A 142,355-nucleotide genomic window follows, 5' to 3' on the forward strand; every position below is an offset into this window, starting at 1 on the left:
ATCCTCCAGGAGGTCTTGCCACAAGCTGGATAAACAGTTGTTACCCAAACTGATATAATAACAGAATCTCCCCTCCCCAAGAAATCCCTCGCCTGAGATTTCTAAACTTATGAGCAAGACAGTATAAGTGAAAAACAAAAGAATAATTCCCCAAGGGAACTGGGTAAATTGTTTATCTGTGAATATGGGAACATGATCTAGTAATTCATGACAGTAATCTCCAGGGGAGAAAAACAAAAAGGGATAAATATGGATATGATTCATGCTCACATAGGAAAGGCTTTATGTAAGATTAGTTTTGGAAATAGCAAAGTATCTAGTATGTTTTGACATTCAGAAATTTGGCCAGAGTAGCTCACCTACGAACTCAATAAAATACTGTTATCTCAGAAAGACCAAACACTCTGAAGACAAATTCCTATGTAAGACAAAGGTTAACACAAACAGGTTCTAATAGCTGACAGGGTTCATGACCGTAACACTGAAGTCATGCAAATTCGCTGTAATAACATAATTAGCAGGACTCCTAGATGGTGGGCGGGGCTTGTGTAGGATGCACAAGGGTCTGTGCTTCATCCCAGCATTGCCAAACATCCCGCAAAAGTTTCTGTCCATTGAATTTTATTTTAGCTTTGAAGATTATCCAGTTACCTAAAAAAAGCTATAGAAATACTTTCCCTGCCCAACTACGGAACTATGTGAGACCAGATTTTCCTCATATTCTTTAACCACAGCACATGTCACAACAGATTAAATGCAAAGTATAAGACTTCAGCTGCTGGATGTGGTGGTGCAGACCTATAATCCCAGCATTTGGGAGGCTGAGGCAGGAGAATTATTACCAATTCAAGGCCAGCCCAGGCTACATTACATAGTGAGTTCAAGGCCAGCCTGAGCTACGTAGCAAGAACCTGTTTCAAAAAGCCAGAAAAAAAAATTCCAGCTGCCAAATAAAGGTAGACATAAGAGAAATTTGCAAAACAGAAAAATAATACAACTCTTCTCATTTTTTATTTTGAAAAATAAAGCTATTTTATATTTGCCAATATTTATACTAACATACAACAGATTTGTTGATATTTTTAATCCAATCAATATTTTAATATTTCTTAGTTTTGACTTCTAAATTGGTACTGATTAGTGTAACAATAAACAAAAAGCTCTTTGGCATTCTTAATAGCTTCTAAGAATGCAACAGGATTTTGAGACTAAAACATTTGAGAACCAATAGACTGGGATCAGTGCTAACACAGAGATAATATTCAAAAACTAACAAATTATTCCAATATTTATAAAAGGAAATAGATAATAACAATACGCTAAAACATTAGTGATAGGTTGATCTGGACACACAGCAAAAATCGACCACTATATCCACCCGAGTTGAAGAGAATGTTTTCAAGATTACTAATAGTAAGCAGCTGTGAAGAATACAGTCTCCATTTGGAGGCTGATGGGCTGGAAAGGAAAGACCCTTTCCCGGCGTCTCAGGCGTTTGTAGAAAGCAGGAGCCTGTGGGCTCAAAGTGGCTTCTCACAGGCCTGGCCCGGCCGCTCGCGTGCTCCACTGTAGCCAAGGTGTATGCACAGGAGGGAACAGTCCCAGCGCAGGCTGAGAGCTCGTGCATTCCTCCGGGCGCTGTCCCTGTCAGGCCCCCCACAGACACTGCAAGAGACTCTGTTTGAGCTGAAAATGTGCCTGGAAACCCAGCCCTGAGCTCTCTTCGGTGGAGATGTAGAAAGTCAAGTTCATAGTCAAGACCACGAAGCTGACCTTTTCCCCTGATTTCAATCAGACGGTTTTTATCTGGGATACGCTGGATATCCGTGGGCTTTTACCAAATTAGATGGCACGTTGCTATGGCATGTTTGCTACCAGTTAATAAATAGGCCGTTCACCAGTGATAGGAGCTAACACATTGAAGGTGAATTCAAGGTCGTCTCTATAGAGGTGACAACAACGCTTTGTAAAATTTTTACACGCCTGCTTACTCCCTTCACTTCTGAACACATTCATGACCTTCCCTCCACTTGCTCGGCTCTGCTGTTTATGGGGGGCTTAGGTTGTTAGGGTGCAGTCCATGGTTCAAGAGGAGGCCGATATGCAAAATAAGACTTCAGGTGACAAAATGGCTGCGAAACTGGGTTTTTGTTCAGGTGAAAGTTTTCTAACCTCGTTGGGTCCCTTCTTGGAGGACTCGTCGGTGACGAATCCCCTGTGTGTAACAGGAGCCCGGCGACTCGCGGCAGTAGAATGTGAGGTGAAGGATGAGCGTTTGCCACCCTTCCTCCCGCTCTGTCTGGGCTCCTAACTGCTCACTGTTCCTTTGCTGGGCAGAAGTTTCTTAGCTTAACCTTCTATTTTGCCTTATGGTTTGGGGACCCTACAAAAAAACAAACTACACTACATCAATGTGTTGGAGAGTTTTCCTACAGAAATTTCACAGCTTCAAGCTTCTTAAATATGTCTTCGATCTATTTTGAGGTCACTATTATGTACATTAAGAAGCAGGCATCTAGTTTCCTTTTTCAGCTTATGTGTATACAAATGCTCAGCACCGTTTATTGAATATACTGTCATTTCTCTTAGTGCATGTTCTTGGCTCTTTTCAAAAAATCCTTTTCCGTATGTATGTAAGTTGATCTTTGGATTCTCCATTCTGTTTATTGGTTTGTGTATCAGTTTTTAAGACAGTGCCATGCTGTTTTGGTTACTAGAGTGTAGTGGCATGTTTTGAAGTCAGGTAGTGTGATGCCTCTCTGTTTTATTATTTTGTTTTGTTTGCCTATTCAGCATTCTTTTGGCTATTCCTAACCTTTTCTTGTTCCATATGAATTTTAAGGTTATTTTTAAAACTTCTCTGAGGAATGTTTTTGGTGTTCTAATGAGAACTGCATTGAATCTACAGATGGCTTTTGAGTTGTGTGGTCATTTAAAGGATATTAATTCTTCTAATCTGCCCAGGACTTGAGGGTGTGGGTCTACTAATTTCTTTATCTATGTTTCATTGTTTTTCTTGTAGACATTTTCCACTTCCTTGGTGAATTTATTCTTGGGTTTCATTTTATTTTTTTTTTAGTAGTTACGGTGAATGAGACTACTTTCTTGATTTCTTTCTTTAGCAAGTGTATCAGTGTTTCTGGTGTGTAAAAGAGCTACTGGTTTTTGCATGTTGATTTAGAATCAGTTTATCAGTTTTACCAGAGCTTTGATATTTAGGAATTTCAACACAAAAATCATCATATATAAACATCAATAATTTGACTTCCTTCTCCCTAACGTGGGTGCCTGTTATTTCTTCCTTTTGCCTAATTGCACTTGTCAAGAGCTTGGAGGCTACGTTGAATAACAGCAGTGCAAAACAACATATGTGTTCCAGCTCTTAGAGGAAAAAAGTTTCATGATAATACTGGGTGTGAGTATTTCACACATGCTCTTTAATATTTTGAAGTGTATTGCTTCTATAGTTAATTTTTGAGATTTCATCATGAAAGAATATTGAATCCTATTAAATGTTTTTTCTGCATCTATTTTTTTTTGTTTTTTTGTGCAATGTTTTACCTGTATTGACTTGTGAGTATTAAATCATCCTTGCCTCCCTGGAATAAATCCTACTTGACCATAGATATGAACTTTATCAAGTGCTATTAGATTTGATGTACTAGGAGTTTATTGAGAATTTTTGTGTTCACCCAAGATACTTGTGGTATTATTTATTGTGTGTCTTCTGGCTTCAGTATGAGGACAATGCTGACTCCATTAAAAGGTTTGGCAAAGTTACTTTCTTTTCAATCATGTAGTTTGAGAAGAATTTGAATTAGTTCTTTTTAAAATGTTATATAGAATTCAGTCATAAGGTCAGATCTTATACTTTTCTTTGATGGAAACTTATCACTTACTGATCTACTTAGGGTAGGTGTCATGTATTCAGAAATTAGCCATTTCTTCGAGGCTTTGCAATCCGTAGCCCATAATTGTTCTTTGTGGTTTCCAGTGTCAGACTCCTTACGCATTTCAGCTACGGCCAGATTTACTTGCAAACGATTTAATGTGCTTCTCTTTTGATGATTTGACTATAATACCTTGGGGATGTCGTTTTTGGTTGACCTCCATTGAGATGCTTCTTGGATCTCTGAAGTAGAACCTCCACGGGATTTCCTCAGCTCCAGTCTAGGTCAGCAGCTTCGGTGAAGCTTCAGTAGTTGAGTCCAGCGGTGGTGAATCTTTTGGAGAGTTCAGTGATGCTGCCTTCCCAGGGTGGCAAGTGGGCCACAGGTTTGCTGTCACTGGTTTAGAGGGTAGCAGTGCCTGAAGGAGGAGCATTTGCAGTGGATGCGGGCTCCAAAAAGATGCCTGCCTTCAGACCATGGAGGCGAGCACTGATCTTACTGGACCTCACGATGGGGGCAGGCCTCTCCCAGTGCTCTGTGTTGTGGAAGGGGTGGCCTCTAGTGCCACAAAGTAAGTGTGAGTGACCCTGGGAGTTGTGCTGCCCAAAGCTGTGCCCCTGCAGCCACAGGATAGGGAGAAGACCTTTTCCCTCCAGATGAACATAGGCAACTCCTGTGCCCTTCACCAGGCCTCCATCATCCTCCTGCCCCTCCTGGTGAACATGGTTCATGCTTTATACAAACCCCAGGGAGATGCCGCCTCTGCCGTGCAGGCTCTGAGGTCCCTACATCCAGGCAGATTCATCTGAGCAGCATGATGTGACGATGCTGCCACTGCTACCTTGAGCTGTGTCCCGAGCCCCAGCCCAGATCATCACCTGGCTGGCTGCTTCCGACACATCTTCACTCCAAATGTCACCTCCCCACAGGGGCCTCTCTGAAGAGTCGAACGTCAAGTCCTCCAATCCCTTTCCCGTTTCTCCCTAGCACCCAGGTCTCCACGGTGACTCACCTGTCTATTTTATACATACCGTCTTCTCTAGCTGTGGTCTCCCCGACACCTAGAGCAAGCCTGCGATGGCGTGAGGGCTCCCCGTTGTTGAATGAACGAGTCTCGTGCTTGTCATGCGGTTTCACAGTGACACGTTCCTCTCTGTCTCTGCCTGGACTCGTGTTCATCTGAGGCTTCGGCACTAATCCCACACCTGGTGCAGACGGTGACACCAGCCATCGGATTAAGCAGTAAATGAATAAAGAGCCAGACTCCTCCCACTCATGTCTCATTATTAATACTCCTGAGTAGCTGGAGAAGGCTTTACCTGATGTCTCTGAGGACATTTGTCCAGAGAGTGCCACCTGTCCCTTCACTGTTGCTTGGGGCCAGGGGTGGGCGGTATTTAAAATGTGGACTATCTTCCACAGGAGACTGGAGAGGGTCTCCAGGACAGACACCCACCCGCTAACCAGCTGGATTCTAGGGACCCACGGAATGTGCAGGGTCACGCAATGACTTAGAGCAGCTCCTTTGCCAGGATCACACACATATTTAAACATTTCAGCAACTGCTAGGTGTTTACCTGGCTCTTGTTTGACTGGAACCCTGCCTGTGTCCTCGCAGGGGCGTGGCCCTTGCTGGGAGAGGGTTCTCAGTCACAGCCTGGGAGGGCGCGGGGAGGGGCAGGATGACCAGTCTCTACATTTATGTTTCAGGGACTGCTTGTTTGGTGTACGCGGTGTGTGCATGAAATTAAGCCTGCAATGAAGTCCCGAGCTGGTGACCGTCCTTCAGCAGGTGGCAGCTGCATGTCTGTCCTGTTGGCAGTTAGAGAAGGACATGGGGCAGTCTCTGGCAGGGTCCCGGGTGCCATAACACTCTTAGATTGAATGGCACAGCCCCAGCTTTGGGGTGGATTTGAAATAGAAATGTTAACGGACAGATAATGTTTGTTCGAATGGGTAAGAGATTCGGTATGTAAAGACAGTGGGAAGTTACTGGTCCTGCCAGGAGGGGAATCCTGCCACTTGCAGCAACCTGGATGGAGCTGGAAGACATCGTGTGGGGCGAAACGAGCGGAAAGTCAGGCGGCACCACACGCTCCCACTCATGGGGGAAGCTAAGGGAGGGCGTGCCATGGTTTACGTCTGGGTCCCCCAGGCCTCACGGGTTTGCATTGTGCATTTGTGCTGGTTCATTGTCTAGAGCTTGGATTGATGGTGTTATTGCTCCACCCACAAAGGGGTGGAGCCAGGATGTGATGTAATGGCAGGAAGAAGGTGTGTCTGCTCTTTGCTGGTTGCTGTTTGCTGTTTGCAGCTGCCATGAAAGGCGGCCCAGTGATGCCCGCCTGCCTGGGAGCCAACTGAGTGTGGACTGAAACCTCCAAGAACTGTAAGAAATAAACCTTTCCTTTCCCAACTTGGGCTTCAGGTATTTTGTCTCAGCAACAAGTGAAAAGTAACTAAGACAGAATTTGGTACTGAGGAGTGGGGTCGTTTGCTGTGACTATATCTGACCATGTTTTTCGAGAGGCTTCGGAAATGGTTTGTGGGCAGAGTTTGGAACGGTTCAGACATGTCGCCTGGATGCATAGAGCCGGAGCAGCTTGGGCTGTTCTGTAGAGGAGATTCTGGTCAGAGCTCAGGAGACCAGATGGCTGATAGAAAGCCTCATGGTAAAGACCAGGCTTGGGAGGTTTCTGCTGGGAAGAAGGACTGCATTGGTTATTGGACTCCACATGATGTATGTTATGGATTGGCAGAAAGTTTGTCTGCATTTTGCTCCTGCCCAGAGTCTTTGCCTGAGACTGAGACAAAGGGCAATGGACTGATTAATCTTGAAAAAGAAATTAAAACTCAATCAAACATTGAGGCTGTGGCATGGCTATTGTTGGGGGCTTTCAGCCAACTTTATGTTTCAAATCGAGAGCAAAGAGCCCAGCAGGATAATTTCCAATGCTGTGAGTTTGGCCAGAAGGAAAACTCCAGAAAGGCTGTGGATTGTAAATACAGAGTTGAGATTTTTGATTCCTGAAGAGAAACAGAGAGATAAGAAAGATGACCCCGGGGCATCCCAGGAAGCGGGTCCTCACCCTGTGCAGCCTCATAGCAAAGGTGAAAGAATTTGCTCAGAGGAAAAAGCTGCAGAGCACCATGCTCCAGAATGGCGACAGAGGCCATGTGAGGTTCCAGAATGGTGGCAACATAGAGAAGCTTTTTCTCACAATCAGGTAAACAGAGCCCTGCAATCCAGGCAACTGACCCCTACAGCCAAGAGAGAGAAAAGCCAGGCTACTGCTTCAGCTAGCAGCAAACCTTGGCGGCATCCACAAGGTGCTGATTTTAGGTGCAAGGAAAATGCACAAATTCTGAGGGTAAGACGGCTTCCACCTCAATTGCAAAGGGCCCAGCTGGCTAAGCAGTGTGCCCCTGAGAGGGCAATTTGTGAAGATGTATGTGTGAAGCCAAAGGTGCAGTGGAGACCCCAGAAGTTTGGAAAAGCCAGGAACGTGGGTGATCCAAAGAAAGCTGCAAAAAGCGAGCAGAGAAGATTTAAGAGAAAAGCTGTGGGAGTTGAAATTGCCAGAAGTGCCCTGGGAGTGGAATCACCCAAGCTTGCAACCAGATTGCTTCAGATGCTGATCGTGGAACTCTAGGACTTAATGTTTGTCCTGCTGGATGTTGGACTCGCTTTGCTTCCAATACTTTATATTCTCCTGTTTGTAACTTTTGGAATGGTAATGTTTATCTTGTGCCTTTGCATTTCAGAAATGTTTAACCTTCTTTCATTTGTACAAGGGGTTACAGTTAAGAGTTTGCCATAGATCTTGGAGGAGACTTGGGACTTGGACTGTTCAGCAATGCTGAAACTTAGGACTTTGGCAACTTTTGGAGGTGGACTAAATATCTTTTGTATAAAGGATGTACATGAGTCCTGGGGGCCAGGGGTGGAATGTCATGGTTTATGTCTGTGTCCCCCAGGCCTCATGAGTTTGCATTGTGTATTTGTGATGCTTCATTGTCTAGTGCTTAGATTGATGGTGTCAGTGCTCCACCCACATATGGGTGGAGCCAGGATGTGATGTAATGGCAGGAAGAAGGTGTGTCTGCTCTTTGCTGGTTGCTGTTTGCTGTTTGCAATCGCCATGAAAGGCGGCCCAGCCATGCCCGCCTGTCTTGGAGCCAACTGAGTGTGGACTGAAACCTCCAAAAACTGTAAGAAATAAACCTTTCCTTTCCCAACTTTGGCTTCGGGTATTTTGTCTCAGCAACAAGTGAAAAGTAACTAAGACAGGGGGGTTTTGAAGCTCAAGGTGGAGCTGGATTTTACCTAGCTCCTGGGTGGCAGTGACTACCTGTGGGTCAGACTCCTGGTCTCCAGCTCTGTGCAAGCTCCACCCCTCTTGTCCATCCAGAGCAACAGGATGGAGGACAAAGCTCCCATCCTCTGACTCTGCTTTACAGTGTCATTCTTACTGAGCATGGCTCTGAGCCTCAGTCTCCTACTCTGTGAAATGGGAGCATCTGTATCTGCCTTACGTAGTGCTTGGAAGCACCGAGCATAGCACCTAACACATTGTAAGTCCTCAGCGGCAATCAGGATCACATTCTTTCTAATTTAGGAATATCTGACTTGGTTTAATCCAGATTCTCACACTGAATGCTACACACATTCACTGAGAACTCACACCCAAATTTTGCCTCTCAATCTTCTGGACTATTTCTAAGCTAATCACATGTCATCTTGGTACTAGATTTCTGAAAGAACTGAGTTGACCACAGTGACCCACTGCAGCCTACTGTGAGATCTCTAACCTGTGCCTGGGGCAAGGCTTCCACCTCTCAGCAGCTCTCTGATGACTCAGAGCATCCCTGGAGATGTCCTGTCTGATTGGAGATGATAATAATCCCATCAGCAGACCTGAGGATGCCCCTTGCTTCAGTGAAGGGCAGGTTGGGGAAAGCCATCAAGGTGGTGATTCCGAATCTGAACCCTAATTACTACCAGTCTACCGAATTCTTGCTTGAGTAGGGGCTGTGGAGAGGATCACAGAGACAACACCAGGAGGCTCACTTTAAGTAAACTGCATTGATCAAGCTCTGACACCAATTAGGGTCCCTACTACTCCTCACATACAGACCTTGGACTGCAAGTAAAAACAAAGAAAGAAAAATAAAGACAGAGAGACAGAGAGAGAGAGAACAAAAGAAAAGAGAGAAGAAAGTCAGAGAAAGAAAGCCAAGTTAGCTAAGGGCTACTAGCTCACTGGGTTTCAGTTCACTAAGAAGTTTAATTCATAACCGACAGATGAGCCCTTCCTTCCTTTGTCTGAGTTGACCTAGAGGACAGAGCTGCTGCTGGTCCAGCTCAGTGTGGGCTGTTCAGCCTTCAGGGGTCTGTACCAGGCTCCAGATGAGAGATCCTGGCATACACCTAAAACATGAATCCCAACTACCAAAGATGATGAAACTTCCACTGCCCAGTTGTGGAGTTTTCCATATTGAAGCAACAGACCCATCCTACTTGCCAAAGAAGATGTATGTGGACTGATATTTTATGGAGAAAGCCAGGAGAAGGAAAGAAGGGACGAGATGAGCTGGGAGGAGGGCCAGGGAGGGTGGGGTGCAGCCACGAGGACACCAGCCCGAGTGGGGAGCGGTGGGAGCTCCTGGTTGAAGACGACTCACGGTGTGAGCACCGGGTTCTGCTCTCGGCCTAAGAAAACCTTCGCCTGGGCCTAGATAAAACTTCTGAGCTTGAAACCCTTGGGCGGTTAGGAGCCCCAGCTGTGTGGCAGAGCAAAGTCCCAATTCCAGAGAGCTTCCCTAGAAAGTGGCCAGCCTGTCTGCCCTGCCTTCTTAACCCTCTCAGCCCCACGAGAAAGCACATTTCACTTAAATGTGTCTTTGGGGTCTTGCAAGTGGATGGCTGAGGGGCCTTTGTCAGGTGGGTCTGGGCCGGTTTGCCAGCCTTCAGTATCCCCATCGATCCTGGAGGTGGGCTGATGTTCAGCCCTCACTGTGGGCTCTGTCTTATGCCCCTTATCTGAACCAGATCCTGCCTCGCGCCCTCTGCATGTTTTGTGAATAAACTGTTGTTGGCACACAGCTGGAGCTGCTCATTCACCTGTCGCTTCTGGCAGCTTTCATCCCAGAAGGGCAAAGTTGACTAAGAAAATGCCAGCAAAGCCTAAGAGATTTACTCCCTGGCCTTTTACAGAAAAAAATTACAGAGCTCTGGCCACCATTACCCAGGTTTTGGTCTGTAGACATGGAAAAATCGTAACATCGGATCCTTTGCTGATAAGAAACTGAGGCTCACAGAACAAAGCGACTGGCCTAAGATTAGAAAATGGTGGAGCCGGGGTTGGCATTGTGTCTCCGTAATCCTGGCCAGTACCATTTCCAACAAGGAGCCTCTTTTGAAACAAAGGAGGAAATCTACACTGCAAATGAACTAAATTGGATTGTCAACAGATGGAGTCTGAGGAGGTTTTCCTAAGGAAATGGGCAAAGCCAGGCAAGTGCTCGACAGTGCATTGCAGAAAAGCACGGAGCATGTCAGGAGGGGCGTAGGCTGATTGGTGAGGCAGAGTTAGAAAGTATGAGAATATAGAGCAGGACTCCAACATGAGGAGCTTCTCAGGAACCTGGTGAAAGCAAACGAATGGGGCAGGGACCACTCAGCAGGGTTTTGTGGAAGCAACGTGGTGTATGGCTAATTCCCAGGTGCAGGCAGGCAGAAGACGATAAAGCCATCTGTAAGGAGCAAAGAGAAGTGGGCCATGTCCTGCAGGGATTGAAAGGAACAGGTTGGGGGTTGGGAGTCAGCTGGGTTGAGCCTTGCAGAGCTGAAAGGCTCAGGCCTCTGATGAAGAAGATCAGACTGGCCTGTTAAGAGAGGAGCAAAGCTGGTGTTTGGAGTGGCTAAGGTTGGTTAGGCTCTGGTTAATCTTTATCTCAGTGCTGGTTCTGTAAGCTGGCTCTGGAGGTGTCCTTACTGTGTGAAGGGGTGATCTGGTCTCCATGAGGGGACCATTTCTGTCTGGGACAGTCTCTGTCTTGTAGGGGCTTTGCTGGAATCTAAGGGGACTGCAGGGTTAGGGAAATGACCAGAGGCTGCTAGGCACCAGTTGGTAGCTGAATGTCCCTATAACTCTCTTATCCTGAGATGGGTTAAATAAATTTAGGACCAGCCAACCTTGTATCACCAGCTTTGAGACAGACACTTCCTGTATTACTCACTTTTCCCATTACTGGGACAAAATATCTGAAACTCGTAATTTAAAGGCGAAGTCTTGGGCTCATGGTTTCAGAGGGTTCAGTGCATGGCCAGTAGGCTCCAGGGCAGAAGAATCATGGCAGAAGAGCACAGTGGAGGAAACCTGCTCAACTTACAGCCTCCATAAGCAGGGAGCAGGGGAGGATGCAGAGAGGAATAAGCCAGGGCCCAGGGAAGGCCCCTGAAGTCACAGCCGCCATGACCCACTTCCTCCACCTGGACCGCACATCACTGGGCCATTCAGCTGTGGACTCATCAACGGGTTAACCCACTGAGGAGAGCAGTGCCTTCATAGTTCCAGAGTTCACCTGCTCTTTTGCTGACATGATGGTTTCGGACCATCTCAGTGGGTCTTTGCTTTCCATGATCAATAGCAAAAAGCACACGCTGAACTGATTTTCAGATCAAACATTTTATTAGCATCTCTTTGCTCTGTATTGAACACAGCTGCTCTAGTGTCTGGTAGACTACGTAGTGAAATTGTGTGTGCAGTGGTTTGGCTTTCCGCTGGTTGATTATTTGCATCTGACAGTTAAACTAAGCTAGGGCTCCCCCACCCCCAAAGTGTTAGTGTTCTCTGCTCCCTCGCTTAAACTCTAAGAACAGTGGCAGGGATTTGGGTCATGATTTTAACAAGCTGTTATGCACAGGAGAAGTTATTTTTCAAGTAAACTTTAATTGAATTTTTTTAATAATCTCGCAAGGATAAATTTTGACTCCAATCAAATTGACGGACTTCCAAGAAGGCAAGTGACATTTCTTTTGAAATGCGTGGACTTCTTCCAGCTTTTTGGAACTTGAATAATACAATAGAGTAAACTCACAATGAACTGGAATCGATGTAAACCAGAGTCCTCAAATAACTGGAACTCAGTTTTTGGGTCAACCTTCCCATCACTCAACATTTAGGAAAAAGAGGCTCATGAAACAAACAAGTGGATGAAACTTTAGTTTAAAAAATCAGCAAAGCAGTTTCTGGAAACTGTCTCTGGAGTCTTCACAGACGTGGGATGGGGAAGATGAATAATTTCCTGGGATCCCTAGAGCTGGCCAGGCCTATGCCCCTTGGGGCCTGGGCAGGGGCGTCCACCCAGAAAGCAGCAGGAGGGGAGGGCGGGGTCTCTAGCTTGAGACAGAAGAAACTAGGCAGGATTATCCCTGACCCAGCCACCCCCGGGCTCTGCGTCTTGCTTCATACTCTCCTGCTCCCTCAGCTCCTGCCTCAGTACCCAGCCCTCCGGGTTGAGAGAAAGACTCAGTTTCCCCCAAATGCTTCTGTGTCCTCTCGGGAGGTTGGGAGTAATGTAAACCCTGAAAGTGTGCAGTCAGGATTCAAACGCCAACCTTCTGTGCACGGTGGCCCTGAGAAAGGCACCTGCTCCCCATCTCCTTGTTTTCTCGTCTCCTGTCTGAGAGGGTTGTTCCCAAGGTCAGAGGAGCTAACACACATCCAGTGCTGAGGTCGCAAACTTCCCGACTCCTGACTTTTGGGTGCACTGTGCCTTCAGGTTAGAGCATCCCCAACTCACCACTCTGGGGGCAAAGGACTTTCCCTGACTCTCCCTACCCCATCTGTCCACTCCCACACAAGACGAGGTTACATTTCCTGCTCCAGGGTTCCCACGAAGCTCGATGTCATGTGAAGATGCTCCATTGCTTGTTTGATTCTCTCTTTAGTCTAAACTCTCCGAGGGCAGGAATGTTGTCCTAACCATCCCAGTGTATGGAACTAGGTTTATCACAGACTGTCACTTAAAGTTTAGTTTTTAAATGAATGAATTATACAATAATAAATGGATCAGTTTATGCGCTTATCATCATGTGAGTGGATTAATTATTAACAAAGGAAAACCAAATTGCTCTTCTGTAATATCCTGCTGCCTAGATCCTAGACTGTGCTAGATGATACTTATCTGTCTTTGAATCTATTAGGAAAAAAACAGCCCCCTTCTATAGGATCCTAAATATCCATCTGTCAGGAAATTGTTGTAATATATTTATTTTGTTAGAACAAGAACAATTCCCCATCATCCTCCCCCAAATTTTAATAACTATATAAATTCAAAGTGCCTGTCTAGTGAATGGTCCTGAAAGGGTTTTGCAATGATCAGTTAACAAAAAGATGGCAGCCATGGCTGTTTTTCAGGAAGAAAACTAGATAAATAAAGTTAAATACAAATGTTTACCACTAAAAATCAGGGATCAGCCACTTGGTCCTCTTTTCGGATGTGTATTGTGCTGTGGTGGCCCAGAGGTCTAACGGCACACTGGGACACACGATGGGACTGGCCTTCCCCGCGGGCTATCACCCCCTCAGCCCTCGCCCTGGGACCTTGGAGGGCAGTGAGGGGCACAGTGAGAAGTGGAGCCAAAGCACGTGGCTTTTACCTCCAGCTCTGTCACCAGTCAGAGGTAAAGCCCTGGGCAATTCTCTTAGTGTAGCCGACACTTGGTTCCCCTTTTAGAAAATCAAAAGTAAAGCACTTTAAAGATCATAAACTCTTTGCAAAAAGCAAGAAGGTGCCGTTACCATCCATCATTCATCACCATTACTGTCCCTGCTTACGGAGTAACTGGACACACACTGTGAACACCACATTGTAAATGGGCTCACAGCTCTGTGACTACCAGGTGACATAGCACCTTGACTCATGAGGAAGACCACAGGGATTTGGCCATCGGGTCAGTGACATGCTAGTCTCAGCACAGAGAGCCACATCTTCACAAAGAGGGGCGCTTGCTAAGTGTGATGGGTGCAAAAGAGATTAGGAACAGAAGACCCCACGTGCTTAGAAGAGTCTGAGGTGGACAACACGGGAAGACCCCGAATGTTTAAAATAACAGAGGCCTTGTCACCCCCAAAGTTTGGCACAGTGATTGCTCTGAACAAAGTATCCAGGAAAGCTGGGGTGATTGCTCATGGGAGACTCACAATCACACTAACTAGAGTGCTACCTTTGTTTGGGAACCAACCCCTGCAGTGCCCTTACTGGCGTGAAAGGGTCAGCCCCAACCCTAGTGAAGGGAGAAAGAACCAGGCAGCAACTTCCTGAACAAACTTCCCCGTGAAGACAGAAAATCCCAGACCCCAGTGAAAACTTGCTGTACTTTGGGATTCAGGGAAATGTCGCAATCTTATAATTGAGATAAGATGTTCAAGGTCAAGATGCTAAATGTCAGAGCTGGGAACGCAGATCCCGGGGCCCGGCGACCTTTCCCCTAGAGATGAAGAAATTGAAGTAACTTGTTCAAAGCTATGCATCAAATTACCCATAATTCCAACCTAAGTTACCGCAAATCCGTGGGCGTTCGCGTCTATCCAAACCTCTGCATACCCACGAGGCACCACGATGAACGACTGCGGTTTAGCCAGGGAGTTTCCCATATCATTGCTCCTCTCTGGGGTCCCGTTTTTCTGAGGTTTGTCACTACACCATCAGGGTGGGCTGATGGGTGTGGGATGGGAAATGTCTAGGGCAATGCACGAGATGTAGGGGATTTTGCTCAAATCTCTAGAGTTGTCGCTTGCGGTGGGACCTGGTGCTGGCCCCCTCTTCCCTCTCCTCCCGTAGATTCTTTGGGGGTTCGGTGGTAACTGAGCAGACAGGCTGCTTCTCTGCAGCACCTCGCTTCACTGTAACACTAGATGTGCCTTTCTTCCCATTCAGGGCTCCCCGCTGGGTCTCAGTGGCTGGGAGCGAGCCAGGGAGCCAGGGAGCGAGGTGTCTCCGGCTCCCTTCCCTCTGAGGTTCTCTAGGTGTGACTTAGGGTAAATGCGACTCAGCCAGCAAGACACAGAGGGTAGAAGAGACCCCAAAGCCATTCTCTTCTTCCCCAAGGAGCAGCATGCGTTTCTGTGCTGACAGGAGGGTCTGTAAGGGTCTGCTGGCCTTTCCCCCCAGGGGCTCATCATAGAACCTGGTTTCTGGGTGCTGGAGGGGGCAGACATTTTACAAAGCTTAGCAAACTGCACCCTAAAAGCTAGTGTCAAACTTCCTGACTTGGTCTTTCAGCCTCCTCAATGATTTTATGGTCATTATTTCTCGTGTTAAATCCCTTTTTGCTTGACAGACTTCGGGTAACTGTAGACTGAACTGCCTGAGGAAATAGGTCTAACCTACCGTGGTGAGACACCGGTTAGGACACCTTTCCATCCCGGGCTTTGGCTCCATTCTATTAATGATGGGCTTGGATATGACCTCTAAGTTGACTTGTAGTTTCAATATCAATAAAACATCATAAAATATTAGTTCCCCTGAGCTGTGGGTATAGCTCAGTGGTACAGCGCTGGCTTGGCAAGCATGAGGTTGTGAGTTCAAGTCCCCATAACCCCAAAATTATGAGTTCTTTCTCACAGATTTGTGGACAAAAAAAGGGAGAGGGGATGTTTGCCTTTTCAGAATGAGCGAATGCCCTGCAGGTGAAGGGCGCAGCCCTCTGAGTCAGCACAGAATTTCTCTAGCAGCTGGAAAGTGTCTAGAGACTACTGGCAGGCAAACCTGTGAGAGGGTGCAGAGTCTGGCAGCCTTCTCTCCTAGCAAGACCCCTCCTCCCTCTACTGTCACTCCTCTGTGAAAGTGGACCTCGCCAAGTCTCAAGGACAGCTCCTGCAACACCCTGTACCCTCCTCCACTACAAAATGGGCATTAACCCTCGCCTTCCAACCCGGATGAGAGACCTAGTCCTTCAGCGTTACCCCACGGAAGCCCGTGCGAGCTCTCAGGGCAGGAGGGCCATTCACCGAGGGTGGGATCAGCCGTGCTACCCATGAGAATGGGCGGCCCCCATTTCCACCAGCTTGACCACCGCCCTGTGCCTGGTCACTCTCACCTGTGTGTCTCTGTGTCACTTTTCCTGAGTGATTTCTCCAAATTCGACCTGCACAATCTGCTAAGTGCAAGGAAGCCCGGAAGGATCTGGGTATCAACAGCCTCCTCCAGGGGCTGGCACGAGGGCGGATGGTGACTCCGGCTTCCTGGCCTCTCCGTGGGATTGGGCCACTCGGGGGCAGGTTCCCAGAGTTCTCACAGGTCAGGTTGCTCCGGTGGGAACCGGCTGAAGTTTTGGGCCCTATCTCAGCTCTCCTGCTTCCTTAGATTCTCTTTCCAAATGATTTGGGCATTAGTTGGAGCCTGGGTCTGGCTCTGAGGCCACTCTAGGAAGGCAGCTGGTTCACGGACTGCTTCTCTTCATGTCAACCAGTTAAATTCAGGGCACTGAGATGCTGGGAATTCTACAGGTAAAGAGGGAAAGTAAATTCCAGAGTAGGGATTGCAAAGCAGCCTCTGCAGGGCCTGAGTACTGAGGAGAAGCCAGGAGGAGCAGCGGTCAGGGTGGTCAGTATTGCCACACGCAAAGCCCCAAGCAGAGCCTGCCACATATCAAGGCTTAACACCGCTCGCAGGCTTTGCTGAGAGCCTTCATTGTCTCTCCCACAGGACTTGCAGACTGTGACAGTCACCCACTGATTCCATCATAGATTCACTCACTCAACAATTGAAATCATTTCTTTATGTCTTGGGCTAGGCAGGTAACCCTGCTGGGTGCTGGGATGGAAAGGTAACAGAGCTTACCCCTTACCTCAAAGATGCTTCAAGTGTGAAGACCCAGAATGGAAGTCCCTACCTCCCAACGTGGCCTCCCCCGGGGCTTCGAAAGGAGACCTTGGCTTGGCTCGGAAAGAGGTCGGCCACACACTGTATTTTGTTCCTTCCAAGCAAACAAGTAATAATGTAATGGCAGGAAGCCTCATAAAATGGTTATTTCTATTCCCGGACTGCTCTGGGGTTCCATCTAATTTATAAACATTGTTTTATGAAAAATTGAGATCATTCTTGGAAGTGCCCGCCGAGAGTGACCTTTGCTTGTTTTGGTGCAGTGTTTGTGTGTGATGTGTACATGGCTGTTGTTGCTAAGGAAGCGGTGACCAGCTTGGGGGAGAGGCTGCCTTCCACTCTGCATATTTCTTTCGAGGAGGAGGGTATAATGACACCCCCCTCTACACCCAAGTCTCCCCAGCAAGAGAGAAGTGGGGTCATGCTAGGAGCCCAGGACAATCACAATACACTCAGGAAAAACTCGACCAATGCTTCAGACCCACAAGTCTTTGGGCACACTGCCAGTATTTCTGGGGGTGGTGGGCTCTGCATCACATTTCTGGGTGAGACTTAGGCCATTAACGGAAAGCTCCATCTCTAGGGATTTGCACACAGTTCCTGAACCCGGTGCAGCTGTAAACTCAGGGTGGGTGGGGGTTGCCTCATAGCGGCCAGCAACACCAGATTTAATGGGGCTGCGGGAATGCTGGTTCCCTTTTCAGTGGCGACAGCTGGAACTCTTAGAATAGGAGGAGAAAGTGCTGAGCTAGTGCCACTTTGCTACTCTGTCCCTTGACTTGCTGGGTGGCCCCAGCTGGGTTCACTGAGGCTCGCTGCGTCTCTGACTTTTCCAGGTCAGTGAAAACACCTGTATCACGGTTTATGAACTACCAGGTGTGACCGAAATACACAGTGAACACTTAAGGTAAATTATTTTACTGCCTGATCCCTCACTTCCTGGTCCTCAGCCCATCGCTCCTGCCATTTTCAGAAACAGTTCTGAAGTCCTCCGTTGTGAGTGTCTTTGCCAGGTGTGATCAAGCGTGGAGTCAATATTGCCGCTGATGGTGTCCAACAGCAAAGCAGGCTTCTCCAGAACATCACTCCACGTCCTCATCTGCTTTATTCCCTGGCTCTGGCACCAGGAGACCTCAAAGTCAAAATGGTCACCAATAGTAAACATGCACTTGAGTCAAGACATCAAAACAACCATGACAAAAAGACCCTCGCCAAGGAGATTGCCAGAGTTGCTAGGAAGTGCCAAGGAGGCTGGCATAAACGTGTCCCAGGCGAGACGGAGGGGGAGAGGGGGAGAGGGGGCGAGGTGTCTTTCACCGTAATCAAGATTTTGAAAATTTAGACACTCACTGTAGTTTTTGATCCTACTCTTTAATTCACACATGTGAGCCCTGTGTGCCCCTTCACAGCACCCAGCCTCTGATGGGATTTTTTCCTCTAATATCTGCCTACGTTATTTCTCTCCTTTCATGTAAGTTTCCATTCAAACGCGTCTCGGTCAGCGCAGGATTGCTGCTCACCTCTGGCCCTTCCTTCTATCCGCTTTCCTACTTTCTATCAGCGCACTGACTCCGTGAGATCCAGCCGTATGTGTCTTTCCATCTGATTAGTTTGCTCTGATCTCCTGTCCCACTGAACTAGAATGCACGCATTAGACATGCAAAGACTCCTCTGTTTATCGCTGTGATCCGTAATGCTGCCAGGCTCACCGCAGGTGCTTCATGCCTGCTAGTTAACTAGGCAGCGACCGTGCACATAGACTCCTCAAGTGTATCTCAACTTGGTATCTGAGACACGCATATTAAGACTAAGTGTTCTTAAAAATGCCTCCATCAGGCTTTGCCAGACTTGGTTAGGGTTGTGATTACAACATGGCACATTTTCCCTTAAAAGCCGCAGTTACCTCTGGTGGGTTTGCTGGGGTTCTTCACCTGCGCATGCCTCTCACGCTCCTTCTTTCCTCATGTCTCCACCGCAGTTTGTCTTAGCCCTGCGGCTACTTTGAAGGGACTTTTTGGGTTCTCGGGTCATTTTTCCCATTTCTTTTTCTTAGGCCACATTTGCAGTATGTGATCACATCCATCCTAAGGGACAGGACACCTGCGTCACACATCCGAATTCTGTTTTGTGTCCACTTTGTCTCTGTCCGCCTTGGGCCATCTCTTGGTCCCCTCCCCATTCTGATTGGGGCAAAATATCTAGCTCCCTATTTCTTAGTATCTGTCTTTCCTCTTGCTCTTAACTTATTTATACTTTGGGTTGCTCCCTTAAGGGAGAGACTGTGGTATTTAAATGTGTGTGTCTGGTTTAGTTTATTTCACGTAGCATCATGGTCTGAAGGTGCACCCATTTGCTATAAATTACTCAGATGCACCCTTATAGCAGAGCTATGCAAAGACCACAGGTTTTATCCGTTCATCTGCGAATGGACACAAAGTCTTCCTCTGAGATTTGGCTGCTGTGAGTTTTGCTACTATAATCATGGGTGTGCTCGGATCTTTGTAGCACAATGTTGTTAGCTCTTTTGGGAAAGATATGGAAAGCAAATGGCTGGGCCATGGCTGAGATGAAGCATCTCACTGTCGCTGCTTGGAAAGCCCTTGGAGGGGGAAGCAGTGGGGACCCCACTCCCCAGGATGGTGCTGAGGAATCACATCCAGGTGGTGAATGACAGAGTCCTTTCACATAATCAGAGTGTGCAAGAACTAACTTGGAAAGGACTTTTGAAAGGCACTGGTGCCACTGGAAGAGACAGCCCTTCCCTGGGTCTGGCATAGCCTACCTCGATGTAAGCAAGAAACCACTGACAGGAAGACATGGATGCAAACACCAGTGAAATATGATTGTTGATGAACCTCACAGCCTCCCCAAGGCTGCTGGTGCTCCTGCTTTCTTATTACTTAAAAGAAGAAAAGCAGAAACCCAGAAAGACTAAGTGGCTTACTCAAAGTCACATAGCTTGTGAGCAGCAGAGCTCAGACCAAATCCTAGCTTGCCCTGTTCTGAGCTCAATTGCTCCTGCCTCGCGGTTCCCTCAGCACCCAGGACAGTGCCCGGCGTCCATGTAGTCGGGACATTCCATAAATCCATATGCTGGCCATGTCGAATTGTGCATTGAGCAGAAGGAAGCCAAAGCAGCAGAGAGGAAGAGCTCGGTGGCTGCGGTCACCCTGAGCCTGGACCAAGTGAGTTTCCATCTCTGTCCTTATTTCCCCCGCCACGGTCATCTCCTGGCATTGACAGTAAGCCCAAATAAATTCTCTCCTTCCAGAAGTACTTTGGAATGTTTCATTCAATGACATTGTTGAAGAGAGAATTAAGCATTATTATAGTTTCTCCATCTCAGAGCCATTTTTCAAAAGCCACACCACCGTAGATTTATCATAGGCACACTGTGCCAACAGGGAGGTTGAATCCAATTCATCAGCTTACTGGAAACAAATTGGCTGAGCAAACACACAAGAGCGAGCAGCTGAGTAACCAAACGGACGCTGGAGGGAGGCACAATGGTGGGCAGCCTCGTGTGGGCCAAAACGCAGAGTCTGAGGTTGGAAACCCAAAGTTCTAATTCAGCAGAGCTGCAGCAGAGCCTGTGGATCTGCATTTTAACAGACATCCTGTTGGATAAGATCAGATGGCCCAAAGCCTTCACAGAGGCTTTTAGGCAGGAGCCCAGGAATGAAATGTCCCTCAGGAATACCGTGCCACTAAAGGGGTTCATTCAACACACTTGACCTCCCCCCCTCCCATGCCTTTCATATCTAGACAGTGAACAACCATCCAGGACCATGGTACTCAAGGTGGCTCTCAGGAAGGCCTGATGTTGCCACATTGATCAGATATGCAAGTGGTCTTTCTGGTCTAGGTCTCCATACCATACCCAGTATGTTAAAATCCACCATATTGCAAATTAAATGCAATTAAATTAACTACAAAATAGCCAACATGCATTGGGTTACCTCTTGTAGACATAGACTTTCTGTTCTAAACTAAGACTTTCTGTTCAAACTAAGACTTAGTTCAAACCAAGACTTTCTGTTCTCAGGCCTCCAACATTTCTGTAGGGTCTAAAACACACTGAGGCCCTAGGTAACATGTCCTAATTTTCAGTAACGAATGAAACTGGTCTAGTTTTGCTTTGCCAGCAAAGTGTTTTAACAGGCAATGAAACTAGCCAGGAGCTAGCTTAACAGAAATACAAGCAGCTCAGCCTCAGCCTCTGGGGTTTTATACATCATCTGTTTCATAACATCTAATTCATATTACCTGCCTGGCCTTGGAATCGTTACCCATTATCTGTCTTGAGAAAAATGTCAAGATGCCTTCCAGCTTCAACTTTTATTATTTTATAAATAAAAAAATTCCTTGCCGACGCAGCATAGTTCAGTCCATCTAACTGGCTGAGGAACCTGAAGCATGCAACTGGCTTGATTTGAACATTTAAGATGGTCCATTTGTGACCAAGAGCACGTTTTTGGTTAGATCAAGGCTGAGTATCACCAAAAGGGTCAGCAGGTAGAGGAACTGGTTCCCTCAGCCTGCAAGCAGAGCCAGCCACACACAGTCCCAGGGAAGCTCCTCCTACCGCCTGCAGAAACTCTTTACAGAGTGAAAAGCCAATCTGTAAGTGAAGGATCAGTGAACTAAGGAACACAGTTTGTGCACAGAGCTGAAATTTTCTGGACCAGGTAATATATTCTACGACATTAGATAAATAGATCTTGATTTTCTGGTTTAGACCAGGTTCTTCCCACCCAGGTACAGGTCTGAGGGGCTGAGGACCTCAGCTCTGGGACACGGATCTGTGCAGTGCTCTCAGGGCCCGTTCTACCTCGGATGAAGTTTTATGTCCCCGTCACTTACCCGGCTAGATCGACATGGTTGAAGGTGAGAATGCTTACCTCACACCGTGCACCTTCAGCGTTTCACCTGCAATGCATGATTTATCCCATGCACAAGCCCCCGCTCCTGTTGCAGCTTGCAATCTGCTCCCAGGGGGCAGTAATAAAGTGTCAGAAGTCCTCTAATAAATCTGAACATAGCCTTACCGAGAGGCAAATGTGGGAGTCTGACTCAGATTGGGCATCTTGTGCGAACTCTGTAGGTTCCAGAGTGAGAAACCAGTGCAAACCAGAGAATAGAAATTACTTGGATGGATGTTTAAACCGCCATCATGATGACATGCATGGGATACGATTGCTTATGCCTGGGGGGGTCTACACTGTACCCCCCTATCCCACTCCCCTTCATCTCTCCCCAAATGGACGGCTCCTCCCTCCTCAGCGAAGTCCAGTGAGCCTCTGACTCAGTTCTGGCTTCGTTTTGTCTTTGCCCCCCAACCTGCCTGAAAACTCTCCTGCCACATCGGCCGGTACCCCCACAAAAACAGCGATTTTGCTCAGATATGATACTTTACACCAGAAAATATTTCTAGAATAAAAACAACTTACGTCTTAAAAAGTCTAGCATCTTTAAATAGAGCACTTTCTCAAATATAATTTCTAAAATTTTTAACAAAAAGATCCTATTTTATGTTTCCAGTCAGGAAAAAGCTCTGCCTTTTTCTTTAAGTTAGTAAATTTGCCTCTGAGAGCATCAAGGGTACCAACAAAAGCATGCAGCAGCTGAAGATGTTAATTTATTTTACTCCACGCAGTTGAGCACGATCATGAGTAATTATGAAACGCTCATTATTAAACAGAATGCTTAAATCTTTTTTATTGAAATGGGAGCATAAATAGTTATGAGTTTCTCTCTAAAGAAAGGAAACTGTGTTTAAATGAATTTTTGCCAAACTCTCTTCAAAAGATAGCATCCCAGGTAGGATACTTACTACCTTGCAGCGCTCCGCTTCTCATTGTGTGAGGCCACCAGCCGCTAATCATTTAAATTAAATAAAATTAAACACAGCCCCTTAGGCACAGCAGCCACACTTCGGCGCTTACTGGTCCCATGTCGCCAGTAGCTACTGAACTGAATATACAGACTTGGGATATTTCCAATCACTGGAAGTTCTTTGAGTGACGTTATGCATTGCTGCCTCTAATCTTATGGAATAATCTGTTGGTACATATTTTGTTGAAATAAGTGTCATGTGTATTTCAGTTTGGATGTTAAATACCATGATGGGAGAATTTGTGACATCACGCTCCACCACTAGACTGAGAAAACTCTGATGGAAGAAGTGGATTTTTTGAAGTATATTTCTATGCCTTTTACTTGTTAGAAGCAAGGGAGTTTTTAAAAATATAAAATTGATTCCTTAAAAATTCACAGTGCAAAGATGTTGTGTAAGCTGTCAGAAAAAACCTCTCCTGTGATGACGTTCTTTGGCTTGGCAATTTATAGCAAGCATATTTAGCATTTTATTTGTAGTTTTCAGACAGAACTAAGAATAAGATTACGTGTGCTTGAAGTTAAATCACTGTTTAATGAACCACGGCATTAAAACAGAATCAGAGAGCAAGTGATATTTTTAAAACGACCGATGAAAATAATTTGAAATTGTACCTCAGTGCAGAGACAGACACATCCCTTGTGTCACCACTTTGCCTTTTTTAAACTCTGTCTCGACTCCCTTTTAGTCTTTTATCCACAACACTGGCAGGTTTTCAACCTTTCACAGATCAATCCTAAAGAATGGCATGCATGCACCTTCAGATGGGACAGGGGTCACTTTTGCAATTTTTAAACCTATACAGTAGAAAAAAAATTGTTCTTTCAAAACCGTACGTGCCCATCTGAAAAGAATGTCAGGTAAAATATAACAGTAGCACCCTAAAGGAGCACAGATACCGTGAAGTGGGCACAGAAAAGACTGAAGCTTCGGGAACACCACTTGAAGGCCTCCCCAAACTTTGTGGCACCCAGCCGCCCAGCAGGTCCTCCCTGAGCCGCTCTGACCTCTCCATGAAAGGCCCCCGCTGGCCAAGGCTCCCACACTGCTCCAGCTCTGATCCTCAGCAGTGTAAAGACCCTCCGCCCCCAGGGAGGTGAGGGGCCCTGTTTTCTCTGCACATTGAGTTATACTTGGCTTCCTGTGGGACCAAGTATTCTACTTCTCCGCCGTACACTTTCCCAAGTCTCTTTCCCAAAAGTCATTTCTGCCTGGTACTTGACCTACTTTAAATACACCAAACGCCCCCCTTTTTAGTGGCATGTGCTTTTCGTGCAGAGATCAGCAGGACTGGATGTGTCCCACCAGGTCAGAATTCAGAGGTAACCCACGAAATTAAACAATGGCCTGGGAGATTGCTATTTGCAGCTACATTTTAAAGGGATGGGATGGGCGTCACTTTGGAGGGGTGGGACTGCTCAAGGTGCATTGGGTAAACACGGGTCCTCTGTGCCAACAGGGAGGAATACTGGGGCTCCAAAGTCAAATAGATTTGGGACACACTGAATATTAAATTCCCCCTTTTGGGGCCCCAATTGCAAAGCGATCTCCTGTGTTGGTGAAGTGTGCAAGTTCCACAGGGAGATGATGTGAACTTGAAACTCGGCCTGCGTCCTAAGTGTCCAACCATTTCTTCATCTGCAAAACAAGAGATCCTGGCAGTGGTCACCTTGGGCAGTTACTGTGTGGGAGTAACAGGTCCAGGTGGCAACACACAGCAGTCACAGGGCAAAAGCTCGCTGATGTGGAATTTTTATTATTAAACACCTTTTTTTTTTGTCTTTTTGAGACAGGGTCTCCCATGCAGTTCAGACTGGTCTTGAGCCCATTTTTGTAGTTCAGTCTGGTCTCGAACTCACAATGAACCTCCTGCCTCAGCCTCCCAAGTGGTGGGATTACAGGTGTGCACCATCACACCCCACTTTATTAAACGCATTTTTAACTGATACCTAAAAACAAAAAAAGAAAGTTGTAAGTATTAATGGAGTACTGTGTAAAGCTTCAATATACATATCTACTTTGTGCCGTGTTTAAATACAATTTCACATATTTATCGTTTCCTCATGGTGAAAGCATTCAAAGTTCCTTCTTCTCTTGTACCAGGAAAGTTTAGTAAACATTCTGAGAAGCCCTGCGGTGGTAAACCCCTGTTTACCTTTGCTCACCCCAGAATTTCACAAATATACGTCACTAAGGATCCCTTCTTTAAAAACACGTCACTCTCCGGAATCCGAATGGGTCCACAGTTTGGGAAGCGCTGCTCCGAAGGCTGTGTCTGAAGGTCAGGAGCACTTAGAGCGGACTCACCATCGTTTCTCCCGGGGCGCCTTCCTGGGTCTCTGTCCACGGGGGCAGCACACCCTTACCCTCACCTTACCTCGCTAAGCTCTTGGGAAGACCGGCCCGGCCCTCAGTGCTCCTGGCATGGCCCTCGGAGCAACCCAGGACTCTCCAGCAACAGAAGGGTGCGGGCTGCTGGCCCTCCTCATCAACAATGGGAGCTCCTGGGCTGCAGGTCTCTAACCTCAAGTCCTGAAGTCCTGGCCACATGGGAGCCGACTGGCTGTACTGGCATTGCATGTGCATGACATTCTTGTTTGTTCCTGAGTCCTACACACACACACACACACACACACACACACACCCAGCTCCCTGGCCTCTCTCCCCTTGTCCACTCTCCTCTGTGCCCAGGGTGGTCAGTGTGTGAGGACTGAGTCCCAGGGCCTTTGCCTCTGAATTCCAGTCAGTGTTGGACAGAGCTATAAATGAGGGGCAGGCTTCTGTCAGCTCCCTCCTTGGCGGCCCTGGCCACTGCACCCCTCCCCTCAAAGCCACAGCTCCCACAGGTCCTTGCTGCAGTGCAGGGCCTGGTCACTGCCCCTCGGGGATTTCCTTACACCCTGCCCCGCCCTCGTATCGAGTCCCCACGTTGCCCTTCCCCACTGACCCCATTCCAGTCCCTTGTGCTTCCTACGGGGGCCTGATAGAAACCAGAGACCAGCCCCAGAAGCCTCCAGGCAAGAACCGGGCCTCCTGGGCTCCAGCTTTCCCCGCTGACAGGGCAGCTGGCGTTTCCCGGAACCCCAGGAGGTTTAAATAAAGCTTGGCATGGAAAACACTCTCAGCAAGATGAGGCTGCTCTTACAGCATTTACATGTACTCTTACACAGCACTGTAAATGTGACTTCAAAGCGTGACGTTAGTACATTTCCCACAGCATTGTCAAACCCAGGCAAAACCCAGTGCCAGGGCCCAGGGGAAGGTGGGGTCAGAGCAGCCCCCTTGCCCTGGGGAGCAGCAGGTCCTGTGAGCTCACTGATCCGCCCGCGCCTCGGAGCATAAGGAGAAGCTTGCTGGGCCACCTGCTCCCCAGGGAACAGCACCACCGCTGGCCTGTCCCCCTGGGACTCCAGACAGTCCCACGGAGAAAACAAGCCTCTGACAAGGGAAGTCGCTGGACCCAGGCGCCACGTGAACTTCCCTGAGGAGATGTGAGTAAAAAAATACAGATGTCACTTAAGTGTCAAAGATCTGCTAAAGAAAAAGAGAAATTGTCAGGGAACCCTGCAAACACTCCCTCTAGCTCACCGTCACTTATCCCAACCTTTTCCCGGCGAGTCTGTGCCCTCCCCGGCCGAAGCCAGGTCCCCAGGTCTGCCCTGAGCTCTGGGCTGCAAGCCCAGGCCACCCGAGGAAGGGTCAGCTTTGCTGAGAAGCTGCAGTCCGGAGACACAGCCCATCTGCTCAGCAGGGGAGGGTTTTTTGTCTTTCCCTATAGAAGTTAGATCAGGCCTAAAGGCGGGGTGTCATTAAACACAGGGGAAAGGCCTTAGTGAAGCAGAAGCTCCAAAGCCAGGGCCCTTATCTGGTCAGTTAACACGCTGGACACTTTGGGAGAGCTGTCAGTGCCCCTGGGCCTAAGGGTCCTCGTCAGTAAAGTGCGGGTGCTGCTTACTTCTGTGGAGTCCCGGTGAGGATGGGAGAAGATGCAAACTGCCAGCCAAGGCACCCAATGTGCTCGGCCAGCAGCGCCTTCCGACCACAAAACAGTGGTAGCGTTTATTGTGGATGGCCTCGCCTGTCACACGGAATGACCCCCAAGCATGGAACACACCCACAGATACTGACTTGTAAGGAGCCGGATGAGCAGGTGCTTCCCAACTTCCTGCCCCGACGCCAGAGAGAAGCAGGTAGTTGTCCCGTCCAAGGCTTTCAGTTGGTTGGATCTAGATCCACGGCACTAGTGTGCCTTTAGTGAGAGTCATCTGTGGTAGATACTGCACTATGACCTTCATAAATATTTTCTCAGCGAACGCTCACAACACCCTACGTTACATATCCTAGCATTACTCCCATTTTACAGGTGGTAAAACCAAGTCTCCAAAACACCCTGTGACTTTTCCCAAGTTACACAGCCCAGGAATGGACTCAGCATTAGACTGAGGCATCCAGATCTCAGAGCCCTGCTTCTTAACCTCACTGGCTTTAACCATTGTTAGCCGCCTTGTCTCCATGTGGCTAAAAGACTGAGCCGAGGGTTCTACTCATTAAGAAGGCCATTGGGGTTGAATTGTGGGCTTGCTGTACCCCTGGCAGCATACTAGGACGACTCGGGATCTTTGCAGAAACTACCAACGCCCGGACCTTACTGGAAGAGGTTCCTGTTTAATCACCCTGGGATGGAGCCCGGATGTAGAGATGTTTTCAGGCTCTTCCACAGTCCTAATGCACAGGCCAGTAGAGAACCTCTGCGCTGCCTGTTCCCGCCTTCGTGGTGCCCTTAGTCACGCTGCTGCTCGGAGCTCTGGGAGTTGAGTTTGTTTACCTTGGCATCGCCCTCGGAACTAATTAGGTGATCCTCACACACAGGCAGTAATGCATTGTGTAAACCCTGACTCGGGTCGGCACTTTGCTTAGAAATCTGAAACTTTCCACAGAGAGTATTTTTCTCTATTACTAACTGTAGTTAAGATTCCTTAAGAAAATGGCAACATCCAAGTCTCTCTTTTTCTCCCCCTACTAATCATATATTGCAAAAATATTGCCTTGAAACATTGCAACAGCCTTCAGTAAATCACCCCGCGTGCTGGCTGGCTCCAGCCTGCCCTCCCTGGCCTTATCAGAGGGACAGCCACTTCCCCTCGAGAGCCCGCCCAGGGGTGGATTTCTTCACTCTTCTCAAAGGTCAGGACATCGCCTTTCCCTGAATTCCTTATCGGTAGTGACGGCCCAGGTTTTTGTTATCTTCTGATGTCCTTCCCTTGGGAAAACTTTAATTTACAAATTAAAGATGTCTGCAAGTTTAGACGATTTATATTTGAGAAAGAAACAGAAAAAAACATGATTTGGGGTAAGCAGACCCGTCACGAACCCTGCTGACCACCCAGCCGGTTCCCCTGTTTCCTGCCGAGACGGATTTCAGTCCACAGGACCTCGGGTGCTCCGCGCCTCTGCTTCCTACAGAGCTTTTATGGCTCTGCGCTGCGACCCAGCCTGGGTGCCGCAGTCTCGGGGGACTGGTGCTGTCTGGGAGCTGGCGCTGCCGCTCTCTTCCCCTCCGTGAGGTCTGGTGGACACAGGTCCTCCCGGGCATCCCCCCTGGTCAGGTTCCCAGCCCTGTTTCCTACGGACAGCTCCCTACTCCTCGGGCTGAGACACCGCAGTGTACCGCGCTTGCCGCCTCTTGGTCCTACCCCATCCTGCTGACTAAAGTCCCCTGTCCTACTAGTTTAATACACCACGTGTCTGCTGCCCAGGCCTTCACTGGGGGACCGGGCAGTGCGTGGTCCTAGCCTGGTCCCACATCCACTTAGCAGCGATCGGTTCAGAGCCCAGGCGAAGGCAATGGGTACGTGGCAGCCCTGAGAAATATGCTTGACCTGAAGGATGCTGTGGCTTTTATCCGCATGTCCCCCCAAAGCCTCATGATCTCAAAGGTGATTGGGTTGTGGGGGTGCGGGTGTAACTGCCTTGATGTCGGGAGGTGGGGTCTGGTCAGAAGAGGCGGGTGACCTGGAAGGAGCCCTCTCCCTCCCTCGCTTCTCCCCTGATCTCTCTCTCTCTCTCCCTCTCCTTCCTGACCACAATGCCATGAGCCCTCTTCTTCCACCCCGGCATAGAGCCAGCTCCTCATGCAGGGACTAAGATTCCTAAAACACCAGCCAAAATGAACCTGTCCTCCCTGAGGTTGTGGGTGCTGGACATTGTGACCCAGCGAGGAGAAAGTGGCTAAGACCAGTGGGCTCTTGCCCCACGCTGGCCAGCTAGGCAGAAGGGGCAAAGGAAGTCCTGGGTTTTGGCTTCTGCCATGGCCACCTTAGGAGCGAACCCACAGGGCAGAGCCCTGATTGCCCTGCCTATCAGTTTGTCTTACGGGAAATAATTGATCTCCTTAGGGGTTAAACGTGTTTTTGTGTTTCTTTGTCGTTTAGTTTTTTGCTCATTTACATGTATTGTAATTTGATGCCCAGAGAACCAGCACCTATGCAGAGCTATTACAACCCTTTTATTTGGGCAGCAGTCCCGGAGCTTATGTAAAGCATTTCCCTGTCCCCCTCTCAGTGTCCCCTCTCACTGTCCCTCTCAGTGGTCAGGGTAAGGGTCAGGGTGATGGTGCACAAGTGCCATTCATAACGGCGCGGCCCCGCCCAGCCCCCAAAGCTCCTTACTGTGCACGTTAACTTGGTTAATCACCACAGCAGTTCCATTCAGCAGGTACTGTGACTCCTCCTAGGGGAACGATTAATAGATGACAGAGAAGGGACGGAAAACTGCACCCAAGGTCACCAGCTGCTCCGTGACAAAGCTGACATTTGTACAATCAATAGCAGACTCTCTTCTTACGGCTTCTATTCTAACCCACACATAGTTCAAATGGGGAAACTGAGGCTCAGAGAGCCAAAGGGCTTGCTGGGAGAAGCATAACGCACACGTCATCTGGTGCTGGTTGCACTATGCGGTATTTCCCTCCCAGGGGCGTCTCCCAGGGGTCTCCCCAGGAGTCTGTGGAGCGATGGAGCCGGGTGCCCCCAAGGTCAGAGCTGCCAGCGAGCTGCCCACCCCGCGGGCCGCCCCGCAGCCGGAGCGATGTGTGAGGTGAGACTCCCTCTAGGGGTCACTACGTGAACTGCAGCCTGCGTCTTGGGGCGCTTCACATTTCTGTCACAAACTTCCTAAGGGAGCTTTGCAAAACTGTGCATCCCCTCGCGTATGTTTAGCAACGTTATCACCTGAAAATGCTGTCACATACTCCCAAGAATGCAGCACCCGGTGTGTTAGGACCTCGGCTTTTAGAATGAGACAGGTCATCCTTCAGCAGACAGCCAGAACCTAAACTCCATCACGATTTGATATTTACAATAATCCACTTAAAAGACTGAAAGAAAAACTTCTATAATAATTAGCAATTTTAAGTCTCTCTTTTTTCTTTTGACGTTCTATTCTCTCTGTGTCACATGCAGACTGTATCCCAGTCCAATGTATTTATTCCTTAGAGCATTTTATTTCTTTTTGCAATGAAACTATTCATATAAATTAAAAGCAAGTCTGTTTTTAGTGATTTGCTATGACTGTCAAGTCTTAAGAGTTAAAATATTTCTTTTGTATTACATAATACCTACAAATGTCACTGGTATGTGATTTACAAATAAAGACTGACCACAAAAGTGCACTTTAATGGAAATGCATTTATTAATTGGGTGGAGGAGTTTTTTCCTTAATCACAGTGTGCATGAAATTTGCTTATTGCTAGACTGAGGCAGGAACCAGGATAGATTCTACTTGTGGGTTCCCCCTTATTTTTAGGGTTTGGATTCTGAGAAGCCTTTAGACACGAACAGCAGATTAAAACACAAGGTTTGTTAGAGTGGTGTGGCTTAGATGTTTAGACCCTCACAGCTCATTGAAAGTACCCCGTGATCTATCATCAAAGCTCTGGTCACTAGCCATCAGCAGTTTATTTTCTTCAGTCTTTATGATACAAAAGAATCACGATCTTGGCTTTTTCTTATTTTGTCCTCTCTCCTGTCTCCTGCTCTGTAATCAGGATGTAGATTCCTGAAAACAGGACCCAAGGTTATAGTTTGTGGAAACATGTCTGGTGCATAATAGCTACTCAACAAATTCATAGTAACCTGGATCTGTAGGGAGGCAGCACCTGACGCTGTTTGATGGGAGAGGAGGGAAAGAGAGAGACAGAGGCAGCGGGGTTCTCAACTGCCGAAGCTGCCTTCTCCCCTAAGGGTGGCTCATCTGACGTACAAGGCCAGTCCAGTGGGACCGAGATTCCACCGTCCCAGAACATGCAGGGGGCAACTCCTGGATTCCACGGCTCTGGCCTCGGGTACCTGGGCAGCTCCTGCCCCGCTCTCCCCAGCAGATTCTCTCAGCGAAAGTCCAGGAGGCTGAGGGGCCGGCTCTGGCCTCTTCAGGTGACTTTAGTGAGTCCGGTGTGTCCACTAGGCTTTGTCCATGCCCCAGCTTTGTGCTACTCAAGAATGCTTCTAGGACACTCCAGCGATGACACTTTGATAACGCTGACACTTGTGTCATTGGGAGTTCTGCAGGTAGCACTTTCACCCTCTGTGGTTCTCTTACTGCAGCTCATGAGGTGGACAGGACAGGTATTCTCGCGCCTTCATCTAAAGATGAGGAAATGGAGGAACAAAGCAGTGAAGAATCACACCCAGGCGCTTGCAGTCAGCAGATGGCTCGCTGTGGACTTCAGTGTCTCATCTGGATTTACCGCAGATCCGAAGTCAAATCCGGACTGCTCCAGAGACTGATCTACTCATGCGATAGGTGAGAAGCAACTTCACTGCTCTGAATTTTAATTGATTCAGTAAAATGAAATCATTAGAAAATTTAATGTCTGGGAAACTAATGTATTTACAGCGTCATAGCTCACGACACTTTCCGTTGCCACGAGGAGGTAATTATTATCCTTATCTTAACGGTGAAAAAACAGAGCAGCATGGTCTCCAAGATACTGGGCTTTGGAGTCAAGTTACTTGAGCTCAGATCTTGGTGCTTTAACTAACTCAGAAACTAGGCAACTAATTAGTACCGTCCCGGCATAAAGTAAAAATCAATACATGTAAACCAGTATCAGGCTGCTTTTCCAATCTGTTTCTGAAGATAATGCTCTGAAGCATAACACTGCTGTTTCTAGAGCCAGAATGTCACAGAGAGAAAGACAGTGAGACAGTGAGAGAGACAGAGACAGACACAGAGACAGAGACAGAGACGTGGAGACATAAGAGTCTCCAGATACTTCATGACAGTGAATGAAATTTTCCTTTGATGCCCTTTCCAAAGACTCCAGTCAAGAAGTAAATTGTTAAGTGAAGTTTCTTTGCCATGAGAATTGTGTTTCTTTAGAAAGCAATAATTAGCTCAGTTTTTGAGGTTAAAATTTCTGAAAGATTCCAGCCGCTCCCTGCTGTTCAAACCTCCAGTGTGGGCTGGAGGGAAGAGGCGGAAACCCCTAGAGCTCCTGAGTGTTCCCTAATGGCAGTGTGACTGCAGACTGTGGGCGCTCATTCTGTCCTGGAAACGACCCCCTTGCCATGGTCAGAAGCCAGCTCCTCCTCCATCCTATTAGATACGATGGGGACATTCGTCACAGATGTGTGCCCCCCACTCAGGACTCTAGATGATTAAACCCACTTCTCGCTCCAGAACTCTGCACCCACCTCCCCTTCCAAGGTTCCTGCCATAATCTTGCCTGGAAAAGAACAATGGCCTTGCATCTGCAGCTCCTATTTAGAGGCTACCCACGGGCACCACAAGTGGGCAGTATAGAGGCTTTACACCATCTACGGCGGCAACATGGCTTCCCACAGCCACAGCTCCAGTACCGACAATGACATGAGACACGTAGTGGGGCATGAGATGTCTAATGTGATGTCACCGCACCTGACCTCAGTTAGGGAACTATGTGGTGTAAAAGGTCTACAGGCTTTGTTCCACTTCAGAATCATCATTCATGGTGTGGCCTAGGATCTCTTAGAGGTCTTTGATAAACTTCTTGCCATGGTTATCATCACTCGGACTACGGAGAGCTACCATTTCTTGAATACTCTGTGCCTTGGGTTATGTACTTAGTATGCATTAAGGTAATTAATCCCTACAGAATGGTGAGGACTATATGCCTGTATCATGATCGTCATCTTCAATTTGTAACACAGAAAGCAAAGCTCAGGAAACTTAGGGCAATTCCTTAAGGTTACCCAGCCAGCAGTGGAGGAGACAGGGTGCAAACAGCCTCCACCGGACACCACCGCAGGCTCCCAGTGCCCAATTATTCTTTCCAAGCTGTTGTAAGGAAGCTTAAGTCTGTCTTGCTCTGCGCATTTGAATCTGCCCCACAGTATGTGCACGGATCCGAATCCATGCTCAGAGCTGCAGCACACCCTCGGGGAAAACAGGACCTGCCTAGTAAGTCACGGGACTGAAGTGAGACCAACAGGGCAGTGACAGGCTGAGAGCCGTCCAACCTGGGCTCCTACTTGAGTGCCAGGTAGTGGCAGATGTCAGGGTGTTGCTTGTACTTTCCTTGGTAACCAGGGAGCTGTACGGAAGAGGATCCGAGACACCTGGGCTGAGGAGGAGAAGAGAAACATCCTAACCTGTCACTCTGCAGGGCAGGGGTTTATGTGTGGGAAGCCTGGACAGAAACAGGGCTGGAACTTGCCCGAGCCATGGAAGGTGTCATGATCTTTGCCAGCAAATCATGACCACCTCGGTCTTAGCTTAGGTTTCCCCAGAGGCAGACTGGGAGACGGCTCCACTGCAGACAGTTTAGGTGGAAACTGAAGATAGAAAAATGAGAGAGAAAGACAGGGAAAGAGAAGCCGTAATTTGCTGGCGTGTTAGCAGGCAGCTGTTGTTGTGGGGAGCTGAGCGTTGCGGAAGCCCTGGGGCCCACTGGGAAGGCGCCTCCACCCTCTCCTGCTGGTCCCCGGGGGAGGATAACTCATGCTTATTAATTCCCATGCAGCGTTGGTCTCTACTGTGAGGGGAAGTAAAATACCTCAGAGTCTAGAGAAGCCTTTAAAGGCTTCAGGAGTCGCCTGCTGGAGCCCGGCTGCCCGCACTACAGAAGAGAGGGGCGGGGTCGTCACTAAGGGCATCAGAAATTGTTTTAGTTATACGTCAAGAGCGAGGCCGTTGCTAGCACTCACTGGATGCCTAGAATTTATTTAACAACCAAATAAAGTGGGTGCTATTATTATTGGCATCTTGTTAAAAAGTCCAGAGAGGTCACATAATTGCGGTGTGGGAATAGGCCGTAACGGGTGGAGCCAGGAATTGAATCCGGGAAGTCTGATGCCACAGTTCATCACATTGCTCCATCAGGCCCTCGATCTATCTCCGCTTCTCCAGTTCCAACCCTTTTGCCCACGCTGAAAAAGATCCAAGTTGCTGCCAACAAATTTCCCCTGCTCATAGTTGAACTTTTCCAGGCAGGATGACTGATAATCACCTAAGTTCTTTGCAGAGTGACTTAATATTCTTATCAAATCTATGAGGTCAGGGCTTTTACATTCCCGCTTGGTTGATGAGGAAACCCAACCACAGGTGATGAATAACTTGCTTAAGGATTTATAATCAGTAAACGGGACAAGCAAGCCCAGCCTGCTTCTCTCCACTTGGTTATTCAAAGCATTCTGCTGTCTCTCTGGCTGGAAAAGTTTGAGATGTTGGAGGTTCTTGGCAATTCTACATACCGCTCTTACAACGAAACAAGGTTTATAACACAGCTGCTCAGAGAAATCGCAGAACCTTAGCTCAGGTCTCAGCAATGACTTACAAGCAGGAAGGCAGAGATACACTCTTGCCCTGAGGGTGAGCAGACACCTACCTGAGCTCTTGTTGAAAGGTATCTGTAAGTTAGAATTAATCATGTCCCCTTTCACGTGAATTTCCTCCTGAGCCAGAGCACTCTGGCCTTGGCATCAGGTCCAGACTCTGAATCATTGCTGACTGCTTCAAGGGACAGAAAGGGAGCGGCACGTCGAGAGTGAGGGTCTCCATGGACGTGGTCTTTCCCCTTCACTCCGTGGGGTTTTTACTATGTAGAATATTGAAATGAAAATAAAAACAGTGACTGGGAAACAGGTTAAGTTACATAGAACCCACAAGCTTCCTTCTCTATGAAACGGTGGACATTTGCTGCTCCTAACACAATGCCACAGCTTACACAAAGTTGATGTGAGCTAGCAGTTCTGGTCCAAGGCCAAGGGCCACAGCTAGTGGTGGCGCATGCTGGCAGGGTCCCGAGATGCACAGAGACCAACACGAACCAGCTTTCATAACAGGGCACCTGTAAAGGCAGCCCGTTAGCCCACTAACCCAGTGACCACGTAGATAGATCCGCCACTCCTGTGGGCAGAGCCCTGGTCACCGCCAAAGGTCCCATCTGGTCCCACTTCTCAGCAGGGGTCAAGTCTTAGCTTGAGTTAAAAATCATTTTCATATCATGCCAAGCACTTTGTAAGATAAACAGTGAAAACAATCACCACTTTTCAAGAGCCAGTGGTGCCTGCTGCCAGCATTCACACTTGCCAGGCTTTTTTCCTCTATCCGATCACACACACACACACACACACACACACACACACACACACACACACACACACATGCACACACACATGCGTGCACACATGGAAGCCATATACCACATGCATACATGTGCATTATGAACAAGCGTTTTTTTAAAAACGCAATTGTTCCTTAGAAGTACCTCCTGACATCCCTAGTCACTATGTACAATTTTGCCTCATTTTGTGCAGATTACACTTCAAATGGTCTCTTCCCAACACACATGTGGCTTGTTTCAAAATATCTCCAAGGCCAGCCATGAGTTCTACAAGAGGATATAGAAGGAGGAACATTAAAAGTGATTCCAGGAGAGCAGGAGAAGGGAAGGAAACTGGTTTCCCTTTGCTGATCATGGGCTGTGGGAAGTATTCCTTGCCTTTACCAGCATTCAATATAAACCAGAGATAAAGATATACATACATACATATATATATATATATATCGATATATATATATATAGATAGATAGAGAGAGAGAGAGAGAGAGACAGACAGACAGACAGACAGACACAGTCGGTGAGAGAGAGAGACAGGAGGGAGAGGAAGGAGAGAGAAATTCTAAACAGCTTGTAAATATTGTAGTTCTCTAAAATGGGAAATAAAAGCTGAGGGTTTTTTGGCAGCTATATTGCATCAAAAACACAGCATTGATGGTGGATAAAACACAAGAGATTTTTTTCGTTTTGCCTTTATCAGTTTTAGAAAAACTTGAACGTACTGAAAAATAGTTGCTAATGGGGCTGTGGATTTAGCTCAGCGGCATAAGCACCTGCCTTGCAAGCAGGCGGTCATGAGTTCGATCCCTGGTACCGATAAAAAAAGAAAAAGACAAAAAAAAAAAAAAGTTGCTAGCACCAGAGCTGCTTCAGGGGCTGCAGAGCAGTGTCTCCTGTGACCACCAGCCGGTGGCGTTTTAGAGCAGTCAGGGACTGGGATTTTTCCCTCTCGTGCCGAGCAGCACCAGTAGATAAGTATATCATTTTCAGACTCCCAGACTTCCTTCCACAAATAACTCCTGCTTCCGATTTGAGTTTAGACCCCCACATGAATAGCAGTGTTTTGGATTTTCACATTTTAAGGACAGTCCCAAAATAACACACAAAACCAAGGGGAAAACCCCATGAGGGATTTCCCCCTTCTTCCTGCTTCTCCTTCTGCTAGGTCCAGCTGGCCACCCTGACCACTGTGTCCAGGACAAACCCTGAAGCTACCCTGGCTTCCTAGAGCCTGGATACCTGAACTGTGGCTCACAGGGCTGGAAATCTGCTGCCTCCTCCGCCCACACAGAAGGCAAACTCCAACTCCTCAGTCCCTGCTTACTTGAAATGCTGCTATAGGCTTGAGAAGCGGGAAGCTTCTGAGCTGCCCCTGTGCTTTGAATGGAAGACAGCAGAAAGGCCGAGGGGGAACCAAGGGACCTCCCACCCTACCTCCCAACACACAGGCAGAGCCTGGGACTGGGACTCAGCCTCCCTCCTAGCTCCTTCCACATGGATGGAAGCTTTGAAAGCCTAAAGGCGAAGAGGAGAGACCTCCCTGTGCTTGAGAAAGACCAGGGCCGAGCACTCCACATCTAGAAAGCCCCTGCCTCACAAGGAGTGGGATGAGAAAGGTGAGGAGCCGGGGTGCAGGGGAGGAGGCAGAGGGACTGTGTCTCATGCCTGAACATCTCAGCGGCACTGAGCTGTGATGTGTCGGTCCCCTTGCGTCTTCTGGAAGTGAAGGTCGACTCGGAGGTAAGCACTCTGCCTCGATGGCTTGGCCTGCCGTCAGCAAGTCCCCCCACCCCACCCCAGGAAAAAGCAAAGGGACCTGGCTCCTAGTGTCCCCGGGCCTGCAGTACCTCCTCTTACCCTCATTTCTGGGGTGCTCCCTCTCTGGCCGGTGAGCCGAGCTCCTGGAGAGCTGCAAACCTTGGTCTTCCTGGAGAGACACTATCTCAGCTCTGGGCTCTGACCCGGCTCCAGACTGGACTCCACAGCCCCGGAAACACCTGGAGGTGGTAGGGAGGGCCCGGCCAGTGCATCAGCACCACACTCTGGTTCCTCCCTGCGGGACTGCCCAGAGCAGCCACTCAAGGCCCACAGGGTGGGAGCTGTCCGCGGTCCTGGCTGGCGTCGACCCCAGTGCTTAAGACCCAGGGCAGCGTGAGTACCTGGGCTACACAGCCGGAGGACGCAGCGCCAGGGCTGGCTTCCACCAAGCATCCTGTGGCCCAGGTCTGAGAGCCAGCTCCCCCCTTCAGGTCCCCACTCAGTGCCACCAGCCTTCGAGAAATTAAAAGACTATTTTGACGTCTCCCTTCTTGTCCAAACCCCCGGCATTTATTACCCTCCCAGCATCCTTCCCCGACTCCGTAGCACCAAGTGAGGGGTGCCAAGGTGCAGGTGTTCGTTTCCAGTCCTCTTCCTGATCCCCGAAATTCCAGGGCAGACCGACTCGGGACTGGGTTAACACTGGCCGCTCTGGTCTGTGTGTTGAGAGGATGGGACTTGGAGTTCCCCGAATGGAAAGTGGATTTTGGAACAGTGCAGTTTGGATCCTTGGAATGTCTGTGGGTCCAGCTGGGCTGATTCTGGTTTGTGGAAGGGGCTCTTTTGGGACTGGAGTGCTCCTGAGCAAAGCAAAGGAGGTCACAGGTAGGAGTGGTGCGCAGACTGAAGGACTGGTCATTAAATCAGCCCTGTGTGGTGGACAGCAGTGTGCATGCTCCTTGGGGCAGTCACTTTCAATGGGTCTGGTTCTGGGTCCGGTTCTGCTGTGAGCACAAAGTAAGTGTTCAAATAAACACTGTAGAATCAAACTCAGGTGTTGCAGTACCCACTATACATAGTGGTGAGCTTGCTCTTGTTCCCCGAACACCTGATGGCAGGTTTGGGGGACTTTAGTGCTCTGGCTCCTGAATGAGCAGGGAATCCTCACCAGGGCCAGCACGCTTTCCCGTCACCCTCTTGGCATTCAGGGCCTGACTTCTGCTGTTCTATTTTTCAAAAATTGCTTTGTCCATTGGCCTCCTACCTAAGCTTCTTCTGGAGATAAAAAGGCTTGACCATCCTGCCAGACACTTTTATTATAAAACTGACTTCCACACCCCGGAGAGAAAAAAGCTATCCAGTCTTCACTTCCCAGGGTAACCCCCAAAATGTGAGAAGTGAAGTGAAGCTGTATTTCCTGGCATTGACTCCTCAGCAAAGGAGCTTGGAGAATGATCACTTGTAAAATTATCTCTGTTTATTTTCACCATTTCATAAAACTTACACAAAGCACTTTCAGTGGAAAGCAGCGTCTTTGCAGTACAAGGAGCAGTGAGGTTTTGGAGGCTCTGATCCAGGACAGAGAGGATAACAAAACTGCTCCAGGAGGAAGCATAAAATGCAAAATGATGTGGAAACATCAGGCATAAAGGTGAAGGAGCAAAGGGAAAATCTATCATACTTCACATGGGATTTCAAATTTCAATCTCCAAAGTTGTCTTTTTTAAAAATGCAGTTTTAGATTTAAGTGGATGCAAATTTCATGTATACGAAATGAAAAATAAACTCATATGCATACGTCCTGGGTACAGTATGTACCATATACATTAGTATATATACAGCCTGTACTGAAAGGTTTGCCCTCTGCTCTAGCCAACTAACACATTACTTAAACACTTTTGAAAGAGTTTTTAAAAAGAAAAAAGAAGGACATTTTTTCCAGGCTTTAAGTAAGATTTATCTCGTTAAGTAAGAGGAAATCTCACAACTCTTATCTCTTTGGAAAGAGGGGCCAGCTGGGCTCATGCCGCTGGTCCAAGAGAACCAGAACCATGGTCAGTTACTGTGGGAGCCTATTTGTCCTGTGTTGGAACCGTGAGCACTTGACACTGCTTGATGCTACTGGCACATGGCATTGTTGGGAAGCAGGCATCTTCCTCCTCTAGCAAATGGGGAGGCTCAAGAGATTCAGGGTCTGCCCATGTTGGTTCAGCTTCGTGGGAAAATTGGGAGCTAATCTGAGGCCTCTGGGGCAGAATACTGATACAGGCCACATCATTTAGCACATCGGGATGCAAGGCTCAAATAACAGCGTGGCTCTTGGTTATCACCTAACGTGACATCAGACATCGCTCCCGAGGAGGTAAGCACCACACTCTCCCGTTCTGTCTGTTCTTTATTCAGCAAAATGTGGAGTCTGCGGTGGGCGGGCCACACCGAGTCTAGTTTCTAGGTTGTCCTAACTCACCCCGTGCTGGTTTCTGCTGCTGCGTCCTGCCGCAGGAAAAGGCAGGCTTGACATATGGATTAGTGCCAGGGCACTTGTCTCCCATGTGCGAGATCCTGATTTCTACCCCCAGCACTGCAAAGGCAACTCGGTTTAGAAGGTGTGGGCTTGGGGGAGCGCTGTCCGCGGTGCTGAGCGTCACCCTCTGATAGGCACAGTTTGCTTGCCTGTCCCATTCACCCAGCCTCAAATGCCTCATCTTTGGAGACACTTTATAGTCATAAAAACCTGTATTCTTCATCCCAGAAATTAACTGCACTTGCGCTGAAAGATCTGTTCTTTTATTCTTTTTTGTTTTTCAAGAGTGACTTTGCAAACACCTCCTGCCTCCCTAGATTTCCCAAGGACTTTCCTGGGAATGGAAAATTTGGGAAAGGCTGTGCTCCTTCCTTCATTCTAAATTTGGTTTATTTTGTTAGAAAGTGGAGCTCTTCCAGTGTAAGGGATCGAGAGCTGGCAGCCAGGAGGACTGCAGTGTCTGAGCGCTGCTCCTGCCCACAAGTCTTAAGCCAGCGGTCACCCTTTCCAAGCAGGGCAATGGCTCCACAAATTTCTGCTACTGGAGGTGCTGCTGCCTGGAGACTCTTGGGAACAGATTCCACGTGTGTTTGCCCCAGTACCCAGAGGTCTGGGGGCACAGGGAAAGGCCAGCAGATCTGCGTCTTCACCAGTGGAGTCACCACTGAGCCTTTTCTTGTAGTTCCCAAGAGGCCAAGGAAATGCAGGTCACAGAGACAGATTTTCTCAAAGAAAGCCAAGAACCACACGTTAGCAAAGAGAGAAGAGAGGGGGAAGCTCAAAGACACAACAGAGCATGCATTTCTGATTCTTCCTTTCTAAATGCAAACTTCAGACCCGACACCACCTTCTCATTTGCAAGATAATTGAAGAAAAGCACACGTTCCAGTTATCATGTCTTTGAGACAGAAATAAAGTGACCTCATAGAGCACTAAGTCTATTTCTTGTTTATTGGATATTCCTTAATTTATTTCTTCTGGAAAGAATAAACTATTGTATCCAAAGTGCATTCCAATTTTAGTCACCTCCACAAAGGATGCTGACACACGGCCTTTTGCAGGGCATCACCCACTTCCAGAGAATGAGCTAAGGAGAAATAAAGACTGCAGTTCCTGCTAACCCCTAGTGTCTTTATTCATACAGCCCAACTGGAAAATAAACAGACAACATACTCCTCTGGTAATATTTTCTCTTCTTGGAAACTCAAGAAATTCACTTCTCAGAGAAGCACATTTTTAAAGTTTTAACTGACAAAGAAAATGCACATACATTCGTGTGGTGCAGGGTGGCAGGTTGACGCAGGCACGCTTTGTGCAATAATTAAATCAAGCTAATTAGCATATCTGTCACCTCATAGTTATTCCTTTTGCGGTGATAACATTAAAATCGATTCAGCAATTTTCAAGTATACAATCTATGATTGTTTATAGTCATTCATGATGCTGTACAAGGAATCTCCAGATTTACTTCTGTTTATCTTTCATTCAGTATGTAATTTTTTCTATGAAAATTACTTAATTCTAAACTTTAACATCAAAACCATTATAATATCTTCACTAGGACTAAAAAATCGTGACTCAATATTAAATTTAAAGTGCTCTCTAATATCGAAGCTTCAGAGCTAATAACTAACTTCTAATGTGAAGAAAGGGGTTTACTGAGTCCCTCTATAGAACGCTAGATGTTTAAGGAAAACCAGTGAGAGAAGGCCAGGTCTGCTTGTAAAATCACTGAGGTCTACAAAGGCATCAGTAAATAGGCGAGGATATGGAAATCCCAGCTTCAAAACAAGGAAACCTCAGATGCATTCAGGCTGAATTCCTTCCTTCCAGTGGGCAAACTTAGGCAGGTATTTTCCCCTCTAGCAGCCAGTTAATTACAGCTACCTGAAGGTATGCTGAGACATATTTTAAGGCCAATAAAGACTTTGGTTTCCATAGTTCAATTCTCTCATTATTAGAATGAAACCAAGATCCAATGAAAGGAAGTGTCTTATCCCAGGTTACTTCATTGTTAAGGGGCAGACTGATCATCAAACTCACATTTTTCTCAATGTGCCAAATAAATTTGGCTGTGAACTTTTTTTTAAAAGAACAATCTGGGGTACTTAAGATGCAGGTGCTTGAACCCCAGAAACAAAGAATCTTAATGAGCAGAGCTGGGGTACTACCTAGGATTTACTGTGCATGATACCACCACAAGTCTTAGGACTATACTTGAAGAAATATTACACGAATTCCATGAGATTTACAAAATAAGATGCAAAGTAACATACGGATTTCAAATCACAGCTTTAAAGACCTTGATATTGTTCCCCACTGCATCTCAAGTATTTATTTAATGTGCTCATGTAAATTGCAAGTCAGCAAAAGCCACTCACACGTGACTTTGACTGTCACGGTGGGTCCCTGGTGGACACTGAACCTGATTATTTCTTCTTGTCCCAAGACTTCCCAGCTGATGTGTTTCCAAGGCAACGAGAGGACCAAGAAGCACTGGAAACCATAAAGTTTGTAACTACTAATCTTTTTCGTAGCACATAAAAGTCTCACTTGTCTAGTGGATTTGCTATTTAACAATGTATTCATCTATTCATCCAATACTTTTGACCGAACACCCACCCTATGACTGCAGTCCCCACCCAGACTTCACAAATAAGTGGAAAATGACATTGGAAATTGTGGGACCAGGTGGGCAGTCCTAATGCCTTACACACCATTACTTATGATTACAATAAAACATACGAAAATGTTTTGAGTCATGCTGGAAAAATTTAATGTTTGTAACTATTTTAATGGGTTCTCAGATTAAAGAAAATTTACATAAGCATAGTAACAAAGCCATAACTGGAATCACAGTTAGTGAAAATAGAAAATGAACTTTGTAGATTAAGATTTACTCTGTCAGATAATTCAATTCCAATAAAAGTTCTGTATTTTGCATTTAGCTGCATGTGCTCCTTCAGGAGTTCGCTAGGGCAGGTAACAAAGGAAACCTGAAAATGGAAGCTCCCAAATTTTAATTAACCTTGATGAAAGAAACAGGCTGCTGCTGGGGCTGAACGGAAAGTATGACACGATCATCTCTAGATCAAAGAGGACACCCCGGATCCATCATTAGCTCTTGACAGAAGTGTGATGAACTATGATTTCAGATTCATTTTCTTATTTGTTGATCCTCCACTTTGGTCCCCAAGAGACTCAAAGCTGTTATTTGAAATTAAGGTTTGCTTTTCAGAGTTTTTGGGTGGCAGGAATGTTGGGGTTCCATCCCCGGATCCTCAGCTGACACTGAGTTCTGTCCGCAGGGTCACTTTATTTTCTGCAGAGCACTGCAAAGGATTCCAACTTCACCTACAAAGAAGGACAGTGTTCAGATGGGCAACTCCTCCGAGGACCAGGTCCCCCTCAGTGTTCCCCACAGCAAGTCCTAAGGGATCGGAAGGGTCCCTTAGGGTAAGGTACATGTCCCCCCGAACTTCCTGTAGTGTACAGCTCCGCTGTGGGGATGGGGCTGGGGCAGGCGTGGGACAAGGTGGGAAGAGCTCGGCCATTGCCCTGTGGATTGGGGTCCTCTCTCCACTGGCTGTTCTCAGGAAGGGTTAGGCGTCTCCCCAGGAAAATCACGAGCTGCTCTGTCTCCTTCTTAGGGGACAACCACAGACGAGCTCAGTCACTAACCCTAAAAGTGTGGTTATACAGCTCTTCCTCGGAGTCACCTGATACCTTGTTCCCAGCACAAATTCCCAAGATTTAGCACCATTTTGGTAAATTTATGCTGGGCCTGTAACTCAGGACTATTAAGTTTAGTCAGTTCTACATATGGTTCTGACACACACTGAATTCTGAGGAGGCCCAGTCTCAGCAGAGAACTCAGACCCCTGGACAGAAGGACCACATGATTGGTCCCATTTACACCGGGATCCCCCCGATACAGACTCTACGCAGATGTCTGGAAACCATGGAGACTGGCAACCCTCACTGTCCCCTCCATCTCAAAGACATGAAAGCACAGAGAGGTGACGAGGACTTACACAGAGTCACACAGCTCTAGGGACCCTTTGGTTCCTAAACACGTTACTCTGTGCTCTCAGCAATTTCCTTACAGACATAGCCAGAGGGGTCGTTCTTGCCTCTTCACGGGGAATGAGAAAAAGGGTAAAACAGCCCCCTCTCCATCCTACAGCCTCTGGAGGCCTGGCTGGCTTCTGCAGAGAATGCTTCACTCCAAATGGGTTTGAGGGAGACATCAGCTTGGGCTTTTTCTAACTGGAGTATCCCAGGTGGCTGCACCTAAGGTACAGTGACTACCATGCCCAGGGCTGGCCCTGTGTGTGAGGCAGCATGGGCAGTGTTAGAGGGAGACTTCAAGCCCCCCGCCCTGTTGGACTTTGCTGGATTACACGAGGCAGGGACTCCCACCTGGCCTGCCATTCCGCCCCTGCAGCATCCCCCCACCACACACACAGGCTCCTGGGCACGCAATGTGACTTTTAGGAACAGAGAGGGGATCTGACAGTGAACCTGGTGGACTCTCTGCTCCAGTGTACTCTGGGGGCCAGAGAAATCAACAACTGTGCAAGGACACTAACATAATAAGGACTGCTCTGCAGGCAGCATATGTCAAAAGATAAAGACACGGGAGACATCCAGCCCGGTCTTCTTAGAAGACGAGAATCTATGCGAGACTGAAGATGAGCTGGCTGGAGCCTCTGCAACAGAAGGAGAGAGAGCACTGTAGAGAAAGAATTGGACAGGTGAAGACCTGGAGACAGGAGGCAGCGAGGGAGCTGGAAGGCAGCCAGGTGGTGAGAGAACATGTGGAAGGCCAGAGGCGGGATCGGGGATGCACAAAGCACCCCGAGATTCTCGAAGAGCAGCAGGACAACACCCATCATCGAGGAGGAGAGAAAGGCCGGTAGCTGAGCTCCTGTGTCACCAATAAAGCAAACAGACCCAGGGCTGAGCCTGCAGGCAGAATGACATCCATGAGACCCCTGGAGGAGAGGACTGGATGGCAAGGGGAAGGGAGGCTGAGAGTGACCGCTGGGTCGCACAGGAGGAGAGGGAGGACGGAGTCTCAGAGGCTCAAAACTGCCCCAGGTGATTGGACCTTTTTACTGAATTCTTCTCCCTCAGCCGATCTGTGGTTTTGGTAGAGTTGCTTCCTCTTAATTCACTGTTTTGTTATTTCTACCGGCCCTAAGCTGAGGCCCAGGAGCAGCCTCTGTGGCCTGGAGAGAGCGCGGCCCTGCAGGTGTAAGCCACTCACTGTTGATGGAGTCCGCCAGGATCTTCAGCTGCTGGGCGTTGTCCAAGACCTCGATCCTCTGGGTGTAGGGGTTGTAATGAACTGAGAAGGGCCGGGGGATGGTGGCAGCGAAGTTCCTGCGGGCGAAACCACAAGTCTGAGTGTGGGGTGCCGGTGGGGGTCGCTCCCGGCATTCTTGGGCCATCGCCCTTCTGTGTGACCACTGAGAGCTCACTGGAACCGAGGCTGGCAGAGCCGGGCCGGGAGGGAGGCAGAGCCGTATCAGGGTCTCTGGGGAAGGTCTGTGTGTGCCTGTGTTGTATACACACACACAGACTTAGTCACATTGTGCCGAGAAGACAGGGCCGGCTTTCAACACAGACACAGAATACAGGAAAGCCACGAGCTCTTATTATTAAATAAGGTCAGCAGAGTAAAGCAAACCCAGCCAAAGAGTGCTCTAGAGAGAAAAACAGAATGCTGGGAAAACACTGGATATTTTGGATAAACATTGGATGTTAGATAGACATCGTAAAGAAGGAAATGCAGCTCTCAAGTGAATAAGACACCAGTTAACAAAGACAAGTAACTCGGGGTGGGGGGTACCCCCGCAGCTCAGGAGGCAGAGGCAGGAGAATAGCTAGTTTAAGGCCAGCTCAGGCTACTTGGTGAGATCTGTCACCAAAAGGGGGCGTAGCTTTGTATGAAGGCCAATCCGCAGCATCACTGCCCCTAAATAAAAGACCCAATAAACTAAAAATCTCAATCTTCTGTTTCCCAAGAACTATATGAAAACCCAGCTGCTCTAGACTCCTTTATAAATGTCATTCCTAATTTCACAAAAACCTGGAGGAGTGGGTACCACTACTACCCCCACTTTTCAGGTAGGGAGACTGAGGCTTGGGAAACTGATGCTGAGGCCATCAGGAAGCCACACACCTGGAAGGGATCCTGGCTGACATTCCCGGCTTTCTTGCCTGCCCAGGAATTATTCCTGGCTTCAGGAGGAGTCCTAGGTGAGCACCAGCGTTATAATTAACAAGAAATTCCAGACACATCACAAATAGTGCTTTTGAGTCAGCCCCTGGTGAAAGGGAGCTGCCATGCTGAAGAGTTGTTGGGCAGGCAGTGAAGCTGGCCAAGCAGTGTGGGCCCAGAAGTCCGCGTCAAGCTGCCTGAGCTCAAATCCTGCCTATGCCATGACCCTGGGCGCTGGGACCCTGGGCAACAGCTCCTCACCTGCACCTCCCTTCTGATTGCTCAGTAAAACCCAATGACGGTCGTGGCAAGCACCGTTAGAGTTCGGGCTGCCTGATTTACTCTGACACCATTGCTTCTCCTGGCTCTCGAGCCCCGGGCTGCACCTTCTGTGTGCAATGCAGCCGTGGCGTGCCCTGACCTGTGCCACCTGGGTGTGCACAGGTACAGGCTACATGGAATTCATGTAACGTCTGTACCCACACGGGTGCAGGACTGGCAGTGGTGTCCACACTGAGAGAGCCGGGGGCAGGGCTGTCTGCAGTTGGCGTGTCCAACCCCCCAGCAGAGGGTGGACCGGGTGGACTTGGAGAGGGCGAGGAACGGCTCCATCTGCTGCACTGCTGTGGACCTCGCGGTCCAGTGTCCAGTGCCCTGGCCACACACCCCCAGACATTATCAGCAAACTGAGCTGGGAGACCCGGGGAGCTAAGGGCCCCGGGGCGCTCCTCACCTCACTTTCTCCTGGGCATCACTGAAACTCTCAGCCACGTAGTAGACGGGCTGGAACTCGGTGACGGGGTACGGCTGCACTGCCGTCTTCTCCATCTCCAGGGGCAGGAGCTTCGGCTTGTCCGACAAGCAGTACTGCAGGCACCCAAGGATACGCCCTCGGTTACATCCAGACCGGACCGGAGGTCCCCAAGGCCGCCCGAGCTCACCCCAATGCCTTCCACACCCGACCCGAATGCAGTGAACTAGGCTGTGTACTCTGGATCCAACCCCACGCGGCTCATCTCAAACCTACACCCAGGATGGCAGGTGGTAAATCCATTCTAAGGGCTTTTAGGTAAATCCATGGGCACTGCAGGAGCAACCACCTGTCCTGGTGAAGGTTTGCATGCGTGCAAGGCTGCGTGCACCTGGGAGCAGGGCGCCCCTCCTCCCTGAAGGTCTACCCAGGTCATAGCAGCTAAGGTACCAGCAAGAAACTGAAAGGGTAAATGAAGTCTAAGATGTACACTAGACAGCATGAAGTGGGAAGGGGCTGTTCAGGAGAAAGGAGCTCGGGTGGGGGACAGGCGAGAGGACAGTGGGGGAAAGGGAGAAAATCAAGTCAGTCCCGCTGTTGGGCCTCCGAGTTCCTCAAACAGGAAGCGTTGTGCTCATATCAGCAGGAGAAACTTTTATTCCTGCATCAGCTGAACAGCTACCTTAAAGATGGCAGCATATAATGTACTAACTATTGTTGTTCTCCTAGTATTTTATTGTGAAATTTTGTTTTTTCTTTTTTTCCACAAAATAAAATAAAAAAAGGGTGACTCCCCAACCTGCATCTCAAAATGAATGCAATTGGGGTTTTAACTGTTGCAAGAGAGGGAGCATGGTCTCCCTCAGCCAGCACGTTCAAGTCTGCCTCATCCCAGGGAGACTCATACCTGTAATTCCCCGAAGGAGGACAGGAGCCCAGCGCCGTAGGCCTTGATGGAGTCTCCTTGTTTGCAGAGCCCAAACTCCACAGTAAACCAGTAGATCTAGGATGAAAGTCAGGCTGAGCACAGACTCTTAGGAGGGAAGGCAGCACACAGCCTAGCGCCAAGGACGGGACGCCCAGCGGGCCTGTTCTCTAAACCAGGGCAACCACTTCTCTGGTCCTGTCTCACCCTGTTCCATCTCCTGTGATGCTAAGAGTTGACTGAACCAAGGTACGATGGGAAGCTCTGGGAGGTATAAGAAGCTCCCCAAACACAGCCCAGCAAGTTCCCCTCTCTCCTCCATTCCTCTTCCTTTTACTCTGTGGCATAAACTAGACAGTACCTAAGTTAGGGCTTATCAGGAAACCCTACCGGGTACCGCTGTTGTAGAGGATTCAGTAGTGAAAGAATCACCAGGCCACGTCTCCTCCTCCACGCTAAAAATGGGGACGCTGCTCAAGTCATCCTCTGCATTTATCCCCAGAGAACCAAGCCACTTTCTTTCCATCATGTCCTAGATGCCTGGCCTGAGGAGTGGATACCCAGAGCCCAGGCTGAGAGGAGCCCAGGGCTCAGAGGGCTGCTGGTGACAGCAGAGTCTTGGAGGATTCGTGGTCGGTTTCCAGCTGGGTTGGTGAGCCAGACTAGAGGATGTGAAAGCCAGGAAAGAAATGAAAGCTCAGGAGCCCCGAGCCCTCACACACAGTAAGAAGTCGTCAGCCCGGGGAAGGCGACGAGTTTATTAAGGGCAGAGAAAGCAGTCAGTACTGCTCCCAGCCCAGGGCACCAATTGCTTGATTTTTTCTGAGACGTTAGGTTGACAATGGGACTGGCATCATTCTTATGGTAGATGACACCACACTCTGAGTTCCAGCTTCATTTCTGGATTCTGACTGAGAAATTTACCCAGCTGCTCCTTGGATCTTGGTAGCAGCTCATTTAAAAATTCATGCTCGCACAAACTCGATCTTTTGGATGCCCATGGCACCTCTTCAAGATGGGCAGGACACACACTGACGCGCCCAGGGGCTCAGAGCAGACATAAGTGAGAGAAATACTGCGTGTTTAAGTCCTTTCAGATGAGCTGAACTCAGCAGATCTTGTAAGCTGATACACCTTAATGTAGATTTACATCTACTTGCAATCCTTGATTCCAATATAAATTTTTATTTTTCCAATTTCCAGCCTGGGCACTTTATAAGAAGTGTAGCTCAGCCCCTGGGGAGGGATGTCTGAGACCACAAAGGAGCACCCAGGACGGAAACCACCTTCGAGGCAACTTAGCTGCTTCTGCAACTCGGTCCTTCTTTTCACCTGGGGCGGGGGGAGTTCAGTAAGAACGAAAAGCCCAGTGAACAGAAGGCTGGAGATTCCTGCCCAGCCCGGAATGGAAAGGTGCTAATGCTGGACCCAGGGCAGACGTAGAGCTGAAAGCATCCCCTCTTCAAAACTGTGAATCCAGACCTCAGCTTCATGCCCAAGGGGTCTCACAGGCTACTATTACAGCTTGCTGGTATTTCCCAGAGCACTGTTTAAAATTCTGCATAAACTTCTGCACGCAGCTGATTTAAAAACAAACTCACTGAAGATAAATCAAAATGGAAGATTTACTTATGTAAATTAACCTGGGCATTCTTTTTTTTTACTTTTTTTCGGTACCAGGGATCGAACTCACGACTGCCTGTTTGCAAGGCAGGCACTTATGCCGCTGAGCTAAATTTCCAGCCCCAACCTGGGGATTCTTATTTCCCCCTTAAATGTCCTAACTTCCAAAGAAAGAGCAGATCTTTAAAGAGCCCCCGTCCAGCCCCCCGGGAGTGAAGAGACTCACGGTGGCCAGCTTCTCGATGTACTCATCAGGGGCGCCCAGTGAAGCAAGGCCGATTTCCTGCGATCACAGAGAGCCAGAGTCACCAGCACAGCCCATCTTCAAACAGCACCCCACTACCACCCTGCACTTGACTCCCAGAAGTGGCCCCCAGCCAGATGCTTTCTGGAGCCCCGAGAGACACTGTGTGTCCTGTCAGGTCTTCCCCAGCCACGCACCCCAGAATCACAGATCCCTAGAACAAGACATCACTGCTGTCCTTTGTCACAGCTGACAGATGAGGAAACAGGCACCAAGAGGGGAGGTGACCTGCTCGTGGTCATGTGGCTGGTTGACTCCAGCCGAGTGATGGTTCTCCTGCAGCCCAAGCCATGCCCGGAGCACTGCTGAGCCTTAACCATTTGAAGGCAGCACAAGGGAGCTACAGATAAGCAACGGCTATCTCTTCAGGTATTTACATGGCTGGAGCCTGAAACACCGGGATCAGGAATGCCTTCCATCACCCCTGCGACGCAGGACTCCTCTCACGGCCGGGCTCTTCTGCAACACTTGCTTCAGCCTGCCTAGTGAATGTATGAGTGTGAGTGTGAGTGTGAGTGTGTGTGTCTTTCCAACTACATGCATTCACTCATTCTAAAAGTGTTTATTGAGTGCCTCCTATTTGCCAGGTAATGTACCAAATAGATAAAGATCCTCAACCTTGTGGGTTATAGTGCAGACAGATATGAATAAAAAGACTGCACAGATGTGTGAGGAAGCGCTACGTCCTCCAGAAAGGAGAAAGAGATGAGGGGGATTCGGAGTTCCAGGGACTCTGTGGAAAGTCTGCAGGTGCAAATGGGCACCCAGGTAAGCATCCCCGAGAAGGTGATGTTGGACCAGGACTTAAAGGAGGCTGTCGGTTCCACGGACACCTATTGTAATCCCAAGTAGAGTACAGTTATCCAAGTATCACAACGCTTGGTTTCTTTTTTTTTTTTTTTTTTTTTTTGTCTTTTTCCTATTTATCGGTACCGGGGATCGAACTCATGACTGCACAACGCTTTTCTAGTCCTCTTCACAATCCAAAAAGTTATATGTGTAATCCCATTGACACATTACTGGAATCCCAGCAAGTTAACTCCAGTCTACCCCCTCCAGCACAACCCACCTCGAGAGTAAAGACACCAAGACAGATTCCAGGTTAAGGGCCGCCAAGGGGTCCTGAGTCCATCCCCATGAGGACATGCGGACAAAGGCCCTCATCCAAGGCCTCTCTCAGAATTTATTATCTTGTGAAGAAGGGGGTGGCTCCACAGTGAGGATGGCGGGAATTACGGGTGTAACTTGAGCTGCCTGGCTGGGTGGGGAGGCAAGCAGCTCTGCAACATGAAGAGATAAGGATAGGCAGAAGGATCAATTTGCATAATTCAGTTAAGGTAGTAACAGAATTGTGTTTGGAGGCTGTTGCTTCGTTTCTGATATGTAAACTTTTGTGCCCTGGGAACTCATGGCCTCTTTACCTGAGGCTCCTACCCAGGTGACATTCCTGGAGCTGATGGCTCTACCATCCCGCTGTGCTCTTATCTTTTACAGAGAGCACCATGTGAGGAAACAGGAGACTGTCTGATGGCTTTAGAGACTGCATACCAGTACCTCGCTAGCCATATTTGCAATACTTACAGCCAATTAAAGGGGAAAAAATACCATAGTTGCTTCTGTACATATCAGTATAAAAAAATAAGTCTCCATATAATCAAAGTTGCTACAATTGTTCTACATTCAAGGGAAGTTACTCAAGTTGTCTCCCACAGACACCTGAGGGAAACGCACTGCAGCCCAGACCTGGAGCCATGCAAAAGCTCCCCGAGGAAAGAAATCAGGGCTCGAGGAACAGAGGGAGCGGTGTGGTTAGTAAAATGAAGGTGTGGTAGGTGTCACCAACGAGAGACCCAGAGCAGGGCCTGGGGGTATTTTTAGACTCTTTAGGGTCTGATGGTTTCCTTTCAGTGAAACAGGAAGACCTTCCAGGACTCTGATCAGAGAGATAAATGTGATCTGGCCCGTGTCATCCAAGACTCACTCTGCTGCTGCGTCTGAAGGGGCTGTCGGGGGCTTACAGACGCCAGTGGGCTGGTTATTGTGGTCAACAGGAGGAGAAACACTAGAGGCTGACATCAGGGTGGCAGCAGGTGCAACAGGAAACAGGTTCTACACGTACCCTGAAGGCAGAAGCACGAAATATCCTGACAGATTGGTTGTGGGAGAAGACAGAAAGGAAAAAATAATATCCTCGGCTTCTTCTGAATTCAGCAACTGGAGGATGGATAGCCATGGACTGATATGTAGGAGTCTTCTGGTGAGAGAAGGTTCGAGCAGGGGTTTCACAGTTTTCTTTTGGACAGGATGGTAGAGATGTCTAAGCAGCTCCCAGGAGGAGAATGTTGACCAGGTAGTTGGATGTGTAAGCCTGGATTTAAGTCTGAGCCCAAGACACATATTTGTTTATGATCATGGTACTGCAAGCCCTGACACTGAGTAAGATCCCAAAGGAGTCAAGCAGGACTAATTCCTGGGTGTACTTTGAAGCAAGAGGCTACACTTCCTGCACCTCTGGACCCTGGCCTGAACCAAGCCCAAGGTCTGACCCAGACTGAGCTCAGAAAGTGCTGTCTAAATTAGCGTGAACCAAATGCAGACACTGCCCTTATGCTAGCCGGGCTCTGGTCTCCTGCGCTCCCTGCTCTGTCTCCCTGACGACCACCTTCCCAGGTGTGCCACAGTCCTGAGACTGATAAAGTCCACCAATAAGTCCAAGATGGAGATGGTACCCCATTCTCTGTAATCCTGATATTTCTATCCCCACCCAATAATGTCCTGGGGTGGGAAGTAATCCTGCCACTGGATCAAAAAGAAATACTATCAAGGAAATTTCGGATGAACTCCTGCCTTAGGGCTGCCCAGATCAAAGCTGCAGGTTTGACATCCATCCTGAGTAACTGAGGCCAGCACGACAGCTGTCACCACACCGGCAGGGATGATTTTCCACAGATAAAGTTCCACGAATTCCTGGACACAACCACTTCTGAATGTAGCACCCCAAAATTCCCCAAATTGCACACAGAAATAGCAGCTTTGCTTAGACAGTTTGTGTCTCACAAATACATCTCTTCCTGATGCCGAGCAATGAATTCAATCTTTTGTTTGGTTCATTTGTGTCAAATTTGAAGTTACAACCTTTTCACGAAGCAGCAGGAATGTTTACCTCTTTCCATTGTTGGGAACTGCTTGCGGGGTCACGCATGACAGACAATGTCTGCTCTAGAATTCACACTGGGCCCCAAGTTTACTTATAATCATTCTGCTTGATCCCCATTCTTTCATGTGAGTACCCGGACTGGCAGAGAAGGGTTTGGCTGCAATACTTGGTGGAAACTTGAGTCACAGCGTAGCTTGGCAGCTTGCTGCAGGTCCTGTGCGTGCCCCAGCCATCTGTCAGCTTTCCCATGGCTCCAGCCACCCGGCCACGGCTTGAGGCTGCTTCTCAGAGCTAAAGAGAAGAGGTAGGACTTTTCCCCTCATCCCAAAGCAGTTTTTCAGCTTGGATGGTGGGGCTGAGAAATCTGGCTCTTTACTTTCTACTTACTTCTTTATTTTGTCAACTCTAAATAAGATCATTGGCTTTGGATTCATCTTATTTCAATCAAATGCCAGCTGTGATAAAAAACACTGTGAGTTTTTTAAGCTTGAACACTTATTCCAGTAAAAAGCACACTGCCAGGAAAACCTCCTGGAAACACTGGCCCTTGTTCTGCGCACACTGATCTCAGCCACTTTCAGAAACAGTTCTGGAGGTTCTCTTTCCTGAGTGTCTTCAGTTGAACGGCCGTGGCTGCCTTGTGGTCCAGAATTGATCCAAGACATTTCCCTTCCATGGTCCTTTTGACTTTGGGCAGGAGCCAGAAGTCACCTGTGCCATACGTGGTGCCCAAGGTGGATGAGGACGCACCGTGATGTATTTAAAATGTAACTCTGCCTTTCTGCTGGTTGACACTCAATTGCAGTGTTCACCGTATTTTCCATCACCCCTGGTAAAGAGCTCACGTATTCTTTGATCCATCCTTGTAGATACACTCATGATCGCCTGGCAGATCAGGAAGTAGCAAAGTCCCTGAGGAGATCTGGGGAGGGACATTCTGGGAGGTAAAATGACTTCTGTGTGGGGAACCAGAAAGACTGTCCTGGACGGAGATGCTCTCGATGGTGGGGTGATGGGATTAGCAGACTGGGCTGCATTCCCAGGAGGAGCAGCCCAAGCTGCAACCCTTGACTCCTGCCATGGACATGCAGCTTTCTCCAAAGAAACTCACATTGTTCTCAGATGGAATCGGAGCTGCACCTGAGCCCCACTTTTGCAGGGGGATTGAGGGCCCCTCTGTGGGCTGAGTTCCCTTGAGCAACCCAGCCCTATAACCAGGAGGCTAAGAGAACTCCCATCTCTTACCTGGGAAAACTGGGCAAAGCTGCGATCCGAAAACAAGGGCACATGGCCCAGCAGCTCGTGGCAGATGTCCCTGCAAGACAGAAAGCACAGAGCTGCGGAGGCCAGGGCACAGGAGAGAGACGCTGGGTGACGAGCAGCTGTCAGGCTCTCACTGAGCTGAGGGGCACAGCCATCTCCCACCCCAGGCCTTCTCCTTCATCTAGACAGGCCAGGGCACATGCATGCGCTTGGTCACTCTTGGTGGGATCTAAAAGGTACCATGCTTTGTTTCTTTTAGTCTGGACAGAGATCAACAGCCAGTAAAGAAAGGCCCGCTTCATTTAATGTGCTAAGCATCACAGCCATGAGGAGCAGGCAGGCAGCAGTGATCAGAGGGGAGAGAAAAATGACTTGGGGTTCCCTAGCGTTTTATATCAGAGTAAGGGAGCAGCTACACCCCAAAGCAGGAAGCAGTGACCAGCCACCACCTACCTCTAGCCAAGATGCATTCTAAGCGCAGCATGCCTGGAATCCCCTCCACGCACACCCAGGAGGGTTTGAGACAACCACTGTGTCGTTGTTGTTCCTATCTGGAACTATGAAGCTCTAACTTTGAACCCTGAATGGGACCTCTTATTCCCGATGCCTAGGGAGGCCTGAAACTTTGGATCATAAGATGCTCAAATCTGTGTCCACATCTGCCCTATCTGGACAGAGAAATTCCCAGAAGGAGGAGATTTCCTCTCCTGCCACTCTTATCCAGGAATCCAGCAGTCTCAGGAACCAGCCTGCGATGAACCCAAACCTTGTTCCCGAAGAGCAAGAGGTGACCCCAGCTCTTGCGTCGGCCAGAGGGAGGCCAGTACTCACGGCTCAGGCGTGTACATGGGCTTGGACCCGTGCCTGATGTACTGCGTGCAGTGGAAGACCCTGAAGGCCAGGCCGCCCAGGAAGTCTCGAGAGGACAGCAGGCCAGCCACGGGCCGCAGGCGGAAGCCGGTGCAGGCTGGGAAGCAAAGCAGACCAAAGCTCACAGCCCATCCTCAGGCCCACCGGGCAGGGCGGGACCCGAGACGGCCCAGGACCTGGGGCTTTGACGCCAGGCGGGTGTGTCCAGGATCCGCCCCACTGGCTTCTGAGTGGCTGATTCAGGTCAAGTCACATTTCTAAGCCTCTTTTTGCTTTGGAATAGACCACGCATCAGCAGAGCAGTGAGCATGGGCGGCAGAGCCCAGAGCCCTGCACCCTGGACACAGCTTGTCCCCGAGCTTCTGGCACGGTTTGTGATGGCTGAGTGCTTCTTCCATATTTGAGGGTGAATATTTAATGTGAAAATTTTAAACAGACGCATTGCCACTAATTCCCCTCGAAATACTCCTCTCATCCTGCTTTGCACATGCTGGTCCCATTGTGCTAGCTGATGTGGGGGCCTCTCCCGTGCACCCCGATTCCAGCCTCCCTCCTCTCCTGGTTTCTCTGGCACCTTGGCACAGAGCCCTGCAGCTCTGCACAGATGTGATGCGGAGCAACTTTTTCCTTTCTATAGAACTCTGGGCCGTCTCCCTGCCATTCCTCCTGGCACGCAGTATGTGTCCAGCGTGTGCCAGCTGATTGGCACCACTTGGTTACCACCGAGCTGATGACCTCTTGACAGTCAGACACCTACGAGGGGATATCAAAACCAAAAAGCCAAGAATGCAAAGAACACATTGCCAGCAACAATGGGATGCATGCATTCAACGTGAGGGTGCAGAATTTCAATGGAAAAGTGTCGGTTACTGTAACATTTAAAAAGCAACTAGGTGTTCACCGTGTTCTTGGTCACCCCATGTCCCCCGGAAGTGCCCTGCAGAGTCCATCCCCAGACAACGCCTCTCCCCCCTCCCCTGCACTCTGATGGCCACGGTGCTCACAGGCGATGGTGGAGAAGCTATAGGCCACTGTCACTCTGTGGCCTGTGGTGGGTGACAGTGGTCACCCCAGCTTTACAGCAGGAGAAGGTCAAAGGCTGGATCCCCGACATTCACAGACTCAGCTCAGAGCTCAGGGTCACCCTGCTGTGAGCCCATTTCCCACACAATCCCCACTGGACCCTGCTTGGGACCCTGCAGGGCACCTGAGTGGCCACTCCATGACTGTGGCCTGGCTCAGTGGAGCCGAGGAGCGGCAGAAACAAGCAGGCCAGCAGAGCACAGCGGGTTTGGCTCCTCCTGCTGGACCTGGACCCACGTGCAAGTCTGCAAACACGCAGACTCCCACGTCCCCTGCGCCACCCTGCTGGCCGTGCCCGCCCCGGGACTTACTCTGCAGGAACTGGGAGACCTCTTCCAGCTGCGGGATGTTGTCTTCGCGGAAGCCACAGTACTTCTCCAGAAGCGGGAAGATGTGATTGTGCTCGTGGCACGCGTGCGTCTTATACAAGGACTTCAGGGTCCTGAACACCGTCCCCCAGGTCTTCTTCTCTTCCTCCGTGTACTCCACGCGGGGGATGGGCTGCCCACTGCAACACAGCACAAACAGGTGCTCATGGGTTATGGGGAAGAGAAAGATTCCACTTCCGGATGCAGGAAATGCTGTCCTGGTCCCCCTTGTGCGAGATTAACTAGATGAAGTGAGGACACAGGCCCTCGGCTCACCGAGTGACCCAGGACTCACTCTCCCTTTGGGAAATCCCTTAGCCTTTCTGTTCTTCTTACTCCCCGAGCATCACCCAGGGTCGGGGACCCATCCGCCTCCCTCACGGCCCCGGCAATGGCCTCCAGGTGGAAAGTTGTAGCTATGCCATAAGTCATTCTTTGGAAAGGTCCCGGGCTGAGTTCTGAACAAAGAGAACCCATAAAACCCAAACCCAGCCTGGCCTCCGGGAACAGTGACCTCCCGGAGCCGCAGGCCTGGTGCTGGCTCGGAGGACACAGCGTCTGGAACAGAGTGTGACTGTTTATCTCCGGCCCTCCTGTCCTTCCAAAGTTAGGGTTCACCTAAGGCCAGGAGAGCAAAGCCACTGTTATTTTCCACAGAAGGGTGGGCAGGGATCCTGGGGAAAGGGTGACTTTTTACTTAAGAAAGCAAGCAGAATAATTCCCACCATGGCTACTGCTGGCAAATGATAACTGGGCACTGTTATTAAAACCAATTATCATCTAAAAAGAAAGGCATCTGTTAGTTCTGCAACCAATTTCAAGAAATGGTGCCATCCTGAGCACCAAGATGTCCCCCTGGGTGATATCTGTTGCTCCAGGACCCAACAACTCTTCCTGTTCTTCCAGTACAGGGTCGTCCTCCTCCTCCTCGCTCAGACTGTGAGGTGCAGACACAGGAAGCTCCATCTTTAGGGCCAGAAAGGATCATGTGACCAGACCTGACCAATCAGAGAGTCTCACTGTCCTGGCCACAGGAATTGGCTGAGAGATGGGCTCCTGTCCAGTCAAGCCAGGGAGACCCAGTTTCAGAACTCTGGCTGACCTCCTTGGAAAGACACAGAACTTCTAACTGAGTTGGGGTATCAGCCTGGAGGTACTGGGGGTCCATCCCCAAAACAGATGAAACCACTGCTTGGAAGGAAGGCCTGTGCAGAGGACTCTGGGTCAGAGAGAGGATGGGGCACAGAGTCCTGGGTCTGCCTGTGTCTACGGTCACCCACAGCCACAGACAACTCCGGAGATAAAGTCAGAATCTAATGGTGTCACCTGGCTATGTGATCTTGGAAAGCTACATAACCTCTGGTTGCCTCGTTTGAAAGTGATGAACTATTATTAAGCCTAAGCTAAACAATAAATGCATTTAGCATTTAGCAAAGCCCAGACACACAGCAAGGAGCTAATAAATGAGACCTGTTATTATTGACTTGCTGAAGACCAGCTCTTGGTGGGCAGAGGGGAGGACAAGGAGAGGTCATCTTTGAGGCCCGCCCTGTGCAGGAGTCTCCTTATTCCCTTACCTGGGGACACTGGTGTCCCCAAAGACTGCATTTCCTGAGGCAGGATGGATGCACTTCCTGAGAATTCCAAACAACTAAGCCATTCCCTTCCCAGACAACATATTTGATATTTCCACTTTCTTTCGGCCAAAATAGAGTAGAGGAGCAGTACAGGACACCAAAGAGAGAGAACCAATGCCCCCTCAAATTGCCCTTCACAGCTGCATCAGCCTGAAGGACTGCCAGCGGTTCACTGGAGAAGCCCGTTCACGGGAGAGCAGCCCGTTCCTTCTGCGATGTGAACAATTTTCTTTTGCCTTCTTCCCTGCTTAGTGCAAAGCCTGGTGGCTTCCTTTGGGGCTGCAGCCCTTTATGATTACTTCTATATAATTAGACAACAAAGCTCGGGAGAAAGCCGGGCCTCAGCACAGTGGGTAATTTTGTTTTGTCTAGCAGCTTTTTTAAAAATATGCGTGTTACTAAAAGGGTGGCTTGAACTCATCTCTATCCTCTTCTCCCCTCTCCCCCGCCACCAGAGGAAAGACAGGATGACCCTGGTGTCTCCCACCCGAGAGCAGGGCCACGCACTCTAAGGTGTCTCTCTAGGCCCTTTTCCCCAGGGGCGACTCACTGGCGGTAGTTATAGGCAATGTCAGCAAAGTGCTTCCGTCGTGCTCGGTACACGGGATCCTTGAAGCCCTAGGAGAGAGCAGAGCTCGGTCATCACTCAAGGCTTTGGAGGCAGCGGCCTGGCTCCTCTACCAGCGCCTTCCCTGCAGGCTTCTGGGTTATGATTCCGTGCATCTCCTCCTGATTAGGGAGGGAGACTCGGTTAACAAAAAGAAAACCTCCGTTCAGTGTCCAGTGAGTTCTGAAACACAGGCTGAGGAAGCACAGCAGCATATTTAAATAAGACACCCAGTTAAACGTTAGACGAACACCACTCCTGCCCAGTGTTGTGAGTGGCTGTCCTGAGCAACACCTTCCCTTTAGATTCCAAGGGTCCCCATCTGCCCATCTGCCCTGCTCTGAGAGATCACACGTGCAGCGTTTCCAGCCCCACACCGGCCTGAGAGCGGGTGGCACAGACATCTACCATGGAGATGCACGATACCCACTTCAACTCTGGCCAGCGGCTGCCTCCTCACTTCCCATGGACAAATGTGGGCACACAGCTGCGGCAATTCTTTTAAACCATCATTTACTGAGTACCTACTATGTGCTAGCTCATATGCACTGGGAAACTATTATATTTCTAATTAATTTATAAAAATATATAATTAAGTTCTTTATTTTGGTTTACGGTGCTCACACACCGTCCGATAAGATTAGTTCGTCCTAAACAGTGGCTCAGAGAAGTGCACGCGGAGCCGAGGAGAGGACGGGATTGGGATGGCCCAATTCTCCTGTCGTCCACTGCATGACAGTGACTGTCAACCTGTGTGTTCGTGACCTCGGGAGCAATCCACCTCCAGGCTTCTTTCAGACGCTGACCGGCAGGACGCTCTCCCCCAGCAGTACCATTAGGGGCCGTGTGACCGTATCTAAATGTTTGGGGCACGGTGGGCATATCTCAAGTCAGGAGTGATCATGGTTGATTAAAAGGGCATTTTCCAAAAATATTTACTGTCCTCTAAATTTTCCTGGCACGAGAGGCAGGTCCACTACCACAGAACTGGACTTGGTTCCCTCCCAGCAAACCAGTGCCTCGAGCCTGTAATTCTGTGGCCCCCATACCTCATACCAGTGACATTAATGAATCAACAGTTGATCTTACATCACGGGGCACAATGTATCAAGGAGTCTTTTAACGAGATAAATAATCCCCAGTTTTGAAATAGTGCTTTTATTTGGTTTGCCTGATGAGTTGACTGACTGGCCGATCTGTGCATTATCTCAAGACTAACCAGTGATTCCTAAGAACCAGAGGTCAGAGTGTTTAGACAGGGCTGTTTCGGCTTTTACACCCAGCAGGCAGAAACAGCACTGTGCACTTTTCAAAAGGAAAAAGAGGGAAGAAGGTCTTGCTTTGTTTCTTAGGATGAATTTGGAGAAATAAAAAATCCAAATGTTTGATACTAGAAAATTAAACAAAATTACGACACACTGTTGTGCTCCAAACTCAAATCCTAGTTACAGTAAGTGATTTTTTTTGGTTTAGAAAAATCTTCTGTGGCATGGTTGTTACACAGCATAATCTAGCTGCTTTCCTGGAGCTCTGACTGGTATTGAGCCTTCAATTAGAGGAAGCTGAGACCTTGAAAGGTCACTCCAGCTGCACCTCTGCTGGTCCAGGCACAATGGCTTGCCTTGAGCAGTGAAAAAACTGGGCTTCATAATTTGCTTTCAAGCAGTACTCACATGCCTTTTGAGGAACCAGTCTGCTGGGCAAAATAAACCAAAGTTGTTTGTTCACAGTCAGCACCCCAAACTATAAATTTAAGTATAGATCCAGCATCTGTGATCTTTAGGGTTTGGGTTGAGACCATATGCCCCCCCCCCAGGCAGGGCTTTTAAAAGTGATTGGATGACAGAGGTGCTGATTAGACTATGGATGAGATCAGAGCCAATGAGCAGCTGGGTGGTGGAACCTGATTGGCAGGAGGTCACGGGGGCGTGACCTGAGAGGGTATGTAATCCTCACTCCTCTCCTCTCTCTCTGCTTCCTGACTGGCCTGCACGCAATTCTGCGGCACCCAGACCCTCCCACCTTGCTGCTTCTGCCTCAAACCAGGCAACCATGCAACGACTTTCGAGACTTTTGAAACTAAGTCAAAATAAACCTCTTCCTTAAACTGTAGGAAATTAATTGCTGGGTACCGTGTATCAGTGAAGAGGAAAGTGATTTACCTGCCAATCTGAATGACTGATTTTTAAGTATAAAACTGGGGGGTTTGTACCCTGCAGGCTCTTGGGAGAAATCCTGTTTCTATGTTTGGATCTGGAAATGTGGACTGTGACGGCTGCTGGTTTATTCTGGAACGGGTCCTTCACGACAGAACCAGCACCTTGAGGTTTTCTGGTCCTACCCAGGCTGGCAAGCGGAGATCTGAGAGGCGGAAGCACGGAATCGGGAAATTCCCCCTGCCTCTAGCCTGGAGAGCCCGGGGTCCTTCTCATCCCCATTGAATCTAATGCTTTTATGGGCCTTGTCTAGGTGGTTTGAGGTTCCCCACCTGTGAAAATAAAAGCCAGATACAAATTCCAAGCCTTACATCAGCTAGAGCAGAGGAAACATACAAACATACAAAGGAAGGATGGGAGAAACACACCAAACTCTGACGGATGCCGCCTGTGGGTGGAGGGAAGAATGGGCGCATCCGTTGCTTTATTCTTCTGTACTGTTTATGCTTTTGAGATTTGCTGTTGTGACTGTGGATTTCTTTACTAATTGGGAAGAAGACCAAATATTATTCAAATCCAGCTCGATCATTTTAGGGAAAAGGTACAAAGGAAACACAACACACGCATATAACATGCTGTGGATGGTTCCACAAAGGAGAGTTCCTAACTGCAGTCTTTTCCAGCTCTTTGTTTCTAGAAAGTTCACTGTGAGCTGCCAGGTCCCCCCACCAACAAACCTCAGGTCCTCAGGACCGTTGCCCTGTCCATCCCCAGGGCATGGAGAGTGCACTGGCCTTGAAGCCCGGCCTCTTGAGGATTTGTCCTTGCACCTTTGCGGTTGCCAGGTGTCCAGAGGGTCTCCCGGCCACCCACACAGCACGCTTTCCAGACGAGGCTGCAGCAGGGAACGACTGCTCGCCCAGCTCCATTTAGACTAATAGCCGCAATTTCAGTGACACTGCGTGTGATTCATTTATAATCACCCATCTCAATTAAGCTAATGGCAGCAATTTTAGCTGCACTGCGTGTGACCAGGGGTGTTTTGACAAGGAAATACATTGCTGCTGATGGAGTGGAGAGGGAAGGGGCCGAGGAGGAGGAGAGAGGAAGGGAGAGCAGAGAGGATTCTTCAAGAGGCAAGATGGTGAGAGCTGAGCCCACCTGGGACCTCCGTCCTTAACAGTAGTTTTGTTTCTGAGAGCGGAAGGGAGCTCTTGGGGCTCTAATATAACAGCATACGGTCTACACAGAGGTCCCCCGAGGAGGCTTCTAGACTAGGACACTTCATTGCTTGATGTCTGAGCTGAGGCTAAACCTCAGAAACAGCATCCCCGGCGACTTAGGAGGAGCACGCATGCTTTAAAGGGACACCTGTGTGGGAACGGGTGGGGACAAGCACGGGGGACCCCGCTCCGGTCTATGGTGAGACCAGCGTTCCCCAAAATGAGTAAGCATCCTCGATCCGTCCATGGGCCTCCGCCAGCGCCTGCGCATTCTCACCTCGCCTCTCTCTCATCTGGGTCAGCGCCGGCAGGCTCTCTGCCTTCCACAAGTCCTGTGCCAACGGGAGAAGACGGTACCAGCAGGCAAGAGGCTCAGGCTGGCATCTGCAAGGTGCCCACCTCTCCAGCCTGCAGGCCCTGGCCAGGGAAGCTGGGAAGCGGCCAGCGAGGAGTGGAGAGGCTTGTTCCCTCTGTCCCTCGTCACCCTGTCACCAGCCTGCACACTCAGAACACCCAGAAGCCTGCTGGGGCGGGAACACATGGAGAGCCGTCGTGTTCTCCCCCACTCCCTCTCCTCCTTCAGGGAGGGGGATCCGTTTCAGCCCATCCTACCTTGCAAACAGCTGTGTGCCCTTCCTCCCTTCGGCCTCTGCCGCCTCCCACCGGACTCCTGCATCTGCTCCTGTGACTTTCCTTCAGCCCTTAAAGTGACTGTTCCATGTGCTTGGTTACCACCCGCTGCACCCACAGGAGACTCGTAAAAGGCCAAGCCCGTGAGGACACCAGCCTCGTTAAATACCCTCGACGGCCTCTCCCTACTCTGAGAAGGGAGTCTGGCACCCTCAGCACTGTCCTGGGTTTTGCACGACCCCACTGTGTCTTTGCCCCAGCCCTGTGCCAAGCCACTGCACCTCCTGGTGCTGATGCCCCTGCCGTGCCCTGTCACCCTCTAAACACGCACCGTGCTTTCCCGCACCGAGGCTTCCCTCCCCCTCTCGCTCCCGTCGGAGCAGCCACCACCTGCTCCTTGCTGCTGGATGCCAACAGCTCTTAAGAGTCCCCGAGATTCCCCCGCATCTGCTGCTTCCCCTCCAGTACGCCTGCTTCTCCCTTTAGTCAGCAAGCAGTAAACACAGAACCCGGTCACGGATTTCCAGCGTGGCCCATTCTCAGCCTCCCCTTGCGTGGGAACTGTTAAGAAAAACTACACAAAACTCAGAAGAACGGGTGAAACGCAATGGCCCTGGTCCCTTTCAAGGTCAGATTAGGTCTCTGGCTTGGCAGCTCACCGAATGCCCTAGGGAAACGCACAGTTCCTGCTCATTAATCAGGGCTCCTCAACATAGGTGTTGACCTTTAGGGCCTAGCTAAGTCACAAAATGTTCATTTTAGGGTCAAGATGCACCAAATCTCTGTGCGGTAGAAAAGGTCATGGCCCCGTGATCATGATCATGGCCCCACTGCCTGATGGGACATTAGTTCCTCTCTTGTGTGTCCGTTCTTGCCCTCTCATCCAGCCTTCTGCTTTTTTGGTGGTGCCCGACACTTTGGTACCTCGCAGGGCTCTCCCTAGTGTCTCTGCCTGGCTGCCAGCTCCCCCAGGCATGACTCCAGTGGCTCTTTGGCATTCACTGCAGAACTCGTACTGGTCCTGACTGGTTGAAGCAGCCTGGCTTAACCCAGAGCTTCAGGGGGCAGCTCTGCTCCTGGGGAATTTGCATGTGAGCAAACTCAATACCCACACTTTGAAGGGTTAAAAAGTAGTTTAAGAGACTTGGACCAAGAGGTGGAGATACACGCAGAAGGGCTGTAAGGATGGGTGCATCCCCGATGAAGAGGCCCTTGGCATACAGACCTCCACCCTACAAACAAGCACAGGCAGCAGGCGAGCTGGAGTGGGGGGCCTGGGTCTAGCGTCTAAGACAGAAGTGGCTACTCTATCCTGCCTTATCTGCTCAAAGTGCATTGCAAAAATATTTCTCCCAGTGACCACGTGGCTGCAGTCCACTTGGTGGACTCTGAGTGGCAGGAGGTGAGAGGCAAGTCACCCTCTGGAGAGGACTCCCAGGAGTGGGAGGAGGAAGAGCTCTGGGGAGTGGGGTGCTTACAGGGACCCCGTGGCTAGATAACCACCACAGAGTTAGGCCGTGGGCATCTGTCGGACAAGCGATTGGCCAGCTGTGGCTGTGAAAGGGTGCACCACGATGGATTCCCTCTTCCAGAAGTCCTCACTGACCAGCCCAGGCCACAGTGACCACGGCACTGACAGCACAGGCTGACTCCTTAACCTGGAGTCATGTAGGTACATTTCGGACTTTCTATTCAAATTATCACCTGCACTGTGCTCTGGGGAACACCAGCGCTGAAGAGGAAGTGGCTAAGTATTCCACGGAAAGGGGGCTCTGGGAGTGAATGAGTATGGGGGAACCCCAAGTAGAATGGGTTTTAGTTTATCAGGACGCCCAAAGCCTCTGATGGATGATGGGATTTGCACGGGCTCAACATGGGCTGCAGGGCAGGGGCTCCTCTCCGGGACAGGACAGACACAGGCTCTAGATTGTTCACTTGTGTGTGCGATTTGTGCCTCCCGGAGGTGACAGACACAGGAGGTGAGCTCATTTCGGTCCAGGGCTCTGCACCACGTTGGAGGGCCCAAGATCATGATCACCCCGATCGAGGCAGAGGCTGGAGGAGGGAAAGCTGCAGACCAGTGGGACCCCTGGCCTGGGCCTCAGGAAATGGACCGAGGTTGACATCAGGCCACGAACAAGTGAGGCCCAGAGGAAAAGCACCTCTGGGGAAGGGCACGAGCCGGTCTCCTGGGAAATGGGAACTGAACTACTGCTTGGATTCAGCCTGCAAGCTCTGGGCTGCAACGCTGTCTCCTTTAGGTGGCCGGGACCAGGTCCCTCCCCAGCTGGGCCTCCTCATCCTCCAAGAGGGCACTTCACACTTACACTACAGAGCACACACCGAGCACGGAGCACAGCACCTGGCATGCTGCCCACGCTCAGGGACCCTCAGCTGTTAACACCACCTGTGCAGGAGAAAGGAAGCCAGGGAGACCTTGGCCAAGCGGCCAGGCAGGGGAGTCAGGGTGCAGAATCACAAGCCCAGGTCACTCTCCCGTCAGCAAAAGCCCTGAGGCGATGCCCTCGATGCCCTCCACCTGCCCTTCCTTCCCCTCGTCTCCCTGGGCAGCTGCTCTGGAGGCCTGGATGTGAGATGCAGCCCGAACATTGTGCACCCTGCCAAGGACGGGGGTCAGGGGGGAAGGAGCGTGCTGTCCCGGGTGACAAAGCAAAACACAGGGTCCTGCTGGGAGGAACAGCCCCTGCGTCCGTCCTGTCCGTCCTGTCCTGGATCTGTCACACTTGAGGCCAGGTGTCGGGAGGGGAGGCCGCCGCTGGAGGCTGCGTCTTGTGCTTGGCAGCGGCTGGATCCCAGGAGGAGCCCGGGACACGGCGAGCCTGGCGCAGTGCTCAGGCGGCCGTGTACCTGATAAGTTGTGTTTTTACGATAAAGTTCACGACATAGCCAGGTTGGAGAGCCAAAGACGAGCCTGGGCTGGGAGAGAGAAACCAGTTCCAGAGGCCCCGAGGCCCAGCCTGTGCGCCCCTGCCGGGAAGTGGGTGTCCAGGCCCCAAAAGAGCAGGGAGCCAGGCCAGCAGCAGGGAAGAAGGCTGGGGACATGGGGACGGGACGGGTGAGCAGAGGGGGAGCATGGAAGGAAAGGCCTGAAGGCTGGGGGACAGCTTTCCCTCCTCCCCCAGGGAGGAGACACCCCCAGCACTTCGCCTGGGGTGCTCAGAAGTTGGCGTGGAGTGATGGCTTGAGAATCACAGTCTCCCATTTTGGTTTGGGGGAGACAGGAGTTACATGGTATCAATCAGGAGCCTTGAACACAGCATCTGTCCTGCATTAGGGTAATTTAGCTTAACTTTACAGCTAAGCCTGCAGAAGGCCACTCAGAGTCATGTGCAGAAGCATGGGCAGAAGCCTGCAGCCCAACATTGTCCTAAGGGTGGGGACCAGAAGCCACCTCTGAGCTTACTGTCAGGGGCTACTGAGTAGGTGATGGCACCCTGGGAGGCTGAGGCAGGAGGCTTCCAAATTCAAACCCAATGTGGGCAACTTAGGGATTTAGAGATCTCCTGCTTCCAAATTTACAAACAAAGCTGAAAAGGGCTGGAACGCAGCTCGGTGTGCAGGCCCGGGGTTCACTTCCCAATACAGGGGGGGGGGGGTCCCCAAACATAATTATTTTAGTAGAGTGTGATAAGAGGTGCTTTTTTTTTTTCTGTTTGAAAGTCTAGGGGACAGGAGGAAATTCACCTCATTTGTTAGTAAAATACTTATTATTAAACAAACTGCGGAATAAGACGCCTCCTTCTGGGGCCCTTGTGTATTTCCAAGGCCACCGCATGGGGCTGCTATCTGAACCAGGAGGAGCAGACTTGCTATTCACCTGTAAAAGGCCACCCTGGCCCAGGGAGTCCCCGCTGCTTTGGAGCTGCTGGAGCTTAGATTTCTGTCACCACCCAGGCCTTGGTCCTGGGGCGCCCTGGGCCCAGGGTGATGAGTCCCAGGAGAGCAGAGGGGAGGAGTCCTGGAAGCTGGAGCTCTCCGTGGGTACCCCAGGGCAGGCCTCTGTCTGTCTGTCCTCCCTGGGCCTCCATAATCTGCATCTGTGCTGAGACACAGCTACCAAATGCTTCTGCTTCCCGGAAGGAGCGAGCTCCTTGTCACCATGGGGACCCCGAGGGGGAGGGATGTGACAGACTCCTGGGGGAGGGCAGGGGTCTCCCCGTCTCAGCAGGGACTGAGAAGCCCTCAACACTGTTCTCTGCTCTGGGCCCACAAGAGACTCATCCCCGGCCTCAGGGCGCATCAGGGTCCTCAATGGGAAGGAGACCTGTGCAATCTGAGCCACCCCAGACTGCCCCTGCTCCTGGGCCCCAGAGCCCCCACTGGCCACCCCCAGATGCCAGGGGCTGTGTGGAGCACTGTGACCAGCTCCCAATGCCAGGTCACTGCTCTGCCCACTGTGAGCCCTTCTGGGGACAGAGGCAGAAACAGAAGGAACTAGTGTGTGCGCGTGTGCATATGTGTGTGTGCCACGTGTTAGACACAGATGCTGAGGCTGAAGGGCAGGGATTCGCATTTGCTCCAACACTAATGACCTTGATGGCAAAGTCCTGCTAATCTTTGCCAGTACCTAACTGGCAGCCCCATTGCAGCCAGCTGACAAGGACAGGAGAGGCGGAGTCAGGCGAGGGGACGCAGCCCCGTCCCACCCAGGCCCGCACTCACCGGGTGGTCCGCATCCAGCTCCGCCCCATAGCTGAGAATCTGGTTGGCGAATCTGTCCAGCTCCTGGATGGTCCTTGGGAACCAGGGCACTGCAAGGAGAAGGGCAGGATCCTGGGCTGGGCTCAGCCCTCAGGCAGGCCCGAGGTGGGGCTCCCCAGAACCCCCAGTCACTGTGGGTGCAAGGCTGAGTGGCTCTCCTGGGAAGCAAACCTGCGCTCCACCCAAACCCATCCCCCCTGCCCGCATAGATCCCTCCTCCAGCCCACACAGGGATCTTCTTTGAAGAATATTTCACATGGCCATAGAGCATCACTTAGAGCTGATCCCTCATGGACCCCCGCAGACTCCTGAGATCCCCATCTCCCACCACGACTCCCACAGAAGGCCCCAGGCCCCCAGCCTCCCCACCCAAGGCCTCTGATCCCCATGGCATGCAGAGAGTCCAGCTGAAGCCGAGGCAGGTGGACAGGACTGGAGATGCCTGGGCTACCACTCTTCCGGCCCTGCTCCCGAGGGGGCAAGGGCAGAAGGTGGGGAGCTGAGCTGGGCCTTCAGCCTCTGTGGTGTGGGGTTCTGCAAGGACCCCAGGAGGGACGGGAGGGACGGGGTGCACAGGAGGGAGAGGCTGTCTTCAGCACGCAGGACAGGGGCAGTGTAGGTCTCAGTAGTGTTGGAACCATGCGCTGTTTGTTGTGGCAGGGAAAGGGAAGGACAGAAGGACAGAAGGAGGAAGAAAAGGAGGAGGAAAAAGAGGGAGGAGGGAAGGGGGAGGGAAGGGGGAGGGAAGGGGGAGGGGAGGGGGGAGGGAAGGGGGAGGGAAGTGGGGAAGATGGCTCTCCCCCACAGTGAGGCCGTAGAGGATGCATTGAGAGCCCAGAAGGCAGAGCAGGCCGACTGGGGCCTGGCGCCCATCCCGGGCCTCCCCTCCACCCCATGTGCTCCCCGGCCTCAGGTCTCCCTTGTTCTGAGCCTTGCTGTGCTCTGGGCCCTGCATGAATGTGCAGGAGGCCTGGGCTGCGGGCCCAGGAAAGAGCGTGCCTGCCCCCTCGTGGTCAGGCTGGGAAACGTCGCCTGTGACCCAAGTGGGAGCCTGGACTGGTCCTGCTGGTTCTTGGAGCTAAGGGACAGAGCGCTGGTCTCCAGGGTGCTCTGAAGTCCATTTACAGCCTCGTTCCATAGATCCGACCTGATCAAGGCCTCTGCTGCCCGTGTCAAAACCAGGAACCAACACTGAATGCTGCTCTAGACTTGTCTGGGGGTGTGAACCCTGGATAGCCCCATATTACAGGTGAGGAAACCGAGGTACAGGGTTAAGTAGCTGATAAGGAAAAAGTCCTGAGATTCCTCGGTTTATGTACAAAGGGGCAGAAGGAGAGAAGGGAGGAGCACAGGAGGAGGTTAATCAGGAGCAAGCCATGTATGCTGAAAAATTGTTTCAGATTTGGGGATCTGTGCCAAAACTTAAGTCAAATCTGTTCTGAGCTGGGCAGGGTGGTGCACATGTGTGATGCCTGCCCCGTGGGAGGCTGAGGCAGGACAGTTGCAAGTTCAAGCCCACTTGTGGGGACCTGGCCAGGACAGCACGGCTGTCTCCATCACCCCTCGTTTCCCGGGTGCCCAGGCCCGGAGCTCGGGTTAACATAGCAAAGCACACACCCCATGGGTCAGCTGGGGAGCCGGGGTTCAAATACGAGCTCGACTGACTGTGTGGTCTCTGGTCTGGACCCAAATGCATCCTGCCACTTTTGAGGAGGTGGCAGAGCCATCTGGTTAGGAGGTGTCGCAGTAAGAATCACAGCTCGCTCCTCTGTAGCTCCAGCCCTGAGCCAGGCCCTGTCCACAGCGCTGTCCTGTGTGTCCCCCGCTGTCCTCAGAAGGGAGGGGGAAGCAGGAGCATTGATGTCCCCGTCCTCCAACTGAGACTCTGCCTGCGTCTCCAGGACATGGCCCCACGCCTGCCCATGTGGCCAGGAAAGTAGCTTCTCTCTCTCTCTCTGTCTCCCTTTGTCTCTGTCTCTGTCTCTATCTCTCTTTCTTTGCTGAAGTGTGTGCCAGATCCCTCCTTCCACACTGAGCTGCCGTCTGCCCCGCACAGTGAGCGCTTGGGAGATGGGTCTGAAGTGCTTGGGAAAGCTCGGCTGCTCTAGGGCCCCCACGCCACAGAGATCTCTCTGGTCTCCCAAGAGCACTCCCTGGAAGGGCACCCCAGACACGGCTACCCCTCTCCGCAGGACACCTCACTGGTGAACCCCAAGACCCCATTTTCACCGCATCCTGCACCCCCTCAGCTTCACGGCAATGTGACCTGGGGATCCTGAGCTCACAAGGGGACCCCCAAGCAGGTATCCAGACCGGGAGCTGGAGGGCGACAGGAAGGGGGCAGTAATAGCTCTAAATCCTTGGCAATGTTGGAAAGCCCGGAGAAGCCACTGGGCCAGGGAGGTGACGGTGGTGGAGATGCTGTTTCAGTTTATGTAGTCTTTTCTCTTGTGTATAATTAAGAAGCTGAGAAGTGTGTACACTGAGGCTGCAGGTACACTGAGGATGTGTGTACACTGAACGTGTGCAGTGTGATGGGCTGCCGGACGTGTGGAAAGGTCCCCACAGCTGAATTCACAAACTACCATTCACATAGGGCAGTTTTCCTCTGGCATGTGTGTGTGTGTGTGTGTGTGTGTGTGTGTGTGTGTGTGCGCACACGCGGGCGTGCAGGCGTGTGTGGAGGGCACTGAGGAGCCACATCAACAATTCCAAGGACACAACACACAGATGTGTGAGACCCCAGGAAGTCCCTCCTCCTGCACCTTGATTGACACCTTCCGTTTCTCCTCCTCCCAGCGCCTGGCAGCCCCCACTCTATTCTCTGCCTCTATGAATCTGACTTTCAAACTCCAGATGTAAGCGAGGTCATGAGCGTTTGTCCTTCTGTATCTGACCCACTCCACTTGGTAAAGTGCCTCCAGGCCTCACCTCATTGCTATCCCCCGGAGGATTTGCTTCCTCTTGATGAGTGAGTAACAAAACAGCCCGGTATATACCACGCCGTCGATTCACCCGTCAGTACAGAGCCTGAAGCTTTATATCCTGGCCACCGACAGTAACACTGCAAAGCTGTGGGAAGCCAGGTGTCTCCTGAAATGTGGACTTCGCTTCCTTCTGTTGAAGCAGACAGCTGGACTACAGGGCAGTTCCTCCTTCTTTCCTTTCTATTTTTTTTTTTTTTTTTTTTTTTTTTTTGTACCGGGGATCGAACTCAGGACCCTGCACTTGCCAGGCAGGCGCTCAGGCCGCTGAGCCTCATCCCCGGCCCTACCTGGTAGCTCTGTAAGAGGAAGCTGCTCCCCATAATGGTACCAACTTCCGTCCTTGGCAGGGCCCCAAGGCTTCCCTTCCCTCCATGCTCTCCGGTTCTCTCTTACCTTTCCCAGACGGGTCCAGGGATGCTCTTTTCAGTGATCCCCTGGGTCTCTACACTCGACCCCAGTAGCCGTGGCTCAGGGTGCTCTGGAGCAGTCAGGCTGTGTCCCTATCCAGGGCTGGTTTTCCCCTCATCTCAACGGAAGCTAGGCAAGGTTGGAGAACCCGGCTGCAGAGCCAGATGGGCTGGGCGTCAGCCCCGCCTCTGCCCTTCCTGTCCACGGCAGGAAGCCTAGTTACTGGGGTGAGGCTCTATCTGTGAAATGGTGCTCAGGGTGTCATGGAGTACCAAACTGGAAGGCCTACAAGAGTCCAGTGAGTCAATAGCTGTGATTTGCTGAGGCGGTCTGGGCACACAACACCTTCACTGTGCAGCCCTAAGCTTAGGAGGGACCGTGCCTCTGCATCCCGGGATCCACCGCGCGCCTCCTCGGGTCACCCTTTCCTATGGCCAGGTGAGCTCAGGGCTGCAGCCCAGGACCCACCTTAGCAAGGCTTCAGGGGTTTCTTTGCTAAAAGCTGTGGAGTCCTACAAAGTCCTACAAAGCTGGCCAGGACGCTCCCAGTGTCACCCATGCATCCAGCCAGCTTACTGCCTGGCTTCCGGCTGCCCCCGCTCCGGGCAGCACCCCATCATTTCCCTTTCTCCTCTCGCCGAAGAAGCCTGACTTGTTCATTGGCGTGGGGTCCCCAGGATGGAACCCAAGGCCTCACTAAGTCTCTAAACTGCCCACGTTGGACTTGAACTTGCTGGGCCCCCAGCGGCCTCCCAGACCCCAGACTCTGCCACCCAGCGTGCTGGGATTGTGGGGGCGCCCCTGAGCCGCCTTTACTGGCCCACAGTCTTGCTGAAGCCCATTTGCCCCGCTGGGCTGAGCTGGACACGTGGCCACCTCCCAGTTGAACAGCAGAGGGCGCCAGAGGCCTTGGGCCACAGGGCTTTGTTCCATTCTCAGGGGAACAAAATGACAAAACAGGAGAATCCGAAGGGGACTGGGAGGACTCCAAGTCCCAAGGCGAAGGGAGAGGTCAGGCAGCCCTGCAGGGCGTGGTGTCCAGAGTCCAGGGCCTCCAGCGGCTCCCTGGCCCCTCCCCGTCCAGGGAAGGCCGCACACCGGCCACAGCTAGAGGAAAGGGGACTCTGGGAGATACTGATGCTGGGGCCCAGCTGACTGCGACTTCCAGACCCCGGGACCTTGTGCACCTCAGCCCCCGCTCCCTGCTTTCTTTCCCCTGTGCAGAATGACCACGATCCGTGGCTCTGGGAGAGGTCAGCACAGACTGCAGGGAGCTCAGGCCCAGCAGCGCTGAGAACCGCGTTTAGCACCGGGCAGGGGGCTCTGTGCTTTCTTGGTGGCATTGCAGTTCCCGTGACTGTCCTGTCACTGCCCAAGTCCTCAGGCGGCCCTCAAGGTGGAGGCCATTGGGGCTGCCCATGCAACATTTGGGACAGAAAGGGGAACCCGGGGAGATGACCAAAGGCCCAGCTGCTGTCACCTTGGTGTGACGGGGTTTGAGGACAGGGGACCCGGGCCCCGGAGGTCACAGTGCCATTCTGAATTCCCCAGGGGCCCTCTTCCTGGCCATGTGGAGGACAAGCAGGCTGAGGACACCAGGACCCTTTCCTAACATTCTGTATTTTTGAAAGCTTGCGCTATACCAGATATGACATAACTGCTTTCCTGCTCTCTGTCTCTCTATTTAATCTCAGAGCTCCTAGCAGGTGGGCATCATGATTTTGGTTCATGATGGGTAAACTGAGGCACAGAGATGAAGGGACTTGCTCCCGACCACTGCTCTGGTGGGGCTGAGATTAGAATTCTGTGCCTGTGTGGGTCACCCCGGGGTTCTGGCCCTGTGCTCTCAGGAGGTGATAGCAGGACTCCAGAGGATGACCCAGTCCTCCCTGGCCTCCACCCCAGCTCCCTGGGTTAGGGTTGGTGACATGCGAGCACCTGCCTTCTCTCTTCTCAGTGAAGGTTCCGGTCCTTCTCAGCCCCAGCCCCTGCTGGGTCTCACAATGCTGGAAAGAGAGCCTGACCCCATGACCCAGGCCTCTGTTTGGAAAAGTTAAATCAGATTAGCTCATTAATGACCTTGCCAAATACCTCGAGGTGGGCAGGCGGCTGGGCTCAGTTAATGAATGACCGGGCTGGCTGGTGCAACAGAGGCCCTCTGTACTGCCAGTCTCCTGGGGCCAGATCATTAATAAACATTGATTGGCTGCAAAGGAAGAGCCCGCTGGAGAGCAGGCCGGACACCCACACTGCGGTCCCATTAAGTCAGGGTCAATTGCTCAGCCAGGACGCCAGGAGTGTCGGGCTGGAGCTGCTTCCTGGCTGGGTCAGTGCAGGACCCTGAGGACAGCAGCACCTCCTCCCTCTCCGCCAGCCCCAGGGTGCAGCCAGCAAGGCACCCCGCTTGCCTCCAGCCCGTCTGGGAGACAGCAATAAATCGTGTAGGCCTCAGGCCCGGAATAGAAGGGTGCTTTCAGCCCGCGCCACCCAGGCTCCCGGGGTCTCAGGGGCCCAGGGGCAGCCCCCACTGAGGGAGAAGGGTGGCCTCTGCCTCTCCCCGTGAACACAGGGAGTTTGCTTTTTCCCTTGTCAGGAACTTGCATTTTCTCTGCAGGGCTACAGGAGATCTGGGCGAGAAAGAGGAAGCTGGAGGCTGGCGGGGGTGACCAGGGACAAGTATTGTCCCCTGCCTGCTGTACCCAGCAGCTGCCCACCTGGAGGGAGAACTCTGACCAAGCACCTGCACTGTGAGGGGCAGAGGACCCCAAGGGGCCCAGCGGGGAGGCAGCTGCACAGATGGAGCGAGCAACTGGGCACCAGGGAGAGTCAGCAGTGAAACCAGCCGCTGCCAGTCCAGACCCATTTTCAGTAACCTCTAAGATGTGGCGTTGCAGAAAGGTGTCTGTGAGTGGGCTGCCCACATGTCCCCCAGGTCCGTCCTCCGAGCGCCCATGGCGCTGTGAAGCGGCCTCCTCTCACACACACACACACGGCTGTCTCACGCTGGGAGGCCGGGCAGGGCCTGCTGCACCCACGCCCGGCTCAGGGCACCACTATGCCCTCTCCCTGGGCAGCTGCACCTCTCACCACTCTGCCCACAGTGCCTCGGAGTGGGGGCCGGAGGGCCGCAGCTCCCAGGACCAGGGCGGACAGTGTCGGGGCCACCAGTACAGGGCAGAAATGTGAGCCACAGAGAAAAAGGCGGCAGCACTGCCTCTGGCTTTCGGAAAGGCAGAAGGGAAGGAAGCCGGGCTCTCTGGGCAGGGGTCTCGGGTTAGTGTTTGCTTAGTTTATGTGTAATAGCTGCAGTCGGGGGAGGAGTCAGGACATAAACACACGGCGTCCACATTATGCCACTGCCCTTTCCTATGCTCAGGTCCCCTTCCCAGCCCCACCGTCTCCCTCCTCTCTTTCATTTTGCTCTTTTAGTTATTTAACGTTGGGTTTCTCACGAGAGAGAGGCCATGCAGCATTAAACCTTCCAAGTCTTTTTTTTTCTCATTTAGCACCATGATCTCAAGACCCGGTCATTTTCCTACTCAAATTTATCCTTCTTCGGGGCTGAGTAGTACTCTGTCATATGTAGCTACCACCCTTTCTTTATCCGTTCATCTCTTCGGGGCCTTTTGCACACTTCCATGAAGCTGTAAGCATGGGAAGGGATGGATGCCTGCAATATGACACCTTTAACACTTCAGGAAATTACCCAGGAGAGGTGCAGCGGGGCCAAATGGGGTTTCCAGTTTTCCCTGTCTGAGGATCACCACACTGACTTCCATGGCTGTGCCAGTGTGCATCCCCCGACACACAGGGGCTCCTTTCTCTCCGTAACTGCCCCACATTTGTTGTTTGTTTTGCTTTGCTTTCTTGCACACTGGCGTGGCCGCGCTCCCTGCCCCGAGCCGGAAGCTCAGTGTCCTTCTGCTCTGCGTTTCTCAAATGGGTAACCGGCAGGATTTTTAAAAGTGAGCATCACGTGATTAGTAAAGTGCTAAAGAAAGAGGAAAACAGTGTCCAGCGCCACGGGGACGTTAAGGAAGGTGAAGGGGAACCAGGAAGACATGCCTGGGCCTTGTCAGGGAGGCAGGAGGGAAGGAGGAGGCAGAAGGAGGGAGGAGGAGGACGGGTGAAGCGGCCCCCGCAGCCGCCCACCCGCAGCTGGCCGATGCCGAGCTGGGGGCACGGGAGCCATGGAGAGCGCGTGCGGGTCCTCACAGAACCCCACTGCGCCCTGTTCTGGCTGCTGGGCGGTGAGGGGGAGCTGCCAGCTCCTTAGCCGGAGGTGACACACAGCATCGAACCAGGTGGGGTTACAGACCGCAGCGATCTCTCTCGCTCAAGGACTGAGGATGCTGGAGACCAAGGCCATCCAGGTCTGTGGGTGCCACTCGTGTCCCAAGAGCCCAACATCCAGAAGGTCCCACACAGTCCCTTCCAGGACCCATAGGAAGCGGCAGTGAGCTTAGCTCTTAGGTCACATTTGAAGACCAAGAAGTTATCACAGCGCCCACCCCACCCCGGCCCGAAGGGGCCGCATGGAATCCAGGCCCGCAGCAGGGTGCAAAATACGGATCCAAATCTGGGCTGTAAATCTGCCGCTCTTTCTGAGTGCCCATCCAGTCACGACCCTTTCCTATCCTCCTAGGGCCTCCTCCACGGTGGCTGCAGGGACACAGCTGTGCTCCTGCTGATGTTGTGGTGGTCAGAAGATTTAGAGTTCCGATCTGCCCAGCCCCGAGATGCACACTGCAGGGCGACAGAAGCCTCAAGGATGAATTCCCAGACTCTGTGGGTCCCACACACCAGGGACCCTGCACACGCAGCCCTGTGACCCATGCTGGCAGCCAGGCCCCCTCATCTCCAGACAAGAATACGGAGGCGGAAGAGGGGAGGCATCAGGGCCACACAGCTCCAGCCCTGCCGGAGCCGGGCAGGGAGCACCACGGTGCCCAGCTGCCTCCCGGCTGGCCTCTCTGCCTCCTTTGCTGTAAGGGAAACCAACTCAACTGCCTTTTGCCCGCCCTGAATGTTGGTGCGAAACTTCAGTCAGGCGAGGAATGGGGAAGAATTTCAGAAGCTGGATGCAGCGTATACAGGAGAAAACCTTCCTAGCGTCTGCTCAGCTGGGAGCCACATGACCTGGAAGAGGCTGAAGAAGCAGCTGAGTTGCCCTGGCCAGTGAACAGAGCTCACCACGGTGACCAAGCGGATGCCCATCCAGAAGAGCCCCTGGCCCAGCCTTCCCCGAGGCCCTATGGGCCTGCTGGCCTCCCCGGGCAGCATGCTGGAACAGAAGTCACAGCCGGCAGCACTTGGGGTGACATCAGCGCGTCCTGCCTGGCTGAAGAACGCTATGCGCAGACTGGCCGACCTTGGGCCACATGCCTCTCCACCCTGACCACGAGGGCCCCAAGTGGGATGGAGCAGAGCACAGGGGAGAAGTTCAGAGCTGAGGAGAGCAGTGGGCAGCGGGACCCAGTAGAAAAGCAGAGGAGGAGGGAGGAGAGAGGTGCAGTGGGCAGGATGGGGAGGACTGTCCACCTTGCCCATCAGTCCTAGCAGCTTCTCTTCAAAGACCTTAACTCTTTGCAAGCCATGGCCACTTTGGAAAGGCAGAATTCTCTCCTTGAACACACTCAGGCCCACGTGTGAGCGCCACTTTGCCCACATCTCAGGGGTGATTCAGATGGCTTCCGGGAACCCTTTCCTTCCCTTGCCCAAACCACAGTGACCTGAATTGTCCATCGGTCACAGCACGGCTGCTCAGGGCAGCAACAATGAAGCAGAAAAGAGAAACCTGGAGAGAGTGTGGGGAAGAGGCAGGAAGAGGGAAGGTCAGTATAACGACACCGTTCCTGTCTTCTCACAGCAATAGTGAGCGCTCGCAGGATGGCTGGCTGGCTGGACAGACAGACAGGCTATGCACAGAGACACGTAGACACATTTGTGTGTGCACAGGGCAGATAGATGCATAGATAGACAGATAGATGAGTTAGCTAGATGCATAGATAGATAGATAGATAGATAGATAGATAGATAGATAGGTAGATAGATGCATGGATGGATGGATGGATGGATGGATGGATGGATGGATGGCAGACATAAATAACCATCCAGCAAGCCCTTCTGTTCCAAATGGAGTAAAAAGTTGTACTAGAACCTGGACTCACTCTGCCTCTATGCCGGGACTCTTAAATTTGTCACAACATGAACAAAATCTAATAAACACCTCCCTTTACCCTTAGAAAATAACTCCAGAGCGACACATTTCTCAACAACAGTGCCCTAGACCTCCGAGTTCTGCAGGCGGGCTGTCCGGCTGCTTCCCCGGGCTGCAGTCCGTCTCCGTGTAGGCATTTTCTGCCCCCCATGAGATGCAATGTCATGCAGAAGACTCAAAGGGAAAGGTAAAAGGATTAGTAGATGGATCGATGGCCAATATTAATGCTCTTTCATGTGGGGTTGAAGAAGGATTTGAGGTCACCAGGAGCGGGGGGAACAGGAGAATAGATTTCGAGGATTCAAAAGCTGCTCTGGATTAAAATCCTATTAAAGCCCATGGGCTTCTCCAGGAGGCAGTTGAGAAGGCCAGGGTTTCTCTAACATGTCACCATAATTACCCTTCCCCTAAGCTGTTTTGGGTGGGGAACTTTAGCAATTAAGAAACTGAAAAACTTTCACTTTCTGTCACCCTCATGGCTTTTTGAATGGTTAAAAACCAGAGTGGAAAGTGGTTTAGCTTAATTGATTTGAGGGGTTCACATCTCCCACTTGAACCTGCTGTCAGCCTCCCCCAAGATCTGAGCCCTTCATTAAAGAGGGCGTTTTGTCCTGAGAAAGAATCAAAGGTTCCGACCTACCAGGTGCTTTTCTTCCTGTCCTATCCTCCCCAAGTCCCGACAGCTCTGTGTCGGAGCCCAAACTCCACTTCACAAAAGCCACCCCAAAAACCCACCAGGCTGCCTGCCTCGGGGCCACCAGCAGCCACGGCTGCAGGCTGAGGTCCGGTGGGAACAGCTGTTGTGGATGGGAGACCAAGCGTCCGGAAAGCCAGGGGCAGGAAGCGAATTTGTACAAGGGTCTGTCTTAGCTGGCTCTGCCTTCCCCAGGGGCAGGATGCTCCCAGCTTCCCACCTGGGCCCTGCCCTTCTGAGCAGCAAGTGGGGTGCGCACCCCGAAGCCTCTCTGAAAACAGAGCCCCGTTCGCTTTCATGGTGCCGGGGCTCTGGGTGCCCAGCACAGAAGGAGCTGAGTGCATCTGGCCTGGGGGTCACGTCCCCTCAAGGACAGGGCACAGAATGTCACAGCCTCTGTTCTTACAGTGAAAGCTGGTGGTCAATTCCTGCTCTCGGAATCTCTGAAGAAGTAGTGGCGTCCAGCCTGGCTTTTGTGACCCCTGCGATTTTGTGGTTATTAAAACCACAGCCATGGTGGTGGTGAGAATAGACAACATCTCCTAAGGCCTGACCCACACGTGTACTCTCACGCCCTCCACGCTGCACAGCTGAGTTTGTGAACCCACACCGCAGACACTCTGGTTACCCCCACTCAACGCTGTGGGTCAGAAATCTGCTCCACCTCACCCCAAGCACGGTACACCTTGGTTCTGGAACCTGGCTCCTAACTGTCCGGCTACATCCCCATGGAGAAACTCCTTCTGGGCATCCAGTTTGGGCGGCAGCCCTCCAGCTGGTCCCACATGCATCTTCCTGGCTCCAAGGGGCGCCAGCCTGCCTGTCAATTGCTTTGATTTCTGACCCCAGGGCCCCAGCCGGCCCAGCCTCCACCTGCTCAGACCAGGGGCAGAATTGCCCCAGGATCTGGCAGCCCTTTGTCCTGAGGCCCTGCAGCTCCTGTAGGGAGCAGGTGGCCGGAAAAAGAAGAGAGGGCAGTCATCAAGGAGGCCACCGGGAGGCTGGAGGGAGAAGAGGGAAGGGCTGAGCGGAGGGGAAATTCTGCGACCTGTGCCCATCTGCACTGCTGCCGTCTCTGGGCAAGGGCAGGCTCTGGTCCGAGCTAAATTTGAGAGACCAGGATTGGAGGTAAGTGAGTCCAGGCTTCTAGTCCAACAGGACAGCCAGGGCGGAAGCGGTTTCTCAGGGAGTTCTTGGAGCTGCCTTTTGGGCGGTGTCTCTGTGGCCTGGGCTGCAAAGTGGGTTTGGGCTCATTTTAAAGCATCTCTGTCTATTCAAATGCCATTGGAAGATTATTTTAAAAACTGATGTGTGAGAACTAGACATAGCTTTAGCATGCTGAAGGTCCTAGTTTCCCTAAGAGAAAGGAAAAAAAAATATTTAATTAATTAAAGAAAGGAAAAGGGAAAAAAAGAAGAGAGGGAGAGAAAAAAAGGGCCTTGTTTACGGGGTGCTCTGTGACTTTTCCATACACATGTAAATTCTGCAGGTTCAAATAAAAATAAGCGTATCTGTCTTCTTCAGCATCAATCCCTTTTCCAATGCAGAAATATTTCAACACCCTCCTTCGGGCTTTTTTTGAAAACTGTGGTACCACATCATTATCCAGAATAACCCTGCCAGGCAACAGAATTCCCAACTTATCCCCTTACCAACTGGTGACTTCATATCCATCAACCAGTTCAGTCATGGTGCTTAAAATTCCCTTGATTTAAGGGTTTCAGGGTTTGGGATAGCGATTTTTGATTTTACAGCAGAAAAACATTTGATCAAAAAGAAAGCCTATCTCAGTGATTGCACTCTTAGATATCCCAATATCCACTCCAAAACCTTCCCAGGAACATTTATAGTAGTTTTTTGCACAGGTGCCAAAGACTGGGAGAAATCGAGACGTTGGTCAGTTAGGTCAGGTAGGTCGGTAACTGTATTAAAGTTCACACCGTGGAATATTGTTCAGCGATCAAAGGAGATGGGCTGCCAGGTAAATGGAGACAGGTGTACCAGTAAGCAAAGGAGCCGGTGTACAAGGTGGCGGGCTCAGAGCTGCGTACCATGTCTGAGTACACACGCAGAGCATTGTATACAACATAATACCAACTGTGTGGCTTTTTGGAAACGGAACTACAGAACTACAGACGGCTGCCAGCAGGCGGATGGCTGAGTGGTACGCAGGCTACTCGGAGGGTAACAAACACCTTTTTTATGAAGTTGTGATGCAGATGTAAGAGCTCACACAGGTGTCAAAACCAGTAGCACACAGCGCGCAACCCTGCACGTGCATCACAGACTTCACCGAGTTCGGTGTTGGCTGGTCACTTAGAAAAGTGTTCAGCACTCAGGAAAGTTGCTAATAGGAAAAATGACTGGTGAAGAGAAGAGATGCAGGGATTCCCTGCCCTTGCTGTATATTCTTCTGTAATCTAACGCTGCTCTAAAGAGAAACTCTATTGAGACTTGTCCATCCCAGTATACTCGGGGGCCTTACAACGCAGTCACCTGTTTCTCTCTAGTCTTCTGAGGCTGGTCACAATCATAGCAATGCCATAGCGTCCTTCAGCCAGCCCCGTGACTGCTTCAAGGGCTGCTTATACAAGATCTAACCTGATCCTCACCAAACTGGTGGGCTAATGCAAGTCAGGGCTTGTCCGAGACTCCAGGTTGCTAAGCAGTTGAAGCAAGACTCAAATCAAGTCTTTCACCCCAAGCCCACACAGTGGGAGGCAGCGCTGTGGGAGACAGGTACTGCTAGCCTGGACAGCACCTAGGCTGAGTCATCCCCACCCACAGACACTTGCTGTTGCACCAAGCCTTGGGCTGAACTCTGAGGATCGCCGACCAGCGATCCCTGCTCACAAGAAGCTTGCAGTTCGGTGAAAGAGACAGATACAGAGCCCATGGCAAAGCAAGGCCCGATTAAGGAACCAGGCTGTCCCAGTGCAGACTGGCACATGGGGAGAAATGCATGGGGCCAGCGCTCTGCTGGGGGTGGAGATGGGGTGTCTGGGCATCTTGCCCTGAGTTTGCATCTCAGTGGAAAGCACCCTGGACATCACCCCTCTGGAGACAGGAGCTCAGAATACGCTAACACAGGCATCAAAAGATGTATAGAAATTTCAGCCACAGAATTTGAACTAAGAAATGAAACAGCTGTCTCAGGGAAGAGGAAGAAGCACTCATTGGCTGTGCCCACGACACGCAGGTCCCTGACCCGCATCCTCCCTCTTCATCCCCGCAATAGTCCAGGGTGGGTACCACCTCTGTCTCTGTATTGCCAAGACAGCAAGCAGGCACCTGCGTGGCAAGATGCCTCCCTTCTTACCGGTGTCCTCCTTCTTCTCCCGGGAGAGCTCGTGGACAGTGGCGCCGATGTCCTGCCGCAGGCTCTGGATGATGCTGGGCAGGGCGGGCACGCTGCGCTTGTCCAGGTGGGTGAAAAACTCGTACTCGTCCTTGTTTACGCGCGACGGCCTGGATTCGATGTGAGTCAGGTTGATGTCATTCTCCTAGGAGAGAGCATCGCAGAGTGAGGGGACGGGCTGGAGACACAAAAGCAGAAAAAACACAGACACAAGAGCCTGGAGCTCCCGGGAGCAGGATTTTATTTTACAACAGTGGAGAAGAAGCTCCCGGAATTCTCTAAAACTACTTAGGATATGTCGGCAACACCAAGTAGCAACTCCTATAAGGTGACGTAATTCAAAGGTCAGTACGGTAACATAGGAGTCTGCCAGCAGCCTAGAGCTGCCACCGCGGGACTCGCCTGTGATTCAGGTATCAGGACAGCAGTTACGGGAAACACTGACACAGGGAAAGCTCCTTTCCAAATTAAATCCCACCCGATCCCAACACATCAGTAACACAGGAGAAACACTTCCTAGCTTGGACACGGCCCCACTTAATGGCTTTATATGTCACTTCTAAGTAATACTAAATTTTATTCACTTCCGCGTTTCTCAGCCTCAGTTTCCCCTCCCGTAACGGTGTCTCCGTAACACCTGCTTCATAAATTCCTCAGGAGCACGGGACCAGGGATGCATACATACACACTGTTGGTCATACAGTAAGTGCTATGATCACTGTTATTAATATCTTTAGCATCACTTTTCTTTTAAGTCATTCAACAAGAAAATCCAAAACCCAGCAGCTGCTGGGTTTCGAGTGGTTTGCCAGGATAAGAAGGCCAGCATGCCCTCTGGCTTGCAAAGTTTGTGTGCAAATTGAGAAGCACAGAGCAGGAACAGAAAAGTTAAGTCGACTGTGCATTAGTTTGTAATGATGAAGGATCAGAGAGGAAACACAAGGTGGCACGTGTGTGCCCAAAGGGGCGATGGAGGGGAAGCTGGACCGCCACAGCCGCGTGGCCAGCGTGACCGGAGCAGAGGGTTAGGGAGGAGAACAGAGGCAAAGCAGAACCAGCGTGCCGCAGGAGGCCAGGCGTGCAGGCTGTTGAGACAGTGTGGATTTTATTCCTAAGGAACGAGGGGTCTTGATGAGGTTTGCAGCGGAGAAATGCTGTGCTCTCCCAGACTCAGCAGAGCCCTCTGACTTCCCTGTGGAGAGCGGCCTTCAGGGAACCTGACAGACCCAGCCAGGCGGGAAGAACGGGTCCTGGGACCCACACGGGGTGCCAAGGGTGCTGAGGGTAGAGGAGGCGAGAGAGCTGCTCTTTGGAAGGACCAGAATTATCGGCCACCTTGCAGCTGAAGAAGTGGACCTTTTGCCTGGTTGTAAGCAAGGTGAGGGCGTCTTGTGTAAAGATGGTGGTGATACCTCTGCCACTCACGCATCGCTGTCTGGTTTTATCTGTGGGCTCATGGTCTATCGGGGAGGTCAAAGAAGACATAAAAAAATACGAAAAAAGAAAAGATAAAATCCAGAAGGAAGATGCTCTGCTATCAGAGGCAGGAGAGGAAGGTTCATTTTTCTAATGTTAACTTCATTTGTCTTCCGACCAGGGACCACTCCACAGACGTTAACTTCTATCTTTAGTATTAGTATTGTGTCAAACACAGAACACAGGAACCCCTGGGGACAGGAACACAGGGACAGCTAACTTCACACAGCTTCTCTTCCTCCTGGTCCTTCTCCTCTCCAGGTGCTGCATGCTCCTGTTATTCATGGCTTCAGACTGCAGATGACATACCCCAAGGACTGCAGCCAGGAGAGCCAGTGTGAGCTCCCCAGGGGAGAGAGAAGCAGGAGGGGGTGGCCAGGGAGACGGTGGCACCTCTGAAGCTCTCTCTGGTAAATGGAGGTTACTTGGCAAACACAGTAAAGAGCAGTGTCACCCTTCCTGGCTCAGGATGAGAGAGAATGGATAAGCTCTGTCTGTTGTTTACCTCTGTTGAAATCTCCAAAGAAGAGACAGCCAATCCCTGCTTCGGGCAGAGCAGAGACCACAGTAAAGCCAAGACCCTGGACCATGGCACACTTTTATTTATACCAAGTGGAGGAGGTGATCAGGTGTCAGTAAAGTGTGGAGGCGTGCGCAGGACAGGAGGAGCCCTGGCCGGAAGATCACAGGTTAGGGGTACATAGGACAGGAGGAGCCCTGGCTGGCAGATCACAGGTTAGGGGTACATAGGACAGGAGGAGCCCTGGCTGGCAGATCACAGGTTAGGGGTACACAGGACAGGAGGAGCCCTGGCCGGCAGATCACAGGTTAGGGGTGCACAGGACAGGAGGAACCCTGGCCGGCAGATCACAGGTTAGGGGTACACAGGACAGGAGGAGCCCTAGCGGGCAGATCACAGGTTAGGGGTACACAGGACAGGAGGAGCCCTGGCCGGCAGATCACAGGTTAGGGGTACACAGGACAGGAGGAGCCCTGGCCAGCAGATCACAGGTTAGGGGTGCACAGGACAGGAGGAGCCCTGGCCAGCAGATCACAGGTTAGGGGTGCACAGGACAGGAGGAGCCCTGGCCGGCAGATCACAGGTTAGGGGTACACAGGACAGGAGGAGCCCTGGCCGGCAGATCACAGGTTAGGGGTGCGCAGGACAGGAGGAGCCCTGGCCGGCAGATCACAGGTTAGGGGTACACAGGACAGGAGGAGCCCTGGCCGGCAGATCACAGGTTAGGGGTACACAGGACAGGAGGAGCCCTGGCGGGCAGATCACAGGTTAGGGGTACACAGGACAGGAGGAGCCCTGGCCGGCAGATCACAGGTTAGGGGTACACAGGACAGGAGGAGCCCTGGCCGGCAGATCACAGGTTAGGGGTGCACAGGACAGGAGGAGCCCTGGCCGGCAGATCACAGGTTAGGGGTGCACAGGACAGGAGGAGCCCTGGCGGGCAGATCACAGGTTAGGGGTGCACAGGGCAGGAGGAGCCCTGGCGGGCAGATCACAGGTTAGGGGTACACAGGACAGGAGGAGTCCTGGCCGGCAGATCACAGGTTAGGGGTACACAGGACAGGAGGAGCCCTGGCGGGCAGATCACAGGTTAGGGGTGCACAGGACAGGAGGAGCCCTGGCCAGCAGATCACAGGTTAGGGGTGCACAGGACAGGAGGAGCCCTGGCCGGCAGATCACAGGTTAGGGGTGCACAGGACAGGAGGAGCCCTGGCCGGCAGATCACAGGTTAGGGGTACACAGGACAGGAGGAGCCCTGGCCAGCAGATCACAGGTTAGGGGTGCACAGGGCAGGAGGAGCCCTGGCGGGCAGATCACAGGTTAGGGGTACACAGGACAGGAGGAGCCCTGGCCGGCAGATCACAGGTTAGGGGTGCACAGGACAGGAGGAGCCCTGGCCGGCAGATCACAGGCTAGGGGTACACAGGACAGGAGGAGCCCTGGCCGGGAGATCACAGGTTAGGGGTACACAGGACAGGAGGAGCCCTGGCCGGCAGATCACAGGTTAGGGGTGCACAGGACAGGAGGAGCCCTGGCTGGCAGATCACAGGTTAGGGGTGCACAGGACAGGAGGAGCCCTGGCCGGCAGATCACAGGTTAGGTGTGCACAGGACAGGAGGAGCCCTGGCCGGCAGATCACAGGTTAGGGGTGCACAGGACAGGAGGAGCCCTGGCCAGCAGATCACAGGTTAGGGGTGCACAGGACAGGAGGAGCCCTGGCCGGCAGATCACAGGCTAGGGGTACACAGGACAGGAGGAGCCCTGGCCGGCAGATCACAGGTTAGGGGTGCACAGGACAGGAGGAGCCCTGGCCAGCAGATCACAGGTTAGGGGTGCACAGGACAGGAGGAGCCCTGGCTGGCAGATCACAGGTTAGGGGTGCACAGGACAGGAGGAGCCCTGGCCAGCAGATCACAGGTTAGGGGTGCACAGGACAGGAGGAGCCCTGGCTGGCAGATCACAGGTTAGGGGTGCACAGGACAGGAGGAGCCCTGGCCGCAGATCACAGGTTAGGAGTTTGTGGGAAAGGAGGAGCCCTGGCCAGCAGATCACAGGTTAGGGGTGCGCAGGACAGGAGGAGTCCTGGCCAGCAGATCACAGGTTAGGGGTGCACAGGGCAGGAGGAGCCCTGGCGGGCAGATCACAGGTTAGGGGTACACAGGACAGGAGGAGCCCTGGCCGGCAGATCACAGGTTAAGGGTGCACAGGACAGGAGGAGCCCTGGCCGGCAGATCACAGGCTAGGGGTACACAGGACAGGAGGAGCCCTGGCCGGGAGATCACAGGTTAGGGGTGCACAGGACAGGAGGAGCCCTGGCCAGCAGATCACAGGTTAGGGGTGCACAGGACAGGAGGAGCCCTGGCCAGCAGATCACAGGTTAGGGGTGCACAGGACAGGAGGAGCCCTGGCCAGCAGATCACAGGTTAGGGGTGCACAGGACAGGAGGAGCCCTGGCTGGCAGATCACAGGTTAGGGGTGCACAGGACAGGAGGAGCCCTGGCCGCAGATCACAGGTTAGGAGTTTGTGGGAAAGGAGGAGCCCTGGCCAGCAGATCACAGGTTAGGGGTGCGCAGGACAGGAGGAGTCCTGGCCAGCAGATCACAGGTTAGGGGTGCACAGGACAGGAGGAGCCCTGGCCAGCAGATCACAGGTTAGGGGTGCACAGGACAGGAGGAGCCCTGGCCAGCAGATCACAGGTTAGGGGTGCACAGGACAGGAGGAGCCCTGGCCGGCAGATCACAGGCTAGGGGTACACAGGACAGGAGGAGCCCTGGCCGGCAGATCACAGGTTAGGGGTGCACAGGACAGGAGGAGCCCTGGCCGCAGATCACAGGTTAGGAGTTTGTGGGAAAGGAGGAGCCCTGGCCAGCAGATCACAGGTTAGGGGTGCGCAGGACAGGAGGAGTCCTAGCCAGCAGATCACAGGTTAGGGGTGCACAGGACAGGTGGAGCCCTGGCCGGCAGATCATAGGTTAGGGGTATACGGGATGGGAGGAGCCCTGGCCACAGATCACAGGTTAGGGGTGCGCAGGACAGGAGGAGCCCTGGCTGGCAGATCATAGGTTAGGGGTGCTGGCCTCCCATGCACCATCTCTTGAAATGGCTGCTTCCAAGGAGTCTCACTTTGGGGACAGTCACAAAACAGTTTATACCCTGTGGCTCTGCTCTCCTAAGGCTAGACTGCTCAATTACAGAAAAGCTCGAGAAGCTTTTCACCACAGTTTCTAAGCTAACTGAGCCCCGCCATAGGGGAATGGTTAAGTGAATCCCAGTGTAATGGCCCAGTGGGAGATCATGTGACCACTGGCAATCCATTGGCAGAATCGTAAGGCAAAGTGCTTGCTAGCATAACTTCAGAGTATGTTAACTGTGGCAGAGTCTGGCTGACGGATTTAGGGTGATTTTATTTCCTCTTGTTTTCCTCTCATGGTTCATCTTTTCTGAAAACATTTATCATATGAATATTTGACTTTATTGTCATTTTTTTTTTTGTACCGGTGATCAAACTCACAACCTCACACTTGCCAGGCAGGCAACTTGGGCCACTGAGCTAAATCCCCAGCCCAAACATTTGAATTTATTTCTTAAATGTTTATAATGGAAACCACTTGATAAACTATGACAGACATAAGTACATGATAATCAAAACATATCTAAAAGTTGTGTCCAGATTCACCCCCCTAAAAAAAGACTACATTAAATGCATCAAAATGAGTTATGATAACATCAGGTGAAGCTTCTACTTACTTGCAAAAAGTATTCTTCGAGAGAAGTCTTTGGTGTAAGTATGCACTAAACACTTGGTGGAATTCTTTATTTTTTTCCTATTTGAGTTGGTTTGTTGATAGTTAACCCTCAAATATGACATGCAATTTCCTTATCAAAGGTTTTCCAGCTTATTACTGTAGCTCTTTAGAAACAAATATATCTCTTCTTGCTAGCAGAGGCTTTAAAGTTAATTTGTAAGCCTGGTTGAACCAGGCTTGCAATAACACATTTCTACTGTAAACAAGGCCTCTGTGCAGATTTGCAAACCCACCAGACCCACTCCCTACATCTTTGGTGCGGAATAAGGAAAGGGGAAGTGTTTACATTACTGCCAGGGACCTCTGAGAGGGGCAGGAAAGATGCAAAGGTAAGGTAAGCTGAGGGTTAAGCTTGCCGAAAATGATCTCCTGATTTGTCCAAAGCTGACAAGTACATAAAGAGCATCAGTGTAAAATCTTGGTAAATCAGGGCTCTGGAGCAGTAAATACGGAGTAAGGGTGGATCACAAGTGTTTTCTTAGTGCTTAAGCACGTAAGTTCCATCCTTGAGAAAATTCTTTGCACAGAGGGACTGGGAAGAAGCGTGAAAACACAGAGTTCGCACTGCTGGCGATGGACTTGCCTTCCCGGATTCCCTAAGCTCCGTTTTGTGGTGACCGTGCGTGTTTCTGCAGTGCAGTAGGGTGCTCTGACAGGAGCACACACTGCGGGGGGATCCAGCCAGGATAATGAGTCTGGCTGCCACCCCAGATGTCTAAGGCTTCTTTACAGCGAGAATGTGAAATCCTCTTTTTGCTATTTTGAAATATTCACCACACTACTAATGACGGTCACCTCTGATGTTAAACTGACCTCCAGCTGAGGGACCTTGGCTCCTTTACCACGATTCTGTGGGAAGAGGAGGACGGCGTGGTGGGAGAGTGTGGGCTTTGGGACTACCCCGGTTCCAGTTTGGTTCTGCTTCTCCTGGCCTTTGGATACATGAATCAGCCATTCTAAACTTCTGTTGTTTTGTGTTCAAAATAAACATAATAACACTATGGAAACTTAGTGAAAATTTAAAAATACCTCAAGAGTGCAGTTAAGCTGGAGGCCAGACCTCTGCTGAGTGCCCCCTAAGTCCGTTCTACCCCGGAGAAAGAGTCTCGGAAGGTTCCAGCTGGACGCCTGGCTTTTCCTCACCCTGGGGACCCCCACCCTTTGTGTTCTCTCACTGTGCTGCCTCTGCAGCCCCCCAGCCTCTCTTTCAGGCGGTCAGGTGTCTGCAAGCTCAGTGAAGATTTCTTCCCTGCGCCAGCCGGAGTAGCAGCTGACATCCAGGCTCCGATCGAGGCCCAGTGAAAATCAGCGCTGATTTGTCCTGCTCCTCTTTCTACAACTTTTCACCATAGCACATGGAGGATCAAAAAGGCCCTGTGGCCCGCGTTAGCCTGGGCTACCAAAGAGCCAACCCAACCCGAGTGCTTTGGGTCAGCCACAGGCTGTCACAATGTGAGGTCACACTGCAAAAGAAAACTTGCAGGTGCTGTGCGTCCCCAGGTACACCTGGGTAGGAAGTGTCCAGGAGCTCAATACAGCGCTGGCTTCCCACTGGAGAGCCCCCTGCCCCGGGAGGAAGTCATCGGCCCCGAGCGAAACGTTCAGCACAACACTGCGTGGACAAATGACCAGAGTGACCTCAATATCCACCAACAGGAAACAGATAACCACACGGAGTGGCGGAGGGGGGAGCAAAGGAACAAGGGCTTCATACCGCAGGGTGGAGGATCTCAGAAACAACCAAAACCTCCAGGAGAATTACAATGCGGTTCTAATACTACGAAGATTAAAGGTGGCCTCTCTCTGGCATCATATCGGTGACGGGAACGTATGTAAAAGACAAGTGTGAAACGTCACGGGAAAGCAACAAGGTGGCATCCGATTCGGGGCTGCTTCGGGGAGCCGGGGCTTCACTTTGCTCTACAACGGTTTGTTGCTTAAGCACGTAAGTTCCGTGTGTTCTTTATATCATGATGTATAATTTTGGTGTTCAAGTAGATAAAAATGCCGTTTGGGTTATAAAACATCTTTCTTCCCTCCGGCGAAATGCCTGTATCCTCGTTTGTTAAGGGAGGCAGGTTCTTGGTAAATATTTTCCTGCTCGTGGTTGCTCTGGACCCGAGGCCGGGGTGGAAACAATCCTCGTGACTGAGTCTCTGCCAGGCCCTGGTCACAGCCGGGCCCCACAGGTCCCAGCCTTGCAGCGGCACGTGGCGTGTCCCTGCTTGGTGACCCTCTGCCCCCAGCAGCGCGAGCCTGGCGGTTGGGAAAGGAGGCAGGGATTTCATAACCTGGCCGCCGTCTATTCTCCCCTTCTGTAAGCCACTCTAGAACTGACTTCGCCCCTTTCCACTGCTCAGCCCTGCAGGTCTCAGTGGAGGCCTCACATGGCCAGGAAACCTCCCCAACCTCCAGCGCCTGGGCTCTGGGCTGGGGCTGCCCACCCCACTCTGAGCTCCCCTAAGCAGCTGCTCACAGTTACTCCGTGGTCATCACCCATTAACACAGTTGGACGGGGCAGGGGGTGACTGTCAGGCTCACCCCACCATCCCCCAGTCCTAAGGTCCTAAGATCAGGACTTTCCTGTTGGCTTCCAAAGACCACTCTCAGGCAGAGGTGGGGAGTTAGCTGCACCCATCTAGCCCTGGGTGACTTGGGTCGCCTGAAGCTGTGTCCCCAGCCATTCAGCTGGCTCCCGAGCCTCCCTGAGCACCTCCAAGAGGACCAGAACCCAGAGCTCTGAATATCCACACCCTTGCTCGCTCCCTCCCCTGGCGCACACCAGAAGGGGACTGGGAGCCCTGCACGAGGAAGACTTCCTCCTGGCCTCTTCCTCCAGGAGCTCCCTTCTAGGTTATAGCTCGCCACTAAGCCACCTGCAGTAAGAACTCTCAGGAGAGGACATTCCTAAGAAGGCACGAGACACAAGCCAGTGGAGACTAAAAAATAAGGAGCTATGGAAAATATTTAAACATACCCACAAAAACCCGAGAGTTGGGCCAGGTACCGTGGCTGACACCTGTAATCCCAGCGCTTCAGGCGGGAGGATTACAAGTTCAAGGCCAGTCTGAGACATTTACAGAGACCTGTCTCACAATTTAAAAAAGGCAAAAAAGGCTGGGGATACAGCTCGGGCTAGAGGACCCTCTACCCCTGGCTCAACCCAGTATGGAAAATAAGGAAACCAAAATGGCAAAGAATAGAAGAATAATCTACTGAGAGGTACGCTGTTGATAGCCTGGCGGGCTGGGGTGTTGGTATGGTCCTAATCATCAGCCTTGAAACGCTAGAACATTTGAATCCTCAATACCCAAGGCCAAGAACTTAAGAGTCCCTCATTCTCTGTGACCCTCTACAGAGAAGCAACCAGAGCACACATTTTTTGGATCCTAACCGTGTACCAAATACTGTCCTAATAAATTACGTTTTGCAAATTAATTCATTTAATATTCACAGTAACATTACAATCTAGGCTTCTTATTATCCTTTTTTTTTTAAATGACCCCAGGCCACCAGGATGTGAAATAACTTTCCCATAGTCACCCAGCTACTAAGTGGTGTAACTGGGGTTTGGGATCAAAAGTTTGTCTCTGATCAGCAAATTCTTAAGACCAGTGTTGTTCTAATCTTGCCTGCCTTGAACTTGGGCCATAGCTGATAGTTTGGAGCTCATAACTCTGAGCCAATGTAAGCTTAAAGGAACGGGGACACCTGGAGATGTTAGGGGCATCTCTAAAGGTTTCACAGCCAGGGCATTGGGGTGAGGTTGCGTGTGACCACGTAGAGCAGATTTGTTCCCTGCAGGGTTTCTGGGTTTGAGATGTTCGCGTAGTTTTGAACCTCTAGGTACAGAATTCACTCTTGGAATTCTTTTCTGATAAAACATACACAAACAATGTATAGTTGATGACAATATCATTTAGGAAACACCACCCTAAAGAGCAGTTTGAATTTTTCGTTTTGTTCAGCATAATTCCCTCTCATTTTATGGCATAAGGTCCAGGAATTTAGGGTCCACCACACAAAGCAGGAGGACAGTATGAGCCCGGGCTCAGCGGCCTTGTGACTTAGCAAGACCACCCTGTCTCAAAAATAAAAAGAAAAGGTTGGGGTGCAGCTCAGTAGAAAGCCCCCTGGCTCACAGCCAGCGCTGCTGAAACAAAACCAGACAACATCACGCAGTTCAAAGGTTTTGTGGTGGTTTTCACCCGGCGCTGCCTTTCCCCGGTGACTCCTGAGGATGCTAGGAGCCCAGGAACCCAGTGTGTGTCCTGGCCACCTCGGGCTTGGCCTGGGCCTGAGGGCTCCGCCCCACTCCCACCCTGCATTGGCCACTACCAAGTGCTGGTCAACGAGCAAGCAGTTCGTTCTAGACACTGGACAGAGCATGTGTGGGGCTCTGTCTCACAGCAAGGCTTCTGAATCTCCTTCCCCTCCTAACGTCTTTCACATCTTTGTGAGTGGGCAGAGTCCTAGCGCGTCCCAGTTCTTTACCCCACACGGCCAGTGCAGAGACATAGACGTATGCACGGTGTTTGTTGTCCTGCTTTTCCAAAGTCAGATGGCTTTGCTCAGATACAAATGATAAGCCCGGGGTTGGGAAATCACAGACTCAGGCCAGTTCTGCAGATCTGGCACTCTGACTGTGAACTGGGAGCAAGCTTCTGAGCCTGCTGAGCCCTGGTTTCCTAACTGCTCTGGTCATCTGAATGGGGTGTGGTCACCTCCCACTTCACACCACACCGAGTGGGACTCAGGTGGTGGGCACAGGTCCTGAAGGGAGACCAGAAGCTTAGGACAGCTGTTCTGACTCCTGATGGGGCGTTCATTCGAGACAGTAGGATATCACTATGTAGCCCCGGCTGGCCTCACCCTTGCAGCAATCCTCCTGCCTCAGCTTCCAAGTGCTGGGATTACAGGTGTGCACCACCACCCCTGGCCAAGAGCATTATTGAAAAATTCAAGAAAAAATAAAAATCCAGATGCATAATAGAATGCAGATTATACAAAATGTCAAAAGTCAGTAAGAAAAAGATAGATTTGCAAAAAAAAATTGTGTGAATAATTCACAATGTACAAAAGAAAAAAATCTAATGCCTTGAAATGTGAACTGAGAGCCTGTCCCACCAGCAGTAGGGAAATTAAAATTTAAAGCAGGAAGTCATATTTATTATGCTCAAAATTAATAATAAGCCTGTGTTCTTAAAAGTATAGTATATGAGTATTCTTATACTGAACTAAAGTCATCACAAATTGTCTGATGACATTTAAAGAAGCAGAACTTTCTATTAAAACTAAAATGCCCACACCTAAGAATCAGCACCTCTATTCCCGGGTAGATCACTCAGAAAAACATTTTCATATCACATACCAAAAAGTAGCAGAAAAATAAACACTACAGAATTGTCTGTGATGGCCCAATACAGGAATCACCCTGATACCAAAAATAATGGGGCAGACAAATAAAATAAGATACAATCATATTAAGAACTGTATTTGACAAGTTCAATGTTACATGTTTGACCTGTATGAACCAACATGTATTTATCTCAGAACCTTACATTCATAAAAATAGATAGCAATATATATTCAATACATAGCAATATATATTCTATATATATATTATATATAATATATATGTGCATATATATGCACAGAGAGAGAGATTCAGTGGTTTAATCCTCTGAACTACTCTGTGAAGCAGACATCATTTTATTCCCATTGTACAGATGGGGAAGTGGAATACAGAGAAGTCAAAGCCTCAGCCCTGAACTTGAGCAACCAATGGAGCTGCCAGCTGAGGAGCAGGGTAGGGCACCTGTTATCATCACCTTGGCATCTTAAGGAAGTGGGCGGAGCGACCCTGAACCCCTAATAAGTGGCCTTAGCCAGGCAGTGTGCAGTCAGGAGACCAGGACTGAGAGAAGGTGAGAAAGGACCCTGGCTTTATCTTCAGAGTTCTCCTGTTTTATCTTAAGAAACATCATGTTGGGAGGGGTTTAGCTCAGCGGTTCAAACGCTTGCCTGGTGAGCCGGAGGTTGTGAGTTCGACCCCCAGCAGCAAAAAGAAAAAGAAAGAAAAAAAGAAACAACATGAATCCAGAGTCACACGGGAAAAAACGGGCAGTGGATTGGTCCAAGGGTTCACGGTGGCTGTAATGAGCCGTGGAGACCTGAGCGGCCAGTCTTCTTGTACTTTGATTCATTTTTCAATTTGGGAGGCAGGAAAGAAAGAAAGAGGGAAGAAGGTCGGAGGGAGGGAACGAGGCAGAGACTGAGGAAGGAGGGAAGAAGGAGAAGAAAATCCTGGAGACAAACACCACACGCACAAAGCATGGGGGGTGGGCCCGGACTCTGCTTGGTCTCCCAGACGCCCAGTGTAATTCAGAGGTGCCAGACGGCTGTGCTGGGGTGCGGGGTAGACTGTCGTGGGTGGGCAAGAGCTCTGGCATCCGAGACCCGGGTTCAAACCCATCTCTCTGCACATTCGCTGTGCGATCTTAAGTCGTCCGGCCTCAGAGAACTTGTTTTCTAATCCATTCTATGAGACCCTCAAGTTTAATGAGGCTCAAGGAATCTGCCAATAAGAAAGCCACAGACCACACACCAATCTGTGCTAATAAAAACTGGAAAAGAATCAAGATTCTTGATTAACTCAGACTATCAGGCGCTTGGCTTATCATATAACCTGGTTCCACAAATGCCAGAATTTGTTTCTTTACTTTAACTCAACAATTTGGATACTTATAATTTAAATCTGAGTTTTACCAGGATGCTAATAAGTGTATAAGGGACATGCTGGCCCATGTAACTCTTGAAATATGTCTATACACAGTCAAACCCACCCTTCATTAATCAACTAGGACTTCGGCCTCTGGTTTCTCCTCCATAAAATGGGTACAGGAACACTTTTGGTGACTCAGGCAGATGAGATCTTATTTTTTTTTTAACTTTTTTAACTTTTTTTATCGGTACCAGGGATTGAACTCACGACTGCCTGCTTGCAAGGCAGGTGCTTATGCCACTGAGCTAAATCCCCAGCCCCCAGATGAGATCTTAGATAATGCTCCAAAGAATTCCCCCACACTGCCCCTCACCCCCACACACAGGTGCACACACACCTCTTAGGAATATCTCACCCAGTTCTGGAAATTGAGTTATAGCGCTGATTGTGTGTTTATTAGATTATAAACATCTGGTCCCGTTTACTGTTAATGCGTTAGCCCTGACTTAGGTATGACCGCACTAGGAGAGATGTGATTAGCTGCCTAACAACACAGGCTATGGCCCTCCTGTTTTGTCACTCAGCAGGTCCTCTGTCTGTCTCTAAACACTTTGCTTAGTCTCGGTCTGGCATTTACACACCTTTTCTTTGGAAAGCCAGGTTCGATTATTTTTAAACAGACTTGGCTTTTGCATTTTTCCTCCACAGTGAAGTGACTCCTTCCTCCCTTCCCTACTGTACCCTCTGGAAGGAGATCTACGCAAAGCCTAGATTTAGAGCAGGAGCCCTCCTTCCTAGAGCATGGAATAAATTAGGGTTAGGGTTAGGAATTCTTCTGTGGATTCTTACATGTTCTTCCCTAGCTTGAACTTTATTAAAGAATGCATGGTAAATTTTTTTTTTGAACTCGGGGTCCAAAGAGTAAAATGGTTCTACTTCCCTTTGTTCTATTTAAGTTTAATTTTGTTCTCACTTGAACAATTAGTGCGTATAAAATTCTGCTGAGGATAGAAAGACAGCTGAGACAAAAATCCCTGCCTGGAGAAACCATGCCGGGGACCGACAGCAACCCCAGTACATCATGCAAGTAAGGGAATTTGCTTCGGGGACATGGAGAGAGAGCAATCCACGGTACCAGAGGACTGCCAAGGTTGGCTCCCCGGGTGGGTGACATATGCAGTCCCGCTGGGCTGGCCCTTGGTATTTCAGCTCTTTGGAGCCCTCTAGAAATTCTCAGTCATGTATCTGGATTTGTGTTTGGTGAGCAAAGTCCAGTGGGAAAACAGAGCATTGCTGGGTTGTGGGAGCCTCAGCCACATGACTGATACAGCCCTGCCTTCTGTCCCCTCCCAGCTCCCAGCTCCCTGGCACCTTGCACCCCCTCCGACCTCACCCTGCCACCTTGGCTCCCCTCTGCCCAGGGTGGAGAGCATCATGCTGGTGGCGAGGCCCCTGTTCTGCTGTCCCCTCTCCACCTGCAAATGTGGTTCAGTCCCACGTGAGACTTTCTTTGGCCCCAGGCCTGATGGTGAAATCTCTTGGGGGTCCACCCGTCACTGTGGACAGCACAGCAGCCCATGGGGCAGGGAGATGACTTGCTCACCATCAGCAGGGATGTGGCTGTCAGTCTACCAACTGAGGGGCTCATAGTGACCAAGAAAGGAGAGTACAGCTGAACAGTCAATAAAAGACACCATGGCAAGTGGACCTGGTTACCCACAGCTATAATGAGCCCAGTGCTTGGAAGGCGAGGCAAGAGGACCACAGTTTCCAGCACAAATTAGTAATTGAGCAAGACTCTTAAAATAAAATCCTAGAAAAGGGGAAAGGTGGCTTGGGACACAGATCATGCGAAGGACCTGGGTCCCCAGTATCAGGAAAACAAACAAAATAACTTGATAAGGAAGAGACTGTAGCATAAAATTTTTTAAAAAGCTTGATTGTCATCAGCACTTGTTTTCCGTCTTTCTGGTGTGCACTTTCATGGTGTGGTGGCCCTGGGAATTGTAAAGCCCGTCAAGGCAGTGCTGAGCACGTTAGGAAGGTAGATTCTGGAGTCAGAATGCTTCTGCTCGAATAATACTCCAGCACTGACAGCTGATACCCGCAGGCCAATTAATGGAGCTCTCTAACCTCCTGCCTCCTTCCATGAAAAATAAGGACTAAAACCTCTAACTCACTCCACTTTCATAAGACGACGTGAGAGGGGTCTGTCACTGAGAGGCCTCCCCGCTCCTCCTCTGCTCCGCCACTACTTCAAACAGAGCTCCCCTTACCCTGTCTGTGTCTCCCCGGCCCTTCCCAAGCATTGAGAGTGTCAGGGGTCCTCCCCCTCTGCCAGATCCAAAAAGGGTCGGTGGAACGCGGGAAGAATGTGCACAGAGCACCGTGGTACAGTCCTGACAGCTGGCCTGCCCACCAGCCAGAGAGATCATTGAAAAGGGTAGAAAGCAAAGCATCTCGGGTAGGAAAACCCAGCTAAAGCGTTCACAAAGAACTTGGGCAAAATCTAGGTTAAGAAGCCACGCCTGCCCTAAAGCCCAAGTCAGCTTTTCCTGAATTCAGTTCTCAGATATTAATAGATATGCTTGAAATTGAGTCCACAGTGGTCAGCTTGGAAAAGAGTATATGCATTTATCCCTTAGAATGACCTGCTACGTACATTAGAGGTTTACAGACTCTAAAATTCCTATGATGAAGAAATTGGATAAAATCATATAAACCCAAGCTTCTTGTACATACTGGTCATGGAACCACCTTAATTATTTCTATCAAAACCTTAAAAAATATTAACTGTTCTCAGAAACATAGTTGGGGGTTAATCTGCTTGGAGGAAGGTCCTTATTATTTTCTTATGCCTGGACACAGAAGATTTGGTGAATTAAAGAATTAATGATGTTTTTTCGTTTCACCTTGTTCAGGCTTCCATTTGCAACATACACCTAGCAATCTGCAAGCGCAGCTTTATCACAAAGCCCCTGCTGAAGTCAAGCAGGCGTGAACTATCAGCACCACCGTATCAGGGAAGCTTTGAAGATGGAGTTTAACTAGGATCGTGCAGTGGCTCCTGCGGGAGGTGGGAGAAAGCCCAGGTCCCGGTTCTGGACACACTGATCTTTTCACTGCGTCTTGCCTGCTGCATCCAGGACAAGCGTGGACAGACCACTCACCTCGAACAAGCGCAAGACTCTGGCTAGTGCACCGACTTCTTCTTTGAGGGAGAAGATCAGGGAGATGGCACTGTGTTGGCTCGAGTTGTCCTCAATGTAGCTCGTTTCCTGTGGAACCAGAAGCACTTGGTCAACATGTTCTCAACAGTGTAGAGAAGTCTTCCCAGGAAACTTCCAAAGAAGCAGCAAACGAGTTAATTCTTTTGCTAGTTAAGCCTTGGAATACAGTAAGCTCCGTGTATTCTGTGCAAACGTACACTGTGGTGGGAGGTAAATAAGCCACAGAGAGGAGATAGTTTCAGTTACGCACAGATGTCACCAGTCAGTCCTACAAGTTTAATATTTTTAATGAGCACTGTCTAACTGCAAGGCATAGTCACTTAGTGTCTTTGAGAGACATGAAGGTGGATAAGGCCACAGGCCTCCCCTTCAGGAGCTAAAATCCTGACTTAACAGACACACTTACAGGAACTGTAACGTACTAAGAGAAAACATAAAATAAGTCTGCAAGAGTCCTGGGGAGCACTGGGAAAGCACGTGGAAGGTGTTCAGAATATTCACAGGCGTCTGAATCCAGAGATGTGGGCTGGAACCTTTCTCTTCTGGTTTCCTAGAAGAGGCCGAATCTCTGAACCTTCTTGGCTCCCTCCACTATAAAATCATGCTACTCATAACTCTTACCAAAGCAAATTCAGATGATGAAAAAGAAGACAAATGCCACGTTTAAAAAGAATGTTAAAAGAAATATAACCACCAAGCTTTTGGTAAAAATCTTAGGAAGGATGAACTCAGTCCTACGTGCTAGCATCTAAGATAACCATTTGCTGAAAACAAGAAAGAGTCACAAAAAGCATGAAGGTTCACAGAGACTCTATCAGAAGACGGGTGCTTCTAAACAAGTAGCGACAAATGTCAAGCATCTCCCAACGACCACACGCCTATGACAGCCAGAGGAAGAGGGGAGCCGGAGTCCGCCACACATTCGCTTGAGTTTTAAAGATAAGTGTTTTTCCAAAACCGATGTGTGCCACCAACATATACATGTCCCTAAAACCTGGGAAGGGACACTGCCTGTTCGTCACCCCCTGTGAGCAGAATGGAGGTTACACCATCTCGGCCAGAGAGGCTGCAGCAGCAGGCTCCACCAGTGACTCGATAACAGACACCGCATCAGTACTGATGACGCTTAGGGACCTCTGAGTTGGTGGCTAACAAGGTATCTCTTAGACTGTCCTCAAAGTTAGTGAGGTGATCCGGACCCTAACTGGGCATAACTCCTGGGATGTGACGGGCTCTTAGGAGATGGAGAAAGCCGAGTTGCCAAGTGAGGCAGAGACAGAGCAGTCTTTGTCTTTCCGAGGAAAGCAGGGAGGCTTGGACACACGACAGGCTGTGATTCACACAGAGCAGGTTGGTCCCCACCTGCTCTGTGTGAATCACAGCCTGTCGAGTGCTCTTCGGGGCTGCAGAGGTGTCTCCCCTTCCTCCCACAGAGCTCTGAACCCCCAAGCCTCCCTGCTTTCCTCGGAAAGACAAAGACCGCTCTGTCTCTGCCTCACTCGGCAACTCGGCTTTCTCCAGCTGACCTACAGGAAAAGTAAGCTAATGCCTGACCCTGACCAACAGATGCTGCCTCCTGCAGGGTAGCTCGGATTTCGGTGTCCCTCTGCTGTCCCCTCCCCAGCCCCAGCCCACTCCCGCACATGTCCGGCCAATCACCAAGTCCAACTCCATCTTCTCCAGAAATGACTCACAGAGTCCTGTCTCTTTTGTGTTTGCTCCCCCTGCCAGTGTGCAGGTCCAGCTTAGTGGACCCCAGCCGAGAAGAACCACGCCCTGTCCTCCTGCACTTTCTAAACCATTCTGGATGCTTTTAACTATGGAAAATTTCAAAACCGCTGATGGATACGCGGGCTGTGTGTTAAAAGTTTAGCTTTTCTCAAGTGTGGGTGCGAATTTACGTTTAGATTAGAATAAGGGGCTAGTACAGTGTTACTACTGCCCCCAACTGGGGAGCCAGCACTGCCCAGAGCCGCACCGAGTAGTCTGAATAGTTCATTTGTATCACCTCTTGCACCAGTCAGCTTTTCTTAAGGGTTTGCATGTAGCCCCCATTGGTCCTCACCGGGTAAGCGCTCCTCCTTTGTGAATGAAGGAACAGAGTCACTAGGTTTAGGGGCCTGTCCAAAGACAGCAAGCTAATGAGTAACAGACTCTGAACTTGAATCTGGGACCCACAACGGCAGTGCTCTGATTCGGCCTCCAGTAGCAGATTCGCCTGGGACAATCACTTGGCCTTGTCATAGCCTGGAGGGCTTTAAATGAAAGGAAGCTCACAGAAGTCCCTAAAATTATATATCGTCCCCAGGAAGTAGATTCTGAGTTCTAACACTGCTGTGTTGATCCAGCCAATCAAGGACCTTGGACAAAACTCTTCCTGACTATGTTTTTAACTGTCCCCTAAGTTGTACCTAATTTATTCCCAACAGCTTTGCAAAAGGACTTGCATACATACGTATATTCAGGGTAGGGACAAGGTAGAGAAAAGTAACTCACAAACTCAACAGAAAGAACCAGGACAGGAGGAAAGAACTTTGATAGTTCACCAATGAATGCATTCACATTAGAAACACGATATGTTCGTTTTGGTTGTATCTAAACAATGCATTCTGTTATCTTTAGAAAAGAGCAGATTTCAAATTGATAAGCAATGATTTTAGTAAGGATATTCCAGGAGGCCTAACTTTCAATTCTGATTCTTTAAGGGTTATGGGAAGGTATGTATTTGTAGGTGTGATTACACACACACACACACTGTAAGGTGACTAAAAACAGTATCTTCTGCCACAGCGTACCTCCCTGCAGCATAGTACAAGATTCCTAAATATCTCCAAGCTGCAGCGCTCTCCCCCGGAGGAGGCATTACAGTGAAGATGTACACAGCGGTCGGAGTCAGGTTTAAACACCAGCCTCACTGTTCGTAGATGATTTCCAAGCTCCTCACGTCCTACTCCATGGCTCTGCTCTGTTTTCACAGCATTTTCTCCATATGAAATTAAATCGCATGGCTCTGTGTTAACTTTTGATTGCCTTTCCCTTATATGAGAGTGCACTTTGCCAGGGCACAGAGCGTGCCACCTGGCACCCACAGGTGCTCGTCACTCTTGGATGAGTGACTGCCAGCACACTGTGATTCCGCAGGACTGTTGTGCTTGTCCCCTGAGTAAAGCTTTGATGGACCCTGTGCCTGCAGCAGTCGGGGTCCTCCCCGTCACCTCCCTGCTGACCTCAGAACTCGATGGAGTCCTGAAAACTAACAGAGGCCTATCCTGTTTGTCTCCATCTTACAGATGTCACCCTGAGCTCCCTCACTCCAAACACGAAACTTTCCCAGTACTCAGCCTCAGTGGCCCAGCAGAGGCCCAGGTCTCCTGACTGTGCCACCAGCACCCTCCCAGGACGGGGCTTCCCCGGCTGCAGTGCCTGAGTCCCAGTCTGTCCTCCCTGCTGGAGTTCAGGACATTTTGTGGAACAAACCAGGCGGTTCCAGCCAGACACACAGCGGCGCCTCCCTGTGTTCTGGGAACAGCACAGAAAGATTCGCATGTCTTGCCTCATTCAGTCCTCACACGGCCCTAAGCAGTGGCTCCTTTTATTCCTACTTTTCCAGTGAACCAGTCTGAAGCTCTGCAAAGTGAAGTACCCGCGTCAGTGCAGAGGCTGCACCAGGCATGTGCCAGACCCGCCTCTGTACGGGGCGCTGTCCTCTGCAGGGATGCCTGTGGACTGTCCATCTGCTAAGTGCCATAGAAATAAGACTTGAAGATGCCCTGGCTCCCTGAGAGCAGGTCCCCGTTCCCTCAGTCTCTGCAGTGAGGCCCCTTTGGCTGGGACCCACCTTTCCTCTCTCACTCCCGCCGCCCAGTTCTTTCTGACCCTCACACCCAGGTCCTCCCTGAGATCCCCGAGATCTCATCATCCAGCATCCCCGAGAGCTGCCTGTGTGGGCTGAGGATGAGTGTACCTCAGATCCTAAAATGTGCCCTGCCATTTTCCACCTGGAGGGAAGGACAGCAAATCCTGGAGCATGGCACCCGCTCCGTCATCACCCCCAGGTCACCCTCCTGGCTCCGTGTCCTATACCTAGGGCAAGCACCTGTGGGGCTTCCTCTCTGCGGGGCGCCTCCCTCTCTAAGCCAGAGTAAGCTCCCAAATCCTCCTCCTGCTTTCTCTCGTCCTCAAGCTAAAGGACAATTTGGTCATCTTCATAACCAGCTGAGAGCACTTTACACACCCACAGAAGAGACCTAGAAAGACCCTACCCCTGCCCCAGATCTGGGACAACCAGCCCATCCTGTTTAGAGAGAGAAAACAGAAACAGAGAGAGGCAGTGACTTGTCCAAAGACACACAGCTCTGGACATGGGGTCCCCAACCCCTAACACAGTGCTCCTTCTCCCTGAAAACCACCCAGGACAGATGCGCTTCCCCTGAGGGCAGTCACGCTGATGACATCCTGGCCATTCTCATCCTCTGCAAATGAAGTCAGCCTTCTTGGTGAAGTCAGGAAACCAGGAGATATCAACACTTTATTTCTCAGACTCCTTCTGCCAGACACACGCCCTGTGCTTTCCAGCCCTTTAGAATTTTTTTATTTTTTTCAGTCTTGAAGTCACTAAGTTGACCAGGCTGGGTTCAAACTCAGGATCCTCTTGCCTCAGCCTCCCAGCACACCTGGGCTCACAGGTGTGCACCACCATACCCAGCTGCAGCCTCTTTCTCCCTGGGCAACCAAACCTCCTCCTTGAGCAGCTGTGGCCCCCAGATTACCTGTCCAAAGTCCGAGAATTTTCGGCCGAAGCCTCTGCCCTCCACGACCACGGCTGACATGCTGGCTGCCAGCAGCACTGGCTCCAGCACCAAACGACAGTCCCATCAAGTCTGGGCCAGCTCTGGGTTGATTGTTTTAACTTGGCCAAGGGCGTGTCTTGTTGTGTCACCTGCAGGGTCACAGCCACCCGGTGGGTGGGTGGTGGGCGTTGTCCTGACGCAGCAGGGTGAGAGGAGGGACCAGGAGGCTGCCCTTGGCAGCCCACTCCAGACAGAGGCAGTGGCCAGAGTCCCCAAGGCTACTGTGCCTGGCGATGACACAGAGGGACACTGAGGAGTATTCTCAGGAGCCTGGACAGCAGGTTGTCTGAAACCGGAGTAAACCTGCCCCAGCCTGAGGCTAAGAATCATGTGAATTTTTTCCTCCTGGTTCCTGGTACAAACATAGCCTGGATCCTCACTTAGATCGGTTTTTTTCAGTTCCTTTTACTGAACCCTGCTGTGCTTTGGTGACAGGTGGCTAAAGGCTAAGACAGGGGTCACCAGGATTGCCGTCTATGGCAATCCCACAGCTCCTTCTGGAGCCCCAGGGACCCTCAGGCGAGGACACCACACTGTGCTGGGTCCAGCTGTCTCCCTACAGAGCTCAGCATGCGCTAAAGGATCAGAAACTTAACAGCACATGGCTCCCTGTGCCAGCTGCCTACGGGGGCTTCCTGACTACACAGGGACAGGACAGCACTGGACAGCAGGGCTGGTGCTCCCGAGGGAAGTGGGGCAGCCCAGGACGGGAAGGGCGCGAGCTCCAAGGAGACAGGGCAATGCTCCTCACCCCCTTTCATCAATGAGGAAAGTGAGCTGGGCCCCGAGTCCCCGGCAGGAAAAGAGAAACACAGAGCCCTGGGAGTGAGAGCAGCAGGAGAGGCACACTTCCGGGCATGGGGACCCTGAATCGGCTTAATATTTACCCAGGTGAGGTTAATGGGCCGTGAGTCAACAGGCCAATAAAAGAGGCCGCTGGAAGCCCACCCCTTCCCCTCCCACGATTCTTTGACCTGGAAACCAAGCGTCTGCCAAAAAAAAAAAAAAAAAAGTCAAGCTTTGATTGAAAACAAGAAAAAAAAGTCTCAAGCTTTGATTGAAAACAAAAACATTTGCCTGGCCTTTACCAATTTTTTTTTTTTTTTTTTTTTTTTTTTACCCGTACCAGGGATCAAACTCATGACCACTTGCTTGCAAGGCAGGTGCTTGTGCCGCTGAGCTAAATCCCCGGCCCTTAGTGTGTCTTTGCTCAAGCCTAGGCTTTGCTGTCTTTAAGACAGGGATTTTAACGATGGTGTAGGAGTTCTTGGGCCTCATCAGCATGCCAGGCTTCCTCCCGGCTGCCAGGAGTTCACAGAAAACACAGTGCTGTGTACCCGGGACACTTGGGTTTCTAGCCAAGGTTCCGATGGTACAATCAGAGCTCAAGGCTGTCCAATGTGGACCTTGACTTTCACTCTAAGATTTTCATCAATAAGAGGGGCTGAAAAAAGCAGCTGTATCTGGCTTTGTCTGGCTCCAGTATTGCTCTAGTCTGCGGGCGTAAGAGGCAGCATTTTCCTTCCCCTCCAGGACCACCTGTGCCCTTGTTCCATTCCTTGGTGCTGCTGTGGCCACACCTGGAACAGGACAGGGGTGCAGGAGATGGACGCAAATGGCAATCGCTGTGTCCGATGCCGCAGCCAGCTGTCCTTGACAGTCCTGTGACCTGGCGGTAGATGAGGAAACGCTACAGGTGTGAAAGGTAGATGTGAAACGCTACAGGCACCCTGTCCACTTGTGGGTGATGATGCCTGAGCGACTGCGGAAGGGATCAGGTCTCAGGGAAGCTCAGCGCCTTGCTCTGTGCCCAGCTTGAGGAGCACGAGACCAAATTAGCTCAGAGTCTCATGTAGAACACAGGGATGCGGGCGTGATAAATCTCAGTCACGCATCACGCGGTCTGATGAACAGACTCTCAGTCTGAGCAAACCCCCCACTTAGCACTGAGTGTCCTGAAGCCAACATAAGCCACGCAAGCCGAGAGCATTTACACATTCATTACTGTGGGACCAACATGAAGCCTTCAACCTTCCAGGAGAATTTACAAAACTTAAAAATCTCTACCAACATAGAGGAAGAAAGAAACCTCACTGTAGCTTAAATCAGGATGCCTCTTTATTTTGAGCAAGGTTTGCACACATGTAAACGTAAGTCTTGTTTACTCTCCGGTGCACTATCTCTGTCTTGGGTAATGTGCTTGTCCTGTACTTTTGTACTTTTGAAAGTAGGATAGAAGCCAAGGGTAGGAGAGAAGCCAAGGCACCAGCCCTAAGTCCCATCCACCCCTAAGTGCCCTCAATGTGGGAGGTGGGTGGTCTTCATGGAGAATCCTACAGCTGTGAACAAGTGTTGGTGTCTTCTGTCACAAAAAAAGTAATTCTGATTACTTTGCTGACACAGCATTTCATATGTGCCTTGAAGATTCCCTGCGGGAGGCTTTTATGTATGTATGTATGTATTTATGTATTTTTGGTACTGGGGGTTGAACTCACGACCACACGCTTGCCAGGTAGGTGCTTATGCCACTGAACTAAATCCCCAGCCCTATGGGAGGCTTTTAGCCAGGGCTCCAGGCCTCCTATAGTCTCATTTCGTCACCTGCTATCTCAAGAAAAACATACATTTGTCCTGCAGGTGGAGGCGGTCAGTTGTTCTCTCTGAGGCCATCTGCCTATGTGCCAGTCACAGAAGCTTCCCAGTCTCTTGGCTTTTTATGTGTGTTATACACAGTCCCCACCTCCCCCTGGTCCCAGGGAACACAGGCCAAGCTCTCTGTCATGTTCCCTTTGTCTCCCCTAGACTGGCTAAGGTGACGTAAAGGACCCCAGAACTCCTCTCCAATGGAAAGAAGAGAAATGTGGCACCCTGCTGACAAATCTCTTTCTAATGACACTCCCTCTTTTAAGTCACCGTTTTGGTCTCCTGGTCTCCCTTCTGAATCCTTACCATGAGGTTTGAGTCTAGAGTCCCACAGTGGGTTTTAGTGAGTCCTGCATAGAAATTCTCAAAGGATTAAAGAGTAACAGTGAAACATTCACACTTGGTACAGCATCAGAGTGGTCACTAGACCCATAGGTTTCAAGGATATTTCTTGAAATACGCAATTAGTTTCATGAATTTATACAGAATTTAGAAAAGAAGACCTTTGGCAGGTGGTTCTAGTGATCTTTCTATGGCCGGGGCCACATTTTCAAGGTTACTTGCACAGCAAACACCACTAGAAGTGAGAGAGAACTTCTCCCTCTGAGCCAGAGAGCAACTTCCAGATTCACCTAAGAGATTCTGTGATAAAAGTCACTCCCCTGTCTGTAGAGAAAACACACTCCCAATCCAAGGTGAGGTAAGCCTGCCTCTGGAGAAGAAGATGGAGAAGTTGACACTGGCCTTACTTAAAATCTATGTCCCGATCTCTGTGCTCCCAGAAAGGAAACAGATCCACTGTGTGATCAGTATCCGCCTACATCCATTCTGCACTGATGTCATTAATGGCACTTAGGGACCAGGGAACCCAGTGAAAGCCTGGAAGTCTGCCTACTGCACCTGGGGCAATAAAAAGTCGAAACCCATTGGGCTTCATCGGTTCTGTCTTATTCACTGTCCTCATTGTTGGATCAAAATATGAACAGCCTCTTCCAACCAGGTCCCACCTCTCAGAACCAAGCCAGCGGTAACGCCCCATAATCCAGCTACTTTCCACGAGTACCACCTCTGAGTGCCTGAGGCTCTGAGGAGGTTTTCACATGTAACCATGGCAGGCCGCCCCTGCACCCTGAAGGCTCATGCACATCTCTTTATATAAAATGCATTCAGTTCATCTCTGAGAGTCACTGAAACCTTCCAGCAGCCCTAACATGTTCAAGTACAAAATTTCTGAATTTTAAGGGCCACTCTTAGGGGTGAGCCCCTCTAAAAATTAGAAACGCTGGTGACATACAGTGGCACAGGATAAACATTTCCATTCCAAAAGGGAAGAATGCAGGAGAGAAACCAATGGGACCTCCCCAGGATGACACAAGGGCACAAACATGCACCAGCTGCAAACCAGAGCAACATTTTGCTTCACCTTGGTATCAGGTAGCAGGGAGAAAGAAATAACTCCCCAGATTGTTTGTGGACAAAGACAGTGCTCAGGGAGAGATAGGGACAACCCGGTCACTCTGATGCTGCGTCAAGTGTGATTGTTTCCTGTTACTCTTTAATCCTCTGAGACTTTCTATGCAGGACTTGCTAAAACCCACTGCGCAACTCTAGACTTCTTAAAGGGAGACAAGGAAACCAAAATGGTGACTTAAAAGACGGAATATCACTAGAAAGAGATTTGTCAGCAGGTGCCACATTTCTCTTCTTTCCATTGGAGAGGAGTTCTGGGGTCCTTTACGTCACCTTAGCCAGTCTAGGGGAGACAAAGGGAACATGACAGAGAGCTTGGCCTGTGTTCCCTGGAACCGGTGGGAGGTGGGGACTGTGTATAACAGACATAAATCTCTGGAGAGGTCAGTATCTAGATCACCTTGGGGTCACTGACAATACTGTGGCCCATTCCTGGGACATGGGGTATTGGGCCAAATACACTGATAGCTTCTCTTCCATGTAAGCAGAGGTAGCTGAATCCTAGGACACAGGCAGAGGCTAAGGGTGATGCCCAAGGGCCAGCACTGAACATCAGGCATTAAATAAAGATGTCTCCACGTTAGAAATAAAGCTTCCCAACACAGTCAACTCACAAGCCTCAACACAAAAACAAATGAGCAAAAGACAAATAGAGACATAGAGGACGAGCCAACAAAATCCCACCAAAAATTCCCAAAACTAATCAATAAGGCATCAAAGGCGAAGAAGCCAAAAGATGTACACTCAAATTATTGAAAATGATATCACAGAAGATAAAAAGTAGATCAGTAAAGCAGTTAGCAGGTTCACAGAAGAAGATATAAGTAAACAGCTATTCGGCCAAATAAAATGATTAGCGAGTCTATAAAGACATGAACAAGAAGCTAGCAGAGCCAAACAAAATGATTGGAAACATGAATTATCAGATAGTGACCAACGTGAGGATGAAGTGTCCACACTACTGCCCTCACATCGGTCACTTCTGCTGCCCACACTCTTGATAGAGTTTTTAACCTCCTGAATTTCTATCTGGAGCTTTTTTGTAGTCTCTGATTCTTTTCTATCTGATAATTCATGTTTCGCATCATTTTGGGAAAGATATTATAGATTGAGAACTGGAGGTCAACTTATCGCCAGCTGGATTACATCAGCATGCATTGAGCGAAGATGCTCCACCTGAGGAGGGTTGCCAGGATAAATAGGCGGAGAAGAAGAGAGGTGTTGGGAGGGATTGAGGCGTTAAGGAGGCATTGTGGGTTCTCCTACGAGTTGCTGTCTGAGCTGTTGGTTCTCCTGGAGAAGCTTTGGTCTTCACATCAAGCATTGCATCCTGGCTCCAGAGGGGAAGACATGTGCTGCTTGGTCTCCAGGATGAACTCGTCATGCTGCTTTCTGGCACGTACCCGACTGTGCTTGTCGTCAGAGGAGCTCGGGGCCTCCGTGTCGCTGAGGATGGCTGTGGTGCCTTTCCAGACAGCCCCGGTCTTTGTTGTGAGTGTGACTTCTCAGCTCCAGTGTAGAACCCTCATCTCACTAGCACAGCTCCTTCATCCTGCTGGCATAGACTTTCTGGCTTCCACTGCTGACCCTTGGGTCTTCCTGGCACAGATTCCGTAAAAGAGACTGGCGGGAGTCCTTCCCGTGGGCTCTGGGCCTCTAGTTGGACTGGTGGAGGCACTGTCCTGAGCTCTGGGTTTTTATCTAGACTCATGTGGGACATTGCCGTGGAGTTTAGGCTCTTAACTAAATAATCTGTGTCTTTGGTGTTGTGGATAGATTTCCTGCATTTTCCTGTGTTAACTCCCGGTGACCATTATAAAAATATTAGAAACTCCATGTCCTGAACCTAATTGTTCTCTGTGTACAATCCCTGACTACAACAATAAGGAATCAACAATGGGAAAATAAGATAATCACGGGAGTAAGTCAATAACTATCAGTATGTGAATGGTTCTGATTCCCCAATTAAAAGCCAAAGACTGTTGGAATGGATCAATAAATACAATTCAGTGGTATGCTGTGTGCCAGAAACAAATTTAACCTAAAGAGAAAGTCATTGAGTAAAAATCAAAAAATATAAAATAATTTCCTGCACAAGGAAAACTAAAAAAATCAAGATATTGTTCCCTTACATTGAGACAAAGTGGACTTCAAACCAAAACTGATCAAAATAGGCAAAGATGCTCACTGTGCACTGTTAAGTGAACAATCCAATAGGAGGAGACAGCAGTTATTGACAAATATGCACAAAACAATGACATATCTAACTTCATAAAACAAGCACAACTGGAAACAAGACAAGTGAATATAAACACAGTTATAGTGTGGGACCCCAGCATCTCACTCTCACAAACAGATCAACAAGATGAAAAGTCAAAAAAGAAAGGTCCAAGCTGAACCACAACTTCAAACAAATGAGCTTAATAGGTATCTATAGATTGTTCTATCAAACAATAAAGAAATATACATTGTTTTTAGAATTCACATTCTTCTTATCTTACTTTTCTCTCATTGCTGGGACAAAATATCCAACACCCAAAATGAAGGAAGGAAAACTTTATTTAGCTCACGGTTTGTGGAGGTTTGAGACCATGATCAGACAGCTCCAAAGCAGAGTGGCATAGCACTCCAACACAGCAGAAGACAGCAAAATCAGCGAGAGCAAAATGTGGGGAGAACAAAGCTCTTCTCCCTTATACTGTGAGCAGGCTACCACCCTTCTCCCAGGGCGGGTGTACTGCTCACACCACCTCCACGCCCTTCTCCTGCACAAGCTGAAGATGTTTACAAAGTAGGCATCCTGATTTCCTCCTGTGTTGCTTAGTTAAACTTCTAAACTTCTTAAGTTGACATAATGTATTGATCATTACACTTCTAGCATATAAAACTTTCTCCAAAATAGACCACATACTAGCCAAATAAAGCAAGCATACACAAATGCAAACGAATTAAAATTGCTTAATGCATACTATCAGATCACAGCTCAATGAAACTAGAAATTAACAACAAAAGAAAATACAGAAATTATGCAAATGAATGCAAGGTAGACAATGTACCTTAAATAAATAGTGAGACACAGAAGAAATCAGGGAAGAAATAAGACAATTTCTAGAACTAAATAATAATGCCAGTACAACATACCAGAACTTACAGGACACAATAAAAGCAGCCCGCAGAGGGAGTTTATAGCTATTAATGCCCACATCACAGAGCAGGGCACATTCCAGTGGAAAAAAATTAATGATGCACCTCAAGGTCCTAGAAAAACAAGAACAGTCTAAACCCAACGATTGTACAAGGAAGGAAATTACAAAAATCGGAGCACAAATTAATGAACTTGATACCAAAAAATACAAAGAATCAATGGATTAAAGAGATGATTCTTCAAAAGAATAAGCAAAACAGACAAAACCTTAACCAAAAATTTAAAAACCCCATCAATGCAGTTTAAAATGAAAAGGTCAAATCGCAACAGGTCATGCCAAAATACAAAAGATTATTAGTAACTACCTTTCTAGCCTGTATGCCAATAAATTGGAGAATTTAAAAAGACTGGGTGGATTCCTAGATACCAGTTACCAAAACTGAACCAAGAAGATTTAAACCCTTGAATAATCCAGTAATAGATAATGAAATTAAAGAAATGATAACAAGCCTAGCAACTAAGAAAAGTCCAAGTCTTGCTGAATTCTACAAAAAATTTCAGGCATAATCTAACACCAATACTCTTCAAGCTCTTCAATGAAATCGAAAGGGAAGGAGAACTCCCACAGTCATTCCTAAAAGGCACCACTACCCGATTCCAAACCCAGAGAAGGATGCAACCAGGGACAACTATAGATGAATCTGTTTAGTGAACATAGATGCAAAAATCCTAAATAAAATACTGACAAAGTAATGCAATGAATTATCAAAAGGATCATACATCATGGCCATGTAGGCTTCGTCTCAAAGATTCGAGAATAGTTCCATCACACAAACAAGAAACAAGGGGAAAGATCACACAGTCATGTCAACAGATAAAAAAATAAATGCCTCTGGCAAATTCTAAATCCCTTCATGATAAAATAGAGAAGGATCTTATCTCAATCTGATAAAAGTCATTTGTGACAAACGTACCACCAACATCATGTTAAACTGGGAAAAATTGCACACTTTTCTTTCAAAATCAGCAAAATGCAAGGTTATCTACTTTCATCATTTAATATACTATACAAAACGTTAGTAAGAGAAATTAGGTCAGGAAAATAAATAAAAGGGGTATGCATAAAAAAGGAAGAAGTCAAACTATCTTTGTTTGCAGATGACTTGATCCTCTATACAGAAGACTCAAAACACTCTGCCAGAAGATCCATAGAATTAAATACCATATTCTGCAATGTAGCAAAATACGAAATCAACCAAAAATCAGTGGTGCTCCTGTAAACAATAACTAATAAGTCAGAGGAAAAATACCATTCTTATTAGAAACAAGAAGAATTAAATCCTGAGGAATTAAACTAATTAAAGAATCATAATACTCGTGGCCTGGAATTTAACGGTCAGTGGTGTGCTTGTTTCCAACTGCAACCTCCTGAGCCTGGCCTTTCTTGTCCACATTCTATCAGCATTGTGGTCTTCTGAGCTCTGACCAGAACCTTCCATCAAGCATGACTTAGAGAATTCTAGGGTTCTCCAGCCATCCTCTCCAAGCCTTTCCAAACTCCCTCTGGGAACCCCTTCTGAAAGCTTCTGAACTTCATGGTCAGATCACAGTCAAAGCCGTAATCTCGCTTCTCGGGTACCAAATCTGTCTTAGTCACTTTTGTCATTGCTGGGACACAGTATCCGCATCCACGATTTAAAGGGGAAGAGGTTTACTTTACCTCACATTTCAATCCATGATCTGTTGGCTCCAAAGAAGAAACAGAGTGGCGGAGGAGAATGACAGTAAAGCAGCTGCCCACCTCGTGGCAGTTAAAAAGGGAGAGGAGGGCCCGGGAAGAAGATGTGACTTTCTGGTTCATAACCCCAGTGACCCACCCACGTCTTTCAACCAGGCTGTGTTTCCTCACAACTAATCAGCTGTAGTGCCCATGACCAGTCCCCTGCCATCAGCCCTGCCTCTAAGACTGGCTGAGGCTTTCAGGGCACATTCAGACATAAACTGGAACAGAAGCACACGCTTCCATTTTTGTAGAGAGGCCACACTGGCTCCATATGTCCCAGACACATCCAGTTGACAATGTTAAGAGAAAAAGTGCAAACCTTAAAACATCGCCCCCACCCCAAGGTAAAAATCATGAGGTCCTGGTTTTGGGGTACTTGTTACAGGTCCAGGAAGCAAACAAGTTCTGTAATCTGAGCATGCACAATCTGAGTTTCATTGTCCTTTATCTCAACAAAAGCTGCTTGCTTATGCTGGCCGGGCAGCAGCAATTCTGCGGACCCTCAGGGTGTGCGACCCTTTATTTTTCCTCTGCTTGCAGAACCCCAACACATTTTCTTCTTCCTGTAATTTGGAAAAATGTTGGCTGGTGCCTGAGTAGCCATGTTGGATTATGAGAAACTTACAAACAGAAGCCGTGCTTTGCAGATCACAGGAGTCTGGTTTCTGACACCGGGGAACATCCCTCCGGGCACTTGGCCTGCTGACTCAGGCTTGGATAGGAAAGGGAAACTAACCTCTTTTGCTTAAGCCTATTATTTTGAAACTTCTGTCTCTCACAACCAAATCTAACCCTATCTCTCTATAAGATACAAGGGAATGATCAATATGGCATCTTTCATCTGGGAACTACTCTTCCCTCGTTAAAATTTAGAGAACAGTATGATGTCTTGTTGCAGAAACTGGGAAACCCCTGCTACCCAGGGCCGACCGCACAGAATCTCTTTTCCACAGCATTTCTCTGTTTAGTTTTTTTTCCTAGACAGATGATATAGAAATTTGAAAGCTCCTGTCTACCAAAGCCCATGCAAACTAAATGGAATTAAGGGATGAAGTCATGGCTATTAGAAAATAAGATTTGGGGCTGGCTATTCCAGGAATTCTTAGCAGAACTGAGCATTACACTGGCTCATAATAAAATCAATTAGTAAATCAAGTGCATTTGATCAAAGGCCTATTAAATGAGAATGATATGCACGGATGATCTGAGCCTCCTGGAACCATACATCGCATCCCTTCTGAGCAGCACCAGCGTGAGATCACTGAGCCTTGTCTTCTGTGCGGACATTCACTCAACAAATATTTGATGGTTGTCTATTTTCCAAGCACTGACCTAGCCCTCCGTGACCAAGACAGTCAAGGCCACTGCTGCCAGTGATTCTGTTTTCTATTAGGAGACCTGAGCAGTAAACACAGGGACCAAAACGAAAGAGATGCAAAAGTGAAACGTGAATAATAACTGAGAACTAAGGTGTCCAGGAGGTCCTGGAGGAGGGAGGCCGGTTTCAGTGAGACGCAGCAGGAAGACCTGATCTGCAAGGCAGCGCCTTTGAGTTTATTTGCTCCTGTGTGCGGCACACGAGCTTTACATTCTGGAGTGAGGTTCATACCACACCCCGGTTCCCTCTATTCAGCTCCGTCCCCTTTCCTCCTCCCGTACCTCCTCATCCCTGACCACTTTCGCTTACTTTGTACATGTTTACAGTGTACAGCGTTCAAATTCCTTGCATGGAGCCGGTGCCTGTGCATCACACACCGCAGTTTCTTTCTTTCATCCCTTATCCTTCCCCCACCATCTTTTGATCCCTCCCCCTTAGGGGACATCCGTGTGAAATCTTTAAAATACAGGCAAGTGTGTGTATCTGGGCCGGCTGTGCCTAGCACGGGAGAAAGTCCTGAGCTGAGTTCAGAGAAATGAGCAAGACAACTTTCTGTGACTCGGTCTCTGCAAAGGTAGTTATGCTCTCTCAAGAGCTGAGTTTTCAAGAACCTGTAGGCCTGTCACTGAACACAGCCGTGATTCAAACTACATTATAGCATATTGAGCATGCTCCATGGGCAGAACGACAGTATCACTCAGGAACCGAAGACGCTTAGTGACAGAGCAGGCTCAACCACTGAGGGGCGGAGCAGGGACAGAGCACCCGAGCGGAGAAGAGCAAGGGTCTGAAGAAAACTCCAGAGTCAAAGCTGGGAGATGACACTGCATTGGCCAGGCTCAGGAGCAAGGGGTGACACGTGGTGTAGTTTGGATAAGTGTCCCCCAAAAGCTCGTATGTAGAAGGCTTGATGCCCATCCCATGGTACAAGGGAAAGATGACAGAGCGCAGATAAAGGAAACTAGGTCGTGGGGATGTGCCTGTGAAGGGCATACTGGTTCCTGGCTCCGCCTCCTCCTTTCTCGCTCCTTTGGGCTGGGTCACCATGAGGTAAGCAGTGTCCTCTGCTGCGTCCGCCTACCATGACACATCGTCCCATCAGAGCTCCAGAATCAATGGGCATGACCAACCATGAACTGAAACTTCCAAAATCATGACCCAAAATGCACCTTTCCTGTATGTAAATTGATTGCTTCAGGCACTTTGTCACAATGATGAAAACCTGACTGACACCAGACACAATTGGTCAACCCACATTCCAGCTCTTCCAAGAAGCTTTCTCTGACTGACTGCACCCGTCAAAAGTAGACACCCCTTCTTAGCCCCCACAGCACCCAGAAATGTCCTCTATAAACTCACAAGCTGGGACCTGGACTCGCTGTAACCCTTCTGCTTCCTGTCGTGCCACACAATTATTACTGTCAATTCCCAAGACTAGGCAGAGAGTCCATGCATACCAAGTGCTGTGTCTTAGTGGTATGGACAGATACATAGCAAAAGGTGGACAAAATTGTTCAGGGAAAGGTTATTCCAAAAACTAAGGAATGAAATGAAATCTTCAGCAAGAAAGGAATAATTAAATTAGAATAAAAATAATTAGAATAGATGTAGAAGATATTTTTAAGATCATAGATGTAGAAGCTCATAAAATACACAAACTTATTTACTGACAGAAGAGAAAGCCTTGCTTTCTCCATTAGATAAAGGTGTCAAGAAGTTCATGTCCATAAAAATAAAACGAACCCAAGGAGATAAATTCTGCCTGAATTGTGGGGACAACAGTGATATCTGGCACCTTCATACTTTGCCATTTAAAGTACGAAAGGAGGCAAGTTGCAGTGAAAAGGTGGCCTTCTGGAGAATCTGCCTGTGCCGCAAGGAAGTTTTATACGTCCCGTGACTCTACTGTTTCTATTTCCTTCCTTCTGGAGGAGACTGATGTTTATTTAGCACCCAGATGTATGTTCAGCGCAGCCACGCTACACATTCTTTTACTCTTGTCTACGCGCAGTGAGCTTGATGTTTTTAAGGCTTCCCACTGTATGGATGAGGAGTCTGAGATGCTGTGGTCTTGTGAGAGAGAAAGCGGAAGACGCACCATAGAGACATTAGGGCAGGAAATCTCCATTTCCCTCTCCTCGGGCTCCTGAGGGAAATCAAAGTGCCCAGCGGAAAGGGAAGGTGACATAAACAGCCTGTCCACTCCGACAACCCCGTCCTATGGGACTTCAGGTTTGACCTTTCAGCAGCTTGGCTCTTGGGGGCCCAGTCTCACGGATCCAGCAAGAGTTCTGGGAGAACCCCGAGGCACAGAGCCCACCAGACCTCGGTAAGGCAGAGTCCTGATCCTGGGTATGGATTCTTCCTCTAATTCTTCCGTGTCCTTCTCATGAGAGGAAGCAGGAGGTTGGACTCACAGGTTAAGAAGATATTTGAGGGAACAGAACTGAGATAAATCTATCTAATCTAAAACTTAGCCCTTGTCACAAGACAGGCATTGTCCAGGGTTCTAGGGACACAAGTGCGTCCCTGAGCTCATGTCCTTTTTAGGAAATGAACATTAGTTGAATTACAGGAATACACTCAAATGGACAACAGTAACAAGCATCACAAAGGAAATATACATGATGCTCCAGTAACTCTTCCCAGAAATGTTCCATACCTTATGGTATAAAGTAGAAAATATTTAGATGAAAAGGGAAAGGAAGAACCTAGAACTTTCTGGAAACTTCCAGGCAAATAGCATGAGCAAAGGTCGCTTGGTAGAAACAATGGAGAATCTGGCTGACAATGCAAGACTATGCAGGGCTTTGCAGAACTTGGTGAAGGATCTGCTCTTTACCCTGAAAGTGTTGGTAACCACAGGAGTATATAATCAGAGGATGGCTGTGGAGAATCTGCTTTGGGGCAAGACCACACTGGCCATAGTGGAGAGGTAGAGGGGTGGTAAGGACACTTATGAGCAATCCCAGCTGTCCACGCAGGAAACAGCACGTCACCTTGGACTAAGCAGTGCTGGCAGTGGAGAAGAAGAGAATAGAAAGGCTGAGAAATTTAAGAGATGGAAAAAAGAGTCGATTTAGATTCGGGGGGCAAGCACGGGAACCCGGACTAAGATGTTTCCTAAGCTGCTGCAGAGGCAGAGACAGCCACTCCCTGGGAGAGAGCTCCATGGCTGCTCTGAGAGGCTGGAGAAGCCCACTGGCCCTGGCCTCCCTGGGCTGACCACGCTCTGGAACCTCACTGGGACATGTAAGTTAAAGAAGATGAACCCAGACCTTCCTTCCTATGTTGTATTTCTAAAGCTCATTTCTAGTTTGCAGTTTAATTTGTAGGGTATTTACATGTGCATTGTCTATAAGATAGAGACCAATGTTCTCATTCTGAAAATGAGGACCTAAGGGGTCCACCTGAAGTCACACAGGGAATCTTAGTCCACATCCAGTGGCCTCTGGACTTTGTTCCTCATTCATTCCCTCATTCATTCGGTATTTGTTTGCAACCTACTCACAGGCACCAGAGACAGATCCATCATGGAGCCAAGGAAGCCAAACCACAGGGTCCTGTGTCTGTCTGCACAAGTTTCAGGCCTCAGAAGCTGAAAACAGCTTGGCCTGCTCACGAGTCACCATCCGTTTTACAGCCTTTACCAGTCAGACAGTTGAACTGTGGCCACTAAACACCAACATCTCATCTCATATGTTAGGACCGGTAGGACCACAGATGCCTTCGAGACCCAAATAAAGGAAGGCAGGGCGACATCTTGTATGCCGGTCACGGATGTGATTCTGTTTCTTGAGACACTTTCACGGACAATGCAGTGGTCACTGGTCATCTAGAGGTAAGAAGGGCCCACGGTGTGGTCACCGTCTTTGCCTGGAGAATTCTGGAAAGCCTTTTGTGCAGGGTCTTCTGTCTTCAAATCTTGCCTAAAAATAAATTTAAAAAATAAATTATAAAAATAAATTTCAATCCTATGTTATAGAAAAAATGAATTATCTTTTCAGTGTCTGAAGATTATGCAAGTAAAAAGAATGAGATGGCAAAAAATACAGAAGTTCCTGTAGTTTATTAGGCAACTTATTAATAAACACACAATAAAAACTTGGTTTGCAAGCATAATTTGTTCCTCAAACGTGCTTGTAAGTCAAATTAGTTATTGAAGTAAATTTCCCTGTAAGAAATAATGGAAACTCAAATGATTCATTCCACAACCCAAAAATATTCATATAAAATGATTAAAATACTGTAATGCAATACAAAATAATAAAGTGAACACAAAATATAAAGAAAAATAAACAAATAAACCTGCACTTATTTGGGAAATCTCTGTGGCTGGTGGTAAGATGCCTTTCACTAAGGACGCACCGCTGCCCACGGGCTCCGTGGAATGTTTTCCTGCAACTATGTCTTAGTTACGTTCTTCATTACTGAGGCAAAACACCCAGTGCTCACTACAAAAGGAGGAAAGGTTTATTTAGCTCACAGTGTGTAGAGGTTTCAGTCCACATTTGGCTGCTCCGAGGCAGGGTGGCGTGGCAGAGGGGCATCAGAGAGGAGAAAGTCCACAGCAGGGCAAGCAGGAGGCAGCCCTCTGCGTCCTATGTCTCCATCCAGGCTTGCTAGCCGGAGGGTAAACAGCACTCACACCCAGGATGGGCAGCTCTGGTCCTCGCGGCCCACCATGACACAGCCTCGGCCTCCCGTCCTTCCCAGGGCGCACACCTGGATCCAGCCATCTCCAAAAAGCCACCCATGACCTCATGAGGCTTTGGGGGGGACATCTAGACAGAAGCCACTGTAAACTTAACAGGAGTCTCAGACAGGCGAGGTGCATTGTCACTAACCAGATCTGTCCCTCGCCTGCGACAGCCTTTTCTTCTAGTGATGTGTTTCTACAATGTTACCCACAGTTTGCAGTCTCCCTAACCTCATCTGAAGTGAGGGACTCGTCTGCCTGTCTCCCTTCCTCCTCTGCCCATCAGATCCCCCCAATAACCTCTCGTTATGAGGAGCCAATCACCCCAATCCTGAAGTGAAAGACAGAGGGCCCCTGGCTTAGTGATCATGTGATATCGGGCATCACGCACTACCAGGGTTTGGCTCTATCCTGGTTCTTTATCAGGAATTTGTGAAATCTTGTCAGATTTTAACAATGGATAATTCTCTCAGATTTCTGTTTTAAAGACATGCTCAATTGTTCTGCTTAACTGTACATTTGAATGGGTTTCATTCCTTTCCCTCAAGACAGCTCCAGAACTTCAGGATTTCTAAGTTTGAGTCTATCCCACCTATGGAAGTTTCGGGAACCAGGCAGAAAAGCACCCAGCTCACCCGCAGCTTGGTCTGGGGAAGAGCAGAGGATAAGTAGGGTGGGCAGGGCAGCGTGGGGCCTGGGCCGCCAGCAGGAGTCCTGCTCGGCTCTGGGGTTGGTGGTGACACGTGGGGAAAGAGGTGATTGCCCAGGAAAGGAGCAGGGTGGATTCTCCAGCAGAAAGTGTGCCTGAGTGTCACACAGATGTGGTCTCCACGCACAGATCTAAGTAAGGTTCACAGAGCACCCTTGAGGCAAAGCTCTGCGGACCTCAGCGGGGGAGCCCTCTTCCCCTCTCTCGTCCCTGAATTCCCTGGACACAGCCACCTGTCCCATCCTTCATCCCCCCTCTGCACCCTGCTGATGTTCTGGAAAAAAAGGAGTAAGAAGTGAACTCCCTGAAAACAGGAACTTAATATATTTTGATCTCTGTGCCCTGGACTGTCTCATGTGCTTGGCCTGCGTGGGTGAACCACGCATGTTCACGCCACCATGTTTTTAAGCTCCTGTCTGTCTTGGGTAAGGCCTTGTTCTGGACACCATGACCCACTAGGAAAGGACGTGGACATGGTCTCTGCCCTCCTGCACTTTCCACCCTAGTGTTTGTCAAAGGACTGCGTGGAGGTTGGTATGTGGAGGAGCAGCGTCAGGAAAAGCGTTTAAGGCAGGCAGAGTCTGTCCCCTGCAGTTCATCCTCCACAGCTCTGCGCTGACATTTTGTGGATATGATGCTGTCACTTCTCTGCTTGGATTTTCCCAGTCCATCCTTCAGGATATTTGCCGGCCAATCAAAGCTTCCGTAGCCCAGCCCACCTGGCCAACCAACCCAGCCCTGCAGCCCTCGGCAGCACTGGTCCCCGCTCTTCCCTCTCCGTCTGTCTCCCACATTTTGTGAAAATGTTAAGGAGGATTTCGACAAGCTGAGAGCCACCCTGTGTGGTTCTCAATATTGACTAGGTATTTATTAAGTGCCTGAAGCAGGCTCTGTGTGCCCCTTGGAGAAAAGACCCAACGCTCTCCTTGAGGCCAGAGAGAGACATTAAAAGGTCTCTGGGGGTATTACGTGCTGTGGTTTAGATCCACAATGTCCCCCCCGAGCCCCACACGTTTGGGAGGTGATTGGATCATGGGGTGCTCTGATCCGTGGATGAAGTCACCCCTGAATGTGGTGAGCACAGCTGGAGACGGTCGGGGCTGCAGCCACACTGGTGCGTTCTCTCCCTGGCTCCTGCCCTCTCTCTCTGCTTCCGGCCTCCACGGCCTCCACCAGGCCCTGCCTCTGTGACCCAGCAGACCACGGGCTGAAGGGCTGGAAGCTGTGAGCCAAATGCAGCTCTCCTCCCTGAAGCCATGGCTGTTAGGTATTTCATCCCACTGACAGAGAAAAGTGACTAACACTCTAGGTGACCCAAGCCAACGGCAAATGGGGCTGGAGACATGCAAAGACAGAGGAGGACAGTTTCCTACCTATTCAGTTAGTTTGAAATGTTTTTGCATTGCCCTTAGTTTGTCCCAGAGTCCCATCTTATCCTACTAATCAGCTTTTTTTTGGCTAACAAGTCCATCTAATCATTCAACAAGCACTAACGGAGAGCTTACCTTGTCCCAGACACCGTGGGACACAGTGCTGGGTATGCAAATGAGGTGAAGCAGAGTCCTTACTGTGGAGTTTGGAAGGCACAGGGCACTCATCCCAAGGACAAGGGAGGCCACGGGGAGCTTTAGTCAGAGGAACAGGATAGAAAAGATGACTTTGCCAGGGACACCAGTAGAGCCTGAGTCCCCGGGGGAAGGGGAAGCCGATGCCCCTGCAGGAAGCCGGTCCAGCCAAGCAGGACAGGTTCTTCCTCACTCAGCCTCTTTTGTTGTGTTTAGGCCTAAAACAGAGTAGATGATGCCCACCCACGTAAGGAAGGGCCATCTGCTCTGCTCTGGGTCCTAACTCAAGTGCCAGCGCCCACCAGGAGCACCTCCAGAGACACACCCAGTGTTCAGCGCGTGTCCGAGTGCACGGGGACTCAGGCAGGGTGATGGGAACACTGCCGTCCCCGAGGACCCGGCGGAAGGGGTGGACCTCACGGGGTGCAATGCCCAGCTGCAGATGACTGTTAGGAGCCTGGCTGAGGGTGAAGGTGGCTGTAAGTCCCAAGTTGCATTTTTTAAAGGATGCACGGGTATGCTATCTGTTATGGGTTACGAGTTCATCCAACCAACTTTCTGCACTGAGCTGGGGAGAAACAAGATTGGGCAGAGGCCGAGGAGGTGTGGAGAGGCAGAGGAGGCGTCAGGCTGAGGAGGGTCTAGAGCACGAAGCAGCAGAGTGGGTGGGAAATGGAGAGTCACCAGCTCCAAGGTGGACCCCTTCCGGGCGAAGACAGAGAGCAAGGGTGGTGCACGCCTGTAATCCCAGCCCCCAGGAGGCTGAGGCAGGAGGGTTGCTGTGAAATGAGGTCAACCTGGCATACCTAGTGAGACTGTCTCAAAATGTGAGAGCGGGGAAGAGAGACAGGGGCAGCAGAGACTGAGACAAAGACAGACAGATGACGGACAGTCAGACAGCAAGGGAACAAGACAGAGGGACAGTCAGAGGGTGGAGACCAAGGGTGGAGCGAGGGAGCGTGGCGATGGGAAGCGGCTCCGCGATGCGGGAGAACCGCTGGGCCGCTTTTCAAACAAGCAGGTGCTCGCGCTGGCCTCGTGGATCTGGGCAAAGCGTCGGGATCTGAACTTTCAGAACCCACCAGGGCTGCCCGGCTCCCAGCGGTCCTCAGGTCTCGCTGCGGTTCCACAAACGGCCGGCAGGTGGCGAGCGACCCACACCGCCCTCGAGGGAGGCCCGACGGCCCAGGCTGCAGTCCGCTGCCCCAGCTCCGAGGCTCCACCGCCCGAGAGGCTCGGCCTGGCTCCTGCGGCCGGGACCGCACGGGACCGCAAGGACCAAGAGGAGCAGAGGGCCCTGGGTTCGGCTGGAAAAGCACAGCACAGGAATGTGGGCTTCATCCCGGCCGTGCAGGTACTGACAGCCTAGGCGGTGGGCAGGTTGCAGGGCGACACCATCCATAGCTGGAGGACAGCTTGAGAGAGGGTGAGCATCTTGTCGTCCTCTCAGCCTCGAAACTTCCAGAACCTTCCAGGCTCTCCCAGAAAGACCCTTTTCCAGGCGTCTCACACACTGGTGTTAACGGGCGTGAGGATGTGTGTGCATTGGAGCCTCCTGGGAAGCCCAGGCCCCATCCTTCAGGGAGAGGGCCCTGGTGACTTCAAGATGTGCCTGTGGTCCATGGCTTTTACCTAGATTTTGAATTTATTTAGGCAGAATCAGGCAGATGGGTGAAGGTGGGAGTCAAAGACCTAGCGGAGGGTGGAGGAGGGCGGTGCCGTCTCCATGGTTACATGGTTGCACTGTGCTCCCAATGGATTTCCCCCCTGGCACACCCCCTTTTCCATCTACTAAACTCCTCTGTTTTATCTTGAGACAGGGTTTCACTAAGTCACTGATTGCTCAGGCTGGGCTGGGGACCCTCCTGCCTCAGCCTTGCAGAGTGCTGGGGTTCCAGGAAGGAGCCAGCACCGCTGCTTTGGTTAGGGTCCCCGCAGTGGTTGTTTGGGAAATCTGGCATCCTCAGCATTTCACAGACATAACGCAGCTGGTCTCTGCTGCTGTTCCGCTCTGGTTTTGTGTCAATAAGCAGCACACACACAACACTGCTCTTCCTCCTCCAGTCCCTTCCCGGCTCAGGGAGGCTGGGAAATCAAGCCATTACCTCTCCAGCTCAGGCTGCAAAACCCAGGCCTGGATGAGTGGTTTCCTGCCCCGCTGGCCAGCCCAGTCAGGGCTGGAGGTTCTGAGGAGCCGCGGTTGCTGAGGGTGGCTTTGGGGCAGTCCCAGGTCGCACCACAAGGAGTCGGGCTGAGCCTGAACTTGGGGAGGTGGTGATGGACGCGGGACGCGTGGCCACACAATGGGGACACACGACTGACCTCAGTCCCTTGGGTAAACTGTTCCTGCTTTCAGGAGGTGTCAGGGCACCCGCAGGACTCCAGGGCCGCCCTCACCCTGGCCCTGTTGTGGCCGCAGGGCACCCAGGAGCTCCGGGGAGCGCCCAAAGGCCCTCCAAGGACCAAGAGGAGCAGAAGTGCCCGGCTGCTGAGATCCTGTCTCAGTAAGGGGCTGGCACCGCTGGGCTGAGACTGGCCAGGGTGCCTGGACTGAACTTTCCTGCAAAGTGAACCCAGAAAAGGAGAGGGGGAAATCAGAGGACGAAGGAAAGGGTTTGGGGACAGGACTTAGAGGAGGGCCCATCAACAGGGGGAGGGATAAAGCAGCAGAGTTCTCCGCTCTTTCTCCTGCCTGCAAACTGTCACTTCAGGTTAGTGCCAGCCCTGTCTGGCTCATTAGCATGAGCTGCAGCTAACAGGCTTAAGCCCTCTAATTATTTATTATGCCATCCCCGAGCAATCGAGGGGGTAGCAACCTCAGGGAGCCCTTGCGGGGACCTGGCCTGACTGTGAGTGGCCACGGGGACCCCTGGTGCAGAATGGCCAGTCCAGGTCTCCTAGTTGGGGCGGGGGTGGGGGGAGGTAGCTTCTCTGGAACATCCGGTCTCCAGTCATCCCTGGGAGGCAGTGCCACGCTCTGTCTCGTCTACACTGGCACACACTTCTCCATGGCCACCTGAGACCAGACCCTGGGTTGGAGCTGTTTGCAAAGACACAGCACAGAGCTAAGGGCTGGAACTTGGGCTGGGTGACCCCTGGGGTGCATCTTTTAGGAGGGCCTGATGGGGGGACAGACCTGAGGTTGCCCAGCCCCACCCTAGCCCACCCCACCCCAAGTTCCAGTGAGGTCCACAGAGTTGGGAGGAAACAGGATGGGCTGCAGCAGGGTCATTCCTGTCCACGAAACAGTTTCCAAATAAGTTAACCTCCGGGGGGTGCTTTCTCCTCCCCCCGCCCCGTCCCCACTGGGCGCTGTTTTATGTCCCTCTGCGTTGTGTCCACTGTTCTATCTTTATCCCTTCGCTCTCTCTGTCCCATTCATCCCTCCTTGTGTGTGTGGCTTCTGGGGTCGACGTGGGGGCTCCTTGCCACCCACGCTAAGCTGGCTCCAGTGGCTGAGGTGTTTCTATACAAACTCCAGCGTCCAGTTGGCATATTAATTATTACACCGATAATGACTGAAATGGTCAAAATAAGCAGAGACTCAAGAGCACTTTTTCTTGCTGTTGAAAGATTCAGCAAAGAAGCCGGGCAACAAAGCACTAATTGGTCTCCAGAAACACTCTGACAAGGCACGGAAGATAGGTTTCATATAGCCGTGTGATTGTAAAGGGGGACGCTGTGAATGGACCCCACGCTCCTTTTCTAAACTCTCTTGCTGAGAAAAAAAAAAAAAAAGAACCTCTGTTTGAATGCTGCCCTGACCCTTGAATACTATTCCCCGGGAGAAAAAAACGCATCATTTATTGTAAGTTTTTTTTCTTCTTCTTCTTCTGCAGCTATTCAGGGTTCTCTGTGAAGAATCAGCTGGTTTTGTTTACCGTGAAAGACCTTTACTTTATTTTCCTCCTCCAAGGAGGCGGGGGCAGGCAGGGAAGGGCAGCCATGCGCCTGGACAGCCCCGCTGGCCTACTGTAACAAAACAGACTGTAACAAATCCTACAAAAGTTCAGAACGCAGTGAGTCTTTGGAGAGCTATATAGATTAACGACTTTCTTTATGCCTCTCCAAGGAAGGTATTTTATCATAATGTAAATGGGGCTTTTGAAAAAAATAATAAAGACTTAGCATTACTTCTCCTTATTTGGAGAACTTCAAAAGGGCTTGGGAGGGAGACTTTAAATTCCTCCCTTCTCCCCGCTCCCCCCGCCCAAACCTTTCCTCTCTGACCAAAAAGCCACAATAAAATATAGTTGGTGCTGTTTTTGTTTCATTAGGCTAAGTTTTTTCTTTTCAAGGCATATTGAAAAACGTGAATGGGGTCCTCAGGCGTCTGGGTCCCACAGTGCAGGTGCAGGCCTGGCTGCAGGGCCCGAGTGGGCTGGCCAGCCCAGTGTGCTGCCAGTGGTGCCGCTGTGTCCTGGAGCCCACCCTCCTCCCTGGGCTGGGGAGCCCGACTCACCGGGCAGTGGACTCTCCTGAGAGCACCCTGAGAGGGAAGGGTACGCTAGGGACAGGAGACAGCACCCTGTACTGCCATGGACGTGTGCTCAAGGATGGTTCCTGGCTGCACACCCCACTGGACAGAGGCCCCATGTGACGGCCACCAGAGCAGCCTGTGCCTGTTGTACATGTGTAACAGTTCCATGTTCATGCGCTTTCCCCAAAGCATCCGAGGTTTCTGTGACTCAGGCCACCCCCCAACCCTGAATGGCACAAAAAACCTTGCAACTGAACCCAGAACCCAAGGGCCTGTAGGCACTCTGACTGTTACCTGTCTATTCTGGATAGAACTACACAGAATGGCTCATTTCTGAGAAACCTAGCTTCACGTCCACTGTCCACCCCTTTCCCCACATAAAAAGCATGGGGACATTTTCCTCAGAGGTGAGAGCTGCTTGATTCCCACAGGTGGAGGTCACACACTTGGGGAGCAGGGTGATGGCATGCCACCTAAGGTGGTGCTGATCTGGCTTTGGGCTGTGAGTGGAAATTTAGTGAAGCAGGAGAGATTTAAGGCGCTAGGGTCTCGGGTCTTTGGGGTGGCAGACCCAAGTGGACCCCTCTGGAAGCCATGTTCCCGACTAGACCCTGAGGCACAAGTATGACTGAGCCCCTGAAGTTCCCACAACGGAGTGGTCCAGATGCACAGAGATGAAGTCCTCTACTGAAGAGAAAGAAAACGGGTCCCCTCTCCCTGAGTGACACCAAAAGGGGGACTTGGTCAGGGCCAGGAACTAAGGCACAGGGCAGCTACAGGGTGCTGACCTGGAAGTCCGGGCCAGTGGCTGAGTCCGGCCACTTTTCACGTGAGGGGCACGGAGCATGTCTGCATTCCGCTTGGTCCTGCTGTCCTGGTTACAGAAGTGTGCTCCCTCTCTCCGCCACCTTGATTTAACCGGATCATCGCCATTCATTCTTCAAAACTAGAGGGAATATTTACCACTGGGTGCCTCGAGAGGAAGGCGGGCTGCGTGCAGTGATTGTCACAGCCTAGAGCAGAGCTTCCCCTTCTGATACAGTTTGGATCTTCAATATCGCCCCAGGACTCCTGTGTTTAAGTCTGTGTCCCCAGGCCAGTGCTGGTGGGCTGTCCTTGGTTCACTGGGGATGTGGACATGAAGAGAGCCGTGGAAGTCCAGCCCCTGCCTCTTGGGGCACAGGGGAGCCGTCCTGCTCCCCACACACCTTTGCCATGATGCACGGCTTTGCCACATGTCCCAAACCACAGAGCCAAGGGAGCATGGACTGAAACTTCCCAAAGCAAAAGCCAAGATGGACTTATAAACAAACTAACTCGGTTATTTAGTGGTAGTGACAAAATCTGCCCAGAATACCCTCCCACAAAACCTTTCCCGGGTGGGCTTTGAGCACGACTTCCTACCCGGTCCCACGCGTGCCACCCGAAAGCTCACAGCCCAGGCAGTCAAGTGCTGTAGGTGTGGCCTGATGCAGGCAAGGAAACTCAGTGCAACATGCCCCATGCTTGAGGGACCTGACTTCCCTGGGCCTAGCACAGCACAGGACCTCTCTCTCCGAAGGAGGGCAGCCCTGGGTCACAATCCAGGCCTCAGTGTCAGAAGCAGGATTCAGAGTTTGGTTCTTGAGCCTCAGTTCTTTGCTCCAAACTGAAATTTGCTTTCTCTTCTCAGAAGCAGAAACACCTGGCGCCACCCCTTGGGGGTGCACAATTCCCAAGGGCAGAGATGCACACCCCTGAGGAAGAATAGAGACATCAGTGCCTTGGAAAGGGGAGAGGAACTGTTAGGTTGCACCTTCTGGGCTGCTGGACGGGAAAAAGCAAGACGTTTTGCAAACCTTGTGAGGAAGCAGACTCAGTGTGAAGCCGGCCAGATGGAAGTGGGCTGGACCGGCAGTGAGGGAGCGGTTCTGGAGGCTTTGGGTGGCAGGGTCATTATTCCCACTGTCATCCTCCTGGACTGAGGCTAAGCACAAGGCTGGCAAGCCAGGCTGGACTACGGGCTCCCGTTTGGACCCCATGGTGTGTTTCTGTTCATCAGTGTTTTAGTGTGGACTCAGAGGCCAGCTGTCTTCCTGGCCATCAGCAAATGTCCTGCACTTCTAAGTATGGTTTTTGAAATTAGTTTCTGGAGGCTCCGCCTGTGCAGATAAGGAAACAGAGGCAGGTAGAGGACCAGAGCTCCTGACCTTATAGTTTTCAGTGAGGGTCTCCAGCCCTTCGCAGCGTGGTGAATAATGGATTTGAAGCTAGAAGGGAGCCAGGGCTCTTGCATGACCCAAGTCCAGAAGAAAAAAGGGACTCAGAGAAACAAATGTCACCCACACTCCGGCCCCCCAAACTGTTCCCCACAGGGGCCCCCAGTCTTTCCAGGGAGGCAGGAGGGCGTGAGAGTTCCTGAAGGAGCCTGTTCCATCAGGCAGGTGGCTGAGGCCCAAGGAAAGCTCTTGAGGTCCAGGCTGCAGGTGTGTGTCTCTGGAGGTTTGGTCACTCTGTATACCTCTGAGAAGACAAGGGTGACTTTGGAAACCCCTCAGTTCCTTTACTGGACTGGGCTCATCCTTTGTGTAAATTTAGGGCCCAGAGGGCCTTTGGGTCCAGAGGTTTGCAGAACTGACCTCTGCTGGTAGAATTAGGTCCCGTGCTTCCCAGACCTAGTCCTCTACAAAGAGGAAACTGAGGCACAAAAGAGCTGCGATTCCCTCACGCGTGATATTCCGCCTCCTCGAGGCTCACCATGACCACTGAGGCTTTGAGACTGCTTCAAACAGGCCGCGTGAGGGTGGTTCCTGGGTCACCCTCAGGGACCCTTCAGAAAGACCCCTTTCCACAAAGGGAAGTTTAGTTAGAAGCAGGTAGGGCTCTTCCTTGTTCTGGCCCTATCCCGGGCACTGACCAGCTCCTCACCAGGGCGCTGATTCAGTCGCTTTGCCCGCAGCGCCCGCCGTGTCCCTAAGCGATCCAAAGCTGGACAGGGTCCTGCCTGAAAAGCGCCAAGGCCGGGGGCCCAGCGTAGGCGCCCGGGCAGGCGCCACCCCTTCCCTGGCGGCGCCAGCACACGGCGGCTGCCGGGCTCGGCTCCCAGTCGCCTGCCACCGTCCCGCCGGGCACACGCCTGGGGCGAGATGGAGGCTGCGCCAGGCGGCCGGGCGAGGGGGACCAACCCAGGAAGCTCTCTCCATCCATCGCAGCCCCCAGCTTTCTTTTCCTATTGGGGGAGCACAGAGCCCGGCCCTCATCAGGCGCCCCCAGGCAGCCCGGAAATTACTCATGGAGGGGGCGGCTGCGGGGATGCTGCAGTAGGGAGCCCGCGGTCTCCCGGGGAGGGCGGGGGCCTCCGGGGCGCGCAGCACACCCACCTCTCCACGCCCCCCTCGCGCGTTCCACGCTGGCTCAGCGCGGGGGCGCAATCCGGATTTTTAGAGCTGGGTGAGGCAGCAGAGAACATTCAATACCACGGGAGTTGGGTACAGACGAGGAAACGGAGGCACAGAGAAGCTAACAATGACCTCGAACCACGGGGGTGGCCAGAGGACCCCCGGGACTAGAACTCAGTCTTCACGCGCTCCACACTTTTCCCACTGTCCGAGCCGAGTTCCCTTTCTCCTTTTCCTAAACTTCAATCATAAATTAGGTTCGTCACCTCTCAGGAACCCCAGAATAATAAAAGCGGGCAGAAAAAAAAAAGCGGGCAGAAGAAAACAACAACAAAATAGAGACCCAGCCCCCTTCTCCTCCACACTGCTCCCCCGGGACCCGGGCCACTCTTTCTTTCCAAACCTCCCCCACATTTTGCTCTAAACTTTTCCCCCAAATTTCCAGCCACACACCCCAATTATCTGGGCCGTCCACCCCTCCTGCGAGGCCAGCACCCCCTTCCCGGAGCCACCCCCGGCCGCAGCCCGCCCCGAGCGCGCCGCCTGTTTATTCAGCCGGGAGCCGGCACGCGCCAGGCGCACGCACTGCGACAACAAACCCGGCTGAATGGAGTTTGCACTGAGCGGGCGCGGGGACCGCGGGGGCGGGAGGAGGCGGAGGGGACTTGGGGGGCGGGGGGAGGCGGGGAGCGGACGCCGGCGCTCGCGGCAGCAGCGGGGAGCGGGGGGCGGGGCGGGGCCAGGGCTGCGCGTGGGGCTGGGTGTCCCGTTGAAAAGGCGGCCGCACTCCGGCGCCCCACACTCTCACTTCTGGCCAGGGAACGTGGAAGGCGCCCCGACAGGGAGCCAGTCGGGGAGGGCGAGCGAAAGGAGGGCCTGAGAAAGAAAGGGGGTTCACAAAATAATAAACACCGCCGGGCCGCGGCCGGAGAGACCGAGGCGCAGGAGAGCCAGGGCCGGGGCCGCGGAGACTCTGCAGGGCGCGCTCGCCGCCGCTGACTTTTGCAGCTTCTTCCGCCTCTTATTTTTTTTTTTAAATTCCAAGAAGGCGCGAGCGGCAGCCGCACACGCGAGCGCCACGCGAGGCTCCGAAGCCAACCGCGGAGGGCGGAGGGGCGGGAGGAGGAGGCGGCGGCGCAGAGGGCGGAGGACGCGCGTTGGCACCTGCTCCGCTCCCACTCCAAGAAGTCTCCCGGGGATTTGGCATTTTTAAAAAACTTCTCCCGAGGCTCCTTCTCCACCTCTCCCCTTCCTTCCTTCCTTCCTCCCTTCCTCCCTTCCCTCTGCGATCGCGCCCCCGAGTCCAGCCCTCGTCCCCCGCGCGCGCCCCGCTGCCGTGCGCGCATGGAGAGCTCGGCCCAGATGGAGGGCGCTGGCGCCGGCGCGCAGCCCCAGCCGCAGCCCTTCCTGCCGCCTGCAGCCTGCTTCTTCGCCTCGGCAGCCGCCGCCGCCGCCCAGAGCGCGCAGCCCGCGCCGCTGAGCCCGGCGGCCGATGGCCAGCCCTCAGGGGGCGGTCACAAGTCGGCGCCCAAGCAAGTCAAGCGGCAGCGCTCGTCCTCGCCCGAGCTGATGCGCTGCAAACGCCGGCTCAACTTCAGCGGTTTCGGCTACAGCCTGCCGCAGCAGCAGCCGGCCGCCGTGGCGCGCCGCAACGAGCGCGAGCGCAACCGCGTCAAGCTGGTGAACCTGGGCTTCGCCACGCTGCGGGAGCACGTCCCCAATGGCGCCGCCAACAAGAAGATGAGCAAGGTGGAGACGCTGCGCTCCGCGGTCGAGTACATCCGCGCGCTGCAGCAGCTGCTGGACGAGCATGACGCGGTAAGCGCCGCCTTCCAGGCGGGCGTCCTGTCGCCCACCATCTCTCCCAACTACTCCAACGACATGAACTCCATGGCCGGCTCCCCGGTCTCGTCCTACTCGTCCGACGAGGGCTCTTACGATCCGCTTAGCCCCGAGGAGCAGGAGCTGCTGGATTTCACCAACTGGTTCTGAGGGGCTCGGCCCGCTCGGGCTCCGGGGCGAATGGACTTTGGAAGCAGGTACGTGGCCCCGGGGGGTGCGCGGGGAGGGGAGGGGAGGTCTTCCTCTCTTGCTGCTTTTTCCTCCTTTTGAGTGCCCCTGGCGGGGAGAGGGGCAGTCTCCAGGGAGATGGAGGTTCCTTTTTAGAAAAAGACTTCGTTAAGGTTTGCCAGTGCCAAAGCCAGTGTGTGTTCCGGCACTGGCATCTCAAAGTGGCTTTGCCGAGGTCTCCAAGGAGGGCGGGGTAGGGCCCAGCTGCGTGCGGAGGCGCTGGCTGCCGCGTGCGGGGACTTGTCGTGGAGGTGCTCCAGCCGTCACGTTGCTCTCCCGGAAGGTCCTGTCCTCTCCCGGACCCTCCGCGTTCAGGCCCACACTAACCTCTCCGTTCTGTTTATCTTACAGGGTGAACTGCAGCACAATCCGCATCTCTAGTGCTTTTCTCGTGGGCGACGTTGGGAGGGAGCAAAACAATAAATCAATAAAGGAAGAAAACACATACACAAAACCAAACAAAAACAGGCCACCGACCCCAACGTTGGCCCACTCAGCCACACATGCCTGCGAGGCGCTCAGAAAAGAAGGATGCGCTCAGAGTAGTGGCTTGCAATGCAAGCTTTCGCTGGGATAAGAAGCCACTGGCACCCGAGGCTAAGCCCCAAGTGGCTCGCTGGCCAAGGCTGTGGCCTCCGCGGTGGGAGCAGCCCGCGCTCCTCAGAACGCCCACCCACCGCCACCAGGCAGGGCTGGGCCCGCCGGCTCGGTGCCTTCACCCCAGCCCTCTCTCCAAGCGAGCGCAGGGCTCGGCTCTCTGGAAACGGGTGGTCCTCTATTCATCACAGTGACCCGGCCGGCCTCGGTCTGCAGTGAAACTCAGTCCCCTGAAACCCCTCCCCGCCTCCCACCCCTCCTATGCCACTGTCTTTTCTACTGTTGTCGTCATAGGATGCTTCCAATCTTTTGTGAATTTTTTTATTATAAGAAAAATCTATTTGTATCTATCCTAACCAGTTTGGGGATATATTAAGATATTTTTGTACATAAGAAAGAAAGAGAGAGAGAAAAAAAATTTATAGAAGTTTTGTACAAATGGTTTAAAATGTGTATATCTTGATACTTTAACATGTAATGCTATTACCTCTGCATATTTAGCCGTGTAGTTCACCTGACAGCTGCCAGTCCCCTCTGTGGTTTTTGTAAAGAACTCTCCTCATAGGTGAGCTCAGAAAGCCGCCCGATGCCCTGCAGCACCGATGTGTCTTACTTTATAGAAATGTTGTTAATGTATTAATGATGTTATTAAATCCCGTTCACGAAGAACAAAGTTTATCCAGCTACTGTCCAAACGAAAAGTGGCAGCCAGGTGGTTTTGATCGGCTGCCTTTTGGAAATTTCTACCACTGCCTTTTTTTTTCTTACTGTTTGATGACAAACTTACAAAAATGTGTATAACCCTGTTTTATACAAACTAGTTTCATAATAAAACTTTTTTCCTTTTTTTAAAAAAAAAGTGACAGTAATCAGCTGCTTCTAAACTTTCTCTGACAGCCAAGGTTGCCCTTGGCGAAGTTATCATCAAGATGCCAGGGGGAAGGGGTGGGTGGGAGAGAAGTATGTGGAGAAGCATGCAGGATGGGAGACAGGGTAAGCGCTCTCCAGGCCTTCCCCAGGCCGCTGTGTCCTGGAGGTGGAGGAAAATAGTACTTCGTCTCTCTTTGGGGGGCCTGCAAATGCACCCCCCAAGAGAATACACAATGACCAGTGGCTGCACCCTCCTTGAATACATTTGGAAATCTCCAAAACGTGAACTGGGAAAAGAAGACCCTGCACCCGACCTTCTGACCCTCACCCCCATTCTGAGACTCTGAGATCCAGGGAGAGCTGAAGAGCCATCGGTCAAGGGGGCGTCGGGAGAAGGGCAGAGGCTGAAGGTTGGGGATGGGCAGGTCCCCCCGCAGGAGCAGGCTGGAGCGGGCTGTCTGCCTCTGCCTCTCCCCGGCACACATCTTCCCTGCCCTTTCCCCCAGTGCACACGCTCCCGCATTGCTTTTAAGTAAAAGGCATGGGTGATCCGAATTCCTCCTGGCAGAAGGAGTTAGATTTAAATAAATATAGGCGCTTAGAACTGTATGGTCGCCTTGAGACACTGGCCGATGTCAGCCCATGACTCTGTCCCAATAGCGTGAGCTGCGTGTAAAAGTACCCAATTACCAAGATTCAAAAAGAAATTGGTGGGTTTTTGGCTGGCTTGCTCCTTGTCAGTTGGCAAGAACGTGATTAGAATCCTACTGGGGCTCTGCCGCCTCCTCGCTGGCCGCCGGCATCACTTGGCCATTCAGCGTGCGTGTCTCCAGCCAAGCGGAAAGCCCAGCGCAAAAAAAAAAAAAAAAAAAAAAATCGCATCTTACAAAATCCAACAAAGAGTGAGGAGCGGGCACGTCTTCCAGAGTTAAAAATCCAGTCTGTGTTGGTACATCTATACCGTTTAGTAGCACAGAGTAACCATTTTTAAAGCCCTTATGCGCTGAGCAGGACACAGCGCCTGATGTCATTTTGCTAAATGACCCTCTATAGAATGCGTTAGGGCTTTGGTCCCTTTCAAAGAGATGAGCATAATTAAGGGGAGAAAAACATCAGTGAATTCCTCATCGCCATAAATAATCGGACTTTCTGCCAGCAGTGGGCCAATTTAGAGCTTCCTCCAGGGAAGTGAGGCTTCAGCGATGCAGGCTCTGTTTTATTTTATTCGAGGACCACAGCGACCCCCCACCTCCATTTCTCTTGCATTTCATTTAACTCCTTTGCAGTTTCCAGATAAGGTGTGCAAAGCAAGTGTAGCCAGTGGCTTCTGACTGTGAACCTAACCCCACAAAAGGGGATTTTCCCGCTCCTGTGGGTCAGGACAGGTGGGTAACACTTGGCCATGGAAAATACCCAGCCTCCTTCAACTCGAGGCAAAGTTAGCCGCTGTTTGCCACAATGCAAAGGCAAACTTGAAAAAATTCACAGAAACACACAGGCACACACACACACACACACACACACACACACACACACACACACACACGATTTTGCCTGAGCTAGGGAAGGACAATACCGGGATTGGGCAAAATCTCATTACATCTGCTCTAATCGCTAAGCAACACAAAGCCGGGGCTTGTGCGGCCGGGAAGCCCTTCACTGCGAGGCTGACAAGCCGCATTCAGCCGGCGGAGCGAGCCGCATAAATCACCGCTGCCCATTGGCTGCGCGGAGGCCGGGCCCTGGGCTGTCAGCGCGCTCCAGGCCTCTGCTCCCGCCCGGCCCCATTCGCTAAGGGGCGCAGGGGGTAGGGGAGGAAAACTCCTGCGGCTGACTTTACCCGCTGAGATAGCTGCCTATTCAAAGCTGGCCTGGAGACCCCCAAGTGAAGGCTGCAGGCACCCTGAAAGCCAGGAGAAGGACAGGAGAGTGGCGTCCAAAAAGAAACCGAGCCCTGCAGGCTGTTGAATGCTTGTGTCTTAGAGGCTGGGATAAAACTCCTGGGCACACATTTCACCTCCCTGGCACAGATTTTTGTTGTTGTTGTTATTATTTGCTTCTATGGGTTTTTTTTTTTTTTGGCTTATTTTATTTTATTTTTTACTTCTAAAATCTGGAGTTAAGAGGGAGAAAAATCTGCCTGGAGTTCACAGTGGGCGGCTCCACCAAAGGAGAGGAAAGAAACCACCCTGCTATTTGCTTAGAGTTTTAGCAGTGGGCCTAAGATGCAGGGAGGGGGCTAGAATATGTCTGTCCACCCTGGTGCTCTTGCAGGGTGTTAAAACATAAACCGAACGCCCCAGCTGGGCGGGGGCATGCAGTCTGATGAAACAAGATTAAGGGAGAATGAAATTACCAGATGCATGCAAACGTGGGTGCCTGTTGGGGTGGTCCTTCTTCCAGTCCTGTCTCCCCTTTTTTTCTGTGGGAACTGCTTACGTGCATCTAAAATCACAGCCCAGACTCCATTCTAATCCAGCTGGCTCTCAATGAAATCCTGAGGTCAAGGCAGACCCCAGGTAGACTTTCTGAGAAAGTCTAGATTGCCCTCCTCAAATGCGGCCTCTGTAAGACTCGGCTCACCCTAAGGGCCCTGCCCAGCAGCTCTTCACCAGCCAAAGCCCCTCTCTGTCCGCAGCCTGGTTGTCCTTCCTGGCATGGACTGAAACACAGTGCCTTTGCTTTTTAAAAAAGACAGGTATGACTGTGGCAGTTGTCCCCTATTAGAGGGTGAACCCCAGGAGGACAAGGACCTTAACCTGTCAGCTCAGTGCTCCACCCCCATTGCCTGGAAGACAGGGGTTTGGAGGAACTGAGCTGACCCCTCCTCTGGGCCTTGGGAAGCTGTGTCCCTGACCCTTCCGGTCCCCCTTCCAGCCCTGCTCTTCTCCAGCCTCAGGAGGCAGGACTTCCTGGACACCTTGGCTAGGGCTGCTTTTTCCTGGCTTCCTGTTGGGTTGGGCAAGGGAGTGGGGGCCTCAGGACTTGGCAGTGAGGGAGGAGGGCTGGCTTGGAAACTCTGCTTCCTCTGGACTCAGGTGCTTTGGCGGTGGCTCCTCTGCTAGGTCTGCAGGTCACAGCTAGCAAAGATGCTTCTCCTCCATGGGAACAGTGGTCACTGAGATCCAAGGACACCTGCCTCCCTTCGGCCCTTGCAGCTCAGAGGTGCTAAGGGTCCCCTTGTTTAAAGTCTGCTGCTGCCCTGCAGGGGTTGCCTCAGTCCCGCCTCCAGGTCTGTCCATTAGATGCTTCTATTTACCCTTTCAGTAAGCGGCCTTGGCTCCTGCGGACCCTGCCTGCTTCACGGAGCCTTAGGGATGGGCTCTTCCCAGGTCAGATTTTTGGAGGCTCTGACAGCAGCCTTCCTGGGTTGAGGGTGAGCCTAAGTCTGCACCATCTAACTCTGGAAAAGTCACCCATCTTTTTGTACTGTACCCACAAGTTTGCAAAAGGAGTTACTATCAGGTTTCTCTACTGGAAAATAAAGCTAGGAACACGCTCTTGGGCATCGATCACCTCCTGAGTGGAAAATGGCAGCCTCTGGGCTGTGGGTGTGTGTGCTGTGTACACAGCCTCCTCCTGAGCTTTGGTGCTGGAATAAACAAAGATTTGCTGCTGGTGGGCTGAGGGCTCCTCTAGCCCCCTCATTCCCTCCACCACTTACAGGCGTCTAAAAGGGATTTTTCTACAGAGAGCTCTCCAAGAAGCAGGTTTGATTGCAACTTTATTATTATTATTTTTACCGCCACGGATGCTTCTCTGGTGTACCAAACGGGAACCACCCCATCTCTCTTTCATTTCCTAGTGGCGAAGTCTCTGAACTTCACCCTGATCCAAGAAAGGTTGTCTGGGGATTTCCCACCCCCCAGAACCTCCAAGTTTCCAGGAGTCTAAGGTAGGGGCGGGAGAGGATTCCTTGACACTTCACGACCCTTTCCAGCTGCGAAGCGACCGGCCGAGCGTGAGCGCAGGTTGCAGAAGTTCTATCCCTCCTGCCTTTGCATGCAAGATTAGGTCGTTACAAAGGAGGGTGTGTAGGTTAATGGCAGGGAGCGCGCGGCGCGGAGCGCGGGCCCGAGCGCGTGTCGGGCTTAATGATTCATTCAGCGGCGGCGCCTGCGGGCGCTGATTGGCTCCGGGCGCGCGTCCGCTGTCAGCTGCGCGCCGGGGACCGGGGCCACCTGGTGGGGGCAGCGGGTGGAGAGGGGATGGGAGAGAAGCGGCGACAGGTAGGAGGTGGAGGTGGGGGAAAGAGCGGAGGGAGGGAGGGGAAAATAAGAGGAGCTAGGGAGAGGGGAGGAGGGGAGCAAGGAAGGGAGAGGGAGGAGGACGCGTCCTGGACAGGTGGGCGGGACGGGAAGGAACGGGGAGGAGGAGGAGGAGACCCGGAGAGCGGCGAGGAGGGCGCGGAGGGCGCGGAGAGCGCAGAGGCGGAGGACGGGAGAGGCAGGAGCTGGCCCGGGCCCTCCGCGCGCGCTGCGCACAAAGCCGCCTTTGACGCGCGGGCCACCGGGGCTACTTTGGGGACGAGGCGGGGAGGGGGAGCCACACTCCCCGCGGGGAGCGCTTTCTGCAGAGCACGATGCAGAGGGCGGGCCCTGGGTCTGGGCGGTGGGGCCAGGAAGTGGACCTGGGACAAAGCTCTGCACCTGCCCAAAGCGAGGAGAGCTCCCCTCCCGGACTGCACCCCGCGCCCCTGGACCCCGGGCCTCGCCGTCCAGTCCCGTGCCCACAGCCTTGGGGTCCCAGAGCTTCCACCGCCTCGCCTGTTTTCAAGACCCCCTTTCTCAGACTGTCCTTTCTTTTTCTAAATTTCTGTCTTCCTTTTTTCCCTTCTCTCTTCATCCATCCGCCCTCTGCTTTTGCCTCATTGCGTACACCCAGTGAAAAACAGAAAGAAAGAAAGAAAGAAAGAAAGAAAAGCAGAATCATCCAGATTGGAGCCTTTGCCATCGCTGAGCCTTAGGAGGGAGGGAGGAGGGACCAAGAGAGCTTCTGCACCTGGGATCAGCCCACCGCCCACCGCCTCAGTGGGATGAAGTTGTTGAGGCCAGGGAGCGCCGTCCCAGGGTGGTGGGTGGTGGGTGGCAGCTTGCGCTGGGGGAGCCACCCCATCCCTGTCCCGAGAACCAAGACAGGGGCAGCGTGGCTGTGCCCCCACCCCAGCAGCTCAGCCCAGCCACCCCCATCTCTCTTTACTAGGAAAACAGTCTGTCTCCATTGTCCAGGTGCCAGCAGAGCCTTTGGCAAAAGGGAGGCCGGCCAGCCCTCTGATCAAACTCAAAGGTTAGTTAAAAGACAAAAACAGCTGAAAGTCTTCATGAATAATGCCGGGCGTCCGCCCCCTCCCTCAGGCCCCCGGCCCAGTGTACCGCAGTCTCACTCAATGCCAGACCACTTTGTTATGCTGCTCGCCTAAGTCAGAATTTCACAGAGAGGCCCAGAAGAAAAGCTCCCACAATTAGGGGTCGCCTGTCAGAAAACATTAACGCCTTCCTCTCCCGGCCTGTCAGGCCCGCTGCAGATACAAACGGCCATGGCGAATTGACCCTCCACCCATGAAGCCTGGCCAGCCACAGGAGCAGAGATTTGCAAGCAAAGGAGAGGGACACGCCTCAGCCTCCATGCAGTTCCTGATGCTTGATGATGCTCCAGCTTCTGCTGCTGAAGCCAGGGCAGGGGCTGCCTGGGAGATGACCCTGCAGACAGACAGATGGACAGATCTACGACCTATCCTCACATGCTGCATAAGGACTGTTGTTCAAGGGCCAATTTGTGACAATTACAACAATCCTCTAAGATGATGTTACTGTATTTACCTTAAAGAGAGCAAGACTCCAGCGGGGCTGACTGGTCCCTGCTTACATGGCCGCTTGGTAGTGGCAGAGGCAAAATTTGAACTTGGGTTTGCCTGACTCCAAATTCCCTGCCCTGCCCGATAAGGCAGCCCTCGGTTTCCCCAGTGAGATCCAGAGGTCAACTGCACGCTCGCTTCCTTCTGAAAGCCTGGGCCAAAGGCAGCGTGTTCTTTGCCTTGGCTGTTGCCTTAATACGGCTCCTGTCCCTTTTCTAACAGGACCTGGTACACACTGGACATCTGTACACTTATGAAAAGAAGAAAGTATTGAAGGCCGGAAGAGAGGGACTCCTTAGAAATGAGGTTCTTCAGTTTGTCTTTGGCTGTTTAGTGCTGGAAGACACTCAGTTTGCAGCTTAGAGATAGGACTGGGATTCTTGGTGCACTCTCAAGCACTCCAGGGAGTTGAACCTTTGTCTCTTGCACTACATAAGAAGAAATAGTGAGCCACCTGCCAGGTGAGAGGCAAACATGCACGAAGATAGCTGTGTAAGACAGCTTAGCCTGGCCGAGTGTAGCATCTACTCAGTGGAAAAGAAATAGCAAGGAATCCTTCAGTTTTGTGTGTAAAGAAATTATATTCCACGTACGCAAGCCCATCTATGAAGCGGAAATGCTGTGCTGTCATCCAGGACCGTGTGTGCTACTGCTCCGCAGGGTCCACACTTTTGGGGTGCTGAGAGGTGAGCTGTGTGCGTCTTAGAGGGCTCTCCAGCAATGTGGAGGGTTTGGGACCTCCAAAAGACCAGCTGTCCTCTGCTAAGGGCAGGATGATGGGCTGTTACTTCTGCCTAGTGGAGCATGTAGGAAATTATCGGCCCTTTTTATGGAAAAGAAATTTAAGGCCTGTGAAGTGACTGCTTTGCCACGGGGAATTAGCAGTGGGAGATAGAATCCAGCCACTCTGCTCGGCTTCTAGAACTTCACTCTCTTCATATTCCAGAGTGGCTTACATATCTGCTCTCTCCCACTAGCCTTGGAAGGAAAATCTCCAGGAACCCATTGGCAGAAATTTCGGGAGTAGCCATTCTTCTCACTGGTGAGATAACTCAAGCTTGCTCCAACTCCCAAAAATCCAGGGTTGGAGTCACCACCTCTTTGTGATTTTCCCCCATCAATTGTTTCGAATTTCAAAAGACTAATTAAAAAAAAAAAGCAGGAAGAAAAAAAGAAAAGCTACCATGTTTTAATGTCAGGAGTGTAATTCTGCAAACCCTGATCAGCTTCTCTGTGATTATTTTTCACTCATTCTTACTTGTGGATCTGGATTCTGGAGAGCGAAGTGACTTGTGACACATTCTCACTCTGTCCTCTATTTACTGTCCTATGTCCTTCTTTGGGCAAACTTCTTTGCTGTCCAAAGACAGATCCTGTCTTTGGCTCATGCCATGCCTTAGAACTGCTGGGCAAGATCGTGGCGGGCTGGAGAGACTGAGGATTGTTTGAGGTCATTTCTTTTTATAGAAATGCATTAGCTGAAAATGTTCAAATGCTGTTTTGTTTGAAACACAGTCTGGCCTCGTGAGCAGCGCCTCTCCCCACCTGCACAAACACGTCACATAAAAGTGCTTAAATGTGACCCTAACGATACAGCCACGGTGATCCATGTACATTTTGATGGGATCTGTGCCCTTACAAATGCACGATAAAACAGAATGACCAGGTACTGCAGCTCTGCTATGGAGACCAGCACAGGGCAGCTTCCTCTTTCTTTCGCAGCGTCTCCGTTTCCGGCGGAGCCGGAAGTAGGAAGTGGAAGGGTCCGGGACACCGGAAGTGCGTCACCTTCCTCATCCTGCACTTCCTGCGGAGGCAGCCACGTGACCCCCGAGGCCATCCAGCTCCCCGCTCTGAGCAATGTTGCGTCCCTCACAGGGACACAGGTGGGCGCTTAGTGTATTTCAAGGAACAACACTGATTTCTTCCTGAACCTGCTAATTCTAATTCTACATATTTAATAGAGAAAAGAAAATCAGATACACTCCCAAAGCCAGGCACCCGAAAACATGTGTTGTATTCTCTTTTTCATAAGGTTAAAAAACCCGAAACAACTTGAAACTTGAATATTGAATATGGGTCCCAATAATTGTTAGAAGTTCATATAACAGCATATCATGCAGAATTTTGGATGACAATGTAGATTTATGTTTACTAACATGACAATGTATCTGTGATGTCACATATATATATATATAAGTGAAGACAGCCAACTAGGAAGAAACAAGTGTGTAGTTATATGAACATATTATATATATGTGAATATATATATGTCTTCCCCACAGCTTTCACTTTTCTAGTTATAATAAGAACGTTAACTTAGTTATTAAATCAACAATTATTTTCCCGCATCCTTTGCTGGTTCCTGAGAGCACAACAGATGAGAAGGCTTTCATGTCCCCCTTATTTATGGGGTCAGACGGAAACTGAAAAACCTAGTCATTACACATTTCTGAATCTTTACTCATCCATAATTTTAAATGTTTGTAGAATGTATAGTAGTAATAGCTTAACTGATTTGTGTATTTTTTTTTTTTTTTATCGGTACCAGGGATTGAACTCACGACCACCTGCTTACAAGGCAGGTGCTTATGCCTTTTTATACAAAATGGACCTCTTTCTTAAATGCTGTGCTGTTTGCAAATAAATGAAAAATTTTATAGCCAAACATTTATATATGCCCATAACTGTCCTTGAGACAGATCTCTGGGAAGTTAAACCACTTTGACAGAGCAAATGTGCTTTGAATGGTCTTTTGGATTCATAGTTCCCAACTGTACCCAGAAAGGAGGTATCTGGTATAATTTCATCAGTGAGATAGTGTATCAGATTGGACACAGCCTGACAATGACCACTTTAGACAATGTTACAGGTGGGAAGTTTCTTTTAAAAGCAACACCCCATTCTTTTATTGGGTCTGTCTTACCTAGCTAGTGCCGTCCAGTTGTTTTTTCTCACCCACTGGTCTAAGATGGGCTGTGTGGAATAAATGGGCAGAGGTTTGCTCACAACAGATGTAGCTGGGGATTTGATGACGTAGGTGGCCCTGACAGATCGCCAGTGTGTCAGCAGGGGTCATTCCTTTCAGCTTTGGGAGGAGATATACCAGAAAATTAACTCTAGAAATGACAACTGTGGCTGAGATCAAGCCAGCGATCCATGAAGGTGGCTTATGTTTCTTAGTGCATGTTTCCAGAGTGCCACGGGCTGGCCATCCCCAGCGGTCCATCTGGAGGAGGTGAATGGGGTGGATTACTTCCTCCAACCTCTTCCCATTCATGCTGACCTCCCAGCCCTGCCCCCCACCTGCTGCGGGACTGGAGAAGAAAGCCATTTCCATAGGCCTTGGCTGCCTGGGGAGATCTATATTACTCCGGGGGAGACAGGAGCTGTTCCCATCTTGGTAAAGTGTGAAATTCGGTTTTGATTGCAAAGGGAAGCCATTTCAACGGGATTACACCGTGACCATGTAGATTAAACTCAGCCATATGGCCTGGGGATGCTTCTTCCTATGGTCAGGTAACAGTGCTTTGCTAATGACGTGGTGATGACATTTTCAGATGAAAAATAAAGCCACCTGGATGCGAATAGAGGAGGAGGAAAAATAACACGATGCTGGTAAGCGTTCGCAGAGCCCTTAACTTTCTGCCGGCTTTGAAGAGTGGCGGTTTGTTTAATTTACAAGCGAACCTAGTAAGCAGGGTGTTATCAAAAGACGTCTGCGCCCGCTTGGCACAGTAGAATAAGATTCCTGTTTTTGTCAAAAGGGTTCCAGTGTTGACTCAGAGAAGTTGTTTAACCTCAGTTTTTTTCACCTGCTGCTGGGCATACAGATGTATTCTAAGGGGCTGTTGGAAAAACAGAAATGAGCTGGAAATAAATGAGACAGAGAAGCAGCCCAAATGTCCCGCCCCGCGTGGCTGGATATGGTTGTGACCATCTCGAGGCCCATCTCCAGGACTGGGCACTGGATGTCCTGCTGGTGCTGATGTGTCTCTGGCTGGCCCAGCTGCCATCAGGGCCACAGTGGATTCTCTGCTGTCTCTGGTTCATTGTGCTGTCAGGCCTCACATCTTGGGCAGGAGCTTGTGACTGGTAGACTGAGTTCTTTTCCTGTCTGCTTTTATACCTGGAGATGGGCTCTACTCAGATGCTCAAGAATATCCCAGAGAAGTGAACTCAGAAGTTCGGCAGCCGAAACAGAGCAACAGCATCAACAGAGACAAATATGGGAGGCTGAGGCAGGAGGACTGCGCTGAGATTGGACTCTAGCCTCTGTAATTTAGTGACTTAGCAAGAACTTCCCTCAAGATAAAAAATTTTAAAAGATCTGGGAATAGAGAGCAAGGCGAAGGCTGTAGGTCCAGTCTCCAGTAGAGGGGGAATGGAGAAAGGAGAAAAAAGACAAATAGTTTTTAGATCAGAGGTCTGCAAACTTTTCTATAAAAACCGACTATGTTGCTGACTTTTAGGCAAATATGATCTCTGCAGTTAGGGTGCAAGGGTAGTGTTGTAGTCAGGGTTTGCAAGGGAAAGGATTTAATACAGGCTCCATAATTTACAGGATTATTTTATAATGTTGACCCAAAATGTCAAATGCGGTATAGTTCAAGAGATCTGTCTATGCAATAGAGACTCAAAGAATCCAGCTGAGAGACTGGATACCATGACAATGTCCTCCACGAACCTGGTTGAAGACCTAGAGCTCATGGCAGTGTGCTTCACAAATCCAGCCGTACTCCAGCTGCAGGCCTAGAGCCTGTGACAATGTCTCAGGCAAGTCTGCACCGGGGATCTGCACCAGATATGCCCAAAAGTCTGCAGGGGAAGAAGCTATAAAGTCTGCATCAGTGGGATGGAGGATCAGTGCCAGCAGCCTGGGACATCTGTACCTGAAGCAGTGCTCAAAGTAAAGTCCAGAACTCCCCCAAAGAGAACCACAATCATCCTCAGCAACAGCTAGGACCTGCGCTCCTCCGATGATGAGAGCAGCCGAGGAGTTCATATCAGGAAAACCAGTGTGACAAGTTCCTCAAGGAAAATCCACAGCACACCGTCCTCCCCTCCAGTTCTCCTGTTATGCTGTTGGTAACAGCCCTCAGGCGGGCCCTCCACACCGCACCATCTGACCCAGTTCAGCTGAGCTTGGCAAGTTGACCGCGTTACTCCATCATACGCAGCCAGGAGCAGCGTATGCATGAAAGTGGGCATGTCCCGACGGCGTTTCATTTCCAACAATGGCATTTGGTTCTCAGGTTATTCTTTGCCAATCCTTGCCCTAGAATGGTGATAACTGTGGCAACAAAGTCATCCTTAAAACGACACTTAGACGCCTGGCCGGAAACGCATGCTGGTGGCTAAGGCAGCATTTCCCTTGGTGGTCACCAGCCCCAAGACCTCTTCCCCATCCCTCTTTTCCTGTAACCCAGGTTCCAGGTTACGCCTTCATAACACGGGAATTATGTTTATCAGGGCGTATTTTGGCTCCTCTCTTCAGACTGCCTGCACTATTAGACCTCTGGGGGGATTTAGTCCACACTGGAAGTGTGGATCCTGGAGTCCTCCTGGCCACACCAGTGAAACTCACCAGCAGCTTCTCATGACATTTCTGCACATGGGTTGAGTTGACCTGGGGAAGGGGGCGCAGTCATCCAAGAGATTGAACGATGGATCATCAGGTGTCTAAGGTTCGATCATTCTTAGGTGGGAAAGATTGTTTCCTTCTTTTCATCATTTACTTGATTCCTATGAACACTGTGTTCTTCTGTGCTGGGCAGTGAGGCTACAGCTGTGCTCTCTGCACCGGAGCATCTTCATTTAGTTTTCTTACTGTCTGTAACCAAGTTTCTTTCTTCTCCTCCTCTTCCTTTTTCTGTAAACAGCTAAGTACTGCATCCTTATCTCTCTAGCATAGTGTACGTTGCAGGTTGCTGAGCTTCTCCATTGCTCTGGGGGAGGTCAGGCACCACTTTTGTCAAAACAGACTCGATGGTGTAAGCACAGAATCCCACTTGTGATGTGAGAAGGAAGAACAGATCTCCTTCCTTCCCTCCTTCCCTCCTTCTCCTCCCTTCTCTTCTTCCTTCTGTGCCTCTTGTTGTCTCCTTTCTTCTTCTCTCTCCCTGTATCACCCTTCTTTCATCTTCTTCTCTCCCCTTCCTTTCCTCTCTCCATCCCTCCTGCTCCAAGGAAGAGTCCACATGTAGAAAGTCACCCTGGCTGTGCGATACCTCACAGTGTGGCGAGGTCACGGCTGCTCTCGGTTCGGGCACTCTCAGCATTGGGCTCATTGTCTCGTGGCTCGGGGTGATTCTTCTAACCAAGAGGAGGAAG

General features: G+C 50.6%; 2 protein-coding genes and 1 long non-coding RNA gene across 4 annotated transcripts in view; 2 read left to right on the top strand and 1 right to left on the bottom strand.

The window, feature by feature from the left end:
- Positions 1–42,312: 42,312 nt before the first annotated feature.
- Positions 42,313–101,606, bottom strand: Pah (phenylalanine hydroxylase). Its single transcript, XM_003476068.4, has 13 exons — positions 101,302–101,606; positions 96,473–96,580; positions 80,737–80,920; positions 67,070–67,158; positions 58,321–58,388; positions 56,077–56,273; positions 54,644–54,779; positions 53,795–53,864; positions 49,315–49,371; positions 47,448–47,543; positions 46,523–46,656; positions 44,833–44,948; positions 42,313–42,914 (listed from the first exon to the last, which is right to left on the bottom strand). The coding sequence occupies exons 1-13, from the start codon at positions 101,359–101,361 to the stop codon at positions 42,871–42,873; spliced, it is 1,359 nt and encodes a 452-aa protein (XP_003476116.1). The 5' UTR covers positions 101,362–101,606; the 3' UTR covers positions 42,313–42,870.
- Positions 101,607–127,365: 25,759 nt separating this feature from the next.
- Ascl1 (achaete-scute family bHLH transcription factor 1) lies at positions 127,366–130,157 on the top strand. The gene is made up of 2 exons (XM_003476267.5): positions 127,366–128,670; positions 129,053–130,157. Exon 1 carries the CDS (start codon positions 127,976–127,978, stop codon positions 128,621–128,623), a length of 648 nt encoding a protein of 215 aa, XP_003476315.1. The 5' UTR covers positions 127,366–127,975; the 3' UTR covers positions 128,624–128,670; positions 129,053–130,157.
- Positions 130,158–134,555: 4,398 nt separating this feature from the next.
- LOC134477400 (uncharacterized) overlaps positions 134,556–142,355 on the top strand; it is a 15,651-nt gene continuing 7,851 nt past the window's right edge. For both annotated transcript variants that reach the window (XR_010049459.1, XR_010049460.1), the window contains exon 1: positions 134,556–139,640. This is a non-coding gene — a long non-coding RNA (uncharacterized LOC134477400). The remainder of the gene's footprint in view (positions 139,641–142,355) is intronic.

Source organism: Cavia porcellus, unplaced genomic scaffold, assembly GCF_034190915.1.
Source record: "Cavia porcellus strain 051 isolate PalLab524CR breed Dunkin Hartley unplaced genomic scaffold, mCavPor4.1 scaffold_8, whole genome shotgun sequence".
Lineage (NCBI taxonomy): Eukaryota > Metazoa > Chordata > Mammalia > Rodentia > Caviidae > Cavia > Cavia porcellus.

Excerpts from the sequence above, each read along its gene's own strand:
- Ascl1 (XM_003476267.5), top strand. The coding sequence starts at position 127,976 with ATGGAGAGCTCGGCCCAGATGGAGGGCGCTGGCGCCGGCGCGCAGCCC.
- Pah (XM_003476068.4), bottom strand. The coding sequence starts at position 101,361 with ATGTCAGCCGTGGTCGTGGAGGGCAGAGGCTTCGGCCGAAAATTCTCG. Across the intron at positions 96,581-101,301 it reads AATTCTCGGACTTTGGACAG|GAAACGAGCTACATTGAGGA; the intron begins GTAATCTGGGGG and ends CTGGTTCCACAG. Across the intron at positions 46,657-47,447 it reads CCTCCTTCGGGGAATTACAG|TACTGCTTGTCGGACAAGCC; the intron begins GTATGAGTCTCC and ends GGGTGCCTGCAG.